At 46.9% G+C, this 100,939-nt stretch overlaps 1 protein-coding gene and 2 pseudogenes across 1 annotated transcript; all 3 read right to left on the bottom strand.

Annotated features, from left to right (window-relative positions):
- Positions 1-3,267: 3,267 nt before the first annotated feature.
- Positions 3,268-4,482, bottom strand: LOC139155219 (elongation factor 1-alpha 1 pseudogene; annotated as a pseudogene).
- A 24,214-nt stretch (positions 4,483-28,696) lies between these two features.
- Positions 28,697-68,246, bottom strand: LOC139155220 (cilium assembly protein DZIP1-like; annotated as a pseudogene).
- A 14,601-nt stretch (positions 68,247-82,847) lies between these two features.
- On the bottom strand, positions 82,848-90,077 carry LOC139155218 (elongation factor 1-alpha 1-like). Its single transcript, XM_070730317.1, has 4 exons — positions 88,917-90,077; positions 84,814-84,997; positions 83,429-83,586; positions 82,848-83,168 (listed from the first exon to the last, which is right to left on the bottom strand). Exons 1-4 carry the CDS (start codon positions 89,988-89,990, stop codon positions 82,848-82,850), a joined length of 1,737 nt encoding a protein of 578 aa, XP_070586418.1. The 5' UTR covers positions 89,991-90,077.
- Between the last annotated feature and the right edge of the window lie 10,862 nt (positions 90,078-100,939).

Raw genomic sequence — 100,939 nt, 5'->3', positions numbered from 1 at the left:
TGCTTCTGCGCATGCATGAACGCAAAGAAATCTCTGAAAAGAGGTGAAATCTTGTGTGGGTGAGTGTCCTCGTGTGAGATTTTGCTTGTGGCGCATGCGCAGAAGCCGAATGTTGTGCCGATGCGCACCCATGCCAGTATTGGAGAGCTCACCGGTAACACCGAAGAAGAGCAGCCCCTTCACTGCCTGGGACCATTTTATAATTAAAAAGTTGTAGCCTGTATGCAAGCTGTGCTCATTAAATCAATGGCTTTTTGCTTCGTATGAATCGTGTTTAGGGATTGAGTCCGTGAACTGGTAAATTGCCCATTGTCTGTTTTGCTGAATTCTGCCCAAGTTTCCAAAATAATGAAATCAACAGTTTAGTGGACCAGCAAAATGCTGTGGACACATGGACTTCAATATAAAGCATTTGACAAAATAGATCGTAATCTATTTCTTAGTGAGCTAGAAAAATATGGGACGGACAGCATCACTGCAGGATGGACTCATTTATTTATATAATAATAACAACAACAAGAAGAAGAGTTGGAAGGGACCTTGGAAGTCTTCTAGTCCAACCCCCTGCTGAGGTAGGAAACCCTTCATTACGTTAGACAAATGATTATCCAACATCTTCTTAAAAACTTCTAGTGTTGGAGTATTCACAACTTCTGGAGGCAAGCTGTTCCGCTGGCTAATTGTTCTGTCAGGAAATTTTTCCTTAGTTCTAAGTTACCTCTCTCCTTATTTAGTTTCCACCCATTGCTTCTTGTTCTACCCTCAGTTGCTTTGCAGAATAGGTTGACTCCCTCTTTGTAAAATTTGTTAGCCATCCATTTTACCACACACTAACTCTTGAGTGTCTTACAATATCAAAAGATAGAAATATAAAGTATAATAATTGAGATACAATACCAGTTTAAAAAATGAAAGGGTTGTGTGTGTAGTATCTGTTATTAATCTAGGAACTACCGCCAATGTGAAACCCCCCTGTTGGAGCCTCAAGTCAACTGGAAGAGCCAGTTTAGTTTAATCTTTTTGTCCTTAAGATTCTCATTATTATCCAGTTTAGATCTGCCATCTCCCATAACCATAGTTGGACAATATTGGAACATTACAATTTTGGAATCCCCATTGGGCAAAGCTAGGAAATGCGTGAAACTCTCACCACCCTCTCAATGACTGCAATGGGAGAGTTGTACATCTTGTCACAGGAACTCTTCCTTCTTCTGCACTAAGCTATCATGCAACTGGTACATCTATGTAAACAGTATCCACAGCCACAGTAGATGTAGGTCTGGATTAAATTCCTACCCCCCCCCTTGGAAATTGTTCAGGAAAAATATAACACAGCAATTCTAGCATGAACATACCTGTATCCTTTAATGGTTTTCCCCATTCATGGATCATTGACACATGTATGTGTGTGTGTGTGGGAGAGAGAGAGAAAGAGAGAGAGGCTGACTGCAATGACACCAGAAGCTGCCTGTCTGCTGTGCTGGGCTCGCCCCCTGGACACGCCCGGCGGCTTTGCCTGACAACAAGAGAGCAGCGGAGGGACTGGGGAACACGGGTTTCTTTCTTTATTTCTCACCCTTCAACCTTCTCCTCTGAGGCTTCCTCCCATATGTGCTTCACGCAGCTTCGCAGCCTTGTGTTTCCCTGGAGGGGTTTGTGTGTGGATGGAGGGGGGGCTACCCTGTCTTTCCCAGAGCTTTCCCCCCCCTCCGACAGAGCGTGTTTTGGTGGTGTGCTGGGACGGCAATGGGCTGGCCCTCACGAAAACCTGGGTGGGGGCTTTCTTTCTTTCTATCTTTCTTTCCTTCCTTCCTTCTTTCTATCTATCTATCCATCTATTATATCTATCTATCTATCTTTCTTTCTTTCTTTTTCTATTTATCCATTATCTATCTATCTATCCACCCATCCATCCATCCACCCACCCACCCACCCATCCATCCATTTATCCATCCATCCATCTAGAGGCTTGCCTAAGAAGAAAACTGAAACAGTTGCCAGTCCTGGATACGTTAAGAAAATTGGGGGGAAGGGTCTTTCAACTGGGATAGGGACGAAGCAGCTAGGCAGCTTCGGGTATCATTGCAAAGGAGAGGCAGTCAGCCCCCCCCCCCTCTCACACACACACACACATCTTTTCCTTCCTCTCTTTCCTCATCTTTTTGTCTTTCTGATGGGCAAGAGGGGTGAGACGGATCGTGTAGAAGACGCTTAGACTCGCCCGGCTGTCGAGGATTAAACTGTTTCTATTCCATTCTGTTCCGTTCCTCTGACTGCCTCTCCTTTGCAATGACACCAGAAGCTGCCTGTCTGCTGTGCTGGGCTCGCCCCCTGGACACGAGAGAGCAGCGGAGGGACTGGGGAACACGGGTTTCTTTCTTTATTTCTCCACCCTTCAACCTTCTCCTCAGAGGCTTCCTCCCATATGTGCTTCACGCAGCTTCGCAGCCTCGTGTTTCCCTGGAGTGGTTTGTGTGTGGATGGAGGGAAGGGTGCTTCCCTGTCTTTCCCGGAGCTTCCCCCCCCCCTCCGACTGAGCGTGTTTTGGTGTTGTGTTGGACCGGCAATGGGCTGGCCCTCACGAAACCCAGGTGGGAGCTTTCTTTCTTTCTTTCTTTCTTTCCTTCCTTCTTCTATCTATCTATCTATCTATCTATCTATCTATCTATCTTTCTTTTTATCCATTATCTATCTATCTATCTATCTTTCTTTTTCTTTCTATCCATTATCTATCTATCTATCCATCCATCCATCCATCCATTTATCCATCCATCCATCTAGAGGCTTGCCTAAGAAGAAAACTGAAACAGTTGCCAGTTCTGGATACGTTAAGAAAATTGGGGGGAAGGGTCTTTCAACTGGGATAGGGACGAAGCAGCTAGGCAGCTTCGAGTATCATTGCAAAGGAGAGGCAGTTAGCCCCCCCTCCTCTCTCTCTCTCTCTCTCTCTCTCACACACACACACATATTTTCCTTCCTCTCTTTCCCCTTCTCTTTGTCTTTCTGATGGGCAAGAGGGGTGAGACGGACCAATTCTTTCAGCACCTTCCTTCGAGTTCAATATGATCCTGTGATTACAGTCATATACATACAAATATGTAAGTAATAATTTTAATCCAAGACAAGAAAATGATTTCAAAAATTTATAGATATATGTTAAATTACAAAACGGAGGATTATATTGTTAAAAATAACATACACAGCTGGGGCAGAAATTTTGGATATAGCATAAATATAGACAAATGGGAAACAATTTGGACTAAAAACTACAAACTAACGAGGTCAACAGGTTTTAGGGAAAATATATATAAAATGTACTACCGGTGGCATCTCATTGATTTGTCCTGGGTGGTTCAGGATGATAACCTGTGCTGTGAATCCAGCTGCTTCCATTGGTGGATCATTTTTGCTATCTCCAGCAACATTACCACGACGGACATCTTTTACAGATACATTCTTTACGTTGAAGCCAACATTGTCACCAGGGTAAGCTTCACTTAGGGCCTCATGATGCATCTCAACAGATTTTACTTCAGTTGTAACATTAACTGGAGCAAATGTCACCACCATGCCTGGTTTTAGAATGCCAGTTTCCACACGACCGACTGGAACGGTACCAATCCCACCGATTTTGTAGACATCTTGAAGTGGCAAGCGTAGAGGTTTGTCAGTTGGACGAGTTGGTGGCAAGATAGTGTCCAGAGCTTCCAGCAGTGTAGTTCCACTAGCACTGCCATCTTTACGAGTCACCTTCCACCCTTTGAACCAGGGCATATTTGAGCTAGGCTCCAACATGTTATCTCCATTCCAGCCTGAAATTGGCACAAATGCCACTGTATCTGGACTGTAGCCAATTTTCTTTATGTATGTGCAGACTTCTTTGACAATTTCCTCATATCTCTTCTGGCTGTAAGGTGGCTCAGTGGAATCCATCTTGTTGACCCCAACAATGAGCTGTTTTACACCTAGAGTGTAAGCCAGAAGGGCATGCTCACGGGTTTGTCCATTCTTGGAAATACCAGCTTCAAATTCACCAACACCAGCAGCAACAATAAGGACAGCACAATCAGCCTGGGATGTACCAGTAATCATGTTTTTGATGAAATCTCTGTGTCCAGGAGCATCAATGATGGTGCCATAATACTTGCTGGTTTCAAATTTCCAGAGTGAAATATCAATAGTGATACCACGTTCACGTTCTGCCTTCAGCTTATCCAATACCCATGCATACTTGAAGGAGCCTTTACCCATCTCAGCAGCTTCCTTCTCAAACTTTTCAATGGTTCTCTTGTCAATCCCACCGCATTTGTAAATCAGATGACCAGTGGTGGTGGACTTGCCAGAATCTACATGTCCGATGACAACGATGTTGATGTGGGTCTTTTCCTTTCCCATGTTGGGTGGTTAGATAAGGCTTTTCCGTCAGCTCCAATAAATGTCCTCTGAAGCAGCGGCAAACCCGTAGCAAAAATGACTAGCACAAATGTACAAAGGAATACAGATACAGAGAAAATGATACTCTAACCTAAAGGATCCTTGTAAACCACCAAATTATGACATTTAGAAAATAGAATAGAATGAATAAGGGTAGAAGAAAGAAAGGAGCTCACATTTATATTGTGAATAATCATCATCTACTACTCACCCACGAGTGCAGTCCTTCATTCTGCCAAGGATGTAACATTTGGCGACGAGGAAAGTGCATGACTGATAGGGTAACCAGGGATTTTTCCCTCAGCCACTCCCCCGGTATCCCTCGCCACCTTCACCACCGGCCCTGCTGCGCCATATGCCACCACCGCCAAGCTCCTTAACGGCTCGATCTCCACTGAGGTTTCCCTGCCGCCCACACAGCCGCCACCGCCGCCGCGCTCATCAGCTGCTCCGCGGCCAAGGGGCAGGTCGCCAGAGTTTCCGCTGCCCACGCAACCGCTGCTGCCGCCGCCAAGCTGCTCAACACTTCGGCGGCCAGGGAAACCCCTCCCGACATTGCCGAGTTCCACCTGCTCGGCGGCCTCCGGGGTTTCCCCCAATGCCCACGTCACTGCCGCCGACGATGCCAAGCTAGGGAAACCCCTCCCGACATTGCCGCCGAGTTCCACCTGCTCGGCGGCCTCCGGGGTTTCCCCCAACGCCTCCTTGCTGCCGCCGACGCCGCCGAGCCAGGGAAACCCCTCCCGACATCACCGCCGAGCTTTCCACCTGCTCGGCGGCCTCCGGGGTTTCCCCAACGCCGTTACTGCTGCTGACGCCGCCAAGCTGCTCAACACCTTGGCGGCCAGGGAAACCCCCCGCTGAGTTTTCACCTGCTCGGGGCCTCCGGGGTTACCCCCAACGCCTCCTTACTGCCGCCGACGCCGCCGAGCCAGGGAAACCCCTCCCGACATCACCGCCGAGCTTTCCACCTGCTCGGCGGCCTCCGGGGTTTCCCCAACGCCCACGTTACTGCTGCTGACGCCGCCAAGCTGCTCAACACCTTGGCGGCCAGGGAAACCCCCCGCTGAGTTTTCACCTGCTCGGGGCCTCCGGGGTTTCCCCCAACGCCTCCTTACTGCCGCCGATGCCGCCGAGCCAGGGAAACCCCTCCCGACATCACCGCCGAGCTTTCCACCTGCTCGGCGGCCTCCGGGGTTTCCCCAACGCCCACGTTACTGCTGCTGACGCCGTCAAACTGCTCAACACCTTGGCGGCCAGGGAAACCGCCCGCTGAGTTTTCACCTGCTCGGGGCCTCCGGGGTTTCCCCCGCCTCCTTACTGCCGCCGACGCCGCCGAGCCAGGGAAACCCCTCCCGACATCACCGCCGAGCTTTCCACCTGCTCGGCGGCCTCCGGGGTTTCCCCAACGCCCACGTTACTGCTGCTGACGCCGCCAAGCTGCTCAACACCTTGGCGGCCAGGGAAACCCCCCGCTGAGTTTTCACCTGCTCGGGGCCTCCGGGGTTTCCCCCAACGCCTCCTTACTGCCGCCGACGCCGCCGAGCCAGGGAAACCCCTCCCGACATCACCGCCGAGCTTTCCACCTGCTCGGCGGCCTCCGGGGTTTCCCCAACGCCCACGTTACTGCTGCTGACGCCGCCAAGCTGCTCAACACCTTGGCGGCCAGGGAAACCCCCCGCTGAGTTTTCACCTGCTTGGGGCCTCCGGGGTTTCCCCCAACGCCTCCTTACTGCCGCCGACGCCGCCGAGCCAGGGAAACCCTTCCCGACATCACCGCCGAGCTTTCCACCTGCTCGGCGGCCTCCGGGGTTTCCCCAACGCCCACGTTACTGCTGCTGACGCCGCCAAGCTGCTCAACACCTTGGCGGCCAGGGAAACCCCCCGCTGAGTTTTCACCTGCTCGGGGCCTCCGGGGTTTCCCCCAAAGCCTCCTTACTGCCGCCGACGCTGCCGAGCCAGGGAAACCCTTCCCGACATCACCGCCGAGCTTTCCACCTGCTCGGCGGCCTCCGGGGTTTTCCCAACGCCCACGTTACTGCTGCTGACGCCGCCAAGCTGCTCAACACCTTGGCGGCCAGGGAAACCCCCCGCTGAGTTTTCACCTGCTCGGGGCCTCCGGGGTTTCCCCAACGCCCACGTTACTGCTGCTGACGCCGCCAAGCTGCTCAACACCTTGGCGGCCAGGGAAACCCCCCGCTGAGTTTTCACCTGCTCGGGGCCTCCGGGGTTTCCCCCAACGCCTCCTTACTGCCGCCGACGCCGCCGAGCCAGGGAAACCCCTCCCGACATCACCGCCGAGCTTTCCACCTGCTCGGCGGCCTCCGGGGTTTCCCCAACGCCCACGTTACTGCTGCTGACGCCGCCAAGCTGCTCAACACCTTGGCGGCCAGGGAAACCCCCCGCTGAGTTTTCACCTGCTCGGGGCCTCCGGGGTTTCCCCCAACGCCTCCTTACTGCCGCCGACGCCGCCGAGCCAGGGAAACCCCTCCCGACATCACCACCGAGCTTTCCACCTGCTCGGCGGCCTCCGGGGTTTCCCCAACGCCCACGTTACTGCTGCTGACGCCGCCAAGCTGCTCAACACCTTGGCGGCCAGGGAAACCCCCCGCTGAGTTTTCACCTGCTCGGGGCCTCCGGGGTTTCCCCCAACGCCTCCTTACTGCCGCCGATGCCGCCGAGCCAGGGAAACCCCTCCCGACATCACCGCCGAGCTTTCCACCTGCTCGGCGGCCTCCGGGGTTTCCCCAACGCCCACGTTACTGCTGCTGACGCCGCCAAGCTGCTCAACACCTTGGCGGCCAGGGAAACCGCCCGCTGAGTTTTCACCTGCTCGGGGCCTCCGGGGTTTCCCCCAACGCCTCCTTACTGCCGCCGACGACGCCGAGCCAGGGAAACCCCTCCCGACATCACCGAGCTTTCCACCTGCTCGGCGGCCTCCGGGGTTTCCCCAACGCCCACGTTACTGCTGCTGACGCCGCCAAGCTGCTCAACACCTTGGCGGCCAGGGAAACCCCCCGCTGAGTTTTCACCTGCTCGGGGCCTCCGGGGTTTCCCCAACGCCCACGTTACTGCTGCTGACGCCGCCAAGCTGCTTAACACCTTGGCGGCCAGGGAAACCCCCCGCTGAGTTTTCACCTGCTCGGGGCCTCCGGGGTTTCCCCCAACGCCTCCTTACTGCCGCCGACGCCGCCGAGCCAGGGAAACCCCTCCCGACATCACCGCCGAGCTTTCCACCTGCTCGGCGGCCTCCGGGGTTTCCCCAACGCCCACGTTACTGCTGCTGACGCCGCCAAGCTGCTCAACACCTTGGCGGCCAGGGAAACCCCCCGCTGAGTTTTCACCTGCTCGGGGCCTCCGGGGTTTCCCCCAACGCCTCCTTACTGCCGCCGATGCCGCCGAGCCAGGGAAACCCCTCCCGACATCACCGCCGAGCTTTCCACCTGCTCGGCGGCCTCCGGGGTTTCCCCAACGCCCACGTTACTGCTGCTGACGCCGCCAAGCTGCTCAACACCTTGGCGGCCAGGGAAACCGCCCGCTGAGTTTTCACCTGCTCGGGGCTTCCGGGGTTTCCCCCAACGCCTCCTTACTGCCGCCGACGACGCCGAGCCAGGGAAACCCCTCCCGACATCACCGAGCTTTCCACCTGCTCGGCGGCCTCCGGGGTTTCCCCAACGCCCACGTTACTGCTGCTGACGCCGCCAAGCTGCTCAACACCTTGGCGGCCAGGGAAACCCCCCGCTGAGTTTTCACCTGCTCGGGGCCTCCGGGGTTTCCCCCAACGCCTCCTTACTGCCGCCGACGCCACCGAGCCAGGGAAACCCCTACCGACATCACCGCCGAGCTTTCCACCTGCTCGGCGGCCTCCGGGGTTTCCCCAACGCCCACGTTACTGCTGCTGACGCCGCCAAGCTGCTCAACACCTTGGCGGCCAGGGAAACCCCCCGCTGAGTTTTCACCTGCTCGGGGCCTCCGGGGTTTCCCCAACGCCCACGTTACTGCTGCTGACGCCGCCAAGCTGCTCAACACCTTGGCGGCCAGGGAAACCCCCCGCTGAGTTTTCACCTGCTCGGGGCCTCCGGGGTTTCCCCCAACGCCTCCTTACTGCCGCCGACGCCGCCGAGTCAGGGAAACCCCTCCCGACATCACCGCCGAGCTTTCCACCTGCTCGGCGGCCTCCGGGGTTTCCCCAACGCCCACGTTACTGCTGCTGAAGCCGCCAAGCTGCTCAACACCTTGGCGGCCAGGGAAACCCCCCGCTGAGTTTTCACCTGCTCGGGGCCTCCGGGGTTTCCCCCAACGCCTCCTTACTGCCGCCGATGCCGCCGAGCCAGGGAAACCCCTCCCGACATCACCGCCGAGCTTTCCACCTGCTCGGCGGCCTCCGGGGTTTCCCCAACGCCCACGTTACTGCTGCTGACGCCGCCAAGCTGCTCAACACCTTGGCGGCCAGGGAAACCCCCCGCTGAGTTTTCACCTGCTCGGGGCCTCCGGGGTTTCCCCCAACGCCTCCTTACTGCCGCCGACGCCGCCGAGCCAGGGAAAACCCTCCCGACATCACCGCCGAGCTTTCCACCGGCTCGGCGGCCTCCGGGGTTTCCCCAACGCCCACGTTACTGCTGCTGACGCCGCCAAGCTGCTCAACACCTTGGCGGCCAGGGAAACCCCCCGCTGAGTTTTCACCTGCTCGGGGCCTCCGGGGTTTCCCCCAACGCCTCCTTACTGCCGCCGATGCCGCCGAGCCAGGGAAACCCCTCCCGACATCACCGCCGAGCTTTCCACCTGCTCGGCGGCCTCCGGGGTTTCCCCAACGCCCACGTTACTGCTGCTGACGCCGCCAAGCTGCTCAACACCTTGGCGGCCAGGGAAACCGCCCGCTGAGTTTTCACCTGCTCGGGGCCTCCGGGGTTTCCCCCAACGCCTCCTTACTGCCGCCGACGACGCCGAGCCAGGGAAACCCCTCCCGACATCACCGAGCTTTCCACCTGCTCGGCGGCCTCCGGGGTTTCCCCAACGCCCACGTTACTGCTGCTGACGCCGCCAAGCTGCTCAACACCTTGGCGGCCAGGGAAACCCCCCGCTGAGTTTTCACCTGCTCGGGGCCTCCGGGGTTTCCCCCAACGCCTCCTTACTGCCGCCGACGCCACCGAGCCAGGGAAACCCCTACCGACATCACCGCCGAGCTTTCCACCTGCTCGGCGGCCTCCGGGGTTTCCCCAACGCCCACGTTACTGCTGCTGACGCCGCCAAGCTGCTCAACACCTTGGCGGCCAGGGAAACCCCCCGCTGAGTTTTCACCTGCTCGGGGCCTCCGGGGTTTCCCCAACGCCCACGTTACTGCTGCTGACGCCGCCAAGCTGCTCAACACCTTGGCGGCCAGGGAAACCCCCGCTGAGTTTTCACCTGCTCGGGGCCTCCGGGGTTTCCCCCAACGCCTCCTTACTGCCGCCGACGCCGCCGAGTCAGGGAAACTCCTCCCGACATCACCGCCGAGCTTTCCACCTGCTCGGCGGCCTCCGGGGTTTCCCCAACGCCCACGTTACTGCTGCTGAAGCCGCCAAGCTGCTCAACACCTTGGCGGCCAGGGAAACCCCCCGCTGAGTTTTCACCTGCTCGGGGCCTCCGGGGTTTCCCCCAACGCCTCCTTACTGTCGCCGATGCCGCCGAGCCAGGGAAACCCCTCCCGACATCACCGCCGAGCTTTCCACCTGCTCGGCGGCCTCCGGGGTTTCCCCAACGCCCACGTTACTGCTGCTGACGCCGCCAAGCTGCTCAACACCTTGGCGGCCAGGGAAACCCCCCGCTGAGTTTTCACCTGCTCGGGGCCTCCGGGGTTTCCCCCAACGCCTCCTTACTGCCGCCGACGCCGCCGAGCCAGGGAAACCCCTCCCGACATCACCGCCGAGCTTTCCACCGGCTCGGCGGCCTCCGGGGTTTCCCCAACACCCACGTTACTGCTGCTGACGCCGCCAAGCTGCTCAACACCTTGGCGGCCAGGGAAACCCCCCGCTGAGTTTTCACCTGCTCGGGGCCTCCGGGGTTTCCCCCAACGCCTCCTTACTGCCGCCGACGCCGCCGACCCAGGGAAACCCTTCCCGACATCACCGCCGAGCTTTCCACCTACTCGGCGGCCTCCGGGGTTTCCCCAACGCCCACGTTACTGCTGCTGACGCCGCCAAGCTGCTCAACACCTTGGTGGCCAGGGAAACCCCCCGCTGAGTTTTCACCTGCTCGGGGCCTCCGGGGTTTCCCCCAACGCCTCCTTACTGCCGCCGACGACGCCGAGCCAGGGAAACCCCTCCCGACATCACCGCCGAGCTTTCCACCTGCTCGGCGGCCTCCGGGGTTTCCCCAACGCCCACGTTACTGCTGCTGACGCCGCCAAGCTGCTCAACACCTTGGCGGCCAGGGAAACCCCCCGCTGAGTTTTCACCTGCTCGGGGCCTCCGGGGTTTCCCCCAACGCCTCCTTACTGCCGCCGATGCCGCCGAGCCAGGGAAACCCCTCCCGACATCACCGCCGAGCTTTCCACCTGCTCGGCGGCCTCCGGGGTTTCCCCAACGCCCACGTTACTGCTGCTGACGCCGCCAAGCTGCTCAACACCTTGGCGGCCAGGGAAACCCCCCGCTGAGTTTTCACCTGCTCGGGGCCTCCGGGGTTTCCCCCAACGCCTCCTTACTGCCGCCGACGCCGCCGAGCCAGGGAAACCCCTCCCGACATCACCGCCGAGCTTTCCACCTGCTCGGCGGCCTCCGGGGTTTCCCCAACGCCCACGTTACTGCTGCTGACGCCGCCAAGCTGCTCAACACCTTGGCGGCCAGGGAAACCCCCCGCTGAGTTTTCACCTGCTCGGGGCCTCCGGGGTTTCCCCCAACGCCTCCTTACTGCCGCCGACGCCGCCGAGCCAGGGAAACCCTTCCCAACATCACCGCCGAGCTTTCCACCTGCTCGGCGGCCTCCGGGGTTTCCCCAACGCCCACGTTACTGCTGCTGACGCCGCCAAGCTGCTCAACACCTTGGCGGCCAGGGAAACCCCCCGCTGAGTTTTCACCTGCTCGGGGCCTCCGGGGTTTCCCCCAACGCCTCCTTACTGTCGCCGACGACGCCGAGCCAGGGAAACCCCTCCCGACATCACCGCCGAGCTTTCCACCTGCTCGGCGGCCTCCGGGGTTTCCCCAACGCCCACGTTACTGCTGCTGACGCCGCCAAGCTGCTCAATACCTTGGCGGCCAGGGAAACCCCCCGCTGAGTTTTCACTTGCTCGGGGCCTCCGGGGTTTTGCCAGGTTACTGCCCCGAGTGGTGCAATAACTTGGTGGCCAGAAGAACCCTTTTCATTGCCGCCATCGCATCAGCTGCTTGGCGGCCACAAAAAATAAACAAGTACAAAAAAATAATATATGATAATTATTTCCCCCCCCCGTCTGGTTTACCTCTGCTACTGCTGTAGCCATCACCAGGCTCCTCCACTGTGCAGTGGCCCGAGGACCTTCACCACCGCTGTGGGGCCACATATCGGTTAGGCCGTGCCTAATTGCCATTGCTCACCATTATGGCGAGCCACAGTTCTTTTCCTGCTTCCTTTGACCCGTTTGACCCCAGTAATGACACCTGGGAAACTTTTTTAGACCGTTTTGAATGCTATTTAAAAGCACAAGATCTCAATGAACTATCTGAAGCTCGCCGTACTGCATGCTTTTTGAATGCCTGTGGCAAACCCATGTTCCGCATGGCACGCGCCCTCATGGCACCACAGGTGGTCTATGAGGTTCCGTGGGATGAGTTGATGGACAAACTTAAAAAACATTATGCTCCTGCTCCATCTTTTATTTCATGCCATTTTCATTTCTGCCGCCGCATCCAGGCAGAGGGGGAGTCAATCACTCAATACGTGGCTGCCCTCCGGGATGCAGTGAGAGACTGTGACTTCGAAAATCTGGAACGCTCCCTGTTGGAACAGTTGGTTTGCGGAGTGCGAGACCTTCAGCCTCAGCGTCGCCTCCTAGCCCACTCCAAGCTCACTCTAGCCATAGCCATTGATGACGCCTGTGCCGCGGAGACGTCTTTTCACTCGTCCGCTGACATCCAACGCCGCATTCCGGAAACGGTGAAATCTCCTCCACAACCGAGCATTCACGCGACAACCTGCTCTTCTACTGACAACACCAACCAAGCTGCGGAGATCCACACCCTCGCTCAGCCTGCCAATTTTGCACGGCAACCTGTTACAGCTGCGGAAGAGCGGGTCACCTAGCAAGAGTCTGCTGCTCCACTCCCAACCAACCCGCCAACCGTGCCGTACCGTCACGCAACACGCACCAACGCCTGCCAGAACGCCGTGTCGACTGCTTCGCCACAAAACCTGATCGAGAGCTATTTGATGGGGAGGAATAAGTATTTTTAGCAGCTGGAGGTGGGACCAAAAAAATTTCTTTAGTGGTAACTATTGAGGGGTCATCTCTAGAAATGGAGGTAGACACCGGGTCTGCCAGGAGTTTGGTCTCCTGGGACACATTCTCCAATGCACTGCTGCGGAGAGTCCAACATGGGTGATACTTCAGCCTGATTGGTTAGGGACTGAGTTAAATTAGAATATTAATTAGCTCCGCCCTGTAGACCCTCCCTTGTAGCTCAGTTTTAAAAACTCAGTCGTAGTGATAGGGACTAGAGTTTTCTCTCTGTAAAGTTTTTTACTAATTAAGATATTATTGTCTGAAATAAATAACCTTTACCTTTTGTCCTCTGTTCTTTCTTTCTTTCTCTCCCTGCAGGAACCAGAAGAGGAACAGAAGGAATCAGGATTCTACCCTCCGTGGGTAAATCCTGCAACGAGATACCTCCCAGAGGCTTTTTTGCCCTCCGAGGGCATAGCCCAGAGGTATAGCTCTCCCTAGGCAGGCTTCCTGTCCTCCGTGGACAGACCCCACTTTTCCAAGCCTAGTGGTCATGGATAGAGCGTTAAATGGACTCAAGGTCCCTAGCCTCCGGGGCCAGACCTCAATGAGTTTCCTGGGGGTGAAGATACAGTGCCCCAGCGGCACCCCCCCCCCAACCCCGCTTCCTTTCTCTTCCGCAATGCCTGGAAATCGGCAGGGAAGGTAATATAGCGCTGAGAGACCGCCGATGTCAGCGGCGGAGCGCTATTTATAGCCCCGACGCCCAGCTGATATTCGGAACGGAGAAAACCGCCGAATCGGCGGCAGCGAAGGGCTCCGAGGGATAAAACAACCGGCGGAAGCCAAGGAGGCGGCGGCGCGCACAGCATGATCCCGACGCCCAGCTGATTAGCAAGAAGGCGTCGGGGCAACAATTTAATCAGCGAATGGGGCGGCGGAAGCCGAAAAGCCTCCACAGAGGAGTCGAGGCTGTAGCCCGCTCCCAGGAGGTTATAAGGGGGCGAAAAATGGCGCCCGCCATGTTTAGGCGCCTGAAAAAATAGGCGCCAAAATGATGCGCCCGCCATGTTGGACAGGAACCGGATGCCGAGATGAGCCACGCCCACGACACACAGGGCAGCGCCATCTTGGGTGAGGCTGCAGTTCATCTCACCCGACAACGGCAGGGAGTCTTATTTCCACAGACCGCATCTGTGCAAACGACATTGGCAACCTTTTGCAATAACTTGTGAGTACCAGGATGGCTGAACAACCATGTCGCGCTGGAAATTGCCAGCCCTCAAACACATTGAGAAACATCCAGTAGTTAGAGAGTTAACTCTGTCTAGTAATGTAGCTCCTCCTGTGTGATGTAACCTGTTTGCTCACATCCTGTCTTCCTGAAGAAGAAGGGCGGTCTCTAACTTAGAGTCCATCTTTCGGTTCATCTTCTCTAGCTATAAGATGTGCCATATTGTGTCTCCGTAGACATTTTCTATTTTTATACTTTTTAATAAAACTAGTTTGTTCATTCGAACATGCTCTGTCTGTGCTTCAATATCCATCACCTCCGGAAGGTCCTGGCTCAGTCCTCTCTTGCTGAACGCCTCGATGAGGTACCGGCCCTTCTAATTCCAACATGGTAAGCAGATCGACGGTTATTATTAGAAACATAGAAACATAGAAACATAGAAGACTGACGGCAGAAAAAGACCTCTTGGTCCATCTAGTCTGCCCTTTTACTATTTCCTGTATTTTATCTTAGGATGGATATATGTTTATCCCAGGCATGTTTAAATTCAGTTACTGTGGATTTCCCAACCACGTCTGCTGGAAGTTTGTTCCAAGGATCTACTACTCTTTCAGTAAAATAATATTTTCTCATGTTGCCTTTGATCTTTCCCCCAACTAACTTCAGATTGTGTCCCCTTGTTCTTGTGTTCACTTTCCTGTTAAAAACACTTCCCTCCTGAACCCTATTTAACCCTTTAACATATTTAAATGTTTCGATCATGTCCCCCCTTTTCCTTCTGTCTTCCAGACTATACAGATTGAGTTCATTCAGTCTTTCCTGATACGTTTTATACTTAAGACCTTCCACCATTCTTGTAGCCCGTCTTTGGACCCGTTCAATTTTGTCAATATCTTTTTGTAGGTGAGGTCTCCAGAACTGAACACAGTACTCCAAATGTGGTCTCACCAGCGCTCTATATAAGGGGATCACAATCTCCCTCTTCCTGCTTGTTATACCCCTAGCTATGCAGCCAAGCATCCTACTTGCCTTTCCTACCGCCCGACCACACTGTTCACCCATTTTGAGACTGTCAGAAATCACTACCCCTAAATCCTTCTCTTCTGAAGTTTTTGCTAACACAGAACTGCCAATGCAATACTCAGATTTAGGATTCCTTTTCCCCAAGTGCATTATTTTACATTTGGAAACATTAAACTGCAGTTTCCATTGCTTTGACCATTTATCTAGTAACGCTAAATCATTTACCATATTACAGACCCCTCCTGGAATATCAACCCTATTGCACACTTTAGAGTCATCGGCAAATAGGCAAACCTTTCCTACCAAACCTTCCCCTATGTCACTTATTGAAGAAACAGACCCCGCTTACACTCCGTAAGCTCACTAGCGAATTTCTCCTAATGCCAGCTAAAAAGAAGCGAAATCCTCTTACACAATCCTTTGTAGATTCCCTCTCCAGCCAGCAGTTTGCCGAGCTCAAAGAGACTATTCGTGTCGCCGATAGTAAAAGGAATCCTACAATGTCTTTGCGTTCTGAGAAGGAAGCCTCTACAGCTGCCGACACTCATGAAACCGTAAGTTTCTCTTACGTGATTGATGATGATGTTGGGATTCGGGAGGAAGAATGTAAATCTGTCCAGGGGGGTGCCTCAGGCAGTGTTTCAAATCAACCTAGTCATGATGAAGACCTTGACGATCAAACGTTAACTCTATTCCCATCTCAATCATCTGATTTGCATGTAAAGGCGACAGCCAAAACAAAGCACCTAGATGACTTAAGTTCTCTCACTTCTGCTAGAATAAAAGGGACAACCCTAACTCTGGAGATGATTGAGAAAATGATAGAAAGGGATGAGAAAGAAATTGATGCATTGGAATCTCACTGTCTTCATTTTGATAACCTTCCTACTTTGAAAACTAATGAGCAGCGACAGATCTATTCCAGTTATCTAAACAAGGCAAATGATGCCAGAACTGAGTTAAGATCTTTGAAAAAGCTTCAGCTTAAACTTCTCACAGAAAAGATGGAGGAAATGCCCCTGAGACATGCCACGTATGCCTATTCTTCAAAGGAAGATAGACATGCGCACATTAGCCATTCTCCGGTGGTCACGCATTTTTTCCCTCCTGCTTTATCTAACATAGAAGATATTCCAATTCAGGAAGGGAGGGCTTTCTAGCCCGAAGAAAAAAAAATGGTCCCTGTGCATTTTGAAACTGCAAGCCGAGAAGGGGGGAGGTTTTCCCCCACTGCTACAAGTTACGCAACAGCGGCCACTAGTGGATGGAATGCCCGAAAGGAAAAGGCATTACCTGAAACCAGACAGGGATTTTCCCAGGCAGATATGGCTGCAAAAATGCAGAAACAAAATCCATTTGTCTCAGGTCCTTCTGTTTCACCACAGAGATCTCCAGTCCATATTCCACAGATGCCAACACAACTTCCCCAGGTGGGACAGCCACAAGGTTTGCCAGGAGGGGTTGGGGCTCAACTCCAACCACTCCAAGCAGCTCAGATGACTGCACCAACAAGGCAAACCATCACTTCTTCTGCTCTGAAAGGTGAGTTTGTGCTGTTGCCTAATGGACACAATTACCGGAAGTGGCTTCACAGAATAAATTTGCACCTACTGGCTCATGACATAGATGGGATTGCACATAATCCCCCAGTAAGGCGCTGGACTGCAGAAGAAAGAGAAGCTGACATAAAAGCCAAGCTACTCATTCTTATGAGCATGGACTCACAATTGTCAATAAGATATGACACACATGACTTTACTTCTGCTCAGATATTAGAGTCATTAGACGGCATGTTTAGGCCAGTATCAGATGAAGGCAACTACATACTGATAACCAAGTTTACTAACGCTAAACTTCCAACTGGGGGTGAACTTGCACCACATCTATCTAAGATGCTAACTTTACATAAAGAGTTAGAAGAAAGAGGATACCGCTATGATAATAATCAAGTAAATGCGGCTATCGTAACTTCCCTTGGTCCTGAATGGAAGGAAGTTGTTTACAAGTTCAGCATACTCCCACTGGCCCAGAAAACTACTCAGAGACTCTGTAACATGCTAACTGAAGAAGCAGAGTTGCTGAACACTGGACTTAGGCCCATGTCAGCAGCATTTAAACCTAACTTGGCAAAGGGCGGTCAGCAGAAAACAAGTACTCCTAAGTACCCACGCCAGAAATCCTTTAAGAAGGATGACACTCGCAAGTCTCCTGATGTGCAGAGTGTGAAATCTGGCGAAACTGACAATCCACCTTATCCAACTCAGCCAAAGGGCGCGCACAAGAAAGGATCCAGAGGAAAGAGTTCTGGAGCTGCACAGGCAACTCCCAAAGACTCAAAAGATGAGAAACCTACTTATGTTGGTATCATCCACCTCAGCACCGTTTCTGAGAAGAGTCCACTCTACGACATTCGTGAGTTATGGACCCTGGACAGTGGAGCAGCGGCACACATCGCATGCCGGAAGGAATCCTTCTCTGAGCTACACCCGACTGATGTCAAGGAAGTATACGGAGTTGGTGATCTTCGTTCCAAGGTGGAAGGAAAAGGAAAAGTCTTCATCAAAGAACTGGACTCCCTTATCTCAAATGTTTTCTACGTTCCAACTGCCAAGAACAACATCCTCAGTGGATATTGCCTGAGAGAAGAATTAAAGGTTGTAATAAACTATGAACTTGTTGACACTAACATTATCAAGGATGGTAAACTTCTTGCTACTGCCATCCCCATCAAAGGTGTCTTTTATTTGCAACCAAAACCTCCAAGCAAAGGTGGTGTAAGTATGAGCGTTCCAAAGGGCGTTAGCACAGGTCCAGAGAGAAACCCTGGTGCCACCGCTAGTTCAAAGGCTCCTAAAGCCAATGAAACTCCTGAGGTTCCAAATGCTATTACAAATGTTAAACATGTGTTAACAAACAAATCTTTTCATTCCAGGTGTATTCACAGATGGCATCGTCGCTTGGGGCATGCTTCTTACCCCGTCTTAGCAAAGATGTCTGAATATGCCGATGGTTTCAGAATTGATGGGGCTTGCAAAGTTTACTTAGATTGCAAAATTTGTAACTCAGCCAAGTCTAAACATTCTCCCATTCCAAAGGTTGCTGTCCGATTGTGTACACGTATCTTTGAATTGGTCCATACCGACGTCGTCGGTCCATTTCGGCCTACTGTTGGTAAACGTAAGTATTTCTTAACTGTAGTTGACAGTTACTCACGATTTGGCTATGTTTTTCTTTTAAAACATAAATCAGAGGCGTTTGAGGCTTTTAAAGGCTTTGCTGCAGAGATACTCACCCAACACGACGTCTGGATCAAGCGGATTCAAAGTGACCGTGGAGGAGAATTTATGTCACAAAAGTTCCAAGGATGGATGGCCAGAAATGGAATCCGCCAGCAGACCTCATCACCTGGGACTCCCGCTCATAATGGCATTTGTGAGAGGAGGAACGGTATTTTGCAGACGATGTTTCGTTGTCTCATTGAGAATGCAAACGTGGACTTTTCATACTGGGGCGAAGCATTAAGGTATGCTAATTACATTGTTAACAGAACATGGAGTAGCGTCATACAAGACACTCCTTATTACTTGCTTCATGGCAAGAAGCCTGATGTCCAGAACATCTACATTTTTGGTTGTTATGCCACTGTTAACATTCCACTTGAACAGAGAAGAAAAGGAGGTCCCGTGTCTGAAAGAATGAGATTCATCGGCTTTGATGAAGTCTCCAAGTACCACAAATTTGCTGACTCTCATCACAGAGTTTATATTTCTAATTCAGCTAAATTTGAGGAAGACACAAATTGGTCCAGTATACATAGTAATGATACTTCAGTTTATTTTCCTAAGGACGGTATGGTGACACCTGATGACCAGGGAGCTGTGCCAGATGTTCCTGACGTTCCATATGATGAACAACCTTCAACAGTCGCAGAGGAAACCTCTTGTGATGAACTTGAAGGTGGAGATGATGATGAAGGATGGACCAGCGTTCCAAGACGTTCCAAGAGAACCACTAAAGGAACTCCTCCAAAGAGATTTACACAGCAAGTATCTGAATCTCCTTATCTTTTCATGTGTAATAACCTTACACTTCCACCTGATCATTTTCACCAGATCAAACTTTTGCCTGACTCTGAACAAGAAAAATGGTATGAGGCTATGGAACGCGAACTGGACTGTTTAAAGAAACTTAAAGTGTTCCAGCAGGTGGAGCCTCCTAACAAGAAGAAAGTCATTGGCACACGCTGGGTGTATAACGTCAAACAAAATCCTAATGAAGGAAAGCTGTACAAAGCTAGACTTGTAGCTCAAGGATTCTCTCAAGTTTATCCAGATGACTACACTGACACATATTCACCCACAGTCAGAAATGAGAGTGTCAAGATTGCCCTGATCACTGCTGTTGCTTTGGGCTTAGAAGTTTTTCAATTTGATGTAGAGACTGCCTATTTGAACGCTGATCTGAATGAAGAGATCTACGTCAAAGGTGCTCCCGGATTCCAGGACCGAGAAGGTGAGGTCTGGTCTCTCAGCAAGTCTTTATATGGCCTCAAGCAGAGTGCCCTCTGCTGGTACAAATTGTTATCCCAAAAGCTAAATTCAATGGGCTTTATTAAGTCCGAATCTGATGGATGCGTGTTCACAAAAGGGCAAGGTAAGACTTATGAAGTTGTTCTTGTTTATGTTGATGATATTGTTTATGTGGGTCTGAATGAAAGCACTAGTCAAACTTTTGCTAAGGGCCTTGAACAACATTTCACCTTGAAAAGCCTAGGGCATATTAATGATTATCTAGGTGTTCAGTTTGAGAAAACTGAGAAGGGGTTCTCTCTTTCACAAGAAAGCAAGGTTGACCAGCTTTTGCAAAATTGTAACATGTCTGATGCACATACTTGTCGTTCTCCTATGCAGACTGATTTTTACAGGTTAACCCGAGGAGAGTATCCTGATTTTGAGAACAAAACGTTGTACCGGTCAGTGATTGGATCGCTATTGTACATCAGCAGTTGGACAAGACCTGACATTTCACTGAGTGTGAATCTACTGTCCAGATACGTTGGGAGAGCAACCACGTTTCACTGGTCTTGCATAAAGAAGTTGCTGAAATACATGAAGCTCACAAAAGGCAAAAAGCTGTACCTCGAGCCAGATCATGTTGAGTACCCTGAAGTGATTTGTTATGCTGATGCTGACTGGGCAAGTGACACAGAAACACGTAAAAGTACTTCTGGTTATATCATGTTTTTAAATGGTTGTCCTTTCTTTTGGAAAGTTAGGCAGCAGAAGTTTATTTCTTGCTCTTCAACTGAATCTGAATATGCATGTGTTTCTGATTGCTGTAATGCATTAATGTCTCTTTTTCCTCTCATTGATAGTATTTGGGAAAGCCTGATGTTACCAATTTTTATTATGGAGGATAATGTTTCAGTTGCATTCATTGCTGAAGCTGAATTTGTTGGAGCTCGTTCACGGCACATTCACATCCGGTATCAAAATACCAGAGAGAAGGTGAAAGAAGGATTCGTGAAAATTCAGTATATACCTACTACTGAGCAAATTGTTGACTTGCTGAATAAGCCATTGCCAGCTGATCAGCATGAATACCTCACCAACAAAATGTGCCTCAAGTGAATTGATGTCTTGATCTCCTGATGTCCCTTATGTCTCTGATGACTCACAAAGAAGGGGGGTCGCGCTGGAAATTGCCAGCCCTCAAACACATTGAGAAACATCCAGTAGTTAGAGAGTTAACTCTGTCTAGTAATGTAGCTCCTCCTGTGTGATGTAACCTGTTTGCTCACATCCTGTCTTCCTGAAGAAGAAGGGCGGTCTCTAACTTAGAGTCCATCTTTCGGTTCATCTTCTCTAGCTATAAGATGTGCCATATTGTGTCTCCGTAGACATTTTCTATTTTTATACTTTTTAATAAAACTAGTTTGTTCATTCGAACATGCTCTGTCTGTGCTTCAATATCCATCACCTCCGGAAGGTCCTGGCTCAGTCCTCTCTTGCTGAGCGCCTCGATGAGGTACCGGCCCTTCTAATTCCAACAAACCATTCATTAACCTTACTGAACCCCCGGCCGGGAGTGAGGCACCAAAATCAAGTGCCAAATCACTCCCCTCTCGCTCTAAGGCGAAGTCCTCCTGTACCCTAAAGGAGGCAGAAAATAAAATAAAAGCACTAGAGGCGCAGCTAGAGGCCGCCCAAAGGCAGGCATCGCTTATACCTTCGCCTCCAGCCCAGAGCACAGCAGCCTTTCAGGGCCCAGCACAATGGCTACCCATGGGCTCCCCAGGGCCAAGAGGGTCAATGAGGTCAGGGCACAGTGCAGAACTATCCCCTGAGAGGCAAACATTCCAGACTGCAGAGGCAACTCAGAGACCTGAACTCCCACTGCCTCAGCCTAGTGCCTGGTTCCAGCTTCCACAACAGAGCTATGAAGCCCAAATTCAATCAGCAACATTCACCCCTTCAGCTGCAGGCTTGCGAGCCAATGACACCTGGCAATCTATGCCTCAGGCATTACAAGAGATGATTACTAATGTCTATACCCAGGGTATAGCCATGGGTGCTCAACAGAAGCCAGCCACCCAGACCAGACCAGCCAGAAGGGACCTTTGGTCAGTGCCTATGGATTCCTCATTTCCACAGGAGTCAGAGATGGATGAAGGGGAGGTGGATACTGACAATGAGTGCGAACTATCAGAAGATGAGGGTCCTCCACCAGAGAGACCCATATCTGCTATGTTGTTTAAGCTTGCCCTCTATGATGTCATGCTGAGGAAGGCCAAACAGGTCACCACGGTGACAGCTACTTCTAAGCCTGCGGAGGCGGCAGTTGGACTGCAGCCGGCAGAGCGACTCTTCACGGAGCCACAGCCGGAATCTTACCACATCCCATCCTCAAAAATTTTTATGGACAGCGTCAAACGCCCGTGGCAAAATCCAGCGGCAGCCCAAGGACCGTCCATGATGGATCGTAAATTTTACACCTTTGACCCGGACATTGAAAACTTACTGGCCTTTCCAACTATCGATGAACCAGTAGCGAGCCTGGTCTCAAATGCGGTGGTTCCTTCGGAACTGGCTGAAGGACTAAAGCCAGAGGACAGGAGGGCCGAAACCTTGATTCGGAAGACCCATCAAATGGCATCATGGGGCTTCAGGGCAACGTCAGCTGCCTCTTACTTCAACAGAGCCTGCATACTCTGGCTCCAGGAAATGCAAAACAGAGTGGGGCCAGAGGATGGGCGCCTTAGGCAAGACCTAAGCAAACTGATCCTGGCATCAGAGTTTTCAGCGGATGCCACGCTGAATGCGTCAAAGTTTGCTTCCAGAGCAATGGCAACTACCTTGGCTTCTCGCCGCCTGCTCTGGTTACGCTCATGGCAAGTGGATGCTAAATCCAAGTGGCGCCTGGCCTCAGCACCCTTCCATGGGTCGGAGCTCTTCGGCCAATCATTGGATAAGGTCCTTATCGAGAACAAGGAAAAGCGAAAGGTTTTGCCAAAGTCAGCCAGACGCACTGAACGGCGCCAAAACCCGTTCTTTCGCAGGCAGTCCTTTCGCCAGGAGCCTGCTGCGGCAGGCACCCAGACTACGAGGCCATACTCTACGGGATACGCCCAGAATACCTTTAGATCCGACAGAGGCGGATACGGAGGCAGAGGACGGCAATACCAGAACTCCAGGAAGATCTATCAAAATACCAATCAGAGGGGATTCCGTGGACACAAATGACTGGGCGGAACATATCCCCATAGGAGGTCGGCTCAAGGCGTTCACCAACACCTGGCACGACACCACTACGGATACTTGGGCCCGCAGCACAATTTCTCAGGGACTCAAGTTGGACTTCCTTTGTACTCCGCACCAACGTTTCATTCAATGCCCCTGGACCAAGTGTGCACACAAGAGGAAACTCCTAAGACAGGAGATTCTTCACTTGCTGGACATAGGGGCGATAGAACCAGTGCCGGTGAACCAGCAAGGACTGGGATATTATTCCGTGGTATTTGTGGTGCCGAAAGCATCGGGGGGATGCAGGCTCATACTGAACCTGAAACAAGTCAATCTGTATGTCAGATACGTCAGGTTCAAGATGCATTCCCTCCGCACCATCCTCTCATGCATAAGAAGAGGAGACTGGATGACCTCCATAGATTTGAAGGAGGCATATCTGCACGTGCCAGTACATGCAGACCGCCGCAAATACCTCAGATTTTGTATCAACAACAACCATTTTCAATACCGGGCAATGCCATTCGGCTTGTCCTCAGCACCAAGGACTTTCACCAAACTCTTGGACATTCTAACCGCATCCCTCAGATCCCAGTCGGTACGCCTCATGGCGTATCTGGACGACATAGTCATCTTGTCAAGGGATCCACGGAGGGCAAAGGAGGACCTACTGCTAACCATGCAGACCTTACGGGAACACGGTTTCACGGTGAATATTCCCAAAAGTCATCTAACACCCACTATGCGCATCCCACACTTGGGAACTGTCATAGATTCTCAGATCGGCAAGGTGTTCCTGTCGGACGAACGCCGACACAGAATACGGGACTTAGTGAATTCCCTCCATCATCAAAGACGGGTATCACTAGCCTTCCTGTCGCAACTCCTAGGGAATTTCGTGTCCTGCATCGACATTGTACCCTGGGCCCGCCGGCACGCCAGGCCCCTACAGTGGTTCCTCCTGCCATACCAACGGCGACGGCTCAGCCACTCCCAACGCCTGGTCACGTTACCAAGAACGGTCAAACGCTCCCTTCCATGGTGGCACTCATCCGCCCTCCTTCAGGGTTCCCCCTTCCTGAAACAGGAGGAGGTGGTCATCACCACCGACGCGAGCCTCACGGGTTGGGGAGCTCACTCCGAGACTCAGGTCGCACAGGGACTGTGGACCCCAACGGACTTGGCAGACATCAACATAAACCTACTGGAGCTGAGAGCTGTGTTTCTAGCCCTACTAGCCTTCCGAACAGAGTGCCAGAACAACCATATTCTGATACTCACGGACAATGTGGCCACCCGTTCCCACATAAATCACCAAGGGGGAACGAGGTCTGGCAGGCTAATGCAGGAAGCGGATATCCTGATGGCGTGGGCAGAGACCAACCTTCTATCGCTCAGGGCGGAGCACATCTCGGGGGTCGAGAACACACAAGCAGACTGGCTCAGCAGGACCACTCTCCACCCATCCGAATGGCGTCTGGGACAGGAAGCATTCCAAGCGGTGGCAGACAGGTTCGGAACACCACTGGCGGATCTGTTCGCCACACCGGACAACACTCACCTGAGTCGCTTCTTCTCCCGCTTCCCTTCCCCAGGAGCCGAGAGGGTCAACGCCCTCAGGAGCCCATGGCCGGACGGCCTTCTATACGCCTTCCCACCGGTATGCCTTATCCACAGGACAATTGCCAAGCTTATCAGGGAGGGGGCCGAGGTCCTCTTCATAGCACCATACTGGCCCCTCCGCCCGTGGTTCGCGGACCTGATGGACCTATCGATATCACCACCCTGGCGGATCCCGCTCAACCTGGTCTCCCTCAGCCAAGGGTCAGTATACCATCCAGACCCCCACTGGTGGCAACTTGCCGCGTGGCACTTGAGGGGGACAGAATGAAGGCGGCATTACTTCCACAGGATGTAATCTCCACCATCCAGGCGGCCCGCAGACCGTCCACTACTAGGATCTACCAGGCCACCTGGGCAGCATTCCGTCAATTCTGTACGGACCAAGGAGTGGAACCACAATCCGCGTCAATACAACATATTTTGTCTTTCTTACAATCTGGACTGGACAAAGGGCTTGCCCCTAACACCCTACGGAGACAGGTAGCTGCCATCTCCACACTAATTAAATTGGACAACTGGAGATCCATCTCTCATCACCCATGGGTGAGAGACTTCCTGAAGGGGGCCTCAAATCTCCGACCTCCAACGGTGCACAGATTCCCCTCATGGGATCTCCCGCTGGTGCTAAGTGCATTAACAGCTCCCCCATTCGAGCCATTACGCACCATCTCATTTCGACTTCTATCTCTGAAGACGGCCTTTTTAGTGGCTATCACGTCAGCTAGAAGGGTGTCCGAACTCGCAGCCCTATCGGTGAGATCGGACCTATGCATCTTTCACCAGAACCGGGTGGTCCTTCGACTCGACCCGACGTTCCTACTGAAGATAAATACCCCGTTTCATAGGTCTAATGACATTGTCATTCCGGATTTCTGCACGCAGGGGAGTCACCCACTCGAACTGCGCTGGCATAAGCTGGACGTACGCAGGGCCATCAAGATCTACATTCGACGGACGGCGGCATTTCGCAGGACGGAGGCCTTATTTGTCTCCTTTGGACTTCCCACAAGGGGAGCTAAGGTATCTCCGAGGGCCCTTAGTCGCTGGATAACATCCTGCATCGTGGAGGCGTACACTTCTCAAGGAAAGACGGTACCAGGTAACATTACGGCACACTCCACAAGGAGCGCTGCGACTTCAGCAGCGTGGGCCACCCAGGCTTCTCTGGAGGACATCTGCCGAGCGGCAACGTGGGCCACTCCGGACACGTTTATTAGACACTATAAACTGGACTCATTTGCATCATCAGAGGCGGCTTTTGGCCGCAGGGTATTGCAGAGGGTGTGCGTATTGCAGACGCCCCTGGTCCAACCGTCTCCCACCCTGTTGTCTTAGTCTTGGGCATATCCCACATTGGACTCTCCGCAGCAGTGCATTGGAGAAGGACCGTTGAACTTACCTGAACGGTCTTCTCGATGCACTGCGAGGAGAGTCCAAACCCAACCCAACCTTGGGGCCCAGGGGCTCAGTTACAGTTTCTAGTTCTGTTGATTCCACTACTCCTTCGTTTTTTTATTAACTGAGGTACAAGGGAGGGTCTACAGGGTGGAGCTAATTAATATTCTAATTTAACTCAGTCCCTAACCAATCAGGCTGAAGTATCACCCACGTTGGACTCTCTTCGCAGTGCATCGAGAAGACCGTTCAGGTAAGTTCAACGGTCCTTTTCGCACCTTGTTGCAGACCCGTCCCAAGCCAAATTGGGCCCAACGAGTGTAAAACTGAGGGACTATCAGGGAAACCTAATCCCAACCAAGGGGGAGGGAAACTTCCATGTTAAAAAAGGGGCATATTCTGGATTCCTTCCATTAATAATTGTAGCTAATCCCCTACCATCTCTTTTGGGGCGGGACTGGTTTACCAAACTAGGGTTGTCTGTCTCGGGAATTCACTCAGTGACCTCTGATGTATATTCTTGCATATTTGATGAGTTTTCTGATGTATTTAGTAACACTTTGGGTTGTTATGTGGGAACACCAATATCCCTTAACCTAGACCCAAAAGTGGCCCCCATTACACTGAAACCCAGACGAGTCCCTTTTGCACTCAGAAAAAAAGTGGACACAGAGTTGGACAAACTCATCCAGCAGGGGGTCCTAGAGGCCACTGATTATTCCAAATGGGAAACACCGCTGGTAATTCATGTCAAACCCGACGGGTCTCTCCGCCTATGTGGAGATTATAAGGCGACACTCAATCACGCCCTCAGCTCCAACCCCTACCCGGTACCGGTGGTACAGCATTTGCTACATTCCCTGGGCCAGGGGTCAATTTTTGCAAAGTTGGATATGGCGCAAGCATGCCAACAACTCCCGGTGGACGATGCCACTGCGGAGGCTCAAGCCCTAGTCACCCACCGAGGCGCATTCCGTTGTCGCCGCCTCCAGTTTGGCGTAAGTGTGGCTCCTGGCCTGTTTCAGAACATCATCGAGAGGCTGTTATACGGACTACCTGGCGTAACGCCATACTTTGATGATATTTTTATATCAGCCACCTCACAACAACAATTACTCACACGTGTCAGGGGTGTCCTATCACGTTTTCAAAAGGCAGGCCTTCGCTAAAAACGTAGCAAGTGCCACATAGGAGTTCCCCGTGTTGATTTTCTAGGTTACACCATAGACGCTGCCGGCATTCACCCAACACAGGCTAAGATATCAGCTATCAAACAGGCACCTGCACCTGTGAACAAGTCTGAATTACAGGCTTTCTTAGGCCTCCTCAATTTTTACAACACCTTTTTACCACATAAAGCAACCATAGCTGAACCCCTGCATAGACTATTGGGAAACGACAGACCATGGGTTTGGGGAGACGTAGAACAGGTTTCATTTAAGGCAGTCAAGGACTTGCTGTCATCTGATGCAGTCCTTATCCAATATAATGATCAATGGCCATTGGTACTGGCTGCAGACGCTTCTCCGTATGGCATAGGTGCCGTTCTCAGCCACCAATTACCTAATGGTTCCCAAGCCCCTATAGCATATTTCTCACGAACATTGTCCAACACCGAGAGAAATTAGAGTCAGACGGACAAGGAGGCCTTAGCCCTTGTCGCGTCAGTAAAGAAGTTTCATGACTATTTGTATGGCAGACCGTTTGTTCTGCAAACTGACCACAAACCCCTATTGGGCATAATAGCGGGCACTAAAGAGTCCCCTCAATTCACTTCCCCCAGAATGACCAGGTGGTCAGAATTTTTAGCGGCCTATAAATACCAGTTGCAATATCGTCCGGGAAAAGACATGGCACATGCAGATGCCCTTAGCCGCTGTCCCCTACCAGTACCAGTTATAGACCCCTCACCTACATCACAGGTCCTCCTTGTAGAGGAACTTCATAACTCTTTGTCTGCATCTGACATAGCTGCCCACTCCTTCTCCGATAACACCATTTCTCAAGTCATAGACTGGGTTAAACGCGGATGGCCCACAGGAGTTTTGCCCAGCGAATTTGCTCCATTTTAAACCCGTCAGAGTGAGTTATCTACGCATAGAGGGTGTTTGCTGTGGGGATCACGAGTCATCGTTCCTCCTTCTTTACAGGATGTAGTGTTGCGCCTCCTCCATGAATGCCACCCAGGGATTGTTCGAATGAAGGCCTTGGCTCGCAGCTATGTCTGGTGGCCGGGTTTAGACCAAGCCATCCAGACCTGGGTAGATCGCTGCCCGGAGTGTCAGAACTCCAGGCCCATGCCACCAGAAGCTCCTCCAAGACAGTGGGAAATACCTAGAGGGCCATGGTCCAGAATCCACCTCGACCTGGCCAGCCCTTTCCATGGTCATCAGTTTATAGTACTAGTAGACGCTTATTCAGGCTGGGTAGAAGTAGATATATTACAATCCACGACATCTGAGAGTGTAATTAATGTGTTGTCTCGTCATTTTTCTACGCACGGGTTACCCGACCAGTTGGTAACCGACAATGGACCTTAGTTCACATCCTCACAATTCCAGGTATTTTTAGCCACATTAGGAATTAGACAAACATTAACAGCCCCCTGGCACCCTAGTAGCAACGGCAGGGCAGAACGGGCCGTGAGATCTATTAAAGAGGCCCGTGGCCGTCTCAAAGGTTTGGACTGGAGGAGCAAAGTAAATCTTTATTTAATAACTCAGCATTCAACTCCCTGCCCCACCACAGGCAGGAGCCCAGCAGAGGCACTTATGGGTCGACGCCTGCGTACTGGGCTGGATAGGATTCACCCCACATATACTCCTAATACAGACAGGGAGACACCAATTGTCACTAGAGCATTTGTCCAGGGAGATCTGGTGTATGCACGAAATTATGGGGGAGGAGAACGCCGGTGGGAGCCAGGTTGGGTTTCTGAAGTAACAGGCCCTTGCTCTTATAGGGTCCTCCTAAGTGACGGAAGGACATGGCGTCGGCACATAGACCAATTACGCCGCCGAACCTTAGAAGCTGCCACGCCGGCGTCACAAGCACCATCCATTCCGCCAACCTGTACCACACCATCCGATTACACAGAGATTACTTACTCCCCGGACAATCAATATCAAAGACCAATACCGCAACCTTTACACCAGGAAATACACACAGAAGATCAACCTCAACCATTGCCTATAGAGACAGAATCATCCTTGCCCCCATCAGGGGCCGAACCCCGCCGCTCAGCAAGGACACACAAGCGTCCCGCTTATTTAGAGGATTTTGTGTGCACCAACCAGGTGGGAAGGGGTGTTGTGTCCAGAGGACAGTTAGGCATTGTACGCGCCCCATAGTTCTTGGGCGGGAAAATGCTAGGATGTGATTGGTTGCCAGCCCGGCATATATATAGCTGCCGGGCACGGCCATGTTGTCTTTTTGCTGAGTTCTGTAACCGTTACTTGATATAATAAAAGAGCCGTTACTCACCCACGAGTGCAGTCCTTCATTCCGCTAAGGACGTAATATACTACAATATAATTACTAAATGTTGATATATTTAAAGTAAAATAACAATAGAATTATCTCTTTTTCTTTGTATCCCACCAAATTTATACCTTTTGCCAAACATCGTAGAATTCTGATTCTTCTTGATTGATAACACAACAAGAAATTAAGAAAACACCAGAATTCTTCCTATTAGATATTTCAAATAAGAAGTACAAAGAAGATATACTGTATATACTCGAATATAAGCCGAGTTTTTCAGCCCAAAAAATGGGCTGAAAAACACAACCTCGGCTTATACTCGGGTCATTGACAAAGTCACCACAAGAGGGCGCCATTGCTTGAGCCAGAGCGAGGAGGCACCAGCTTTTGTCCCCTCTCGCACGCCGTAGGAGCTGTGGGAGGGGTGGGGCTGTTGCCTTCTCTCCCTGGCTCAAGCAAAGGAGCCAGCCATGTGCTCCAACCGAGAGGGGGAAAAAGCAATGGAAAGCCGGTGAGGTCGTGTGTGTGTGTGTGTGTGTGTGTGTGTGCATGCCCCCTCTCCCCCCCACCGTGAAAAAAGCCAGCTACCTCTTGCTGAAACCCAGAGGCTTTTTTTTTTTACTCCCTGTGTGTATTTGTCAACAGGTTTACAGTAACTATTCCTTGCTCTCTCTGCATTGCCCTTAGTTGGATTAAAAAGGCCCCCTGCTGTCAGATTCTCCTCCCCCTCCTTTGAAAGGATTTAAACTGTTTAAAAAATGGTATTTTGTGGTAGTTGCTGTCCTTGCTTGGATAGGATCTAATAATGTGTTATGAGGCAGAGCTAGACAGGAATTCCTAAAGTGTGTTTGTGGATCTTTAAAAGTTGCCTTTTATAAAGTGGGTTTGAGAGCAAGTTTCAATTAACAAGTATGAGGGGAAGCATTTTACATATTTTAAAAATGAGTTTGATTCTAAATAGGACCTGCATATTTAGGATACAAAACCACAAGAGCTGTCTGTGTTTAGCAAGTTTTGCTTGTCTTGCTAGTCTGTCTGTCTCCCTTTCTATCTGTCTGTCTGTCTATCTATCTATCTGTATCTATTTCTATCTATCTATTTTTCTTTCTTTCTATCTATCTATCTATCTATCTATCTATCTGTCTATCTTTCTATCTATCTATTTTCTTTCTATCTATTTTTCTTTCTATCTATCTATCTATCTATCTATCTATCTATCTATTTCTATCTATCTATCTATCTATTTTTCTATCTGTCTGTCTGTCTGTCTATCTTTCTATCTACCGTATTTTCCGGCGTATAAGACGACTGGGTGTATAAGACGACCCCCTAACTTTTCCAGTTAAAATATAGAATTTGAGATATACTCACCGTATAAGACTACCCCCGGCGGGGAGAGCAAAGGTGGCAGCGGGAGTAGCGGAGGCGAGGCGGAGAAGAAAGAAGCGGCGGAAAAGTATAGTGTCTGAGCGGGCGGCATAGAAGTATAAATAAATAAATAAATGAATGAATGAATAAATGAATAAATAAATAAATAAAATCTCTACTTTTTTATTAAAATAAATTAATAATAAAACAAAACAAAACTCTATTACTATTAAAACTAAAACAACCAGCAAATCCAAAAACATAACTATTAATAAAAACAGGTGAGGGCTGGGGGTTTTTTTCTCTGTTATTATTTAAGTGCTTTTACCATATGCTTTAAATCAAGAGTCACTTCTCTCTCTATTTCTCCTTCTTTCCTGTCATTCTCTGCCTCAATCATTTTCTCATTTCTCTTCCCCCCTTTTTTCTATCATTTCTCTCTCCCTCTCTCTTCCTTCCACTCCTTTCTCTCTCACTCTCTCTCTCTTCCTTCCTCTCTCCTCTCTCACTCTTTCTTTCTTTCCCTCTCTCACTCTCTCTTCCTTCCTGTCTTCTCTCTTTCTTTCTTTCTTTCTTTCTTTCTTTCTTTCTCTCTCCCTTTCTTTCCTTCTCTCTTCCTTCCACTTTTTTCTCTTTCTCTTTTCCTTCCTTCCCCTCCCTCTCTCCCTTTATATTTATCTCTTCCTCCCTTTTTCTCTCCCTCTCATTCATTTTTCTCTCCCTTCCCTCCCTCCCTCCCTCCTTCTTTCCTCTCCTCTATCCCTCCCTCTCTTTCCTTTCTCTCCACGTCTCCGGCTTTGCTGACATGCACAAGGCTCAAGCCAGCTGCCTGGAAAAGCCATGAAGGTCCTCCTGCCCCCCACCCCCAGCAGAAAACACAACGGAGGTCTTCCGGTACCAGCTTGAGCCTCGCGTTGGTCCACCCCGCTTCGCCTGTCATCCTGGACCTCCGTTGTGTTTTCGGGGGGAAGCGGCGGGAAAGCTCTGTGCTGGCCAGGAAAGCCGGGTTTGCTTTCCGTGAAAGCAGCGCGCCTTTTAAACACGCTGCTTTCTTGCAACATTTTCCTGGGCGGGTGGGGGAGGAGGCCACTCCCCTCCCCCCCCCCCCAGGAAAGAGGTCCAGGAAAGCAGCGTGTTTGAAAGGCACGCTGCTTTCACGGAAAGCAAATCCGGCTTTCCTGGCCAGCACAGGGCTTTCCCGCCGCTTCCCCCTCCCCCCAAAACACAACGGAGGATTACAGGCAGGACGAAGCAGGGTGGAGCAATGCGAGGCTTAAGCAGGCAGTTTCGGCGCGTTTCTTTCGGCAGAAGAGGAGGCGAGGGAGCGGATCGGGCGGGAGCAGCGCCTTCTACTGTCGGCGTCTACCCGCCCCCGCCCCCCCATGGGCTGGCAGGGGGATGGGGACTGCGCCCATGGAAAAGGGCACGCGGGGCGGTATTTTGGTCTGCGCGGGCGCAGCCTACGGGGAACAGTGCTGTGGAATCAGTATCCGGCGTATAAGACGACCCCCCACTTTGGGAAAGATTTTCAGGGGTTAAAAAGTCGTCTTATACGCCGGAAAATACGGTATATCTATCTATCTATCTATCTATCTATCTATCTATCTATCTATCTATTTGGTTTTCTATGCTGATAACCTCACAGCAGCTAATGCTGAAGCTCTTCTTTGGATACACTTATTTATTTGTTTGTTTGTTTGTTTGTTTATTTATTTATTTAATTGGATTTGTATGCCATCCCTCTCAAAGGACTCAGGGTGGCTCACAGCATATATAAAAACAGAACAATAATGTAAATCCAATTAATGATGAGAAGGAATCCAGTTTTGAAGGATTTTAACTCTTAGGTTTTAGCTTTGTTGCTGATCGAGCTACTTTTTTTACTTTTTAATTTATTGTTAATATTGTTAATTTGTTTACCCTCTTTTAAATTTACAGAGCTAGTTTACTGGTTTTCTTTAAAATAAATATTCTAAAACATGTCTCAATTAATGTAATTTTATTGTTTTCCATTTTTATAAGTTACCAGTAGCCACTGCATTTTCTAACCTCGGCTTATACTCGGGTCAATACGTTTTCCCAGTTTTTGTGGCAAAAATTGGTGTCTCGGCTTATACTCGGGTCGGCTTATACTCGAGTATATACGGTATATTATTTAATAACTCATATATTAGTAGCAGCCACGATAGCTTTTGCTCAAAAATGGAAAGAAACCGAGACTACAAAAGAAACAGATATTCTTAAGAAGATTTTAGAATGTGCTGAGCTTGATATTATGACGAGAAGGTTAAATAATTAAGAAGAATCAGAATTCTACGATGTTTGGCAAAAGGTATAAATTTGGTGGGATACAAAGAAAAAGATATACTGTAATTCTATTGTTATTTTACTTTAAATATATCAACATTTAGTAGATATACAGTGATCCCTCGATTTCCGCAATCTCGGTTATCGCGAAACGCTATACCACGGTTTTTCAAAAAACATTAATTAAAAAATAATCCACGTTTTTTTTGCTATACCGCGGTTTTTCCCACCCGATGACGTCACTCTCTTCCTTCCTTTCTCATCTTTCTTTCTCTCTCTCTTTCTCTATCTTGCTTCTTCCTCTCTCACTCTCTTCCTCCCTCTCTCATCTCTCTCCTTCCTTCTCTCTCTTTCTCTATCTCTCCCCCTCTTGCTCTCGAGCAGCGGGCGGGCGGGCGGCGGGCGAGCGGGCAGCAGCGAAGAGCCGAAGATTGGGGTTTCCCCTTTGCATGGGCAGCGGGGAAGACCCAGGGAAGGTTTCTTCGGCCGCCCAGCAGCTGATCTGCGCGGCAGCGCGGCAGCAGCGAGGAGCCGAAGATCGGGGTTTCCCCTTTGCGTGGGCGGCGGGGAAGAACCAGGGAAGGTTTCTTCGGCCGCCCAGCAGCTGATCTGCTCGGCAGCGCGGCAGCAGCGAGGAGCCGAAGATCGGGGTTTCCCCTTTGCGTGGGCGGCGGGGAAGACCCAGGGAAGGTTTCTTCGGCCGCAGAGCAGCTGATCTGCTCGGCAGCGCGGCAGCAGCGAGGAGCCGAAGATCGGGGTTTCCCCTTTGCGTGGGCGGCGGGGAAGACCCAGGGAAGGTTTCTTCGGCCGCAGAGCAGCTGATCTGCTCGGCAGCACGGCAGCAGCGAGGAGCCGAAGATCGGGGTTTCCCCTTTGCGTGGGCGGCGGGGAAGTAAAAGGGAAGGTTTCTTCGGCCGCCCAGCAGCTGATCTGCTCGGCAGCGCGCCAGCAGCGAGGAGCCGAAGATCGGGGTTTCCCCTTTGCGTGGGCGGCGGGGAAGACCCAGGGAAGGTTTCTTCGGCCGCAGAGCAGCTGATCTTCTCGGCAGCGCTGCTGCAGGACCCGTGTCCGAAAGCCGGTGAGAGGGGTGGATTGTGTGGGAAGGCGAGCGGCGAGCGGCGGGCGGGCGGGAGCGGCGAGGGCGCTGGACGCGCTGGGGGGGCGGGGGCAGCCGACATTCAAAGCAATCTTTGTCGGCTTCCGCACTTTCATCGCTCCCCGGCTCCACCATCTGCGCATGCGCGGCCATGGAAAAAGGGCGCGCATGCGCAGATGGTGTTTTTACTTCCACACCACTGTACTGCATGAAATCGATTATCGCGAGAGGTCTTGGTACATTACCCTCGCGATAATCGAAGGATCAATGTATTGTAATAGATGATGATTATTCACAATATAAATGTGAGCTCCTTTCTTTCTTCTACCCTTATTCATTCTATTCTATTTTCTATTTTCTAAATGTCATAATTTGGTGGTTTCCAAGGATCCTTTAGGTTAGGGTATCATTTTCTAGATCTGCTGCAGCTTGCCAAATCTGTAAAGGCAATGGTACCCCTGCCACCTTTTTTTATGTTTTTCCTTAAAGTACTGCCCACATAATGAGCTTTTGTACTGCTCGTTGATGGCTCGTTGATGACTTCGTATTTGCTGTGGCCCTTGGATGCCTTATGCCGAGATAATTCGGGTGAGATGCAGATGTTCTCGATGTCAACGTCCTCCACTTCCTCCTCTGAGCTAAATGGAGTTCTGGGAAAACAAAAATTCCTCCATTAATTTAAGCTGTTCCACTTGCAGCAATTTTAAAAATATAAACTAACTTTCTATAATAAAACTAGAATCGATAATCTATCGAACATTATACCTAAGACAGTTCCTTAAAGAACTATCTTATTAAAGCAAGGATAATTGAGAGATGTACCCATTTTTGTTGGAAGATTATTTTGGCATCAATAGGCAGATATATAATTATTACATCATAAGAGTAATGAAGCATTGACTTTTAATTAAGAGTAACACAACTCTATAAAAATAAGAATTAGCTAAACTATTTTTTAAATATTAAGGCAGAATTCTATTTCAGCATTTTCTAAAGTATTGCCCTTCAAAATTGCTGGATTAACTCCTTTCCTGATTTTTAGTGTAAGAACTCGTATTCCAGCTTCTTTCAATGGCACAAGGATGGGAATTCTCACCTACATATAGATTTTAGCCAATCAATTCACTTGATTCCATTCAAGTTAAAAGGTGGATGACCTTCCTTGCCGCATTTGTTAAGTGAATCACTGCAGTTGATAAGTTAGTAACCCGGTTGTTAACTGAATCTGGCTTCCCTACTGACTTTGTTTCTCAGGTCGCAAAAGAGAATCATGACCTTGGCACACAGCGACGGTCATAAATATGAACCTGTTGCTAAGCATCTGGATTTTGATCACATGATCATGGGGATACTGCAAAAGTCATAACTATGAAAAATGGTTCCAAGCCCTTTTTGTCAGTGCCGTTATAACTTTGAATGGTCACTAAATGAACCGTGGTAAGTCAAGGGGTAATTTTGTTCCAAAATTAATTTTTGGTTGTCCAATAGAATTCTTATTTCAAAGCATGCAAAACAAAATGAAGGCAGCTTACACCGTGCTAGGTGGCTTTCTAGAAATGTTATCCTTCAATATCTTCTTGGTTCTGGAAAGAAGAGAAAACAAATATTTGCCATTTCTTTTCTCTTTTTTTACATAATTTTTTTCCCTCCAGCATAAAATAAAAAACAATACATAGTGTCCAACACAAAATCAAGCTTATTATCAAACATATACAAATTTCTTCTTTTTACTTTCTAATTATTCAGTGGAGGCTCTTATATCTCTTTCTTTCCCAAAAGGACTCTACAAACATATAATATCTTATATCTTCAAAGACCTCTTAAAATACAGCTTTTCTCTATCTAATATTAAAACATTACAATAACCTTTACATTAATCGCTGGTCATCAAATTCACATCTTATTTGGGTCTTACAAATCTATTGAACTAATTATTCCAAAAAACAGTTTTCCTATAATACATCTAAGCAGAGTAGATTATACATAAGATAAATTTTCATATTGCAACAAAAAAATCTAGAAAACCACAATCCTATATGTCTAAAAAACTAATTATTCCAATAACTAAGTATATCATATTATATAATAATAATATAGCTTATATATTTGCCATTTCTTTTGGCTAGTAAGAAGGATATACTTCATACTTTGCAATTTGTTTTCCTGCATTTCATCACTGGAGCCATTGGCTTATAGATTTGGTTTATATGAAAGTGAACCTGACTATTTCCCTTGCTCTTCTTATAAGTGCAAATGTGTTTCCATGAGGTTGGAGAAAATAAAATAATATTTATTTATTTCACTTCTATGCTGCCCAATCCCGAAGGACTCAGTAATAATTTAGTAATTTAGTAATCCCCACCATTACTTCCTGATAATCAATGGGCCACTCAAGAGTCACCTGAACCATGAGATGGGAACCAAATAAATCTGATAAATAAATAAATGAGCTAGGAGACAACACTGTTAGCTACAAATAAGCCACGGTGGCACAGTGGTTAGAGTGCAATACTGCAGGCTACTTCTGCTGACTGCCAGCTGACTGCAATTTGGCAGTTCAAATCTCACCAGGCTCAGCCTTTCATTCTTCCGAGGTCAGTAAAATGAGGACCCAGATTGTTGGGGAAAATATGCTGACTTTGTAAAACCGCTTAGAGAGGGCTATAAAGCACTGTAAAGTGGTATTTAAGTCTAAATTCTATTGGTATTGCTATTCATAAAACATGCTAGTTACCTGAAATTATTAACTTACTTTGAGGTTGAAGTGTTTTCACCAGTCAAAGTTCTTTCCATGACTGGACGTTTGGTACTGGACGAACGTTTTATTAGCCTGGAAAAAACGCTGGGTAATGAAGTCCCTAAACGAGTTGTCCTGTGTTTAGCTGTAATGAAATGATAAGGAGGACATAGTGTCATTTAAACCACATGCCCTGTCTATGAAGGAATACCGTACTGAGTGAAATCATGCCGCATAAAAGAACAACCCCCCTCCCAATATTTCCTATTTGAATTGGGCATTTTGCTTATGAATATTTCACTACCTTATTCCAATAAGTCACTAGATCACCAAATCACAGACTCTCTTTAGGCTCCAATATTCCCACTTAGTGAAACCATTTCCTGTCACCGTCTCCTTCCTTATGTTTCTCAATCTGAGTAAATTTAAGATATGTGGACTTTAACTCTCAGAATGCTGGCTGGAGAATTCTGAGAGTTGACAGTCGACACAGCTTAAAGTTGCCAAGTTTGAAAAATACGGATCAGGGGAAATACAGATCCTGGTAAGATAGGAATAATATTTAGAATATTCCTGTTTTTATTTTGCTTTCTACACCTAATGTGACTTTACTAAAAATAAAGTTCTACACATATATTTTAATCTTTACTGCTATATTTCATTAATGAAACACATAAAAATTTAAGTTGATAATTTTTCATTGTCTATTTATGTCAAACTAGAACTAATTAACCTATTTTCCATGTAACTTGGAAATGTTTATGTCTGAAACCCACAATTATTTCATGGGATTTATGATCAGCATTAATTGGGACCTGCTTCTAGTCAGTAAATGTAAGTATTACAGTCATGTTATACATAGGAGCTGGCACACATTTAAGGAATCATTTACAGATAGCAAAGCTAAACTTTTAAATCTGACCCTAGAGCATAAAGAAAGATCATACCTTCTAAAGAAAGATGACGGTTGGAAAGAGATTTGCTGCAAGATAATCTTTCAGCAAGTCTGAAATTGACTTGTCGTACAAGTTTCTCTCGAATATGTTGAATGTCAGGCAGTTGTTTCTTTTTCTCTTCTCTAGCAGTCTCAACAGATGCTAAGGCTCTGTTCAGATGATCTCTTGGGATGCCACGCACTCCCTGAATAGGGTGAATGAATGAACATTAAAAATAATTTTATTTTTTCGGGAAGAATATAAATTATTTTTGGGAAATGATGGAACAATGCAAACACAAGAAGAGGAAGGAAGGAAAGAAGGATGGATAGATGGATGGATGGATGGAAAGAAGGAAGGAAAGAAGAGGGAGGGAGGGAGGGAGGAAGGAAGGGAGGAAGGAAGGGGCCTCCTGTTTTTTCAGCATCAAATGACTACATTTATATTAACTCTTATTTCATGATTACAAAAAAGAGCTCACGTTTTAAATTTTCCAGTTTTTCTAATAATCAAAGTCACAAATCATGAGTGCACATTCTTCTGTTTCATACAAAAAAAATCCATTAGAAAAAAAACAATATATTAAAGGTTAACTGGAAATAATATAGTTTTTTCTCTTTTGATTAGAATCAATTTAATCTGCTAGTTCCATCATCTTCACCACACATTCCTACATTGTGAGTAGTGTTGAGCTTTCCCTTTTAAACATATAATAATATTGTTACAGATGTACATCACTCCCTTACAGGCACTGACTTCTGTGCTGAGATCTTTTCTTTCCTTTTTTCCTATTCAGAGGCAATTTTTTGTGTGACTCAGAGGCAGGCACACCTGAAGAGTACTGGTTTGAAAAAGAGATTAACATTGCTTCACTCATTTGAGCTATTTAAAGTGATCTTACTGATTTAATTCCCAAGGATTCCAACTTTTCTGCTAGGGTCGCCTTGAAAACAGTTCTCAGCTCTTTTCTTAAAGAAGGATCGCTCTTCAAGGTATTTATCATGTGAGATTTATTCTTTCCTGTTTGGGGCACTTGCATTTCTATTTCTGAAACGAGCCAGATATTTTTGTTTAAAAATCACATCAATAAAATCAATGCACGCTTAATCAAAATATTGTATTATGCACTCACCTGAATTTTCTGCCTAAGAAATTATAATGTTTCTATATCAAAAAGCAAAGCAATAACTTTAATTTTAAATATAACTCGGCCAGCTGCAAAAGTCTGATACAGTGGAACCTCAACATACGAGCAGCTCGGGATGGACTGCGGCTTTCTTTCCCCTTCTAAAGTTAAAAAGAGCAGCCGCAGTCCATCCCGACTTGAAACGGCTAGCAGCGAGCGCGCTGCGGCTGCTTTTTAACTCTAGAAGGGGAAAGAAAGACGCAGTCCATCCCGCGCTCGCTGCTAGCCGTTTCAAGTCGGGATGGACTGTGGCTTTCTTTCCCCTTCTAAAGGCACGAAACCGCTGTTTATGCCGGGCGGCTCGCCTGGAACGCCAGCAATGCCACCGGGCCGATTGCCGAGCGGGGGCGGGGCGCGGGAGGAGGCAGCACCCCCCCCCGACCACTCAGGCCGCTCCTCCCGGGTTGGGGGCGCGGGGGCTGATGGAAAGCTTCCCCATGCTGGCTCCGATCTTTTAAAACCGGTGCGCGACTTCTTCGCTGACTCCTAAAGCGGGGAAGTTCGTCAGAAGTCAGCAAAGAAGCCGCGTGCCGGTTTTAAAAGATCAGAGCCAGCATGGGGAGGCTTTCCATCAGCCCCCGAGCCCGGGTTGGGGCGCGGGGGCTGATGGAAAGCTTCCCCATGCTGGCTCCGATCTTTTAAAACCGGCGCGCGACTTCTTCGCTGACTCCTAAAGCGGGGAAGTTCGTCAGAAGTCAGCAAAGAAGCCGCGTGCTGGTTTTAAAAGATCGGAGCCAGCATGGGGAGGCTTTCCATCAGCCCCCGAGCCCGGGTTGGGGGCGCGGGGGTTGATGGAAAGCCCCCCCATGCCGGCTCCGAAGCACCGGGCACCCCTCAGCTGACGTCTTTTCCCCTCAGCCCTCGGGCTTGCACGCATTAATCGCTTTTACATTGTTTCCTATGGGAAACAATGTTTCGACATACGAGCTTTTCGATGTACAAGCCTCCTTCCGGAACCAATTAATGTCGTAAGTCGGGGTTCCACTGTATTCAACTTTCTTTGATCGCAACTGCATCTGACAAATCATGTTATACATTAGGTATCAGTTTAATTATCGATATAGTAAATCCATTAAAAAGTATTTATTTATTTTAATGGATCTACACTTAAGAACAATTTTCAACACAAACCAATGTAGGTAAACATATACTGTGATCACAGAATCCTAATAATATGTTTCCCTGTGAAAACAGGACCCAACTGGAAAATAAGCCCTAACACTATTTTTTCGGGATACCTGTAAGGCCTACCACAAAAATAAGCCAGAGTTAAGATTGTCAGCCAGATGGATGCATTTATTACATTTTTCCCAAAATAAGACCTAATTGGAAAATAAGCCCTAATGCATTTTTTTTAGCAAAAATTAATGTAAGATCCAATCTTATTTTCGGAGAAACACAGTTAGTTGTGAGCCACCCCGAGTCTTCGGAGATGGGTGGCATACAAATTGAATAAACTATAAACTATAACTATAGTTCACTGAATATAGTTTATAATCCACCTTGTTACTTATTGTGTTTGTTAGCAATTTTATCTATGATCAATGTATAGCTACTCTCAAAACTAAACAAGGAGAGAAGTAACTTAGAACTAAGGAGAAATTTCCTGACAGTCAGAACAGTTGATCAGTGGAACAGCTTGCCTCCAAAAGTTGTGAATGCCCCAACACTGGAAGTTTTTAAGCGGATGTTGGATAACCATCTGCCTGAAGTAATGTAGAGCTTCCTGCCTAAGCAGGGGGTTGGAGTAGAAGACCTCCAAGGTCCCTTCCAACTCTGTTGTTGTTGCTGTTGTTGTTATTACTCTCAATATAGAAACTTTAATAGATAAATAAATAACCTTAACCACTGATTTTTGTCCAGAAGGGTATAAGAATGGTATATCATTCTGGACAAAAATCAGTGGTTAAGGTTATTTATTTATCTATTAAAGTTTCTATATCAAGAGTAATGATAACAATAATAATAATAATAGGATTGGACTAGAAGGCGGCTCAAATAGGGTTGGACTAGAAGACTTCCGAGGTCCCTTCCAACCCTATAATTCTATGACTTCTTGAAGGCAACTATAAATCTAGAATCGCATCAAATGAACTACAAGAAATTCCAACACTATCTCAAAATTAAGACAAATTCAAAAGCAAGGAAGGATTGGCCCCTCTTTCCCGGATTCAATTGTCTGCAGGGGTAAGAAAGTTCATGGGGAGGCTGGACAAAAGGGATGAATAAAACAGAATCCTAGAGAGAATAGTGATGGACACTAATTGGCAAAAAAAGGAAGCCAAGCAATAGGAGAAGCTACTCTTCAAAGGGATCACAGAAACACTGAGGCTATCTGAAAATTGTAAGGTAAGACTTTTTGGGTGTTCTGGTAGAAGAAATGTGACACTGCTCTCTTGTCTCGCACTTTCTCATACAGACACATAATGCGAGAAGAATTAAGGCCACAAAAGCTTCAATTGGTCCTGTTGATTACCTGTTTCATTCTCTGGAAGCTCCTCTATGGGATCCAGCATGGGTACCAAAAGGGCCTCTTCTAATAACAAGGAAACACATGAATAGAAACAGAGACAAATAGACAGACAGTATAAAAACAGGTAAAGATAAAGCCCAGAGAATGAAAACAATTCAAAAAAGTACAGAAATGTACGCAAAAGTATCAGATGCATATTTATTTGGGGAGTAAAGCCCAATCAAATACAGAGGAGGTCTTATTTGGGCAAAACCCCTTGTTATAGCAAGCAAACAATTGAGGCAAAAAACTTGCTTTGTTCCTGAATATGCCTCAGAGGTAGAGCTGGGCCTTAAGAATAAACAAATCTGTTTATTCCCAGACCTTTTCTGAATATATTCTCCCTTTCTCTTACCAGAAAATCTATTCATTTCACTTCCTCCCCACCCTCTTCGTTTTCTCTTTGAGAATCATCCCGTTCCAAAAAATTCCTTATTTCTCCTTGAAGTGCTCCTGGCCAATCAGAAAAGCAATTAAATGTTACAAATGAAATATATCTCCAAATCCACCCAGAGCTTTTTGCAAAAGTGGGTAATGGTGCTGGTAGGCATAGTAGCCCCTGAGAGCCCTACGTTACTCTTGCTCTCTCTAGCCTATCCATTTTCTGACGTCTCTTGCATATTTAGAAATCTCTTGAGATAAAACACATTTCAATTAGGTGATTTTTAAAAAAGGTCCTATTATTATAACTTTATTCAAGGTGCTTACCCCAGATTAATATAAACTAACCTTGGTCAGCAGATTCTGGACGCACTTTTGGTCTTACAGTTGGGAGAACGGACTGATTTTCTGCTTCAATTCCAAAATCTATTGAGCCAGCCACAAATTAATTTGATTACAACAGAATGTTATGTTCTCAGTTATAATAATAATAATAATAATAATAATAATAATAATAATAATAATAATAAATTAGATTTGTATGCCTCCCCTCTCCAAAAACTCCTTAAAATCCTTGATTTTAAATAGAAACAACTATTGTACAGAAAGAAAATGTCAGCAAGTTACATTTACATCAATTAATAAAATGAATGATCTTTCCAATATATTTCAGGAAAGCTTAATCTTTAAAAAATGTTCCATTAGTTAAATTTAGTTGTTACTTATTATTATCCCAGAGGACAATACCTAAGGATTTGCATGTCCATTACAGTAACCTACCATGCCTGGATGATCCGCTTGATTTGGGTTGAACATCAATGGAGACAGGGGCGGGATACAAATCTAAATAATAAATAAATAAATAAATAAATTACTATGCACTCACCTGAATTTTCTACCTAAGAAATTATAATGTTTCTATATCAAAAAGCAAAGCAATAACTTTAATTTTAAATATAACTCGGCCAGCTGCAAAAATCTAAAATTCAACTTTCTTTGATCGCAACTGCATCTGACAAATCATGTTATACATTAGGTATCAGTTTAATTATCGATATAGTAAATCCATTAAAAAGTACCGTATATACTCGAGTATAAGCCGAGTTTTTCAGCCCAAAATATGGGCTGAAAAACACAACCTCGGCTTATACTCGTGTCATTGACAAAGTCACCACACGAGGGCGCCATTGCTTGAGCCAGAGCGAGGAGGCACCAGCTTTTGTCCCCTCTCGCATGCCGTAGTTGCTCTCCCTGGCTCAAGCAAAGGAGGCAGCCATTTGCTCCAACCAAGAGGGGGAAAAAGCAATGGGAAGCCAGTGAGGTTGTGTGTGTGTGTGTGTGTGTGTGCATGCACCCTCTCCCCCCCACCGTGAAAAAAGCCAGCTACCTCTTGCTGAAACCCAGAGGCTTTATTTTTTTACTCCCTGTGTGTATTTGTCAACAGGTTTACAGTAACTATTCCTTGCTCTCTCTGCATTGCCCTTAGTTGGATTAAAAAGGCCCCCTGCTGTCAGATTCTCCTCCCCCTCCTTTGAAAGGATTTAAACTGTTTAAAAAATGGCATTTTGTGGTAGTTGCTGTCCTTGCTTGGATAGGATCTAATAATGTGTTATGAGGCAGAGCTAGACAGGAATTCTTTTTCTATCTGTCTATCTATTTTTCTATCTATCTATTTTTCTATCTATCTATCTATCTATCTATCTGTATCTATTTCTATCTATCTATCTATTTTTCTATCTGTCTGTCTGTCTGTCTATCTATCTTTCTATCTATGTCTGTCTGTCTGTCTGTCTGTCTGTCTGTCTGTCTGTCTGTCTATCTATCTATCTATTTGGTTTTCTATGCTGATAACCTCACAGCAGCTAATGCTGAAGCTCTTCTTTGGATACACTTATTTATTTATTTGTTTGTTTATTTATTTAATTGGATTTGTATGCCATCCCTCTCCAAGGACTCAGGGTGGCTCACAGCATATATAAAAACAGAACAATAATGTAAATCCAATTAATGATGAGAAGGAATCCAGTTTTGAAGGATTTTAACTCTTAGGTTTTAGCTTTGTTGCTGATCGAGCTACTTTTTTTACTTTTTAATTTATTGTTAATATTGTTAATTTGTTTACCCTCTTTTAAATTTACAGAGCTAGTTTACTGGTTTTCTTTAAAATAAATATTCTAAAACATGTCTCAATTAATGTAATTTTATTGTTTTCCATTTTTATAAGTTACCAGTAGCCACTGCATTTTCTAACCTCGGCTTATACTCGGGTCAATACGTTTTCCCAGTTTTTGTGGCAAAAATTGGTGCCTCGGCTTATACTCGGGTCGGCTTATACTCGAGTATATACGGTATTTATTATTTATTTTAATGGATCTACTCTTAAGAACAATTTTCAACACAAACCAATGTAGGTAAACATATAATGTGATCACAGAATCCTAATGTTTCCCTGTAAAAACAGGACCCGACTGGAAAATAAGCCCTAACACTATTTTTTCGGGATACCTGTAATATAAGCCCTACCACAAAAATAAGCCAGAGTTAAGATTGTCAGCCAGATGGATGCATTTATTACCACATTTTTCCCAAAATAAGACCTAATTGGGAAATAAGCCCTAATGCATTTTTTTTAGCAAAAATTAATGTAAGATCCAGTCTTATTTTCGGAGAAACACAGTTAGTTGTGAGCCACCCCGAGTCTTCGGAGAGGGGTGGCATACAAATTGAATAAACTATAAACTATAACTATAGTTCACTGAATATAGTTTATAATCCACATTGTTACTTATTGTGTTTGTTAGCAATTTTATCTATGATCAATGTATAGCTACTCTCAAAACTAAACAAGGAGAGAAGTAACTTAGAACTAAGGAGAAATTTCCTGACAGTCAGAACGGTTGATCAGTGGAACAGCTTGCCTCCAAAAGTTGTGAATGCCCCAACACTGGAAGTTTTTAAGCGGATGTTGGATAACCATCTGCCTGAAGTAATGTAGAGTTTCCTGCCTAAGCAGGGGGTTGGACTAGAAGACCTCCAAGGTCCCTTCCAACTCTGTTGTTGTTGTTGTTGTTGTTGTTGTTACTCTCAATATAGAAACTTTAATAGATAAATAAATAACCTTAGCCACTGATTTTTGTCCAGAAGGGTATAAGAATGGTATACCATTCTGGATAAAAATCAGTGGTTAAGGTTATTTATTTATCTATTAAAGTTTCTATATCGAGAGTAATGATAACAATAATAATAATAATAGGATTGGACTAGAAGGCGGCTCAAATAGAGTTGGACTAGAAGACTTCCGAGGTCCCTTCCAACCCTATAATTCTATGACTTCTTGAAGGCAACTATAAATCTAGAATCGCATCAAATGAACTACAAGAAATTCCAACACTATCTCAAAATCAAGACAAATTCAAAAGCAAGGAAGGATTGGCCCCTCTTTCCCGGATTCAATTGTCTGCAGGGGTAAGAAAGTTCATGGGGAGGCTGGACAAAAGGGATGAATAAAATAGAATCCTAGAGAGAATAGTGATGGACACTAATTGGCAAAAAAAGGAAGCCAAGCAATAGGAGAAGCTACTCTTCAAAGGGATCACAGAAACACTGAAGCTATCTGAAAATTGTAAGGTAAGACTTTTTGGGTCTTCTGGTAGAAGAAATGTGACACTGCTCTCTTGTCTCGCGCTTTCTCATACAGACATATAATGTGAGAAGAATTAAGGCCACAAAAGCTTCAATTGGTCCCGTTGATTACCTGTTTCATTCTCTGGAAGCTCCTCTATGGCAGAGGTCTCCAACCGCCGGTCCGCGGACCAGGACCGGCCCGTTGGGGTTTTTCAGCTGGTCTGCGGCGCCAGGGCCCCCTCGGCCTTTCCGCACTGCCCACCGCCCGGCCGATCTGCCCCCTCTGCTCCTCCGCCACCTCCTGCCTTTCACCGCAGCTCCTCCCGCACCCGGAACGCGCGCCCTGCCCGCCTCACCTTTGCGAGAGCACTTTCGTCCCGGGCTCTCAGCAAGGGGGTTGTCGGAGAGGCGGCGGCGGCGAAGGTGATATTCAATGTCGGGGGCGCACGGGCGGTTGCACGCGCTCCCTATCTCCCTGCTAGCCCACTCGGAATATTCAAAATAAGAAAAACCTTCGCCGGCAAAGGCTTTTCTTATTTTGAATATTCCAAGTGGGCTAGCAGGGAGATAGGGAGCGCGCACAACCGCCCGTGCGCCCCCAACATTGAATATCACCTTCCGCCGGCCCCGCCTCTCCTGCAACCCCCTTGCTGAGAGCCCGGGACGAAAGTGCTCTCGACAAAGGTGAGACAGGCAGGGCGTGTGCGCGTCACCGCTGAGAAGAACGGAGAGAGAACGAGAGTGAGTGAGAGCAACAGACAGCAAGATAGAGAGAAAGTGAGAAAGAGAGAGTGAGAGAAGGGGGGAGAGAAAGAAATAGCAAGAGAGAGAGAACAAGAGAGAGAAAGAGCGTGAGAAAGAAAACAAGAGAGAAAGAGTGAGAGAGAGAGAGAAAGCAAAAGAGACAGAAAGAAAACAAGAGAAAGTGAGAAGAGGAGAGAGAAAGAGGGGGAGAGAGAGAAAGAGAGAGGGGGGAGAGAGAGAAAGAGAGGGAGAGGGAGAAAGAGAGAGGGAAAGGGGGGAGAGATAGCAAGAGAGGGAGAGAGAGAGAAAGAGAGAGGGAAAGGGGGAGAGAGGGGGTAGAGAGAGAGAGGGAGAGAGAGAGGAGATAAAGGAAGAGGAGAGAGAGAAAGGAAGAGAAAGAAAGAGGGACAGAAAGAGAGAGAGAGTGAGAGATGCTCAGTGAGCCTTTCTTTGAAGTTGCCTTTCTTTCTCTTTCTTGCTTTCTTTCTTGCTCTTTTTCTTTCTCTTTTACCTTCCCTTCCTCTATTTCTTCTTTTCTTTCTCCTTCCTACCTTCTTCCCTCCCTCCCTCCCTTCAGTCCTTCCTCTCTTACTCTCCCCTTTCATAAGTTTCCTTCCTTCCTTCCTCTGTTCCTGTCCCTTCCCTCTTTCTTTCTTTCTTTCCTTCCTTCTTTCCTTCCTTCCTTTCCTCCCTCCATTTCTTGCTTTCCTTTTCCTTCCTCCCTCATTCCCTTCTTTCACTCCTTCCTCTCTTACTCTCCCCTTTCACACCTTTCCTTGCTTCCTTTGCACCCTTCTTCTGTTCCTGTCCCTTCCCTCTTTCCTTCCTTCCTTCCTTGCCACCCTCCGTCCATTCATTCACCCATTCCTCTCTTGATCGCCCCTTTTACGGCGCCGCTGACAGCTAGCTCCCCCCCCCCCCCACCGGGCCATGGAAAACTGGTCTAGCTTAAAGCCGGTCACTGATGCAAAAAAGGTTGGGGACCTCTGCTCTATGGGATCCAGCATGGGTACCAAAAGGGCCTCTTCTAATAACAAGGAAACACATGAATAGAAACAGAGACAAATAGACAGACAGTATAAAAACAGGTAAAGATAAAGCCCAGAGAATGAAAACAATTCAAAAAAGTACAGAAATGTACGCAAAAGTATCAGATGCATATTTATTTGGGGAGTAAAGCCCAATCAAATACAGAGGAGGTCTTATTTGGGCAAAACCCCTTGTTATAGCAAGCAAACAATTGAGGCAAAAAACTTGCTTTGTTCCTGAATATGCCTCAGAGGTAGAGCTGGGCCTTAAGAATAAACAAATCTGTTTATTCCCAGACCTTTTCTGAATATATTCTCCCTTTCTCTTACCAGAAAATCTATTCATTTCACTTCCTCCCCACCCTCTTCGTTTTCTCTTTGAGAATCATCCCGTTCCAAAAAATTCCTTATTTCTCCTTGAAGTGCTCCTGGCCAATCAGAAAAGCAATTAAATGTTACAAATGAAATATATCTCCAAATCCACCCAGAGCTTTTTGCAAAAGTGGGTAATGGTTCTGGTAGGCATAGTAGCCCCTGAGAGCCCTACGTTACTCTTGCTCTCTCTAGTCTAGCCTATCCATTTTCTGACGTCTCTTGCATATTTAGAAATCTCTTGAGATAAAACACATTTCAATTAGGTGATTTTTTTTAAAGGTCCTATTATTATAACTTTATTCAAGGTGCTTACCCCAGATTAATATAAACTAACCTTGGTCAGCAGATTCTGGACGCACTTTTGGTCTTACAGTTGGGAGAACGGACTGATTTTCTGCTTCAATTCCAAAATCTATTGAGCCAGCCACAAATTAATTTGATTACAACAGAATGTTATGTTCTCAGTTATAATAATAATAATAATAATAATAATAATAATAATAAATTAGATTTGTATGCCTCCCCTCTCCAAAAACTCCTTAAAATCCTTGATTTTAAATAGAAACAACTATTGTACAGAAAGAAAATGTCAGCAAGTTACATTTACATCAATTAATAAAATGAATGATCTTTCCAATATATTTCAGGAAAGATTAATTTTTAAAAATTGTTCCATTAGTTAAATTTAGTTGTTACTTATTATTATCCCAGAGGACAATACCTAAGGATTTGCATGTCCATTACAGTAACCTACCATGCATGGATGATCCGCTTGATTTGGGTTGAACATCAATGCGGACAGCAGTGGGAATCAAATCTAAATAATAAATAAATAAATAAATAAATAAATAAATAGGTCCTGAAATTTTCACTGTAACAAAAATGTTAGAGGATGTGTCAATCTTCCCATTGCAATGAGCTACACGTATTTCTAAACAATGGGATATTTTCCCCCAGCAAAATCAGTTTTGTAATAATTATTAAAACTTTATTAAAACTTTGTAATAAAGTTTTTTAAAAGTATTTGTGGCATTTTAATTTATTTCTTCCTTAAAATTCCCACTCACCTTCAGATAACTTTGAGTTTTCTACTGGGATTTTTGAAGCCAGTTTTTCTATCTGAAATTACAGGGATAGAAAACAATGGATATCGATGTAGAAATGAGAATTTGCTTATGCATTGCTAGTTAAGAATCTGCCATTTTGACAAAGTAAGGCTTCTAGGTAAGTGCTAGGTGTTGATCAACATATGGGAAGCCAAAGGATGCACTTGCAATAACTCCTCTCTTCTTCAGATGAATTGGTCCTAACTGGTCCCAGACATAAAGACAAGCACATATAGTAGGTGGGAAAAAAGAGACTATTCCTTGCTATAATAAGCTCAATGTTGGCTCAATATAGTATTTCAAGTCTGGCCCTGTGGCATTTTGTCACAGCCAACTGCAATTATAAGCAGAGTCTCCTTCACAAATTAGTTCTGGTGACTTCATAGCCATAAGAGTTCCATCGAAATTCTGGCTTCTGAGTCCAGCTCCCTAAGTCCAAAATTTGCATTGCTCTTGTATGCACATTTACTTCCATTTTTCTAATCCTTTGAAAATCAATGCTCAGATGCAGCCTAAACCTGTATTCACCTTTCAGCACCCCTGCTCTATTGCTGACTTGCAGCCTACTAAAGGAACAAGAAACGCTGATTATAAGAACACAAAAAGAGAAGCGTATAAAATATTTACTTGTGTAATTACTGGAATTGCATCCATAATTTTTTATATATAGAAAAAGGCCCTTTGCTCAAGCTCTGGCATTTTAGAATGCCACCATTACATGGAACAGACCTGATTTTTCTGGATAAGAATAAGATCATTTTGTTCTTGCAGCTTTTCTTCTAGTTCTTCTAACCTCTTCTCATAGAAAATGTTGCGCAATGATGCTTTATGCTTCTCAAATTCAGCTTTGAGCTAAACAGGTCAAATATGGAAAAGGTCTATTTAACTAGAAACATTCTGTTTATCTAATGCTATCTTATGTATCTTATTATATATTTATAATACAAAATTATTGGTCTAATTTTTCACCCTCCCATTGTTTTTTGATCATAAATATTAAAGGGCAGACTCCCTTCACTTTCAGCACTAGGAAAATAGAAATATATGCACTATGGAAAGTTAATTAAGATATTTCTCTTTTATGAAAAATAATTCAGATTTACGAAACACGCTTATTTTCTTATTCTAAGAAATTAATGGATTTCTTAGAAAATCCATTAATTTATTATACTTTTGTATTCTTTGGTATGGTTAGGCAATTTAGGGCCCTCCAGATAGTAACTAGAGAGTATAAGGGTGCCTATCCTATTCAACAGGTTTGTGATGACACATAGATGATTTTTGTAGCTGTCACAATCAACCATAACCATACAACTGCATTATGGGCATAAAGGACTATATGGTTTGCAGTTGTACTCTTTCAGAGGAAAAGACTGATATTCTGATACAAAATGACTTTTTTAACCACATCATTCCACATTTCAACATTTTGTAAAACTGGAAGCTAGAAAAAATAATGTAAGTATAAATTTTGTCAAAATATCTAAGTTTCCGTTGTTAGTGATTATCTTATAAACCATGAATATATCTATCTTCTAAACTATGAACACACAGAGACAAACACTTTTAACCTACATTTTCTATACTTCTTTTAACCTTTGTCATATGTAAAGCACTTCTGTCAGGGAACATATTTCTTCATTGGAATTCTTGGCTTTACCAGTTCAAATGTTCAGAGAGAAATCTGAATGTAACTAAAGAATTTCAAAGTAATTCTCATTCTCGTCATAGCATACTTCTTGCACGCTGTAGCTTATTTTTCAACCAAAGAACTGAATGTGAAGACTTCATGAAAGTTACTCAGCATGGGAATCAGTGAAATTTTACATAAAGTGGATTTTAAATAGTCCTTCTGAATGGTTTGCTATGTTTTCCTTTTTGGGGGGTATATTTATTTCTAAATAATAAATTTAGAAATAAATTTAAATTTTATTTATTTCTAAATAAAAAAATTTCTAGGAAATTTTCATTCAGGTTTACCTGGCACTTTTCATGTTCATGTTCTTGCTGAAGAATTTGTACCTTAGAAGCCCAAATAACTTCCTACATAAAACAAAAACAATATTTTGAACAATGTCTTAACTTTATATTGCTGAATTTTGTTTCATTGAAATCCAAGTTATCAACTTGTGTCTAACTCACAATATAAATAAAATCCCAATCTAAACTGCTGCACCAGAAAAGCAGCCATGGAGATTAAAAGCTGGTGGTACTGGCATAACATCATTATTTCTTACACTACATTACCATTAAGAAGGTGAACATGTTGTGGCAGTGATTAAGCAAGTCCACATTGCTTATACCAGGAAAGTATATTTAAACGGGTTATCTGAGACTAAAATCACACTGTGAAATTACTTTTGCTTTCTGTGCCCAAGATGGGTGCCTAGATCATGATCATATTGGAGCCACTGAACCAGTTAGGTTTGAGACCACAATAGACATTATGAACTAATTTAGCTTGTAATTTTAATGTCTGGGATCTTACTAATAATGCTCTGAGGTTCCAGAATCAAATTCCAAACATCTGTTGAAAACCTTTTTTTTTTTTTTTTGGGGCGAGTGGCAAGGTAAGGGTATCCCAGAAGAATGGCATTAAGGAGAAGGAATCTCCATTCAGATGAAAGATGACCAACATTATGTCCAGGTATACATACACTCTAGCACAAGACAGAAAGCTGAAACCACTTTTTACCAATTTAAAGTAAATTTAAATTGGTAAAATTTAATTTTTTACCAATTTATAGCGCAAAATAGTCTGAATCTGGAAGGAAATGCATTAACTTAACCTGAACATTCCTGAGAGATCTAATTCTACCTTCACTTGGCCAAGTCTCCAAATGAATCGTGATCTCAATCATCCCCAACCCATGTGCTCATTCTTGGCTTTGTTGGGAACTGATTGGAAAGGTGTTCAACTTACAGGGACGTGAGGGAATACCAAATGCACATAAATTCAGTCTCCCTATTTAATTCGAGACAATGATGAATCCGCATATAGACGGGAAGTTGAACAACTATCCTTGTGGTGTGACCAGAACAATCTAGAACTGAACACACTCAAAACGGTAGAAATGGTGGTAGACTTTAGGAGAAACCCTTCCACCCTTCCACCTCTCACAATACTAGACAGCACAGTATCAACAATAGAGACCAGCGTTCCCCGTACGCTGCGCACGTGAGCACGCGTGCACCCCAAAATACCCCCCCACGCACCCTTTTCCACGGGCGTGCACTCCCCATCCCCCTGCCAGCCCGCGGGGGGGGCGGGGAGGCGACAACAGGAGAAGGAAAGGGAGCCGCGGCCGCCCCTGCCTCCCCACCGTGCCTCCGGCCCCCTCGTGCCCCTGACCTCTCGGCGGTGCCCCCCACCCCCCCGATCCGCCTCCTCTCCTCCTCTTCCGCCAAAAAAAAGCGCAGAAGCTGCCTGCTTGAGCCTCCCGTTGCTGCACCCCGCTTCGCCCTGCCTGTCATCCTGGACCTCCGTTGTGTTTTCAGGGGGGAGCGGCGGGAAAGCCCTGTGCCGGCCAGGAAAGCCGGCTTTCCGGGAAAGCAGCGCACCTTTTAAACATGCTGTTTTCCTGCAACTCTTTCCTCGGGGGGGGAAGTGGCCTCCTCCCCCCCCGGCCCAGGAAAGAGTTGCAGGAAAGCAGCGCATTTGAAAAGCGCGCTGCTTTCCCGGAAAGCCGGCTTCCCTGGCCGGCACAGGGCTTTCCTGCCGCTCCCTCCTGAAAACACAACGGAGGTCCAGGATGACAGGCAGGGCAGAGTGGAGCAACAGGAGGCTCAAGCTGGTGGCGGCAGACCTCCGTTGTGTTTTCGGCTGGGGGGGGGCAGGAGGACCTTCCTGGCTTTCCCGGGCAGCTGGCTTGAGCCTTGTGCCAGTCAGCAAAGCCGGCTGCCCGCCGGAGACGTGGAGAGAAAGAAGGGAAAGAGAGGGAGGGAAAGAGGAGAGGAAAGAAGGAGGGAGGGAGGGAAGGAAGGGAGAGAAAAGTGAATGAGAGGGAGGGAGAAAGGGAGGAAGAGAGGAAGGAAGGAAGAGATAAATATAAAGGGAGAGAGGAAGAGAGGGAGGGGAAGAGGGGAAGGAAGGAAAAGAGAGAGAGAAAGAGAAAAAAGTGGAAGAGAGAAGGAAAGAAAGGAAGGGAGAGAGAGAGAGAGAGGGTGATAGAGAGGAAGAAAGCAAGAGAGAGAGAGAGGAGAAGGAATAGAGAGGGAGAGAGAAATGATAGAAAAAAGGGGAGAAAAAAGAGAAATGAGAAAATGATTGAGGCAGAGAATGACAGGAAAGAGAGAGAAACAGAGAGAGAAGTGACTCTTGATTTAAAGCATATGGTAAAAGCACTTAAATAACAGAGAAAAAAAACCTCAGCCCTCACCTGTTTTTATTAATACAGTGGAACCTCAAGATACGAACTTAATTGGTTCCAGGGGGAGGTTCGTAAGACGAAAGGTTCGTAAGACGAAACATTGTTTCCCATAGGAAACAATGTAAAGTCAATTAATCCGTGCAACAACAAAAAAAACCCGCAAAAAAACGCTGCCGCCCGGCTGTCACCTTTTAAAACAGCGGGGGGGGGGGGTCCCAGCAGCCTCCTGAACCCGAACGCCAAGCCCGAACTTCCGGGTTCGGCGTTGGGAGGCTGCTGAGAAGCCCCTCGGCTGTTTTAAAAGGTGACAGCCGGGCGGCGGGGCTTCTCAGCGAACGTTCGGGTTTAGGAGGCTGCTTTGAGGAGGCGGGGAAGCCTCTTGCAGCAGCTGCCGCAGCAGCTGCCACAGCCGCCGGCTTCCCCGCCGCTCGCCCGTCCGCCCAGGATGCTGACCTGCTGCCTCGCGGGGAAGCCGGGCAAGAGCGATCTTCTGCCGGCCATGGGCGAGCGGCGGGGAGTCGCCCATAGCCGGCAGAAGATCGCTCTTGCCCGGCTTCCCCGCGAGGCATCAGGTCAGCAAGAGCGATCTTCTGCCGGCCATGGGTGACTCCCTGCCGCTCGCCCATGGCCGGCAGAAGATCACTCTTGCCCGGCTTCCCCGCGAGGCTTCCCCCCTCCTCGCCCGCCGCCCGCCCGTCCAGAATGCTGACCTGATGCCTCGCGGGGAAGCCGGGCAAGAGCGATCTTCTGACGGCCATGGGCGAGCAGCGGGGAGTCGCCCATGGCCGGCAGAAGATCGCTCTTGTCCGGCTTCCCCCAAAGCATGTTTGCTGCCACACGATTTAGCCAGGACAGGAACGAAGTGACGTGGAGGAATGGGGAGCTGAAACTGGGCGGTTTCAGCTTTCCATCCCTCCACGTCACTTCGCCGCTAAATCGTGTGGCAGCAAACATGCTTTGGGGGTTTGGCTGGGGGGGAGAAGTAGGACCTTCCTAACTCCCTCCCCCCCAGCCAAAACGCCAAAGCCTGTTTGCTGCCACACGATTTAGCCAGGACAGGAGCGAAGTGACGTGGAGTAATGGGGAGCTGAAACCGCCCGCGCCGCTTCGCAGCTGTCTCCTGAAGTCGAACGCTAAAGCCGAACTTCCGCGTTCGGCTTCGGGAGACAGCTGCGAAGCGGCGCGGGTGTTTTAAAAGGTCGCAGCCGGCCTGGGGGGCTTCCCAGCAACCTCCCGAACCAAACCTGGGGTTCAGCAAAATTTTGCCTCTTCTTACGAACTTTGTTCGAGTTACGAACCAGCGTTCGGGAGGCTTCTGGGAAGCCCCGCCGCCCGGCTGTTACCTTTTAAAACAGCCGCGCGGCTTCCCAGCAGTCTCCGAATGCCAGTTTGTAACTCGAAAAAAGTTCGTAAGAAGAGGCAAAATTTTGCTGAACCCCGGGTTCGTATCACAAGTTGTTTGTAAGACGAGGGGTTCGTATCTTGAGGTACCACTGTAGTTATGTTTTTGGATTTGCTGGTTTAGTTTTAATAGTAATAGAGTTTTGTTTTGTTTTATTATTAATTTCTTTTAATAAAAAAGAAGGGATTTATTATTTTTATTTATTTATTTACCGTATTTATTTATGTATTTATGTATTTATTTATTTATAATTCCATGCCGCCCAGTCCCAATGGGACTGCTGCTCAGACACTATACTTTTCTGCCCACCCCGTAATTGGTAGAGACCTTGAAATTTCTAGGTTCTATTATATCTCAAGACCTAAAATGGTCACCTAACATAAAAAACATCATAAAAAAAGCATAACAAAGAATGTTCTTTCTGCGCCGGCTCAGGAAGCTCAAACTGCCCAAGGAGCTGCTGATACAGTTCTACAGAGGAATCATTGAGTCTGTCATCTGCACCTCTCTAACTGTCTGGTTTGGTGCTGCAACTCAACAGGACCGACACAGACTTCAGAGGACAATCAGAACTGCAGAAAAAGCAATTGCTGCCAACCTGCCTTCCATTGAGGACCTGTATACTGCACGAGTCAAAAAGGGGTCGGGGAAAATATTTACTGACCCCTCACATCCTGGACACAAACTATTTCAACTCCTACCCTCAAAACGTCGCTACAGAGCACTGCACACCAAGACAACTAGACACAAGAACAGTTTTTTTCCGAACGCCATCACTCTACTAAACAAATAATTCCCTCAACACTGTCAGACTTTCTACTAAATCTGCACTTCTATTCTACTAGTTTTTCTCATCATTCCTATCACCCATTTCCTCCCATGTTGACTGTATGACTGTAACTTGTAGCTTATATCCTAAGATTTTTATTAATATTGCTTCTTTCTTGCTTATTTGACCCCTATGACAATCATTAAGTGTTGTACCACATGATTCTTGACAAATGTATATTTTATTTTATGTACGCTGAGAGCATATGCACCAAGACAAATTCCTTGTGTGTCCAATCACACTTGGCCAATAAAATTCTATTTTATTCTATTCTATTAATCCAGATACCTGGGGCCTGGAGTCTGAAGTTAGTGCCTGACATTTGTATTAAATTACCTGCTTTTCAAGATGATGTATTACATTCTGCTTTTCAAGATGATGTATTACATTCTGCTTTTCAAGATCATGCATTACTTTCTGATGGTCCATAGCCATCCGATGTTTCTCATCTGTTAATTCAAGGGTATCCTTTAAAGTGCCTAAATTGGATTTCGGATGTTGGTTGGACTTTTGTATCTCTAGCAAATGCTAATTGGGAAACAACAGCAGCAATCAAAGAAAATTCAAAGTTCTCTTTGGAAAAATAAATAAGCTGGCATATTCTACTAGAAAATGCTTCTAAAAGGTAAAGTATTTTTTGCAATGCCCACCAACCCCCCAAAATCCAGTGATTTTCTTGAACTCTAATTACTTAAATAATAAACCACCCCAAATATAACATACAATTATTTGTTGTTAAGTTCAAAGGAATACATGCTCAACTCACTTTCAGAACCTTTTTAGAAAAGTAATGAATATATGGAGCAAAAGGGGAAGGGAAGCGATAGCCCTCCAGGGGTGAAATCCATTTTTTTTACTGCCGTTTGTGGGCGTGGCTTGCTGGGCATGATGTGACTTGGTGGGCGTGGTAGGGGAAGGATAATGCAAAATCTCCATTCTCACCACTTTCCAGGGAAAGGATACTGCAAAATTCCAATTCCCACCCCACTTCTGGGGGAAAAATATTGCAAAATCTCTATTCCCACCCCACTCTGGGGCCAGACAAATGTGGTATTTGCCGGTTCTCAAAATGTCCACTACTGCTTCTACGAACTACCCAAAATTTCCGCTACCAGTTCTGAAGAACCTGTCGGAACCTGCTGGATTTCATTCTCAGTAGCCCTCCCAATTGAAGAGACTCTGATGGACAATTTTAGCAGCTGCAGATGAAATACTCCTCGGCTTGAACATAGCAGAAATGGGGGTACAGTGGGAAAGGAAGGAATTTGTGACAACCAGTAAGCTCAGGTTTTTATAAAGTTCTACGCCTTTTCCAATATTTAAAATATAAATCATAATAAACTGCAACAGAATATACCATCCAATTTCTCAGCTACTTACATTTTGTAATTCTGAATTTTTTGCAGTTAATTCTTTAACTTCCTTCATAAACACCTCCTCTTTGGATCGGTGATCTTCATATACCTGAAATTGAATGAAAAAGCTATTTTAATTAGTTAAAAATTAACCAAGAATTGTAATCAAGATTTAAACAAATTATTAATAAAAGAAACAGGTTTTCAAATAGAAAAAAAAATTAAATATCTAGGGATTTGGTTTACGACAAGGTATTCTTCAGTGAAAGAACTAAATTATATGAAATTATTAACAAAAACAAAAGAAGATTTAGAAAAATGGTCAAAGTTAAATTTATCCTTAATGGGAAGGATCAATACAATAAAGTCTAATATACTTCCAAGGTGGCTCTATCTCTTCCAAACAGCACCAATACAATTAAACAAATCGTTCTTTGCTAAAATAAATAAAATAATTTCTAAATTTATCTGGTGCAATAAAAAACCAAGAATAAACATGAAAGCCCTACAAGATTTAAGAACAAGAGGAGGATTCGGTTTACCCAACTTAGAAATATACCACCAAGCCACTAAATTACTATGGATTAAAGAATGGGTCAACCTTGAAAATCCTAGAATTCTAACAATAGAAGGCCATGATATAAATGAAGGATGGCACGCACATTTGTGGGAAAAAGAACATTCAAAACATTCTCACTTTAAACAACACCAAATTCGGAATACACTATTGACACACTGGCGGAAAGTCAGGAAAAAACACTATAATGAAATACCCAGATGGCTATCCACTCTAGAAGCTCAAATTCATCCAAATATAATAAGCCAAGAACAAAAAATAACCTACGAAGTCCTATTAAATACTAAAGGAAGTCTTAAAACTAGAGAAAGACTTAAAGAGGAAGGCATAGTAATAGATTGGCTTCCATATTACCAAATTCAAAGCAGATATAAAAGGGACTTGGTAAAATTTGGAATATGTAATAAACAAAATGAAATAGACAAAATATTGACAGGATCTGACAAAAAATTTATAACCAAAATGTATATTTATCTATTAAACTATGAAAACATCGAAGAAATTGTTAAACCTAACATGATATCTTAGATGACTAACTTTGGATATGCAATTCAGCTAGAAGACTGGGAAAAACTATGGTCAGTTAATTATAAGATGACTTTGTCAACACCATATAAAGAAAATCTTTATAAAATGTTCTTCCGATGGCATTATGCGCCAGCACGCCTAGCCAAAATGAATGTAAACATTAGTAACAAATGTTGGAAGTGTAAAAAAGAAGTGGGAACATACTACCACATATGGTGGCAATGTAACGAAGCAAAAAAATTTTGGATTCAAATTAGGGCATGGATGGAAGAAATATTGGGCTATAAAATTGAAATAAAATCGGAAATGTATTTATTAGGCATAATTAGAGGCAAACATAGCAAAGAAAATTACTACTTAATAAATCACTTACTTACTGCTGCAAGATTAGCATATGCACAAGTCTGGAAACAAGATAAGATTCCAAACAAAGAAACGGTAATTAAAAAAATATTAGACTGCGCCAAATTTAGCAAATTAACATACGAAATTCAAAACCAACAAAATAAGGACTATTACAAAGTGTGGGAAAAAATTTACAACTGGGTGGAAATTAAGAAAAAGGTATAGTAAATAGAATTGTTAAAAAATAAATCTTGTAAATATATCAAGTGTAAATGTTTAATGTTGTATTGTTTGATGTCTAAATGTTTGTAAGTCATATAAAATAAAATAAAAATATTAAAAAAAAGAAAAAAGAAAAAGCTATTTTAAGAATTTCAGAAAGTCCTTTTCTACAAATTCCTGTATTTTGATCATGCTTATTCCAAACCAATGAAACCTTAACATTAATTAATGTGATGTGTGGATTGCAAAATATTCCAATCTAACTAGACCAGAGGATTACTGATCAGTGAAATAGGTTTGTAGGAAGAGATAATGGAAATGATAATGTATGAAAATGTATATTGTACAAATGTATATTGTATGCCGCCCCTCTCCGAATCTGCGGAGAGGGACGGCATAGAAATCCAATAAATAATAATAATAATAATAATAATAATAATAATAATAATAATCCTTTTCACCTGACTCTTTATTAGAACAAGTTTTTGATAAAATCTATTGGCAGGATAGACAATTCTGTGAAATTTCCCAAAGAACATTAAAAAAGGGTGCAGATTTTATATGCAACCATCATGTCTAAATCATCTTTTTCAATCTACATTTAAACATAAAGTGCAAAAGTACCAAACAAGGCAAGTCATTTTCTTCTTTGAATGTTGATACTAGTTTAGACTTATAATCTTAATTAGTAATGGATTATTGGATGGCATCTTAAAACTGAGCCTTACAGAATGTGCCCTACCTTAGACAGTTCGACCCTATGGGCATGTCGCTCAGTTTCTAATTGAGACCTGGTAACTTGTAACTGCTCCTTTAGTTGGTTGATCTCCTCCTGCAGTTTATCAGTCTGATCTGCTTTAAAGAACGTATAATGGTGATAGTGCCCATTAATATACTTCAGATAAATTTGTTTCTACTTACACAGACATTTGAAGCATTGTTTCTTCCTGTGGATTATAATACCAAGTTCTTCATCAGTACATTACCATCTAAAGGATGTAACAGGGACTCCTCCAAGCTACTTTAACAGTAAACTTTCTATAAAAGCTACATAGTGCTTTTATAAACATCAGTTCAATGCACTTTGCAAATACTAGCCTGGAAGATAATTCCGCATTATCAGAGGTTTCATTTCATTATCACTTTTTCTTCTAAATGTAACACACTCCAGCCATGTCCTAGATCAGAGTGGACCCTTCTATATGATCCTGTACTAATCCCTATACTAGAGCTCACACCTTTTTTCATATTGAAGATGCTGTCTGGGGCTGCCAATAGTTGTTGTTCAGGAATATCTAGAGGCCTACAGATAAAAGCAAATAAGTGTATTGAATATTGTAGTGCGATGCTCTTCCCAACTTTCACTCTAGGCTGCATAAATCCATAAGACCATTAGATAGCAGCAAAAGTTGGGTTTTTTTGCAACTTAAAACTGCTAACCCAAATTTATCCATATTATTGTGATATTAAATGTAAGGCCTTGCAAGAAAAGCAACTGTTTCTGAAAAGGCAATTAAGCTCCTAAATATCTGATATGATAATCTATTTTAGAGCTAGCTCTTCAATCCATATCCACTGCAATTTAACCAGTCAGAAGCTGCAGTAATTGGAAGAAAACAATGTGTTGAAAAAGTAGAATACAGAGAAGAATGTCTTTGATCTGCTTTTGCTTTATGCAAATATTATGTCCAAAACTGTGTCTAATTATGTTCCAGAAAATTATATCCAGTTATGTCACCAAAAAAAGTTATTGCTACATTGCAGGAAAGGAAATTATGTCCAATTATGCTGAAAAGAACCGTTGAACTTACCTGAACGGTCTTCTCGCTGCACTGCGAAGAGAGTCCAATGTGGGTTATTCTTCAGCCTCATTGGCAGGGACTGAGTTAAAAATTAGCATAAATGTCATGTCCCGCCCACCACTGCCCCCTTAGGTCAGTAAATAAAAAAAACTAAGGAATAGTGAAAGGAAGACAAATTTTATTCAGTAAACTTTAAACTATAAACCTCAACTGAACTATGCACCTGGGCTAAAAAGCCGGGCGGGTTTGGACTCTCTTCGCAGTGCAGCGAGAAGACCGTTCAGATAAGTTCAACGGTTCTTCTCCACTGCACTGCTCAGAGAGTCCAATGTGGGATATACCCAAGCCACACTTTAGGGAGGGATAGGCTGGCCCAGGGGCTCTGGAACACAAACTCTCTGTAATACTCTTCTGCCGAAGGCTGCTTCTGCCGAAGGCTGCTTCTGCCGAAGGAAACAAGTCCAAGCGGTAATGTCTGATAAAGGTCGTGGGTGCAGCCCAAGTTGCAGCCCTACAAATGTCCTCAATTGGTGCCTGTGTGGTCCAAGCCACTGAAGTGGCTGCGCTCCTAGTGGAATGAGCCGTAATCCTATCCGGTAAGGGAGTTGATTTCGTCTTGTATGCTTCAATGATGCAGGATCGGATCCACCTGCTAATAGTCTTGGCCGATACCTTCATTCCCATAGATGCGGGAAGGAATGAAACAAAGAGAGCCTCCGATCTCCTGAAGGTGTTCGTACGTCGTACGTATATCTTCACGGCTCTTCAGACATCCACCTTATGGCAACAAAGCTCCGATGGATGGGAGCCGTGGGTACAAAAATCCGATAAAACTATGTCCTGTGACCTTCGGCCATGGTGATAGGAGTGCATTGACTTCCTCGGCTCCAGGGGTTGGAAACCGGGAGAAGAACCTTTGTACCTGGTGGTTGTGCTGTGAGGCGAACAAGTCGACTACTGGAATGCCGTAACGGTGAACTATCTGCTGGAACACCTCTGGGTTCAGAGATCATTCCCCCAGGTCTATCGTTGTGCGGCTTAGCCAGTCCGCCTGCGTATTGTCCACTCCTGAAATGTGTTCTGCACGAATCGAGGCCAGGTGTATCTCTGCCCATGACATTAGAGCGTGTGCTTCCTGCATCAGGCGGTCTGATCGTGTACCTCCCTGGGGATTCATGTGGGCTCTTGTTGCCATGTTGTCCGTCATTATCAGGACGTGCTGACCAGCTACGGTATCCGAGAACGTCTGTAACACTCTGAAAACCGCCCATAGCTCCAGAAGGATGATGTTGGGATCTGCCAAGTCCTTTGTTGACCATCTGCCCTGGGCAACCTGGAATCCGGAGTGAGCTCCCCAGCCGGACAGGTTTGCGTCCGTAGTGATGGTCACCTCCTGGTGGAAGAGGAAGGGAGAGCCCCTGGTTATGGCAGGAGATGTCCACCAAGGGAAGGAGAGGCGAACTGCTGTGGTCAGGTTCACTTGGTGTTTGGAGTTGCTTAGTCGAGCTCTTTGGAATGGGAGTAGAAGCCACTGTAGAGGGCGAGCATGTATCTGAGGCCACGGTACTATGTTTATGCATGAAATGAACACACCTAGTAATTGTGATAGGTGCGCCCAGGGAATCTTGGTGCGGTGTGTTATTGAGTGTATCAGTGTTATTATCTTCTGCTGTCTCTCTGATGATAGGAAGACCATGCCTGTTGAAGAATCTATTGTAGTGCCTAGATGGAGCAGGCACTTGGTTGGTTGCAGGTGGCTTTTGTCGTAGTTGATTGTAAAACCTGCTCTCTCCAGGGAGTCCATTGTTAGGGTCAGGTCCTGTTTGGCCTGTTGAGGGTCTCTGGAAAGAATGATTATGTCGTCTAGATAAGCTAGAAGACGTATGGAGCGCGTTCTGAGGCTGGCTGTTAAGGCATCTAGAAGTTTGGTGAAGGCCCTGGGAGCCGAGGAAAGGCCGAAGGGCATGGCCTTGTATTGGAAATGTTGGTCCTGAAGGCAGAAACGTAGAAATTGATGGTGATGTGGATGGACCGGAACATGTAGATACGCTTCCTTCAGGTCGATGGAGGTCATCCAATCCTGATGACAATAGATGCCAGAATGGTATGTAACGAATGCATCTTGAACCTCTGATACCGGATGTAAATGTTCAGTTGTCTGAGGTTCAAAATTAGGCGGCATCCGCCGGAGGACTTGGGGACTATGAATACTATGGAGTAGAACCCTTGACCTCTCTGGTCTGTCGGAACTGGTTCTATTGCCCCAATGTCCAAGAGATACTGGACCTCCTGGAAAATAAGAGATCGCTTTTGCGGATGAAGTAAAGTCGGGCATCGTATGAATCTGTTTAGAGGAATTTGCCAAAAGTTTATTCGCAGGCCTTGTTCCACAGTCTCTAAGGCCCATGTGTCGGTGGATATGGATTCCCAAAATTCAGTGAAGAATTGCAGGCGACCACCGATGGGCGGATCGAGGGAGGAGTCATTTTTGCTTGCGATAACCTCCTCTGTTGGATCTGCGAGGTTGTTGAAACTGGCGGTTCCTGTCCCCATAGCCCCCTCGGTCAGCTCGGTAAGATGGTTGGGTGTAAGTCCCCTGTCCATAGGCCCGTGCAACTGGGGACGAAGTTGAGGAGGGTTCCGATCGAAAGGGCTGTCTACGGAAGTATGGCGCCCCTCGTCTGTCTTGCCTTCTTGCCGACATTGGTAACACTTTCTTCTTATCTCTGTCCTCAATCAGGACAGAGTCTAATGACTCACCAAAGAGCTTAGAACCTTGATAAGGAGCTGTAGCTAGACGCCATTTTGATTTCACGTCTGCCTGCCATGAACGAAGCCAAAGCAGGCGTCGAGCTGAGAGGTTAGTTGCCATTGCTTGAGATGAAAATCTTGCTGCCGCCAAGGTGGCATCTGCAGAAAACTCGGCAGTGGCGATGAGCTTGTTGATGTCTTGGCGAAGACGGGTGTCCTCTGGGCCAAGTCTGGGGAGTATATCCTAGAGCCACAGGATGGAGGCCCTATTAAAGAAGGACGCAGCCAATGCTGCCCTCAAGGACCAAGCAGATAATTGATGGACCCTTTTAATCAGGTTTTCCGCCCTTCTGTTCTCTGGTCTCAGACCGTCTGCCATATCTGACAGTACCTCTACGTTAGACATCAATGATGTGACTGGAGTATCTACTGAAGGATACTGAAGTAAGTCCTCTACCTCTGGATCAAAGGAGTAAAATCTTTTGTCCAAGGCTGAGGGCCCCAGGGCTGCTGATGGATTCTGCCAGGCTTGGGGCCGTTGAACGATAGTCCTCCACTCTGGCCACTACTATGTATGAGTGATGACTGTGCTATTTTATTGGGTTTTAACTTTCCTATCTGTTTTTATAATATATACTGGGGTGTTTTAAATTTTGTAATTATTTTATTTATTGTAAGCCTCCCTGAGTCTGTCAGAAGGGCAGCGTATAAATTTTAATAAAAAAATAAATAAAATAATAAAGAGAATAATAATAACAACAATAATAAGTCGCTTTTTCAGCTACATTGTAAGATAATAAATAAATAAATAAAAATAATAATAAATGAATAAATGCAGTCCTAAGCCACTTTCTTTTCTGCTCCATAGTAAAATTATGAATAAAATTATAAAAATAATAAATAAATGAAGTCCTGCCACTTTTTTAAACTCCATTGTAAAATTATAAATAAAATAATAAAAATAAATAAATAAATAAATAAAGTCATAAGCCACTTTCTTTTTTTCAGCTCTATTGTAATTGTAAATCGTCACTACATGAGCTGTTCTAAGTCGAGGAAAACCTGTATGAACATCCCACCTCCCCAAAGCGATCAATAGCTCCACCCGCCAGCAGCAGACCTGGTGATAGGTGGCCTGGTCCTGGAGCCTCCTCATCTGCTGGGTGGCGATCATCTTTTTGTAGTTCTTGCACTCCTCTTTGAGCAGCCGGATCTGCTGGGCCCCGAGGGCCCCGTCGTTAGCCAGCAGGTCTCGTTGAGCATCGGCGGCGCGGAGCAATTCCTGGCCGTCGCGGAGTTGGGCGCTAAGGTAATTTTGGGAATGGAGCAGGTACTCGAGGCAGAGCTGGGCCAGGCGCAGGAGCTTGAGCAGGAGCGGGTCGGCGGGGCCCCTGCAGTGAGGGCAGCGCTTCTGGTCGACGTTGCAGTAGGTGACATGCTCCAGGTGCTCCTGCAGCACGGCTACGTTCACTTCGGCCGCCACGCGGTCCACATCCACGGTGCTCAGGCGGCGCCAATCCGGCTCTTCGCGCCTGAGACGGAATTGGAAAGGAGGCAGGGCCATCCCGGGGGGCGGAGAATAAATCGCTGCCGCCATCCGATCCGGCTGCTTCACCTATTGTGACGGGAAAAAACGGCAGTCCCGCGTCTCCAAGTGCCGGGGATGTTGCCGTGGCAACCGAAGCGGCGTCGCCCGGGGGGGGGGGTCACGGGAGGAGAGGGGTCCCGGCTTAACGCCCACGAACAGGCCACGACGACCCTCGGGGAGAGTGTATCCAGGACGCTGGATGGCATTCAAACCGAAGCATTCAAACTGCCTTTTTTATCCAGATTGTTAGGGACCCAAACTATTAAAGAGGGTCCAGGACAGGTGGGCTTTGTTTGGCCCACTTGCCAGAGAAACCCCCAAACACAGATTTGATCTATCTATCTAACCTATTTAATCTATCTATCTATCTATCTATCTATTTATCTATCTATCTATCTATCTATCTATCTATCTATCTAATCTAATCTAATCTATCTATATCCATCTTTATCCATATCTCTTCTGTCTATTCTATTACCTATCTATCTAATCTATTTAATCTATATCTCATCTGTCTGTATGTCTGTTTGTCTGTCTGTCTCTATCTATCTATCTATCTATCTCTTCTGTCTGTCTGTCTGTCTGTCTATTTGGATTTATATGCTGCCCCTCTCCAAAGACTCGGGCGGCTTTGCCAATTCCCTGTCATCAAAAATAAATTCCATTGCATATTCCCCCTAGCAATCCAAAGTGTCTCAAGTAGGAGGAATCACTGGTGGAATCTACTTAAAAAGTTTTCATCACATGCAAGCAAAATTGCCAGCTTCAGCTTTGACACATCCAAAAGTAAAAGGCCAAAAAACCCCGACAACCTGATAATTTTTGATCAATTATTGTTATTAATGAAATTGCCAGCTGAGACTTTAGATCAATTAAAAAGGTGTAGAGAAATTGAGTTCAAGCATCAGTCATATTTAATCCTAGTTTCAGGGAGATTATTATCCACTGGATTTGTTTTGCTTTTGGAAACATCACTTTTACTGCAAGCACCCCTTTTGCACTTGCAACACTATAAGCACTCCTAATTTCTGAAGCCTATAATAATATAACATCTGACATATAATAATAATCTTTCGACCCAATGGTACTCAGTGTTTTAAGATGCAATCATATATACACTACTCAAAAAAATAAAGGGAACACTCAAAGAACACTTCCTATGAATGAAATATTCTCATTGAATACTTTGTTCTGTACAAAATTGAATGTGCACAACAGCATGTGAAATTGATTGTCAATCAGTGTTGCTTCCTAAGTGGACAGTTTAATTTCACAGAAGTTTGATTTACTTGGAATTATATTGTGTTGTTTAAGTGTTCCCTTTATTTTTTTGAGCAGTATATTATATTTATCATTGATGTAAAAACAAGCTTCCTATGACTTCCCACTTCCTTTGCTTTGCATTTCCAACACATTTGTCCAAATTAACAAGGAAAAAAGTGGGTTATTTGGATTTTACTTGTGATTTGCTGATCAGCCTATTATTGTGAGGATTTCTGTATTATAGAATCTAAATTCAATCGTCTTTCAGCACCTTCCTTCGACTTCGATACGATTCTGTGATTACAGTCATGTACATACAAATATGTAAGTTATATATATTACATATATATTATATATAAGTTACATATACATACAAATATGTAAGTTACATACATAGTACATATGTATATGTAATATAATATACTGCTCAAAAAAATAAAGGAAACACTCAAATGAGACATCCTAGATCTGAATGAAATATTCTCATTGAATACTTTATTCTGTACAAAGTTGAATGTACACAACAGCATGTGCAATTGATTGTCAATCAGTGTTGCTTCCTAAGTGGACAGTTTGATTTCACAGAAGTTTGATTTACTTGGAGTTATATTGTGTTGTTTAAGTTTTCCCTTTATTTTTTTGAGCAGTATATATTATTGGGGGAGCACATTATCCTTGATGTAAAGACGAGCTTCCTTATGACTCCCTACTTCCTTCCCTTTGCATTTCCAACATATTTGTCCAAATTACCAAATGGTTGGTTAATTTGGATTTAACTTGTGATTTGCTGATCAGCCAGTTGCCTATTATTGTAAGGATTTCTGTATTATAGAATCTAAATCCAATTCTTTCAGCACCTTCCTTCGAGTTCAATATGATCCTGTGATTACAGTCATATACATACAAATATGTAAGTTACATATATGTAATGCATGTAATTTACATATTTATATGTATGTGACTGTATACATATTCTCACAATTCTATCTCTGAATAAATGAATTGCAATCCCATAACAATGCATACCCCTAAAATGGAGGGGGGGGAACCACATTATTATTTTTTAATCCAATAAAACCTCACATTTAAAAAGTCAAATGAATATTAACTCAATATGCTGCTCAGCCGCATGGCAATCTTGCTCTAATCGCAGTGTTAAAAAGAAAAACAAAAGTCCCGCAATCAGTGTTCCCTCTAATTTTTTTTTTTTTGGGGGGGGGGAAAGTATAGTGTCTGAGCGGCAGTCCCTTCGGGACTGGGCAGCACAGAAATAATAAATAAATAAATAAATAAACAAACAAACAAACAAATAAAAAACCCACCCTGTTTTGCCTCAGAGAATTTCAAAATAAAATACTGTACTGTACTGTGTGTCTATAACAGTGAGCTCATAATAGGGCAACTCTATCAATATCAAAATGCCACTTAAATAGTTGAGCTAGTTTCAAACTAGATTTTGATTTTCTTTCTCTCTTCCTTACTCCCATTCTTTTTCTTTCTCTTTTCCTTCCTCTCTTTTTTCTATCTGTTTCTCTCTCTTCCTCTCTTCCTCTCTCTCTCCTTCCCTCTCACTCTTTCCCTCTCGGTTTCTGGGCAGGTTTGGAAAACTCTGAGTTGATGATGATTTTTAAGTGAGCGATTGCTCACTGCTCAGCTTAGAGGGAACTATGCCTGCAATTCCAAGCGCTCCTTGCCCGCGAAGTTGAGAAAGCGAAGCAAGCCAGCGAGGACACGCCTGAAATCAAGCTTGATCCCCAAAGCCAAGTCAGATTTCAAAAGAAAAGGGAGGCGACAGCCGAGGCTCCCAGGCTTTTTAAAGGGGAGAAGCAAACGGGTTTCCCTCCAGCCTCGCTTTCTTCTTGGATTCGCACTCCCAAAGCCGGGGGCTGCAAAACCCGAATGGGCTCCCTTTGCTGGGTTGAGAGAGACGGGAAGATCCCGTCGCGAAGAAAGGAACTCTGCAAGGGATCGGCCGGCGGCAGAGCTGACATTAAATCCACACACACCCCGCGCGATTTGGCCGTCCGCGTTAAAGGGCTCCCGAATGCTGCGATCCACCCGGACGTTGTGCTTCCCTTTCGCTGGGATCGCGATTCACTCGCATCACCTGGGTCGGCCGACGCTCCGGAGAAGCGGATCCCTCGGCTGCTTGACCCCGCCTCCTGCTCTTGCGCTTCCCGCAAGCGATCGCACGCCCACCCCGCCCCGCCGCCGCCTTAAAATGCTTGGGCGCTCTGCGATTTGCCTCCCGTCTTTCCTCCCGCTCCTCCAATCTGATTGTCCCCCCCCAGAAGAGGCCTTGGCCGGGAGAAAAGACCTGGATGTCGAAGAATAAAGCGGCTCCTTCGATTCCTCTGGGAGTAAAATTCCAGAAGTGCTGCTGGGGATTAATTTGGGATCCGCCGATCATAGAAGCCAAGCGCCGCCGGGTGCATGCTACGAATTTGCAGTGTTTGGCTTTATGCAGAAGCCGCTTCTGTGCAAACCATCCCAAATGAATCGGGGGCTAAATGTGGTGTCGAGCTGTTCGTGAGGACTCACTTTCTGGGGCATTCGTGCAAAAAAAGGGACCGACTTTCGCTTATTCTATTGATCATGAGACCCACAAGCTGTAGGGGCCTTAGCCAAATATTGTACAAGGTCAGACATTGGTCAGCTTCGGAGTTGGGGCAGGTTTCCCGTGGGATGCAAGGGCAGCATCTTTTGGCACATCCAGTTGCTGGTTTGACTGAAACTGAAAAAATCCTAAGCTTCAATTTCAATGGAAACAAGTCACCTAGGGATGCATGGGCATAGGAAAACTCAGCAAGTGAATATTGAAATGAATCAACCACACCTTGATTTCTTAGACATCAGTGAACTAGGACAGATCAGAAGTGGATACTTTCAGAAAAGAAGTTACCTGGACACACAAAGCCTTTCATAGACAGAAAATGTAAGAACAGTTGTTGAGCTCAGTAGTGGGTTGCTACCGGTGCGATAGCGGTCTGCGCATGGGTAGCGGCTGCCAGATTGCATTTTGTTCATGACCGCTCTGGTGGCAGTCCTACAGGCGCCGCCATCTTTTTTTTTTTCAATTTTTCAAATTTTTTGTTTCATGCACAAGCAAAATCTTTTGAGTGGACATGCATGCGCATGAGATTTCAGCAATTCTTTGCTTCCGGGCATGCAAAAAAGTTGTCCAAATCTCAAGCACGCGGGTCCCCTTGCAAGATTTCAGTGTTTTTGTTTCATGTGCAGAAGCAAACACGCTGGGGACGTGCACGCACATAAGATGACTGAAGCTGGACGCGCAGTGCAACGGTAGCAGCGGCAACAGAAATCCATCCCTGAGTGCAATGTAGCCAGGGCCGCCATCAGGAATTTTGGGGCCCCATACAGCCTAAGTGTCTGGGGGCCCCCTCCCTTCTTCCTTCCTTCCTTCCTTCCTTCCCTTTTTCTTTCTTTTTTCTCTTTTGGATTTTTTTCCCTTCCTTCCTTCCTCTTTCTTTCTTTCTTCTTTTTCTTTCTTTCCTTTTTTCTCTTCTTTTTCTTTTCCCTCCCTCCCTCCTTCCTTCCTTCCTTCCCTTTTTCTTTCTTTTTTCTCTTTTGGATTTTTTCCCTTCCTTCCTCTTTCTTTCTTTCTTTCTTTCTTTCTTTCTTCTTTTTCTTTCTTTCCTTTTTTCTCTTCTTTTTCTTTTCCCTCCCTCCTTCCTTCCTTCCTTCCCTTTTAAATTTTCAAACTGTCTTCTTCATATTCCTGGCTGAGGAATTCTGAAAGCTGCAGTCAACTGTCTTCAGCCATTGTCCAGCCCTGTGCTACGGACCCCTCCCTCCACCCCATGAAGAGGCCGGGGGCTTCTTTCCAAAGCCAGTGGCAGTGATGCCAGAACCCCCTTCCCTGGGGATGGGAGCGGGGGGGGCTCCACTGGTCTCCCTCGACAAGACCTTCCGCAACGCATCAGCCCTGCTGGGCAGGCCTCTTAGCCCCACCAAAGAAATGGGGGTTAAGGAAGACCCCCACCCCCCACCTTGCCCCAAACACTGGCACTCTGCATAACCCATGCGGGGGCTTTGGCTTCCCCTCTGCAGAACAGAAGCTGGGGACCTCTCCCTCCATATACACCGGATCCCTATGGCCCATCCGAGGGCTGGCAAAATAGGTGTGCCCCCCCCCACCTGCTTTTCTATCTCTCTCTCTCTCTTTCTCTCTTTCTCTCCCTCTCTTTTTCTCTCTTTCTCTCTCTACTTTTCTTTCTTTTTCTCTTTTTCTCTCCCTTTCTCTCTTTTTCTCTCTCTTTCTCTCTTTTTTCTCTCTCCCAACCTCTCTCTTTCTCTTTCTATCTCTTTCTCTCCCTCCCTCTCTCTTTCACTTTCTCTACCTCTTTCTCTCCCTCTCTCCCCTTCTCTCTTTCTTTCTCTTTCTCTTTCTCTCCCTCCCCCTCTCTCTTTCTCTTCCTCTTTTTATCTCTCTTTCTCTCTTTTTTCTCCCTTTCTCTCTTTCTCTCTCTCTTTCTCTCCCCCTCTCTTTGTCTCTTTCTATCTCTTTCTCTCCCTCCCTCTATCTTTCTCTTTTTATCTCTCTCTTTCTCTTTCTCTCTCTCTCTTTCTCCCCCTTCTCTCTGAAGTGGGGAGGGCCGGGTTGGCACCAAGGGAGCTCGAGACGGGGTGCAAAAGCAAACTACTCTGCCGGCCCGGGCCCACTTCGGAAGGAAGGAATGAAGGAATGGTAAAAGGGGCGATCAAGAGAGGAATGGGTGAATGAATGGACGGAGGGTGGGAAGGAAGGAAAGAGGGAAGGGACAGGAACAGAGGAAGGGTGCAAAGGAAGCAAGGAAAGGTGTGAAAGGGGACAGTAAGAGAAGAAGGAGTGAAAGAAGGGAATGAGGGAGGAAACAAGGGAGGAAGGAGAAGGAAAGCAAGAAATGGAGGGAGGGAAGGAAGGAAAGAAAGAAAGGGGGAAGGGACAGGAACAGAGGAAGGAAGCAAGGAAACTTATGAAAGGGGAGAGTAAGAGAGGAAGGACTGAAGGAAGGGAGGGAGGGAAGAAGGTAAGAAGGAGAAAGAAAAGAAGAAATAGAGGAAGGGAAGGTACAAGAGAGAAAGAAAAAGAGCAAGAAAGAGAGAAAGAAAGAGAAAGAAAGAATGAAAGAGAAATAAAAATAGAGAGGGGGATGAAAGAAATGGAAGGAGGGAAGGAAGGAGAGAAAGCAAGAGAAAGAAAGAAAGAAAGAAAGAGAAAGAAAAAAGAATGAAAGAGCAAGAGAGAAAGAGAAAGAAAGAAAGAAAGAAAGAAAGGCAACTTCAAAGAAAGGCTCACTGAGCATCTCTCACTCTCTCTCTCTTTCTATCCCTCTTTCTTTCTTTCTCTTCCTTTCTATCTCTCCTCTTCCTTTCTCTCTCCTCTCTCTCTCCCTCTCTTTCTACTCACCTTTCTCTTCCTTCCTTCTCTCCCTCCCTCCCCTCCCTCCCTCCTTCCTTCCTCTCCATTTCTCTTTCCCTCCCTCTCTTTCCCTTTTCTTTCTTTTGGTCCACTTCTCTCTCTCTCCGCTTCTCCACTTGCCTCCCCCTCGCGCCTCGCCCTTCCCACCCGGCCACCCGCGTGCTTACCAGCAGCAGGAATTCGAGTAAGCCGAAAAGAAGCCATTGGCTCCGGGCGGCGTTCATGGCCCCCCCGAACCCCTGGCCCAGCACTTCCGGAAGCCGAAAGGCGCGGCTCTCTTGCCCTTGCAATCCTCGGGGGAACACAAGGCCTACGGAGAAGCCGGCCGGGCTCAGCCCTCTCCCGGCTTCCCCAATTCCGCTTCCCCAGCAGCGCGGTTTGGCTTCCAGAGGGTTGAGCCAACCCCGCGGTCTTTCCTCCTTCCGCGGCTGCCATCGGGGCTCCCTGCCTGTCTGCCGGCCTCCCTGCCTTCTTTCCTCGTTGGGGGTGGGAAGAAGGTGCAGGCCGCAGAGGCAGAGTTTGTCTCAATCGGAGTTGGGGAGTTTTTGGCGGGCACCGGGCCCGGGCCCCCCCATTTTCCAATTTGGCCGGGGCCTGGGACGCCGCTACCAGTAATACCCGTCTATTGGTGGCCCTGAATGTAGCTGATGGCCTAATAATACAATAATACAGGATGTGTTCCCAAAGTAATGCAATTTTTTAAAAGTAATTTATTGAACAGATTTGCACAATCACTTAAATGTTTTCAAAGTACTGTCCTTGGGCCTCTACACATTTTTTCCAGTGACTGCCATGACTGGTACACGCCCTGGAAGGCGTTTTCAGAGACCTCTTGCAAGGTCTTTGTCACGGCTGATTGGATCTCTTCTATGGACGAAAAACGGGTTCCCTTCAGAGCTGGGAACAAAAAGAAGTCTGCTGGGGCGACGTCAGGACTACGGGGGGGCAGCTTTGGCACATGGTGTTTGGCCAGGAACTCACAAACTCATAGCACGTTGGGGCAAGGCACGTTTTTCGTCCATAGAAGAGATCCAATCAGCTGTGACGAAGACCTTGCGAGAGGTCCCTGAAGATGCCTTCCAGGGCGCATGCCGGTCATGGCAGTCACTGGAAAAAATGTGTAGAGGCCGAAGGACAGTACTTTGAAGAATTTTACATGTTTGTGCAAATTTATTGAATAAACAACTTTTTAAAAAAATTGCATTACTTTTGGAACGCACCCTGTATGTCTGTTTTATGGAGTTCGATGTGCTGGTTCCAAAATATGCTTAGTTTTGCTCCATTGCATAAAGTGTCTGATATAGAAGCGTTTTTGTTATTACATTATTTCAACATTTTTAACGTGTGTAGTAATTACTGTTTTCTTAATGTACGTTGGAGCTGAGCTAGGGCAATGGCTCATGTGCTAGCCGATATGGCTCCGCGTGCCACCTGTGGCACCCATGCCATAGGTTTGCCATCACTGCCTTATAATAATGATGCTGCTCTGTGGAAACTATGCACGCTAAAGAAAAACTATATACATTTTTGAAATCAGAACAAAAAATGATTCAGAAAATTACAAGGTCAACTGCGATGATTAAATTTTTTTTTTGTACACCTGTGTTACTGTTTTTTTAATATCATTAAGTGTTGTATCACATGATTCTTGACAAATCTATATTTTCTTTTATGTACACAAATTCCTTGTGCGTCCAATCACACTTGGCCAATAAAATGATTCTATTCTATCTAATGTCACCAGTATATTACCTATACCTTGTAATAATCTAATCTAATCTAATCTCCACTACGAGGGTGAGAGAAACTTTGGCCGCTGGGGTTGGCAGTTTTTACCTGGGAAGTTTAGGGACTTGGGCGAGAAGAAGGGACTTGCGGCGGGGCAGAGGCAGGAAGGGAATCCATAGACACGGGTTAAAGCAGGGGTAAGCAAAGTTGGCTCTTCTATGACGTGGACTTGAACTCCCAGAATTCCTGAGCTAGCATAACTGGCTCAGGAATTCTGGGAGTTGAAGTCCACAAGTCATAGAAGAGCCAACTTTGCCTGCCCCTGGGTTATACTGCTCGCGTTATATTAACCTTCTTCCTATAGAGCTAAAAACATGGCCTCACTTGGGATCATTGCAAAGGTGGGAGAGAAAGTTACAGCCTTCCTTGCAGAAGGGGCTACAATGAAATATTATTTGTTTGTTTGTAAGTATTGATGATATACAGAGGTATAATAATATTCATATACTGTACATGATACTGGTAAAAGAGAAACTCAAAAAACTAGTAAACAAACTCAGTATGACTATGATATGACCAGGGCCGCAATCAGGAATTTTGGGGCCCCATACAGCCTACGTGTCTCTCCCCCCCCCCCCCGCCATTTTAAAACTACTTTATTTTGCGACATACCAATTATGTATTAAATTTACCTTTCACAAAAAAAATTAAACCCTGCCACTACAACAAGGTACACTTGTTTGACAGATTAATAATATGAGTCATTTTGTTAAATCTTTTGGTCAAGTATGTTTATTACTATAGTGCAAATATGACATCATAAAGGAAAGCACAGTGAACTGTAAACATATACAAATATTTCGGCTGCTATCTACTCTTTTAAGCAGGAATCCCAAGTGTAGGAAGATCTCCATATTGTCAAAAATGCAATACAGTAATTCTTCAGATCTGAGAGTCCCAAAACTCAGAGACACTCATGTCTCATGTCTCATATAGCCAGTTTCTTTCCATCCAGATCCATACTCTCATTCAGATCCATATTCTCCAGGCTCTGGGTAAACTCTTAAATTGCATCATTTGTCCAGCCTGCCCTTTCCATTAATAAAATAGAGTTGAGGAAAACCTTTGAAAAAAATAATATTTTTAACTTGCAACATCTACAGAGTATATATGTGTGTTGGGGATGAGGTTAAAATCTACAAGATGATGGTGCAGGTTAACTCTTTTGCTATGTGTCAATGCTGTATACATATACAAAAGGGACAGAACTTAGATTGTGACAACCCCCACAATCCACTCAGCACCTTTTAATCCCAACTGAAGCAAATCAGATCAAAGCAGTTGCTTTTAAAGACATCATATTAAAAGGTTCTGACATTTTAGAATGTCCAGCTTTACTTACATTCCATTAGTCCTCCTGGATGGGCATAGCCAATGCATCACTCACTTCCACCAGTCACATGACCCCCAAGCCACACCTACCCAGCTGGTCATTACGGCAGAGAACCGGTTGTTAAAAACCATCAGGAACCACAAAAACCTTTTGACATCTCTATCTCTGTCCCACTCCCTCTCCCTCCCTCTCTGTATCTTTCTGTCCTTGCCCTGGCTGCTTCTCCATCCCCCACCGTTGACTTTATCTTCTCAGGCCAGGTGAAGAGTGACTAAGAGGGGAGGGCGAAGGGTGGGGTCAACCAGTGGTAGGATCATCCAACAGGGAGCCAGAGCAGAGGACCCAAAGAGCCCCATGAGGCTCTGGAACTGCAGATTGCTGACACCTGTCCTAGATCTAGAGTCTTAAGCAAGGGATGGAATACCTTTCTGGATGAATTCTGGATTGCTTCTTCAGATACTTCCTGCAAAGCAACATGATCTCAGTAGACAAGACTAGAACTCTTGCATTTGATAGCCTATGGTCAGATATAATCTGGCCCAGGAAAGAGAGCCTAGGTTTTAAATCAAGAAGCTCATGGCCCCTTTCTAGCCCTACTCTTATATCCTTATCTCTATATAGACTAACAATAAATGTCTACCAAATTTTCAACAAAGATATTTAATTGTCCATAAATATTACTGTCATTTTTCCTCCTGTTTATGGATGGATGGAATTTATTTATTTATTTATTTATTTATCCAATACACAAATACATAGGAAGAAAATAGATATGTGGTAATATATATAAGGGTAAAAGTGAACTTAGAGGAGAGGATATATGAAAGGAAGAGACTATATATCATAGGTGAAATAAAGGAAAGACAATTGGACAGGGGACGAAAGGCACACCAGTGCAATTATGTACGCCCCTTACTGGCCTCTTAGGAACCTGGAGAGGTCAATCGTGGAGAGTCTAAGGGAGAAATGTTGGGGGTTAGGGGTTGACACTATTGAGTCCGGTAATGAGTTCCACGCTTCGATAACTCGATTGTTGAAATCATATTTTTTACAGTCAAGTTTGGAGCAATTCATATTAAGTTTGAATCCGTTGCGTGCTCTTGTGTTGTTGCGGTTGAAGCTGAAGTAGTCATTGACCGGTAGGACGTTGCAGCATATGATCTTGTGGGCAATACTCAAATCGTGTTTTAGGCGCAGTAGTTCTAAGCTTTCTAGGCCCAGGATTGTTAGTCTATTTTCGTAGGATATTCTGTTTCGAGTGGAGGAGTGAAGGGCTCTTCTGGTGAAATATCTTTGGACATTTTCAAGGGTGTTGATGTCTGAGATGTGGTATGGGTTCCAGACAGATGAGCAGTAGTCTAGGATGGGTCTGGCAAAAGTTTTGTAGGCTGTTGTGAGTAGTAGTGTGAGATTGCCTGAGCAGAAGCTGCGTAGGATCAGGTTAACAACTTTAGAAGCTTTTTTGGCGATATAGTTTCAGTGGGCTTTAGCACTTAGGTCATTCGATATTAGTATTCCAAGGTCTTTTACTGAGTGTGGGTTAGCAGTGAGTGATTGTCTAGTATTCCCAGGTGATTGATCCTAGAAACAATACAGCTTATCCCACCGAGAATTGCCCAAATTCTTGGTTTTATGTTTGTTCTAGTAATATTCTACACACTGACTTCACAATTGAAAGTTATGACACATTTTGGCTGTTAGAGAAGCTACATAATCACACAAGTAGACCATAACCTACTACTAGATAAAGTAAAAATATTTGGGTTATACAGCAACACTACCAGATGGATTTGAAACTGAGTGACCAACTGCACTTGTTGGGGTTCAGGGGAAAGGGAGGGTCTTGATTTGATTTATTAGATTTGTATGCCGCCCCTCTCCGGAGACTCGGGGTGGCTTCTCTTTCTGCTCAACATCCACATGGACAATTGGTGGGCCACTGTGTGACACAGAATGCTGGACTCGATGGGCTTTGGCCTGATTCAGCATGGCTCTTCTTATGTTCTTATGCACTCAACGTGTAGTGCTCAATGGAATTGTATCTATCTACATGGAGGGAAGTAACCAGCAGAATATCCCAAGGTTCGGTTTTAGGTACACTACTCTACAATATCTTCATCAATGACTTGGAGGAGGGGATAGATGGGGAACTCATCAAATTTGCAGATGACACCAAACTGGCAGGAATAGCCAACACTCCAGAAGATAGGCTCAAGATACAGAAGGATCTTGGCAAACTTAAACATTGGCCGCTATCTAACAAAATGAAATTCAATGTTGAAAAAAAGAAAGGTTCTACATTCAGGCAAGAAAACAAAATGCACAGGTACAGTATATTTGGTACATTATTCAACAGTAGCAATTGTGAGAGGGATCTTTGAGTCTTAGTGGACAACCATTTAAATATGAGCCAGCAGTGTGCAGTAACTGCCAAAAAAGCCAATACAATTCTAGGATGCATTAACAGAGGGATAGAATCAAGATCACATGAAGGGTTAATATCACTTTATAAGGCCTTGATAAGGCCACACTTGGAATACTGCATTCAGTTTTAATCGCCACAATACAAAAATATGTTGAGACTCTAGACTCTAGAGAAGAGCAACAAAGATGATTAGGGGACTGGAGGCTAAAAAATATGAAAAACGGTTGCAGGAACTGGGTATGTCTAGTTTAATGAAAAGAAGGACTAAGGGTAACATGATAGCACTGTTCCAATATCTCAGAGGTTGCCACAAAGAAGAGGGAGTCAAGCTATTCTATAAAAGGGTAGAACAAGAAGCAATGGGTGGAAACTAAACAAGGGGAAAAGCAACTTAGAACTAAGGAAAAATTTCCTGACAGTGGAACAGCTAGCCTCCAGAAGTTGTGAATGTCCCAACACTGGAAGTTTTTAAGAAGATGTTAGATAATCATCTGATAATAGCTGTAAATAAAACCCGATGTTCCCAGAATTAACTTTATTCATAAGATTATGATAGCAACAACTTGACCTTAGTTTTACTGGAACTATAGAAGAACCATTGTACCTACCTGAACGGTCTTCTCAGTGTACTGGAAGGAGAGTCCAATATGGGTTATTCTCAATCCTATTGGTCGAGACTGAGTTTAAAATTAACATAATATTAGGCACCGCCCCTTGCCTGCCCCCAGTGAGCTCAGTTTTAAAAACGAAAGGTAATATAATCCAACACAATTTTATTGAGCCAATATCTATATATATATATAACATTAAGCAAAACCAACCAAACCCAGCTTCCCTGAAACAATCCAATGCTGGGTGGGTTTGGACTCTCCTTCCAGTGCACTGAGAAGACCGTTCAGGTAGGTACAACGGTTCTTCTCCATTGCATCTGGAAGGAGAGTCCAATATGGGATATACCCAAGTTTCAATTTAATGGGAGGGAGATTGTTAAGTCAGGGCAGCTGGAGAGGAACACACCCTCTGTAATACCCTTCTCCCAAAAGATGCCTCAGCTGAAGCATAGGCATCCAGTCTATAATGTCTAGTGAATGTAGAAGGTGTCTTCCACGTCGCAGCCCGGCATATGTCCTCGATCGAGGCTTGAGTTCTCCAAGCTGCTGACGTGGCTGCACTGCGAGTAGAGTGCGCCGTGACCCCTTGAGGTGGATTCTGAGCTCTAGCCTTATACGCCGCCCCTATGCAGTCCCGGATCCATCGGCTGATTGAACTGGGAGAGACGCCCAGGCCCATTTTTGGTTCTGCAAACGAAACAAACAACGACTCGGACCTTCTAAAGGGCTCGGTTCTTCTAATGTAGATTTTAACTGCTCGTCTAACATCTAGTTTGTGCCACCTAAGTTCTGTAGGGTGGCTTCCGTGCGAGCAAAAGTCCGGCAAGATTAGTTCTTGTTTCCTGTGGAATAACGAGTTGACCTTAGGAAGAAAGGTCGGGTCCAAACGTAGGACTACCCGGTCCGGATAAAAGATACAAAGGTCTGGTCTGATGGACAACGCAGACAAATCCGATACACGTCTGGCTGATGTGACAGCCACTAAAAAGGCCGTCTTGATGGAAAGAAATTTGAGCTGGATGGATCTCAAAGGCTCAAAGGGTGGACCAGTCAGAGCCTTCAGCACCAGAGATAAGTCCCACGATGGAAACCTATGCAGAGGCGGAGGGTGTTTGTTAGTAGCACCTCTGAGAAAGTCCCGTATCCAAGGGTGAATTGCCAAAGACCGGTATTCCGGTAGCCGAATAACGGTTGCCAATGGCGCCACCTGTCTCCTAAGGGTGTTTGGAGACAGTCCTTTTTCAAGGCCTGATTGCAAAAATTCTAGTACAGTAAGTATTTGGGCCCTTTCCGGTTCCATGTCTTTTCCGTTGCAGAACTTACAAAAGGCCGACCACGTAGCCTGGTAAATCCTGGAGGTGGATGGCCGGCGGGCAGCCTGCATTGTGGCAATGATACTGTCCGGTAAACAATGCTCCCTCAGTTTGTTCCTTTCAAATGCCAAACGGCTAATTGGAACTATTGAGGGTCTGGGTGATAGGCCAGCTTGACCTCAGGGCGTCGACTTTCTCCACCGTGTGTGAGTGGAACCGAGAATAGAACCTGGGGAGCTGTGTATTGGTGTGAGAGGCGAACAAGTCCACCAGCGGTGTCCCGAATCGTAGTGTGATCCTGTGGAACAACTGCGGATCCAGCCTCCACTCCGTGGGGTCTAAGGTGGTTCGGCTTAGCCAATCGGCCTGGACATTGTTGACGCCTGCTATGTGCTCCGCAGATAGAGAAGCCAGGTTGTTCTCGGCCCAGTTGAAGAGGGCCATTGTCTCCCTCATGAGGCGAGGTGACCTCGTGCCTCCCTGATGGTTGAGGTAAGCTTTTGTTGCCACATTGTCCGTTAGGACTAACACATGTTCCCCTTGAACCAAGGCCACAAAGTGTTGGAGCGCTAAAAACACAGCCCTGAGCTCTAGGAGGTTGATGTTCACAGGGTTGAGGTCCTCCTTGGTCCAAAGTCCTTGTGCCACCTGGAGGCCGATGTGTGCGCCCCAACCCGACAAACTGGCATCTGTAGTCATGACTCAAGCTCAACCCGGATAAGACGGAGTGGCTGTGGGTTCTGCCTCCCAAGGACAATCCCATCTGTCCGTCCATCACCCTGGGGGGGGAATTATTGACCCCCTCAGAGAGGGTCCGCAACTTGGGCGTCCTCCTCGATCCACAGCTCACATTAGAACAACATCTTTCAGCTGTGGCGAGGGGGGCGTTTGCCCAGGTTCGCATGGTGCACCAGTTGCGGCCCTATCTGGACCGGGACTCATTGCTCACAGTCACTCATGCCCTCATCACCTCGAGGTTCGACTACTGTAATGCTCTCTACATGGGGCTACCTTTGAAAAGTGTTCGGAAACTTCAGATCGTGCAAAATGCAGCTGCGAGAGCAGTCATGGGCCTACCTAGGTATGCCCATGTTTCACCATCACTCCGCAGTCTGCATTGGTTGCCGATCAGTTTCCGGTCACAATTCAAAGTGTTGGTTATGACCTTTAAAGCCCTTCATGGCATTGGACCAGAATATCTCCGAGACCGCCTCCTGCCGCACGAATCCCAGCGACCGATTAGGTCCCACAGAGTGGGCCTTCTCCGGGTCCCGTCAACTAAACAATGTCGGTTGGCGGGCCCCAGGGGAAGAGCCTTCTCTGTGGCGGCCCCGGCCCTCTGGAACCAACTCCCCCCGGAGATTAGAACTGCCCCTACTCTTCCTGCCTTCCGTAAACTCCTTAAAACCCACCTTTGCCGTCAGGCATGGGGGAACTGAAACATCTCCCCCTGGGCACGTTTAATTTATGCATGGTATGTCTGTGTGTGTGACTGTTAGCATATGGGTTTTTTTAAATATTTAAATATTTTAAATTTGTCTGATTGCTTATGATTTGTTTTTTACATGTTGTGAGCCGCCCCGAGTCTTCGGAAAGGGGCGGCATACAAATCTAAGTAATAAAATAAAATAAAATAAATAAATATTTGATTGTGAGTCTGGAAGGAACAACCCTGGAACAGGGCTGGTGAAGTCCACCAGGCCAAAGAGGATTTGACCCTCTGTGGGGGCTTGATTTGCTGGTTTGGCTGACTTAGTTTTGCCTTCTGGGCCAGCAGCAGAAATCATTGTAATGGGCGAATGTGATGCCTGGCCCACGGGACAATCCCTATACACGAGACCATGGTTCCCAGCACCTTGGACAAAAAGGCTAGGGATACCTTTGGTTGTCTCTGGATGGAAGCTATCAAGGCCAAGATATTGTCCAGCCTGTCTGGTGAAAGTGACACGATGCTCGTAGTGGTGTCTATTACTGACCCCAGATGTAGCAGCCTTGTAGAGGGGATCAATTGGCTCTTGGGAAAGTTGATGGTAAAGCCGTGTTCTTCCAGAACCTTCATTGTAAGGTGGAGGTCTCGGTGCGCCCCTGCCTGGGACTTGGACAAAACGATTATATCGTCCAAGTATGCCATCAGGCGGATGGACCGCGCACGCAGATGCGCTGTGAGCACATCCAGCAACCTCGTGAAGGTGCGATGGGCCAATGATAGGCCGAATGGCATGGCCCGGTACTGATAATGTGTCCCCCCCCCCACAGAATCGTAGATACTTGCGATGTGGTGGAAATATCGGCACGTGCAGATAAGCCTCCTTCAGGTCTAAGGAGGTAAGGAAGTCCTGAGGGCGTACTGCCGCTAGGATGGTATGCAGGGTGTGCATCCTGAATCTCCGGTAAAGAATGAATTGATTTAATTGTTTCAGATTCAGAATTAAGCGACAGCCCCCGGATGCCTTGGGGACTATGAACACCATAGAGTAAAATCCCGTGTTTGGGCACGGGCTCTATGGCCTGGATCTGCAGGAGGTGACTTACTTCTTGGAGTAGTTCCTTCCGTTTGGTGGGGTTCCGTGGTCTTGGACAGTGCAGGAATCGGTTGGGCGGGGGCTGAATAAACTCCAACCGCAGTCCCTGTGTTACTGTAGATAGTGCCCATTTGTCTGAGGATGTGGCACGCCAGGAGGTGCTGTAAAGGTGGAGCTTCCCTCCTACTGGCTGTGTCATGGTAAAGTCATTTGGGGCGTTTAAAACCCCAATGAGGCGCCATTTTGATTTAGTGTCTGCTTGCCAGCTGCGCAGCCACAGCAGTTGGCGCGATGCAAGGGTGGCGGACATCCCTCTACCCGCGAATTTGGCAGCATGTAAGGTGGCATCGGCTGAAAATTCCGCCGCTGCCAACAACTTACTAAGATCCTGGCGCATTCTCCCTTCCTCTGGCCCCAGGCGAGATAGCATATCCTCAATCCATATTATGGAGGCTCTGTTAAAAAAAGATGCAGCCGCTGCTGCGCGGAACCCCCATCCGGCCATCATATGTGTCTTCCTCAGAAGTACCTCGGCCTTCTTGTCCTCTGGCTTCAAATTGTCTCCCATCTCGGCAGGAACCAGAGCGTTGGAAACCAGTTACAACCGGCTGGTCTATAGGGGGGAATTGAACTAGGGCCTCCACTTCATCGTCAAACGTGTAGAATTTTCTTTCTACCACTGATAGTCCTTGGGCCGCCGGATACTGCCACGGCCTTTTAATGCTTTGTACAAAGATCTCTGATGCCGGGACATGGTCTGTTTCAGGCTTAGGTTCCTTCAACAGAGTAGAGGATCTGGATGGTATGGTTTGTGAAGGTTGAGCCGGATCCTTCAACTCTATTGTCTGCTTTGCCTTATATAATAGTGTTCTGAACGAGGATTGTTTAAACAAACCCGCTACCAGCGGCTGTTCTGGAGGGGTTTCATCCTCTGACATATCATAGTCCTTGTCAATATCCTCCATTAACACTGGCTCTTCAGTCACAGATCCTAAACCCGAAAGGGGCGGTGCAGACCAGAGATCCCGGCTTGTGGCTTGCTTTGGCTGCTGAAGCCCTTGTTGTGCTCCAACTGCTATGCCCTGTGAGTAGGCATTAGTAATTAATTCCTGAATGGCTGGTGACATATCCTGCCACGTATCAGGCTGAGCCCTGAGTCCCGCAGCTGTAGGAGTGAAGGTAGCTGCTGGAATCACTTTGGGCTGAGGGGAACATCCCCACACCGATCTCTCCTGGCCCGCTGAGCCTGGCCTACTTCGAGGAGCATGTAGCAGAGGCAATACTTGGTGGTCTGGAGACCAATCAATCTCGGTTCTGGCCTCCCCATGGGCTCTTGGGGTGGTTATGGCAGCCTGCCCAGGACCCAACAATGGTCCAGCCCTGGCCAAAGGAACCGCATTAAGGGCTGCTTCCAACTTCTGCTCAAGGGCTTGGATCCACCTCTCGGCCTCCTTGATGGCTGAGGAAGATGACTGCGAGGACTTAGCCTTTATCTTCCCCTTATCCTTGGGCTTGGGCACCGGGGTAGGAGGGAGACTTTGTTCTCCATTGGCATTCGTCTCCATAATACTCACAATCAGCAAGTAATCTTTGTGAAAGAAAGAACGGAGCAGCACGGAATGCAGCTGTCACTTTTTCCTCACTGACAACCGTCCTCAAAATGGCCCCTCCAGGCCTCAGTGTAGTGCGCCTACGCCTCCCGGCCCATTCAGCCAGCCCTTGCGCCTTTTTAAAACAGTTGTCAAGGCAGAATACCGAAGGGGGGAGGGGTTCCCGCCAACCGCCAAAATGGCGGGCGCGGTGCCCGACGCTCTGATATGGGGACTGACAAGAATTCCTTGACCTTGCAGTCCCCTCCGCCAGCCCTGATTGCAAGGGGGTTCATGCCTTCGCATTCCCCAGCGTTCCGGCGGCCGCCGAACATATGGGAGGTCGCCACCCTCCTTTACTATTAATACCGAGCGGCCGCTCAGCAGCTGGGAGCCAGCGGCCTCTTCCTGGCCCAGTCAGTGGCAGATTTTAAGGGCTTGTTGGCTCGGCCGCCGAACAGATGGGCGGCGAAATGTCCTTTGAAGCCTGCCGTGTTACGATCCCCAGCGACGGCTGCGGCGGCTCTCCAGCGGCTTGTAATCGGCCGCCGAACATATGATCGGCTACAGCTTCCCCTCCAAACGCCTGTCAACTGCTGAGGGGAGCGTGCCGTCTTCGGAGGACTCCGTGTCCTCGAGCCTCCCAGTGGGGGGGCGGACCCCCCCACCTTCGGCTCCCAGCCGAGCTTGGCCACGGGGGCCAGTGACCCCAGGCTGGCAACCCTTTGTGGGATAGTACCCTCCATGAGGGAAGAGGTCTCCTGGGGGAATCTGATGGGGGTGCTGTCCACAGAGGACAGAAACCCCTCCTGGTCTTCTGCAGCATCTGAAAAACAGAAAAAAACAAGAAGAGAAAAAAACAGGGTAGACAAATTAAAACAATTTCTTTATTTCACTTCCTTACAAGTTAAACTCATACGTCTCGTTACATGGACTGAGTTTTTAAAACTGAGCTCACTGGGGGCAGGCAAGGGGCGGTGCCTAATATTATGTTAATTTTAAACTCAGTCTCGACCAATAGGATTGAGAATAACCCATATTGGACTCTCCTTCCAGATGCAATGGAGAATAATCATATAATAACCGCTGATGTTACAGGCCGTATAACTATATAAAGAAGGAACTGTGAGGATAACAGTTCAAAAGGGACGGGGGTGGTGTTTGTTATGTTGTGTAGTTTTGTTGCTTCTCTTATAAAATGCAAATACAAAATTTAAACAAACAAATAAGTTTACTGGAAAATGATAGATTATGTACTATCTTATTTTTTTTTAATGTTTACATAATAACTACTTTTTAAAAAAATCATCTGTCTGAAGTAGTGTAGGATTCCTGTCTAAGCAGGGGGTTGGACTAGAAGACCTCCAAGGTGCCTTCCCACTGTTATTCTATTCTAATTATCCAGGGGGTTGTGTAGTTATCAGTGGTATTAAAATAGGAGCAGTTAAAAAAAAACCAAATACAATTTCATATTGCTTCACATCTCAATATCCTTTTCGATCTAGTTTTTACGCCAAACGGTGAACGCAGGTCTGAACGAGCCCGTGGTATCCAAGTTAATTTCAAAGTACACTGCTCAAAAAAAAGTGAAGGGAACACTTAAACAACACAATATAAACTCCAAATTGTCAATCAGCGTTGCTTCCTAAGTGGACAGTTTGATTTCACAGAAGTTTGATTTACTTGGAGTTATATTGTGTTGTTTAAGTGTTTCCTTTATTTTTTTGAGCAGTGTAGATAGAGCAGGAGGTCTCCAATCTTGGCGACTTTAAGATTTGCGGACTTCAACTCCTAGAGTTCCTCAGCCAGCGAAACTGCCTGGGGAACTCTGGGAGTTGAAGTCCGCAAGTCTTAAAGTCGCCAAGGTTGGAGACCCTCTGATAATACAGGGATTCTATCGTTGTCTAAGTTACAACCGGGTTCTGAAGACCAGCCCCACACGACAACAAGCCTCCCTTCTTTTGCTTTGGGAAGGCGCCTCGAGTTTCCCTCACGTCCATTCATCCGGGTTATTTTTCTTTTACCGAAGGGAAGCTCTGATTGACGGCGTTACCGAAACCCACCTGTTGCCAGAAGTTCTCCCTTCCCGGCCGGCCGTGGGTCGAACGTCCGGGCGTAGCGCACATGGCCCCCAAAAAGGCGCCCAGCCGCAATAGCGCCGTGTACTCCAAGCGGTGGCGGTGGAGGGGGTGGGAGGGGGCGGGGCGGGAGAAAGCGAGAAGAGGGGGCGGGGTTGTCTATCAAGGCGGAGGAAGGCAGAGCTTGGCAAGTCGGAGCGACGGAAGCGCCAGCCAATTAGGGGGCCCTGCCCCAAATGTGTCAACTTCGGAGAGCAGTTCTGCTAGGCGAAGTTGCCACTGACGGCGGCAGGGATTTCAGTGGGAGCGATGGAAGCCAGTGAGTGGGGTAAAGGCAGGCAGCCGGCAAAAGTGGGAGGGTACAGACTGGGCATGTGCAAGGAGCCGCTGACTGCGGGCCCCCCCTAATTGTTCAATTTGCCCGGGCCCGTGACCGCACTCCCAGTAGTACCGGTCTATCGGCGGCCCTGGATATGACTATGAGTACAGAGTAGTCAAAGCTCAAACTATTCTAATAGTATTCTCTGTTCTCACGGAACTGTAGGTGACTCTTTAAAAGTTGGCATTTGCAGACAAAGTTCTGGGACTAGTGGGCTGCAACTGGCAGCGTGGTAGTAAAAATTGGGATGCTCACACAGCTGTGTGTCCCCGATGGATGCATGTGTGCCCCCATGCAAGATTCGGCTTCTGCACATGTTATGCAAGCGAAATTTTGTGCGAAGATGCTTGCACATGTGAGATCTTGCCTATTTTCGGCAGTTTTTGCTTCTGCGCATGCATGAACGCAAAGAAATCTCTGAAAAGAGGTGAAATCTTGTGTGGGTGAGTGTCCTCGTGTGAGATTTTGCTTGTGGCGCATGCACAGAAGCCGAATGTTGTGCCGATGCGCACCCATGCCAGTCTTGGAGAGCTCACCGGTAACACCGAAGAAGAGCAGCCCCTTCACTGCCTGGGACCATTTTATAATTAAAAAGTTGTAGCCTGTATGCAAGCTGTGCTCATTAAATCAATGGCTTTTTGCTTCGTATAAATCGTGTTTAGGGATTGAGTCCGTGAACTGGTAAATTGCCCGTTGTCTGTTTTGCTGAATTCTGCCCAAGTTTCCAAAATAATGAAATCAACCGTTTAGTGGACCAGCAAAATGCTGTGGACACATGGACTTCAATATAAAGCATTTGACAAAATAGATCGTAATCTATTTCTTAGTGAGCTAGAAAAATGTGGTACGGACAGCATCACTGCAGGATGGAGTCATTTATTTATATAATAATAACAACAACAACAAGAAGAGTTGGAAGGGACCTTGGAAGTCTTCTAGTCCAACCCCCTGCTGAGGTAGGAAACCCTTCATTACGTTAGACAAATGATTATCCAACATCTTCTTAAAAACTTCTAGTGTTGGAGTATTCACAACTTCTGGAGGCAAGCTGTTCCGCTGGCTAATTGTTCTGTCAGGAAATTTTTCCTTAGTTCTAAGTTACCTCTCTCCTTATTTAGTTTCCACCCATTGCTTCTTGTTCTACCCTCAGTTGCTTTGCAGAATAGGTTGACTCCCTCTTTGTAAAATTTGTTAGCCATCCATTTTACCACACACTAACTCTTGAGTGTCTTACAATATCAAAAGATAGAAATATAAAGTATAATAATTGAAATACAATACCAGTTTAAAAAATGAAAGGGTTGTGTGTGTAGTATCTGTTATTAATCTAGGAACTACCGCCAATGTGAAACCCCCCTGTTGGAGCCTCAAGTCAACTGGAAGAGCCAGTTTAGTTTAATCTTTTTGTCCTTAAGATTCTCATTATTATCCAGTTTAGATCTGCCATCTCCCATAACCATAGTTGGACAATATTGGAACATTCCAATTTTGGAATCCCCATTGGGCAAAGCTAGGAAATGCGTGAAACTCTCACCACCCTCTCAATGACTGCAATGGGAGAGTTGTACATCTTGTCACAGGAACTCTTCCTTCTTCTGCACTAAGCTATCATGCAACTGGTACATCTATGTAAACAGTATCCACAGCCACAGTAGATGTAGGTCTGGATTAAATTCCTACCCCCCCCCCTTGGAAATTGTTCAGGAAAAATATAACACAGGAATTCTAGCATGAACATACCTGTATCCTTTAATGGTTTTCCCCATTCATGGATCATTGACACATGTATGTGTGTGTGTGTGGGAGAGAGAGAGAAAGAGAGAGAGGCTGACTGCAATGACACCAGAAGCTGCCTGTCTGCTGTGCTGGGCTCGCCCCCTGGACACGCCCGGCGGCTTTGCCTGACAACAAGAGAGCAGCGGAGGGACTGGGGAACACGGGTTTCTTTCTTTATTTCTCACCCTTCAACCTTCTCCTCTGAGGCTTCCTCCCATATGTACTTCACGCAGCTTCGCAGCCTTGTGTTTCCCTGGAGGGGTTTGTGTGTGGATGTAGGGGGGGCTACCCTGTCTTTCCCAGAGCTTTCCCCCCCCTCCGACAGAGCGTGTTTTGGTGGTGTGCTGGGACGGCAATGGGCTGGCCCTCACGAAAACCTGGGTGAGGGCTTTCTTTCTTTCTATCTTTCTTTCCTTCCTTCCTTCTTTCTATCTATCCATCCATTATATCTATCTATCTATCTTTCTTTCTTTCTTTTTCTATTTATCCATTATCTATCTATCTATCCATCCATCCACCCACCCACCCACCCACCCATCCATCCATTTATCCATCCATCCATCTAGAGGCTTGCCTAAGAAGAAAACTGAAACAGTTGCCAGTCCTGGATACGTTAAGAAAATTGGGGGGAAGGGTCTTTCAACTGGGATAGGGACGAAGCAGCTAGGCAGCTTCGGGTATCATTGCAAAGGAGAGGCAGTCAGCCTCCCCCCCCTCTCACACACACACACATCTTTTCCTTCCTCTCTTTCCTCATCTTTTTGTCTTTCTGATGGGCAAGAGGGGTGAGACGGATCGTGTAGAAGACGCTTAGACTCGCCCGGCTGTCGAGGATTAAACTGTTTCTATTCCATTCTGTTCCGTTCCTCTGACTGCCTCTCCTTTGCAATGACACCAGAAGCTGCCTGTCTGCTGTGCTGGGCTCGCCCCCTGGACACGAGAGAGCAGCGGAGGGACTGGGGAACACGAGTTTCTTTCTTTATTTCTCCACCCTTCAACCTTCTCCTCAGAGGCTTCCTCCCATATGTGCTTCACGCAGCTTTGCAGCCTCGTGTTTCCCTGGAGTGGTTTGTGTGTGGATGGAGGGAAGGGGGCTTCCCTGTCTTTCCCGGAGCTTCCCCCCCCCTCCGACTGAGCGTGTTTTGGTGTTGTGTTGGACCGGCAATGGGCTGGCCCTCACGAAACCCAGGTGGGAGCTTTCTTTCTTTCTTTCTTTCTTTCTTTCTTTCTTTCTTTCCTTCCTTCTTCTATCTATCTATCTATCTATCTATCTTTCTTTTTATCCATTATCTATCTATCTATCTATCTTTCTTTCTTTTTCTTTCTATCCATTATCTATCTATCTATCCATCCATCCATCCATCCATTTATCCATCCATCCATCTAGAGGCTTGCCTAAGAAGAAAACTGAAACAGTTGCCAGTTCTGGATACGTTAAGAAAATTGGGGGGAAGGGTCTTTCAACTGGGATAGGGACGAAGCAGCTAGGCAGCTTCGAGTATCATTGCAAAGGAGAGGCAGTTAGCCCCCCCTCCTCTCTCTCTCTCTCTCTCACACACACACACACATATTTTCCTTCCTCTCTTTCCCCTTCTCTTTGTCTTTCTGATGGGCAAGAGGGGTGAGACGGACCAATTCTTTCAGCACCTTCCTTCGAGTTCAATATGATCCTGTGATTACAGTCATATACATACAAATATGTAAGTAATAATTTTAATCCAAGACAAGAAAATGATTTCAAAAATTTATAGATATATGTTAAATTACAAAACGGAGGATTATATTGTTAAAAATAACATACACAGCTGGGGCAGAAATTTTGGATATAGCATAAATATAGACAAATGGGAAACAATTTGGACTAAAAACTACAAACTAACAAGGTCAACAGGTTTTAGGGAAAATATATATAAAATGTACTACCGGTGGCATCTCATTGATTTGTCCTGGGTGGTTCACGATGATAACCTGTGCTGTGAATCCAGCTGCTTCCATTGGTGGATCATTTTTGCTATCTCCAGCAACATTACCACGACGGACATCCTTTACAGATACATTCTTTACGTTGAAGCCAACATTGTCACCAGGGTAAGCTTCACTTAGGGCCTCATGATGCATCTCAACAGATTTTACTTCAGTTGTAACATTAACTGGAGCAAATGTCACCACCATGCCTGGTTTTAGAATGCCAGTTTCCACACGACTGACTGGAACGGTACCAATCCCACCGATTTTGTAGACATCTTGAAGTGGCAAGCGTAGAGGTTTGTCAGTTGGACGAGTTGGTGGCAAGATAGTGTCCAGAGCTTCCAGCAGTGTAGTTCCACTAGCACTGCCATCTTTACGAGTCACCTTCCACCCTTTGAACCAGGGCATATTTGAGCTAGGCTCCAACATGTTATCTCCATTCCAGCCTGAAATTGGCACAAATGCCACTGTATCTGGATTGTAGCCAATTTTCTTTATGTATGTGCAGACTTCTTTGACAATTTCCTCATATCTCTTCTGGCTGTAAGGTGGCTCAGTGGAATCCATCTTGTTGACCCCAACAATGAGCTGTTTTACACCTAGAGTGTAAGCCAGAAGGGCATGCTCACGGGTTTGTCCATTCTTGGAAATACCAGCTTCAAATTCACCAACACCAGCAGCAACAATAAGGACAGCACAATCAGCCTGGGATGTACCAGTAATCATGTTTTTGATGAAATCTCTGTGTCCAGGAGCATCAATGATGGTGACATAATACTTGCTGGTTTCAAATTTCCAGAGTGAAATATCAATAGTGATACCACGTTCACGTTCTGCCTTCAGCTTATCCAATACCCATGCATACTTGAAGGAGCCTTTACCCATCTCAGCAGCTTCCTTCTCAAACTTTTCAATGGTTCTCTTGTCAATCCCACCGCATTTGTAAATCAGATGACCAGTGGTGGTGGACTTGCCAGAATCTACATGTCCGATGACAACGATGTTGATGTGGGTCTTTTCCTTTCCCATGTTGGGTGGTTAGATAAGGCTTTTCCGTCAGCTCCAATAAATGTCCTCTGAAGCAGCGGCAAACCCGTAGCAAAAATGACTAGCACAAATGTACAAAGGAATACAGATACAGAGAAAATGATACTCTAACCTAAAGGATCCTTGTAAACCACCAAATTATGACATTTAGAAAATAGAATAGAATGAATAAGGCTAGAAGAAAGAAAGGAGCTCACATTTATATTGTGAATAATCATCATCTACTACTCACCCACGAGTGCAGTCCTTCATTCTGCGACGAGGAAAGTGCATGACTGATAAGGTAACCAGGGATTTTTCCCTCAGCCACTCCTCCGGTATCCCTCGCCACCTTCACCACCGGCCCTGCTGCGCCATATGCCACCACCGCCAAGCTCCTTAACGGCTCGATCTCCACTGAGGTTTCCCTGCCGCCCACACAGCCGCCACCGCCGCCGCGCTCATCAGCTGCTCCGCGGCCAAGGGGCAGGTCGCCAGAGTTTCCGCTGCCCACGCAACCGCTGCTGCCGCCGCCAAGCTGCTCAACACTTCGGCGGCCAGGGAAACCCCTCCCGACATTGCCGAGTTCCACCTGCTCGGCGGCCTCCGGGGTTTCCCCCAATGCCCACGTCACTGCCGCCGCCGCCGCCAAGCTAGGGAAACCCCTCCCGTCATCGCCGCCGAGTTCCACCTGCTCGGCGGCCTCCGGGGTTTTCCCCAACGCCTCCTTACTGCCGCCGACGCCACCGAGCCAGGGAAACCCCTCCAGACATCACCGCCGAGTTTTCCACCTGCTCGGCGGCCTCCGGGGTTTCCCCAACGCCAACGTTACTGCTGCTGACGCCGCCAAGCTGCTCAACACCTTGGCGGCCAGGGAAACCTCCCGCTGAGTTTTCACTTGCTCGGGGCCTCCGGGGTTTTGCCAGGTTACTGCCCCGAGTGGTGCAATAACTTGGTGGCCAGAAGAACCCTTTTCATTGCCGCCATCGCATCAGCTGCTTGGTAGCCACAAAAAATAAACAAGTACAAAAAAAATAATATATAATAATTATTTCCCCCCCCCCGTCTGGTTTACCTCTGCTACTGCTGTAGCCATCACCAGGCTCCTCCACTGTGCAGTGGCCCGAGGACCTTCACCACCGCTGTGGGGCCACATATCGGTTAGGCCGCGCCTAGTTGCCATTGCTCACCATTATGGCGAGCCACAGTTCTTTTCCTGCTTCCTTTGACCCGTTTGACCCCAGTAATGACACCTGGGAAACTTTTTTAGACCGTTTTGAATGCTATTTAAAAGCACAAGATCTCAATGAACTATCTGAAGCTCGCCGTACTGCATGCTTTTTGAATGCCTGTGGCAAACCCATGTTCCGCATGGCACGCGCCCTCATGGCACCACAGGTGGTCTATGAGGTTCCGTGGGATGAGTTGATGGACAAACTTAAAAAACATTATGCTCCTGCTCCATCTTTTATTTCATGCCATTTTCATTTCCGCCGCCGCATCCAGGCAGAGGGGGAGTCAATCACTCAATACGTGGCTGCCCTCCGGGATGCAGCGAGAGACTGTGACTTCGAAAATCTGGAACGCTCCCTGTTGGAACAGTTGGTTTGCGGAGTGCTAGACCTTCAGCTTCAGCGTCGCCTCTTAGCCCACTCCAAGCTCACTCTAGCCATAGCCATTGATGACGCCTGTGCCGCGGAGACGTCTTTTCACTCGTCCGCTGACATCCAACGCCGCATTCCGGAAACGGTGAAATCTCCTCCACAACCGAGCATTCACGTGACAACCTACTCTTCTACTGACAACGCCAACCAAGCTGCGGAGATCCACACCCTCGCTCAGCCTGCCAATTTCGCACGGCAACCTGTTACAGCTGCGGAAGAGCGGGTCACCTAGCAAGAGTCTGCTGCTCCACTCCCAACCAACCCGCCAACCGTGCCGTACCGTCACGCAACACGCACCAACGCCTGCCAGAACGCCGTGTCGACTGCTTCGCCACAAAACCTGATCGAGAGCTATTTGATGGGGAGGAATAAGTATTTTTAGCAGCTGGAGGTGGGACCAAAAAAATTTCTTTAGTGGTAACTATTGAGGGGTCATCTCTAGAAATGGAGGTAGACACCGGGTCTGCCAGGAGTTTGGTCTCCTGGGACACATTCTCCAATGCACTGCTGCGGAGAGTCCAACGTGGGTGATACTTCAGCCTGATTGGTTAGGGACTGAGTTAAATTAGAATATTAATTAGCTCCGCCCTGTAGACCCTCCCTTGTAGCTCAGTTTTAAAAACTCAGTCGTAGTGATAGGGACTAGAGTTTTCTCTCTGTAAAGTTTTTTACTAATTAAGATATTATTGTCTGAAATAAATAACCTTTACCTTTTGTCCTCTGTTCTTTCTTTCTTTCTCTCCCTGCAGGAACCAGAAGAGGAACAGAAGGAATCAGGATTCTACCCTCCGTGGGTAAATCCTGCAACGAGATACCTCCCAGAGGCTTTTTTGCCCTCCGAGGGCATAGCCCAGAGGTATAGCTCTCCCTAGGCAGGCTTCCTGTCCTCCGTGGACAGACCCCACTTTTCCAAGCCTAGTGGTCATGGATAGAGCGTTAAATGGACTCAAGGTCTCTAGCCTCCGGGGCCAGACCTCAATGAGTTTCCTGGGGGTGAAGATACAGTGCCCCAGCGGCACCCCCCCCAACCCCGCTTCCTTTCTCTTCCGCAATGCCTGGAAATCGGCAGGGAAGGTAATATAGCGCTGAGAGACCGCCGATGTCAGCGGCGGAGCGCTATTTATAGCCCCGACGCCCAGCTGATATTCGGAACGGAGAAAACCGCCGAATCGGCAGCGAAGGGCTCCGAGGGATAAAACAACCGGCGGAAGCCAAGGAGGCAGCGGCGCGCACAGCATGATCCCGACGCCCAGCTGATTAGCAAGAAGGCGTCGGGGCAACAATTTAATCAGCGAATGGGGCGGCGGAAGCCGAAAAGCCTCCACAGAGGAGTCGAGGCTGTAGCCCGCTCCCAGGAGGTTATAAAGGGGCGAAAAATGGCGCCCGCCATGTTTAGGCGCCTGAAAAAATAGGCGCCAAAATGATGCGCCCGCCATGTTGGACAGGAACCAGAAGCCCACGACACACAGGGCAGCGCCATCTTGGGTGAGGCTGCAGTTCATCTCACCCGACAACGGCAGGGAGTCTTATTTCCACAGACCGCATCTGTGCAAACGACATTGGCAACCTTTTGCAATAACTTGTGAGTACCAGGATGGCTGAACAACCATTCATTAACCTTACTGAAGCCCCGGCCGGGAGTGAGGCACCAAAATCAAGTGCCAAATCACTCCCCTCTCGCTCTAAGGCGAAGTCCTCCTCTACCCTAAAGGAGGCAGAAAATAAAATAAAAGCACTAGAGGCGCAGCTAGAGGCCGCCCAAAGGCAGGCATCGCTTATACCTTCGCCTCCAGCCCAGAGCACAGCAGCCTTTCAGGGCCCAGCACAATGGCCACCCATGGGCTCCCCAGGGCCAAGAGGGTCAATGAGGTCAGGGCACAGTGCAGAACTATCCCCTGAGAGGCAAACATTCCAGACTGCAGAGGCAACTCAGAGACCTGAACTCCCACTGCCTCAGCCTAGTGCCTGGTTCCAGCTTCCACAACAGAGCTATGAAGCCCAAATTCAATCAGCAACATTCACCCCTTCAGCTGCAGGCTTGCGAGCCAATGACACCTGGCAATCTATGCCTCAGGCATTACAAGAGATGATTACTAATGTCTATACCCAGGGTATAGCCATGGGTGCTCAACAGAAGCCAGCCACCCAGACCAGACCAGCCAGAAGGGACCTTTGGTCAGTGCCTATGGATTCCTCATTTCCACAGGAGTCAGAGATGGATGAAGGGGAGGTGGATACTGACAATGAGTGCGAACTATCAGAAGATGAGGGTCCTCCACCAGAGAGACCCATATCTGCTATGTTGTTTAAGCTTGCCCTCTATGATGTCATGCTGAGGAAGGCCAAACAGGTCACCACGGTGACAGCTACTTCTAAGCCTGCGGAGGCGGCAGTTGGACTGCAGCCGGCAGAGCGACTCTTCACGGAGCCACAGCCGGAATCTTACCACATCCCATCCTCAAAAATTTTTATGGACAGCGTCAAACGCCCGTGGCAAAATCCAGCGGCAGCCCAAGGACCGTCCATGATGGATCGTAAATTTTACACCTTTGACCCGGACATTGAAAACTTACTGGCCTTTCCAACTATCGATGAACCAGTAGCGAGCCTGGTCTCAAATGCGGTGGTTCCTTCGGAACTGGCTGAAGGACTAAAGCCAGAGGACAGGAGGGCCGAAACCTTGATTCGGAAGACCCATCAAATGGCATCATGGGGCTTCAGGGCAACGTCAGCTGCCTCTTACTTCAACAGAGCCTGCATACTCTGGCTCCAGGAAATGCAAAACAGAGTGGGGCCAGAGGATGGGCGCCTTAGGCAAGACCTAAGCAAACTGATCCTGGCATCAGAGTTTTCAGCGGATGCCACGCTGAATGCGTCAAAGTTTGCTTCCAGAGCAATGGCAACTACCTTGGCTTCTCGCCGCCTGCTCTGGTTACGCTCATGTCAAGTGGATGCTAAATCCAAGTGGCGCCTGGCCTCAGCACCCTTCCAATGGGTCGGAGCTCTTCGGCCAATCACTGGATAAGGTCCTTATCGAGGACAAGGAAAAGCGAAAGGTTTTGCCAAAGTCAGCCAGATGCACTGAACGGCGCCAAAACCCGTTCTTTCGCAGGCAGTCCTTTCGCCAGGAGCCTGCTGCGGCAGGCACCCAGACTACGAGACCATACTCTACGGGATACGCCCAGAATACCTTTAGATCCGACAGAGGCGGATACGGAGGCAGAGGACGGCAATACCAGAACTCCAGGAAGACCTATCGAAATACCAATCAGAGGGGATTCCGCGGACACAAATGACGGGGCGGAACATATCCCCATAGGAGGTCGGCTCCAGGCGTTCACCGACACCTGGCACGACACCACTACGGATACTTGGGCCCGCAGCACAATTTCTCAGGGACTCAAGTTGGACTTCCTTTGTACTCCGCACCAACGTTTCATTCAATGCCCCTGGACCAAGTGTGCACACAAGAGGAAACTCCTAAGACAGGAGATTCTTCACTTGCTGGACATAGGGGCGATAGAACCAGTGCCAGTGAACCAGCAAGGACTGGGATATTATTCCGTGGTATTTGTGGTGCCGAAAGCATCGGGGGGATGCAGGCTCATACTGAACCTGAAACAAGTCAATCTGTATGTCAGATACGTCAGGTTCAAGATGCATTTCCTCCGCACCATCCTCTCATGCATAAGAAGAGGAGACTGGATGACCTCCATAGATTTGAAGGAGGCATATCTGCACGTGCCAGTACATGCAGACCGCCGCAAATACCTCAGATTTTGTATCAACAACAACCATTTTCAATACCGGGCAATGCCATTCGGCTTGTCCTCAGCACCAAGGACTTTCACCAAACTCTTGGACATTCTAACCGCATCCCTCAGATCCCAGTCGGTACGCCTCATGGCGTATCTGGACGTCATAGTCATCTTGTCAAGGGATCCACGGAGGGCAAAGGAGGACCTACTGCTAACCATGCAGACCTTACGGGAACACGGTTTCACGGTGAATATTCCCAAAAGTCATCTAACACCCACTATGCGCATCCCACACTTGGGAACTGTCATAGATTCTCAGATCGGCAAGGTGTTCCTGTCGGACGAACGCCGACACAGAATACAGGACTTAGTGAATTCCCTCCATCATCAAAGACGGGTATCACTAGCCTTCCTGTCACAACTCCTAGGGAATTTCGTGTCCTGCATCGACATTGTACCCTGGGCCCGCCGGCATGCCAGGCCCCTACAGTGGTTCCTCCTGCCATACCAACGGCGAAGGCTCAGCCACTCCCAACGCCTGGTCACGTTACCAAGAACGGTCAAACGCTCCCTTCCATGGTGGCACTCATCCGCCCTCCTTCAGGGTTCCCCCTTCCTGAAACAGGAGGAGGTGGTCATCACCACCGACGCGAGCCTCACGGGTTGGGGAGCTCACTCCGAGACTCAGGTCGCACAGGGACTGTGGACCCCAACGGACTTGGCAGACATCAACATAAACCTACTGGAGCTGAGAGCTGTGTTTCTAGCCCTACTAGCCTTCCGAACAGAGTGCCAGAACAACCATATTCTGATACTCACGGACAATGTGGCCACCCGTTCCCACATAAATCACCAAGGGGGAACGAGGTCTGGCAGGCTAATGCAGGAAGCGGATATCCTGATGGCGTGGGCAGAGACCAACCTTCTATCGCTCAGGGCGGAGCACATCTCGGGGGTCAAGAACACACAAGCAGACTGGCTCAGCAGGACCACTCTCCACCCATCCGAATGGCGTCTGGGACAGGAAGCATTCCAAGCGGTGGCAGACAGGTTCGGAACACCACTGGCGGATCTGTTCGCCACACCGGACAACACTCACCTGAGTCGCTTCTTCTCCCGCTTCCCTTCCCCAGGAGCCGAGAGGGTCAACGCCCTCAGGAGCCCATGGCCGGACGGCCTTCTATACGCCTTCCCACCGGTATGCCTTATCCACAGGACAATTGCCAAGCTTATCAGGGAGGGGGCCGAGGTCCTCTTCATAGCACCATACTGGCCCCTCCGCCCGTGGTTCGCGGACCTGATGGACCTATCGATATCACCACCCTGGCGGATCCCGCTCAACCTGGTCTCCCTCAGCCAAGGGTCAGTATACCATCCAGACCCCCACTGGTGGCAACTTGCCGCGTGGCACTTGAGGGGGACAGAATGAAGGCGGCATTACTTCCACAGGATGTAATCTCCACCATCCAGGCGGCCCGCAGACCGTCCACTACTAGGATCTACCAGGCCACCTGGGCAGCATTCCGTCAATTCTGTACGGACCAAGGAGTGGAACCACAATCCACGTCAATACAACATATTTTGTCTTTCTTACAATCTGGACTGGACAAAGGGCTTGCCCCTAACACCCTACGGAGACAGGTAGCTGCCATCTCCACACTAATTAAATTGGACAACTGGAGATCCATCTCTCATCACCCATGGGTGAGAGACTTCCTGAAGGGGGCCTCAAATCTCCGACCTCCAACGGTGCACAGATTCCCCTCATGGGATCTCCCGCTGGTGCTAAGCGCATTAACAGCTCCCCCATTCGAGCCATTACGCACCATCTCATTTTGACTTCTATCTCTGAAGATGGCCTTTTTAGTGGCTATCACGTCAGCTAGAAGGGTGTCCGAACTCGCAGCCCTATCGGTGAGATCGGACCTATGCATCTTTCACCAGAACCGGGTGGTCCTTCGACTCGACCCGACGTTCCTACTGAAGATAAATACCCCGTTTCATAGGTCTAATGACATTGTCATTCCGGATTTCTGCACGCAGGGGAGTCACCCACTCGAACTGCGCTGGCATAAGCTGGACGTACGCAGGGCTATCAAGATCTACATTCGACGGACGGCGGCATTTCGCAGGACGGAGGCCTTATTTGTCTCCTTTGGACTTCCCACAAGGGGAGCTAAGGTATCTCCGAGGGCCCTTAGTCGCTGGATAACATCCTGCATCGTGGAGGCGTACACTTCTCAAGGAAAGACGGTACCAGGTAACATTACGGCACACTCCACAAGGAGCGCTGCGACTTCAGCAGCGTGGGCCACCCAGGCTTCTCTGGAGGACATCTGCCGAGCGGTAACGTGGGCCACTCCGGACACGTTTATTAGACACTATAAACTGGACTCATTTGCATCATCAGAGGCGGCTTTTGGCCGCAGGGTATTGCAGAGGGTGTGCGTATTGCAGACGCCCCTGGTCCAACCGTCTCCCACCCTGTTGTCTTAGTCTTGGGCATATCCCACGTTGGACTCTCCGCAGAAGTGCATTGGAGAAGGACCGTTGAACTTACCTGAACGGTCTTCTCGATGCACTGCGAGGAGAGTCCAAACCCAACCCGACCTTGGGGCCCAGGGGCTCAGTTACAGTTTCTAGTTCTGTTGATTCCACTACTCCTTCGTTTTTTTATTAACTGAGGTACAAGGGAGGGTCTACAGGGTGGAGCTAATTAATATTCTAATTTAACTCAGTCCCTAACCAATCAGGCTGAAGTATCACCCACGTTGGACTCTCCTCGCAGTGCATCGAGAAGACCGTTCAGGTAAGTTCAACGGTCCTTTTCGCACCTTGTTGCAGACCCGTCCCAAGCCAAATTGGGCCCAACGAGTGTAAAACTGAGGGACTATCAGGGAAACCTAATCCCAACCAAGGGGGAGGGAAAATTCCATGTTAAAAAAGGGGCATATTCTGGATTCCTTCCATTAATAATTGTAGCTAATCCCCTACCATCTCTTTTGGGGTGGGACTGGTTTACCAAACTAGGGTTGTCTGTCTCGGGAATTCACTCAGTGACCCCTGATGTATATTCTTGCATATTTGATGAGTTTTCTGATGTATTTAGTAACACTTTGGGTTGTTATGTGGGAACACCAATATCCCTTAACCTAGACCCAAAAGTGGCCCCCATTAGACTGAAACCCAGACGAGTCCCTTTTGCACTCAGAAAAAAAGTGGACGCAGAGTTGGACAAACTCATCCAGCAGGGGGTCCTAGAGGCCACTGATTATTCCAAATGGGAAACACCGCTGGTAATTCATGTCAAACCCGACGGGTCTCTCCGCCTATGTGGAGATTATAAGGCGACACTCAATCACGCCCTCAGCTCCAACCCCTACCCGGTACCGGTGGTACAGCATTTGCTACATTCCCTGGGCCAGGGGTCAATTTTTGCAAAGTTGGATATGGCGCAAGCATACCAACAACTCCTGGTGGACGATGCCACTGCGGAGGCTCAAGCCCTAGTCACCCACCGAGGCGCATTCCGTTGTCGCCGCCTCCAGTTTGGCGTAAGTGTGGCTCCTGGCCTGTTTCAGAACATCATCGAGAGGCTGTTATACGGACTACCTGACGTAACGCCATACTTTGATGATATTTTTATATCAGCCACCTCACAACAACAATTACTCACACGTGTCAGGGGTGTCCTATCACGTTTTCAAAAGGCAGGCCTTCGCTTAAAACGTAGCAAGTGCCACATAGGAGTTCCCCGTGTTGATTTTCTAGGTTACATCATAGACGCTGCCGGCATTCACCCAACACAGGCTAAGATATCAGCTATCAAACAGGCACCTGCACCTGTGAACAAGTCTGAATTACAGGCTTTCTTAGGCCTCCTCAATTTTTACAACACCTTTTTACCACATAAAGCAACCATAGCTGAACCCCTGCATAGACTATTGGGAAACGACAGACCATGGGTTTGGGGAGACGTAGAACAGGCTTCATTTAAGGCAGTCAAGGACTTGCTGTCATCTGATGCAGTCCTTATCCAATATAATGATCAATGGCCATTGGTACTGGCTGCAGACGCTTCTCCGTATGGCATAGGTGCCGTTCTCAGCCACCAGTTACCTAATGGTTCCCAAGCCCCTATAGCATATTTCTCACGAACATTGTCCAACACCGAGAGAAATTATAGTCAGACGGACAAGGAGGCCTTAGCCCTTGTCGCGTCAGTAAAGAAGTTTCATGACTATTTGTATGGCAGACCCTTTGTTCTGCAAACTGACCACAAACCCCTATTGGGCATAATAGCGGGCACTAAAGAGTCCCCTCAATTCACTTCCCCCAGAATGACCAGGTGGTCAGAATTTTTAGCGGCCTATACATACCAGTTGCAATATCGTCCGGGAAAAGACATGGCACATGCAGATGCCCTTAGCCGCTGTCCCCTACCAGTACCAGTTATAGACCCCTCACCTACATCACAGGTCCTCCTTGTAGAGGAACTTCATAACTCTTTGTCTGCATCTGACATAGCTGCCCACTCCTTCTCCGATAACACCATTTCTCAAGTCATAGACTGGGTTAAACGCGGATGGCCCACAGGAGTTTTGCCCAGCGAATTTGCTCCATTTTAAACCAGTCAGAGTGAGTTATCTACGCATAGAGGGTGTTTGCTGTGGGGATCACGAGTCATCGTTCCTCCTTCTTTACAGGATGTAGTGTTGCGCCTCCTCCATGAATGCCACCCAGGGATTGTTCGAATGAAGGCCTTGGCTCGCAGCTATGTCTGGTGGCCGGGTTTAGACCAAGCCATCCAGACCTGGGTAGATCACTGCCCGGAGTGTCAGAAATCCAGGCCCATGCCACCAGAAGCTCCTCCAAGACAGTGGGAAATACCTAGAGGGCCATGGTCCAGAATCCACCTCGACCTGGCCGGCCCTTTCCATGGTCATCAGTTTATAGTACTAGTAGACGCTTATTCAGGCTGGGTAGAAGTAGATATATTACAATCCACGACATCTGAGAGTGTAATTAATGTGTTGTCTCGTCATTTTTCTACGCACGGGTTATCCGACCAGTTGGTAACCGACAATGGACCTCAGTTCACATCCTCACAATTCCAGGTATTTTTAGCCACATTAGGAATTAGACAAACATTAACAGCCCCCTGGCACCCTAGTAGCAACGGCAGGGCAGAACGGGCCGTGAGATCTACTAAAGAGGCCCGTGGCCGTCTCAAAGGTTTGGACTGGAGGAGCAAAGTAAATCTTTATTTAATAACTCAGCATTCAACTCCCTGCCCCACCACAGGCAGGAGCCCAGCAGAGGCACTTATGGGTCGACGCCTGCGTACTGGGCTGGATAGGATTCACCCCACATATACTCCTAATACAGACAGGGAGACACCAATTGTCACTAGAGCATTTGTCCAGGGAGATCTGGTGTATGCACGAAATTATGGGGGAGAACGCCGGTGGGAGCCTGGTTGGGTTTCTGAAGTAACAGGCCCTTGCTCTTATAGGGTCCTCCTAAGTGA

Source organism: Erythrolamprus reginae (assembly GCF_031021105.1).
Source record: "Erythrolamprus reginae isolate rEryReg1 chromosome 4 unlocalized genomic scaffold, rEryReg1.hap1 SUPER_4_unloc_2, whole genome shotgun sequence".
Lineage (NCBI taxonomy): Eukaryota > Metazoa > Chordata > Lepidosauria > Squamata > Dipsadidae > Erythrolamprus > Erythrolamprus reginae.
Note: the sequence above shows the minus strand (reverse complement) of the source record. Positions and strands in the feature narration are given on the sequence as shown.

Bases quoted from the DNA above. Each gene is read 5' to 3' on its own strand.
- LOC139155218 (XM_070730317.1), bottom strand. From the start codon at position 89,990: ATGGGAAAGGAAAAGACCCACATCAACATCGTTGTCATCGGACATGTA. The intron at 83,587-84,813 runs GTAACGCCGTCA...TCTGTTTTTCAG, and splicing joins CTGGCAACAGGTGGGTTTCG to ATGCTGCAGAAGACCAGGAG. The intron at 83,169-83,428 runs GTGGGGGGGTCC...TGACTGGGCCAG, and splicing joins AGCTCGGCTGGGAGCCGAAG to GAAGAGGCCGCTGGCTCCCA.